The sequence below is a fragment of the Aotus nancymaae genome, unplaced genomic scaffold (assembly GCF_030222135.1).
Source record: "Aotus nancymaae isolate 86718 unplaced genomic scaffold, 86718_ANA_hifiasm-v0.15.2.pri h1tg000033l, whole genome shotgun sequence".
NCBI lineage: Eukaryota > Metazoa > Chordata > Mammalia > Primates > Aotidae > Aotus > Aotus nancymaae.
Window position 1 is genome coordinate 58,302,636 of NW_026988447.1, and position 144,179 is coordinate 58,446,814.

A 144,179-nucleotide genomic window follows, 5' to 3' on the forward strand; every position below is an offset into this window, starting at 1 on the left:
TGCATATGGCTAGCCAGTTTTCCCAACACCACTTATTAAACAGGGAATCCTTTCCCTATTGCTTGTTTTTGTCAGGTTTGTCAAAGATCGGATGGTTGTAGATATGCTGTGTTGCCTCCGAGGCCTCTGTTCTGTTCCATTGGTCTATATCTCTGTTTTGGTACCAGTACCATGCTGTTTTGATTACTGTAGCCTTGTCGTATAGTTTGATGTCCGGTAGTGTGATGCCTCCCACTTTGTTCTTTTTGCTTAGAATTGATTTGGCTATGTGGGCTCTCTTTTGGTTCCATATGAAGTTTAAGGTGGTTTTTTCCAGTTCTGTGAAGAAGGTCATTGGTAGCTTGATGGGGATAGCATTGAATCTGTAAATTACTTTGGGCAGTATGGCCATTTTCATGATATTGATTCTTCCTAACCATGAACATGGAATGTTTCTCCATCTGTTTGTGTCCTCTCTTATTTCGTTGAGCAGTGGTTTGTAGTTCTCCTTGAAGAGGTCCTTTACATTCCTTGTTAGTTGTATTCCTAGGTATTTTATTCTCTTGGTAGCAATTGTGAATGGCAGTTTGTTCTTGATTTGGCTCTCTTTAAGTCTGTTATTGGTGTATAGGAATGCTTGTGATTTTTGCACATTGATTTTGTATCCTGAGACTTTGCTGAAGTTGCTTATCAGTTTCAGGAGATTTTGGGCTGAGATGATGGGCTCTTCTAGATATACAATCATGTCATATGCAAATAGAGACAATTTGACTTCCTCCTTTCCTAATTGAATACCCTTTATTTCTTTTTCTTGCCTGATTGCTCTGGCTAGAACTTCCAGTACTATATTGAATAGGAGTGGTGAGAGAGGGCATCCTTGTCTAGTGCCAGATTTCAAAGGGAATGCTTCCAGTTTTTGCCCATTCAGTATGATATTGGCTGTTGGTTTGTCATAAATAGCTTTTATTATTATGAGATACGTTCCATCAATACCTGTTTATTGAGGGTTTTTAGCATAAAGGGCTGTTGAATTTTGTCAAAGGCCTTCTCTGCATCAATTGAGATAATCATGTGGTTTTTGTCTTTGGTTCTGTTTATGTGGTGAATTACATTTATAGACTTGCATATGTTGAACCAGCCTTGCATCCCTGGGATGAATCCTACTTGACCATGGTGGATAAGCTTTTTGATGTGCTGTTGCAATTGGCTTGCCAGTATTTTATTGAAGATTTTTGCATCTATGTTCATCATGGATGTTGGCCTTTAGTTTTCTTTTCTTGTGGAGTCTCTGCTGGGTTTTGGTATCAGGATGATGTTGGTCTCATAAAATGATTTGGGAAGGAGTCCCTCTTTTTGGATTATTTGGAATAGTTTCAGAAGGAATGGTACCAGCTCCTCTTTGTATGTCTGGTAGAATTCGGCTGTGAACCCATCTGGACCTGGGCTTTTTTTGGGTGGCAGGCTCTTAATTGCTGCCTCGACTTCAGACCTTGTTATTGGTCTATTCAGGGTTTCAACTTCTTCCTGGTTTAGGCTTGGGAGGAGGCAACTGTCCAGGAATTTATCCATTTCTTCCAGGTTTTCTGGTTTATGTGCATAGAGTTGTTTGTAATAATCTCTGATGATGGTTTGAATTTCTGTGGAATTTGTGGTGATATCCCCTTTATTGTTTTTTATTGCATCTATTTGATTATTCTCTCTTTTATTTTTTATTAATCTGGCTAGTGATCTATTTTGTTGATCTTTTCAAAAAACCAGCTCCTGGATTTATTGATTTTTTGAAGGGTTTTTCGTGTCTCTATCTCCTTCAGTTTTGCTCTGATCTTAGTTATTTCTTGTCTTCTGCTAGGTTTTGAGTTTTTTTGATCTTGCTCCTCTAGCTCTTTCAATTTTGACAATAGGGTGTCAATTTTAGATCTCTCCTTGATTCTCATGTGGGCACTTATTGCTATATATTTTCCTCTAGAGACTGCTTTAAATGTGTCCCAGAGATTCTGGTATGTGGTGTCTTCGTTCTCGTTGGTTTTGAAGAACATCTTTATTTCTGCCTTCATTTCATGGTTTATCCAGTCAGCATTCAAGAGAAAGTTGTTCAGTTTCCATGAAGCTGTGCGGTTCTGGGTTGGCTTCTGAATTCTGAGTTCTAACTTGATTGAACTGTGGTCTGAGAGACTGTTTGTTATGGTTTCCGTTCTTTTGCATTTGCTGAGGAGTGATTTACTTCCAATTATGTGGTCAATTTTAGAGTAGGTGTGATGTGGTGCTGAGAAGAATGTATATTCTGTGGATTTGGGGTGGAGAGTTCTGTAATTGTCTATTAGGTTTGCTTGGTCCAGGTCTGAGTTCAAGTCCTAGATATCCTTGTTAATTTTCTGTCTCGTTGATCTGTCTAATATTGACAAGGGTGTGTTGAAGTCTCCCACTATTATTGTGTGGGAGTCTAAGTCTCTTTGTAAGTCATTAAGAACTTGCCTTATGTATCTCAGTGCTCCTGTATTAGGTGCATATATATTTAGGATCGTTAGCTCTTCTTGTTGCATTGATCCTTTTACCATTATGTAATGTCCTTCTTTGTCTCTTTTGATCTTTGTTGCTTTAAAGTCTATTTTATCAGAGACGAGAATTGCAACTCCTGCTTTTTTTTGCTCTCCATTTGCTTGGTAAATCTTCCTCCATCCCTTTATTTTGAGCCTTTGTGTATCCTTGCATGTGAGATGGGTTTCCTGGATCCAGCACACTGATGGGTTTTGGCTTTTTATCCAATTTGCCAGTCTGTGTCTTTTGATTGGGGCATTTAGTCCATTTACGTTTAGGGTTAATATTGTTATGTGTGAATTTGATCCTGCCATTTTGATGCTAGCCGGCTGTTGTGCCCATTGGTTGATGCAGATTCTTCATTGTGTTGATGCTCTTTACCATTTAGTCTGTTTTTGGAGTGGCTGGTACTGATTGTTCTTTTATATGTGTAGTGCCTCTTTCAGGAGCTCTTGTAAAGCAGGTCCGATGAAATCTCTGAGTACTTGCTTGTTCACAAAGGATTTTATTTTTCCTTCACTTATGAAGCTTAGTTTGGCTGGATATGAAATTCTGGATTGAAAGTTCTTTTCTTTAAGGATGTTGAATATCGGCCCCCACTCTCTTCTGGCTTGTAGGGTTTCTGCTGAGAGATCTGCTGTGAGTCTGATGGGCTTCCCTTTGTGGGTAACCCCACCTTTCTCTCTGGCTGCCCTTAGCATTTTCTCCTTCATTTCAACCCTGGTGAATCTGACGATTATGTGCCTTGGGGTTGCTCTTCTTGAGGAATATCTTTGTGGTGTTCTCTGTATTTCCTGGACTTGAATATTGGTCTGCCTTGCTAGGTTGGGGAAGTTTTCCTGGATAATATCCTGAAGAGTATTTTCCAGCTTGGATTCATTCTCTTTGTCACATTCAGGTACACCTATCAAATGTAGATTAGGTCTTTTCACATAGTCCCATATTTCTTGTTGACTTTGTTCATTCCTTTTTACCCTGTTTTCTCTAATCTTGCCTTCTCATTTTATTTCATTGTGTTAATCTTCGACCTCTGATATCCTTTCTTCTGCTTGGTCAATTCGGCTGTTGAAACTTGTGCATGCTTCGCGAAGTTCTCGTGTTGTGTTTTTCAGCTCCACCAATTCACTCATATTCCTCTCTAAGTTGTCCATTCTCGTTATCATTTCGTCAAATCTTTTTTCAAGTTCTTAGTTTCTTTGCATTGGGTTCGAACGTGTTCTTTTAGCTCACAGAAGTTTCTTATTACCCACTTTCTGAAGGCTGATTCTGTCATTTCATCACACTCATTCTCCATCCATTCTTGTACCCTTGCTGATGAGGAGTTGTGATCCCTTGTAGGAGGAGAGGCATTCTGGTTTCGGGTGTTGTTTTCATCCTTTTTGTGCTGGTTTCTTCCCATCTTTGTGGATTTATCCACCTGTCAGCTTTGTAGTTGTTGACTTTCTGATTGGGTCTCTGAGTGGACGTCCTGTTTGTTGATGATGAAGTTATTTCTGTTTCTTAGTTTTCCTTTTAACTGTCTGGCCTCTCTGCTGTAGGACTGCTGAGGTCCACTCCAGGCCCTGCTTGCCTGGGGATCACTTGCAGCAGCTGCCGAACAGTAAAGGTTGCTACCAGTTTCTTCTTCTGCTTTGTCCCAGAAGGATACCTGCCAAATGTCAGTCTGAGCTCTCCTTTATGAGGTGACTCTTTGGATATATGGGGGTCACGGAGCTGCTTGAGGAAACAGTCTGTCCTTATATTAGCTCAGGTGCTGAGCTGTGAGCCCTGCTGTTCATTCAGAGCTGCTGAGCTGGTAAATTTAAGTCTGCAGCAGCAGAACTCATAAACCCCTTCTTTTTTCCCAGGTGTTCTGTCCCAGGGAATTAGGGCCTTATGAGTTTCTGCTGTGCTGCTGCCTTTTTTTTTCTTCAGGGCTGCCCTGCCCACAAGGAGGCAGCCTAGTCACTCTAAGCCTGCAGAGGCTTCGCTGAGCTGCCGTGTGAACTTCCCTGCAGTCCTGTTTATATGGGCGTAGTTAGAACTGCCTCCGCAATGTTGGCCCACCTCTGTAATGATGGACTCTCTCTGTAATGGCGGATTTCCTTGGCAATGGCAGGCTGCCTCAGGAATGGCGGACTGGCTCTCTAATGGTGGAGTGCCTCAGTAATGGCAGACGCCCCTCCCCCACAGAGCTGGACCGTCCCAGGTTCAGCTGTGCTTGCTGTGAAACTCTCAACTCTGAGCATTTCCAATTGCTATTTTTTTGTTTTTGTTTTAGTTTTTGTGGGGGTGGGATCAGCCGACCCTGATTACCTGGCTCCCTGCCTCAGAGCCTTTTGTTTTTTAGTTGAACGGTTGGCTCTCTACCAGGTGACCTGGTCGCCTGTTGAATAGGTGCCGGGATCTGTGTGATTTCCCATGCAGCGACCCACTGCGCTGACTGAAACCATGGTGCTGAGATTCGTGGTGCTTTTTTGCCCGGGAATCTCCTGGCCTGGCTCCCTGTTTCAGCTCCCCTTGCTGGCTAAGTGGGAACACAGTCCCGTTTACTCTGCACCGGGAGCCACTGCGCCGGGGTGCAAGCAAAACAGCTGTGCCAGCCAAAACAGCCGCCCTGACAACCCGTGGGGCTCCTCTGCCTGGGAATCTCTTGGTCTGTGGGCAATAAAAATCCGTCTGGAAATGCGGCGTCCACTCACCCTCTGCACTTTCACTCGGAGCTGCAATCCTGAACTGCACCTAACCGGCCATCTTGGAACTTCAACTATTTGATGGTTTATTTCAAGCACTGGAACAAGGTGTAAATTCAGGATGAAGTGACTGAAGAAGAAAGCAGCCTGCTGAAGTAGTTTTCGAGAGAACAAGAACAAAAAGATACAAACATCATTAGGATAGTAGGCAGCCACAACAACTAAAGGACGCTAAGGACGAAGTCCTTGGGTTTTGTTGCATTTTTTTTTTCAGGTAGTGAGAGAAAGACAGACAATAAAGTGGTAGTAAGTGAAATGAAGAAGGTGTTGTTAATTTCTCATAATGCATTCTCCACACTCATGAGACCATTAACAATGTTGTGTACATGCCTTTGTTTCTGAGTAGTTGGGAAGAGTTTTTACAATGCTACATAGGCAACATCTGCATATGCCTAGACATAGGAAAGTGGTTCCTTATCTATGAAGTTAGATAAGGGAAAATTTTCTGAATGTTTTTTAATTCGATCAATCTAATATTTGAAGAGTGTTGCAACCTTTTCATGAGAGGAATAGGTGAATTTATTTATCAGTTCTCGTCTATTCAATAACACTGTTATAGGAAAGGCCTTTAAACGCTTTTTTCTCCAGAAAAAAATATGTTGTAGTAATCTCTGGCTCATCTTTCTTACCATGACAGGTATCCATTACTGCCCTCTGCTGCATGAACTTGGACCCCTCAGTATTTCCAACTAATAATCACTATAAGATTACTACTTAACAAAAAAATAACCATTACTATCATTAGCAGGAATTCTTTTGTTGTCAGAGAATAATACCATGAAGAGTTGTATTTCCATCTCCCACGTATATAGATTCACTTAGAGGTGTTCCTTAGAAAAAGGTTTACCTAAAGGCATTCCTTAGAAAAGATGATTTTCAAGCTTTCGATACTTCTTAGAGACATTTTAACATTAAATAGTCCCTGAAACAAAATCAGATATGATTGTGTTAGCTATGTTCAGGAAGTGTGAGTGACAGACACCATACAAACTAACTTAAAAATAGCCGTCATAGACAGTATCTACACATGGCAAAAGAAAAATGAAGAGTTTGGACGATAACATGTATAACTTTTGGTTAGAACTTGCAGCTGTGGGCTTTTTTAATGAATGACCTTCTAAAATTATGCTAACATATAGGAGGAACATCAAGTAATTTAGTGAATTTGGAAGTGGTGCTTAGAAGGCTGGAAATGTAGTTTGCCTTTTCATGTTAAAATGAGTCCCGCTTTATAGCTATAGTTTATGTATTCCTGGCCTCAATGCTAGCTACCTCCAGTGTTAAGTGGAGGAGTGAAATACCTTGAAGATTATAAAACAAAAAGATGGTTTTCAAACTTTCAATACTTCTATTAATACTGAGCATATTTATACAATACATTCTGATATACAAAAGGCAAATTGATCAAAGGTTTGAGAGTTTCATTATTAGTTTAAAAATACAACATTGGTATTGGAGAACAAGGCTATCCAAGAATGTCAGCTGTAACATATAAACAGCTGTTATGTTCTAGGAGATATTAATTATTCTTTGGTATATACAAATGTTCATATACATTCTTGACAATAACAACCAAAATACATTTATAAATTTTGGGTGAAAAAACCTACATTGAGCTTATTCCAACTCAGATTTCTTAATAACTTTAAGTGGTCAGGTGCACATATATTAAAAGCGATTTCATTACCAGTTTCAGTGAAATTAGATATCCCTCCCATTTTCACATATTTAGCACTGCCTTGAATTAATTAAAGGTACTGTGATTCCAAGGAACTATTAACTTTCTGAGTAAATTTAACAAATCAAATTAAATAAGCGGACAAATTAAGTTAGTAACAGAACAACTTGCTGATTGCTAGATCACTGTATTTTTGATTGCTGCTTCCTTTTCCTTTGATCTATGATGATTTCACTTTTGTATTATGTACTGATATGTTTTATTGGTTCCATCTTTCATAAACTAGGCACTTTTTAAAAACGTAGCAATGATTTTATCTTCTTGGAAAATTGCTTGTATTCTCTTTTCATTTTCAGAGTTCCAGTGGAATCTTGACACTCACATTTAGACTCAGTTAGCTGATTTCTAATTTACCCGTAAGTCACACAAAGAGAGAAAGTGAAAAAATGAATATCATTAACACAGACCCAGAAATAAAATGGTAATACAAATATTTAAATAATGTTTTAAAAATAAACATACAACACAGTTCCCTGTTGAGTTTAGGAACTCTGAGAAACTGCTGTATTTCTTTTGTACAGAAATGTTACTGTTTCCCCAAGTGTTTTGATATGCAACTACAACTATAAATCTATCTGTTATGAGCTGAATTTTGTCGAATGCCTTGTGGCCAAGTTCATATATTGAAGCCCTAAGTCCTACTACCTCAAAATGCAACCACATTTGGAGATGAGTTCTTTTTTTTTTAATTGCATTTTAGGTTTTGGGGTACATGTGAAAAACATGCAAGATTGTTGCATAGGTGCATACGTGGCAGTGTGATTTGCTGCCTTCCTCCCCTTCACCTATAGCTGGCATGGCATTTCTCCCCATGCTCTCTCTCCCCAACTCCCCCCCCACTATCCCCCCATTCCCCCTCAACAGACCCCAGTGTATAGTGCTCCCCTCCCTGTGTCCATATGTTCCCATTGTTCAATACCCATCTATAAGTGAGAACATGTGATGTTTGATTTTGTGTTCTTGTGTCAGTTTGCTGAGAATGATGGTTTCCAGGTTCATCCATGTCCCTACAAAGGATGCAAACTCATCGTTTTTGATGGTTGCATAATATTCCATGGTGTATATGTGCCACATTTTTCCTGTCCAGTCTATCATTGATGGGCATTTGGGTTGGTTCCAGGTCTTTGCTATTGTAAACTGTGCTGCAATGAACATTCGTGTGCATGTGTCCTTATAGTAGAATGATTTATAATCCTTTGGATATATATCCAGTAATGGGATTGCTGGGTCAAATGGAATTTCTATTTCTAGGTCCTTGAGAAATCGCCACACTGTCTTCCACAATGGTTGAACTAATTTACACTCCCACCAACAGCGTAAAAGTGTTCCTATTTCTCCACAACCTCTCCAGCATCTGTTGTCTCCAGATTTTTTAATGATTGCCATACTAACTGGCGTGAGATGGAATCTCAATGTAGTTTTGATTTGCATTTCTCTAATGACCAGTGATGATGAGCATTTTTTCATATGCTTGTTGGCCTCATGTATGTCTTTTTTTGTAAAGTATCTGTTCATATCCTTCGCCCATTTTTGAATGGACTTGTTTGTTTTTTTCTTGTAAATCTTTTTTAGTTCATTGTAAATTCTGGATATCAGCCCTTTGTCAGATGGGTAGGCTGCAAAAATTTTTTCCCATTCTGTTGGTTGCCGATTCACTCTATTGACTGTTTCTTTTGCCGTGCAGAAGCTGTGGAGTTTGATTAGGTCCCATTTGTCTATTTTGGCTTTTGTTGCCAATGCTTTTGGTGTTTTGGTCATAAAGTCCTTGCCTATGCCTATGTCCTGAATGGTTTTGCCTAGGTTTCCTTCTAGTGTTTTTATGGTGTTAGGCCTTATGTTTAAGTCTTTAATCCATCTGGAGTCAATTTTAGTGTAAGGTGTCAGGAAGGGGTCGAGTTTCTGCTTTCTGCATATGGTTAGCCAGTTTTCCCAACACCACTTATTGAACAGGGAATCCTTTCCCCATTGCTTGTTTTTATCAGGTTTGTCAAAGATTGGATGGTTGTGGAGATGAGTTATTTAAAGAGGCAATTAAATTAAAATCAAATAAGAGTAGGCTCTAATCCAATATGACTGGTTTCTTTATAAGAAGAGGAAGTTTGAGCACAGACCTAGGGATGACCACAGCAGGACACAGTGAGAAAGTGGTGATCGGTAAGACAAGGAGAGAGGCCTCAGAAGAGCCCAAACCTACCAACACCTCGATCTTAGGCTTGTAGCCTCCTAAATGTAAGGAAATACATTTCTGTTTGTTTCGGCCACTAAATCTGTAGTATTTTGTTATAGAAACCCTAGAAATCTAATATGCCACCTGTAGCAAAGGGCCTTTCTTTTTCTGCTCTATGATCATTAAGGCCCAAGAGTTTTACTGTATTAGGCAAAGCTGCAATACATGTACTCACATACTTATATTTTTGGTGTTCTTTGCAACCCTTAACCAGGGTTAAGGGTTAACCCTGGTTAACCCTTATTTTGCCTCCTCCAGAGGTAAGACTTATTTTACCTCCTCCAGAAGAATCTGTGTTGGTCCCTGCTACAAGGATAAAACAGCACCTCCAATTTCTTCTGATGGATTCCCCTTTTCTTGTGTGCCATCCACATTATTGCCATAACTGGGCATCTGTAACTACAAATGGAGACACACTGTGCTACAAGCTACTCTTTGATCAGTATTATTTTAATATTGAACTATACATTCATTCTCTTAAAGGGATGAATTGTGGGATACAAATAAGAAACACTATATTTAAAAAGTGTTCAACAAACCTGGCACATGTAAGGCACTCAATAAATCTGGTTATTATTATTACTTTTATTGTTGCTGTATATTTCAAACCAGTTACCTATAAAATTCCTTAAGCTGATTGCAGCATAGTATCTTGACTTAAATCTCAAACTATTTTTGAGCCTAGGTATTATAACTTATACCTAGAATATCGAAAAGTAGGATCTATTACAAACTAATCTTCCAAAGATAAACTAAACACATTTTTCATTTTCTGTTACCAAGCCCAGTTATGTTTCAAAGACAGATTTTTGAGTTGCCTCTTGAGAATCTATTTCCTTATTATTTGCAAATAGTTTTTCCATTATTTTGAATCTGAACCACAGTTTATATTATATGCGGTATAAGTATAAAGTTTTGCCATATTCATTAATCAGAGGTTCAGATAATTGATCAAGAATAAACACATTGTACAATGAATGGATTAGCTACCCTGTCTTTTCATTTTTTAATATTCCCTACTTCAAATGACCAAATCATTTCTGACTAAATAAATTGCCATATTTTAAATAGTTTCCCCATTTAAGTAATGTTCATTTTGGAAATAGTCTGTAATACTGACAGGGTAGAAATCAATCCATCATGTATTTGGCAGGTTGACGGCTCAGAGTATTTTGCCCAATTCACTGTGGCTTCTAAACTGGATCAGTTAACAGTTGATTAAAACCAACCAAACAACAAACACAACCATTCCCCCAATAAAAACAATAACAGAAACAGGCACTTAAAAATTAACTTTGATCCAGGAGCTGGATCCCTCTCCTGTGAGATCTTATAAAAAAAATACAACAGTTCTTAACTTCCTCTGAGACCTCTGCAGAACCCTAGAGACCTGAAAAGAACGGAGTCTGAAAATCACTGGGTCAGATTATCTAAATGTTGTTTGTTTTGTGGCTCATCAAGATGAGATTCCTTGCAATTGAACCTCATTCAAGAATTCAACATATGATTATTTCACTGCCAAGTATTACTTGGTACTTTAGTACTGTCTCAAAAGATGAATCTTGAAAAGCCTGCCAGAACTCAGCAGTGAGAACATACCAAAAAGGATATGCTTGTATAGAACTAACAAAAATTGTATATATCATAAAGAAAAATGTTTCTTATTAAACATTTGAAGACTTTTTCTAATTTCACCTCCACCTATGGTTACATATACTCATAACTCTCAGTAGAAGTTTTTATCTGCTTAAGTTTCAGATTATGTTATTTGCATTTTTTTATTGTTTGGGTTCAGGCTCAAGGGGAAATATCTGTTCAGTAATCCTCTTTCATTTAAGTGGCAGGTAAAGTATCGACAAGATAACTAACTTGTCAAGTTTCAGAAAAGAAGCCGTTGCCTGAGCAATTACTGTTTCAGATTGATTTACTGTGAAATCTTCTGACCCTTTTCACTTGTGCATGTTTATGTCCAGCATAACTAGTGATTCAAATGTAGGTGATGAGATCTTTTCTTATTAGCTGTTACTGTTGTCCATGAGACCTGAGCAAGTCAGCATCAGCAGCTGAAACTAATGCAGGAATCAAAAAGGAGATGCATTTTTTTTCATATCTGGTATGAGAATTACTCCCATCAAGAAACACAAAAGATTTTCTATCAATGCAAGCTTACATTTTTTACCAGGTATTTAGAATTAATTGGCAGCAACACATGAGATCGTTGTTCTTAGGGAGAGGAGAAACATAAAAATCTTATGTGGTAAGACTCAAAGTATGAGTATTACTAGACTACAGAGCCAGGTTACTTGGTTTACTATGCAAAGGGAAAACCCACATAACCTTATTTTTCGTATCTTTAACATCCATCAAAGTCCCACCCTACATTAAAGATTTTCATGTCTATTCTGTGTGTGCAAGATGATTTGGGGTCCCATGGGACCTACTAAAATCATCTTCCTTCTCAAGTTTGCTATTCTGTTCTTATTGACCTAATGTGACCATCACTAGGGTCATTTCTTTGGGTTCAACAACAAATGTAGAAGTATTGTTTTTATGTACACTGTTAAGATGTGCATATAGATTCTGAAGACTAAAAGAAATTTGGGGAATGTACTTAATCATTTATATCACCAAAGTCACATGAATTCAACTCAGCTTGGAAGTTGCAGATATCCTGTGACAGACTCAACTCTGAGACTGGCATAATTCAGCAGTGGATGAGAACTGAGAAAGGCTCACAGCGGCAACTTCTGAGAGGGGCTTGAAGCAGATTTTAGTAAATCAAGGCGTCTGCAGAGCTCCAAGCCTCTTTAGAGGCGGGGCCCCCACTCATTCACCACTGTGTCCTCAGGTCCCCATACTTACTTCATGTACAATGAATACATGAAAAACTGCTAAAAAGGCTACTGTAGGACGTATTCACTAACGCAGGGAGAGAGGTAATGGGATGGAAATTAGTAAGCTGCAGTAAACAAGACTAAAGTGACAAGTTGTATTCTTATCTTTGGGGTTAAGCATTCAGAAGGAATCCAGGATCCAGAAACAACTGCTGAGAAAGTAGTGGCTTTTCGATGAAAGCAAAATGGCCCCACAGCTAGATGAGCAAAGAGAAGAGGGAATGTACGGCCAAAGGAAAAAATATCCATTAAGGCACTTTCTTCTGGACAAGAGGGTTGTACTTCCTACTTCTGTAGTCTTGTTTTTAAATATCTACTCTCTAATTATGTTATTGCAAATGGCATAAAAATCTACTTTCCCAAGTAAAATATGAAGCTTGTGTCTTTATGCTTAGGAAAACACACAGGAGAAAAACATGTGGGGCTATGACAGTAATCCAAAGGATTATGCTTATTTACAGTTAGCTGATTTTGTGTATGCGCATCTACTTGTCAACATATGGGTCATGTATGTTTGTTTCTGTCTGTCAAAAAAAAATTTGCAGAAAGCATTTGGGTCATGAATGAAATTAGTTTTTTGCCTCCTTTTTAGCCTAAGGCATAACTGTGTATGTTTTAGCATTTGATTCTTTATGTCTGATTTTGCTCTACATGGGAGAATGTTTGTGTAAGTAAATTTTATGTTGACTTTTATTTTAACTGTATTTGTAAAAAAAAATGGCTTTTGGAACTTGTAGGGTGTTGAATGAGCCTCTGAGATAATGTCTTTAGGATGGTACTCAACGCTGAGAGTGAATGTGCTGTATTCGATATTTCTTTTCTGTTTAGCAGAACAAATGAGGAAAGTCAGGCCTGTTTATGTGGCATATTATTTTGTTTAGAGGTAAAGAAAGAGGGAAGTGACAGAAATAGGCAAAGCATCTTCAGATTTTCTCTTGGTTATTTGTGTTTATTCTTCAATGTACGGTCAAAGTCTACACCCTTCCAGGTGAATATAGAAGGATCTGCTGCCTACATGTTTAGCTTTATCTTTTCCTTTTGCTCTAAACTACTTTTCAAAAATACTTAACCCAGTAGATTCCTAACTTAATTTTCTCATTTTCTGTCATACTTTCTGACTGGCAAATCAGAATGAAGACAAAAGATATACTCTTCTGTAAAGTCTAAGTTCTGAATCCTAAGTACTTATTTATAGAGTAAGGGCCCATCTCCCTGCCTTTTATTAGTGCCTAGAATGCCTCACTTAACTCTATAAACTTACAAATGATTACTGGGCATATATAGATGTTAAATATTCTTATTACAATAATGTTATATGTATATATACATAAATACATATATACATTATACATATATGTATATAAAGTCACACACACATAAAGTTTACATCTATATAACATGAGATCTACCTTCTCAAAAAGTTTTTAAAAGTACCATGCATTATTGTTGGCTATAGGTACAATACCATATGGCAAATCTCTAGAGTTCATTCATCTTGCTTAACTGAAACTTTATGATCATTGATATAGTAATTCCCCATTCTCCTCTCCTTCCAATCCCTGGTAACCACCATTCCAACCTTAGATTCTGTGCATTTAACTGTTTTAGCTACCTTCTCTAAGTGGATTTGTCTTTCTGTGATTGGTCTATGTCACTTAGTATGATGTCCTTCAAGGGTTACCCATATTGTTATTCCTGGCATATTTTTAAAAAGTGAAAGAAACACACACACACACACACACACACGTAACAAATACCTTAAATAAAAGAAATTCGAAAGATAAGAACATATACCAAAGGGTGCAGGTTTTAATCCCTGTTTGCTTGTGTATTAAAAAAATTCTGAAAATGAAGAGCTTCAGAGCAGACAGACTCATATGTCAGAACAGAGAAATTTGCAAAACTGGATCTGGAGAGAATAGCTCTAAATCCACTTTAGAACTCTGCGTCGTTTTGGGGAGAAGAAAGGAGTTACTAACGTTCTCACTTAGCGACAAGTTTAAGTTGTATTCATGGACATGCTCCAGGATCAGGTGTGAAAGCTGTGAAATCTAGGTCCAAAAATTCTGAAGAGTTTGCTGCTAGTATCCTCCCCTGACGGCGAGCTGCAGCCGTCTGACTTCAAGTTGTGGCTCAATGCTTGATTTTCTCCGTTCCTGGACGATAGTGTCTGTGAAGGTGAAATGCAACAACTTTCGAGTAGTCCCTCGCTTTGCTTGGAAGTCTTGCCCTTGGCCACCAGACATCACCAAACTCAGCGCTTGTCTCCTGCTGCGCTTTCCTGGTTTGCTGAATGGCTGCCACTGGCGCCCCCAAGCGCCAGCGCGTCCCAGTCATTCCTGGAGCCACCTTAGACTTTCGCTGAAGGGAACTGGACCTGGAGAGCCCGGGGGGGCTGACAGGAACGGGTTCTCTTGGAATTTGCAGGGGCTAGAAGGCAGGAAGCCAAGGATGACAGGACCTCAAAGGCTCCCTGTCCCTGTTCATTCCTATTTGGGATTTCCTTTTCGCAGTAAGAGCAGTTGCCTGGCACGGTAAAGATGCCCCGTCGAGCTGTGAGATCCAAACTCTTGGAGCATACCAAGAGTACCCCCTTCTTCCCACTCCTTCAGAGACATAGACAAATGCTACCCGTGCGGCGGGCTCCAGGGTTCAGAAAGGGGAGACTAAAAAGACCGAAATCTAAGGCTCAAATTTCCCCTTCTTTGGTCTGCTTCTTTCCTTTCCACCCTCTATCCGGATCCTTGGCCACCCCCTGGCGCACCTACAGGGCTCCAGCTTCACACACTCCCTGGGAAGCACAGGCTAAAACCGACTGTGAGCGCACAAAGAACACAATATTAATGAGCAGATGCGCAGATGCTCACTTCTCTAAAGCTTCAATAGGGCTTTTCCAGCTCTCCTCGCGGAGTCAGGGGCTGAAGACGGGTGGGAAGATCTAAGGAAAGGTGGCCGAGATCAGGTGGTGACAGCTTGCCGCTCTCCGCTCTCCGTTTCCACCTTTGCCCTCCTCCTGTATCCAAAGACCCCTCCAACCATGGGAGCTGTTGTCAGGAATTAGGAGTCCCTATGTTCCATTCACCCCATGGAAAAGCTGGATTCCCGTTTTCCAGTAGTTACAGGGTGGTGGCCGAGCGGGAGGATGAGGAGGGAGAAAAGCTGGAGTGGAAGCAGAAGTAGCACGCGGAGAGGAGGGGCAGGGGGGAGAGGTGGGGGTGAGAGAAAAGTTTTCACTCTTTGTCACTCTCGAATTGGGGGCGGAGGTAAAAGAAACCCACTGTGGGAAGCTATAAAAAGCAAAGAGGGCGGGGGGAGCGAGCAGAGAGAGCGGGAGCCCGCGTAGCGCAAGTGCGCTCTCCTGGCAACGCTGTGCTGGCAGCCCTTCGCTGTCCCCTGTGAGTCAGGGGACAAGGCTTCGGGGCGACTGTGAGTGCGCGTGTGTGGGACCTCATTTCTCTTCAGATCTCGAGGATTCCGTCCGGAGACGTCTCCTAATCCCCTATTAAAGCGCCTGCTAACTTTGAAAAGGAGCATTGTGTCTTGCAAAGTTTGACACAAAAAGGCTAGGAAAAGAGAGGACAGAAAAGCAACCGAGTCCGAAGGAGAAGGAACTGGTGCGGGCCTCCCGATCAATTAAGAGGAGAATTAAACCGCCTCCGAGATCCCGTCGGGACCAAGGAGGTGCGGGGCAAGAAGCAACGGAAGCGGTGCGATCCACAGGGCTGGGTTTTCTTGCACCTTGGGTCACGCCTCCTTGGCGAGAAAGCGTCTAGCCTTTGATTGCTTCCAGTTATTTTCAGAACTTCCTGCCCTGGTGGAGAAGCGGGTCTCGCTTGGGTTGCGCTAATTTCTGTCCCGAGGCGTAAGACTGAGTTTATAGGGTCTTGGGTCCCCCAACCAGGAAGGGTTGAGGGAACAGAATCTGCAAGCCCCCGCGCCCCAAGTGAGGGGTCCCGTGTGTTGGGGTCCTCCCTCCCTTGCATTCCCACGCCTCCTGGCTTTGCGTCTTTTTGGGGACCCCCTCGCCGGGAGATGGCCGCATTGATGCGGTGCAAGGATTCTTCCCGCTGCCTGCTCCTCCTGGCCGCGGTGCTGATGGTGGAGAGCTCACAGATCGGCAGTTCGCGGGCCAAACTCAACTCCATCAAGTCCTCTCTGGGCGGGGAGACGCCTGCTCAGGCTGCCAATCGATCTGCGGGCATATACCAAGGACTGGCATTCGGCGGCAGTAAGAAGGGCAAAAACCTGGGGCAGGTAGGAAACCCCCCCACACACACTCTTCAGACAGGAGAGGTAGGAGCCAGCTCTCTCGAGCTGGCAGTTTGCCATTGCATCGGCAACATTCGGAGCTGGGCCCCAGATACAGAGAACAGGCGGCTGGGGAGGGATTCTCTGAAGCAGGGTCTGTGTGGGCGGGGGTGTCTGGGTGGTTGCTGGTCCTGCACTGCACGGAGTAAACGGAGTGAACAGGTTAGGATTCGGCCTCACCTTTGCTTTGGGTCGTGGGCACGTATCGAGATCTAGCTCTTTCCTGTGGAGAAAGTGGTCAGGTTGGTCCTTCCATTTGACACTGTGATGCAACTGATGAAGATGTTAATAGCATCTAATTTATAGCACCTATTAACCTGCCAGGCATAGTTCTAAGCGTTTTACGTATTCATTCATTTAATCTTCACAAATCTGTGAGCTAGATACTGTTGTTTTCCCACTCTGCCAATGAAGTAATTGAGGCACAGACTGATGAAGGATTTGCCCAAGGCACACAGCTAGTATAAGTGGCAGAGCGGGATTTCAGCCTAGACAGTGAGATACTGGGCGTTTGTCCATTATATTTTATAATCCGAAGGGGGAATCACTCCTTTTCAGATTCTTCTTCCCTCCCAACCACTTTCTTTCTTCAAAGAAGTAAGGTCACAGACAAAACAACTCCAATAGACGCACATTTCTCACTCACGCAGAATTGTAAATAAGTCACCCGGAAAGAAGCAAAATGATAAGATGACAATGACAGCGTCCTAGGGTCGCCGGCGATATAGCAGGACGCTGAAGGCGTTTTTGAGACAGGGAACTTTCCGCAGGGCGCCTCTGTCTCTGCCAGACAGACAGATTGAAAGCCACTTGCAAACAGTTATACAAATAGACACGCACAGAGACAGCAGCGCGCACACTCGGTACCAGCTGTGGCTGGCGCTCAGTGGCCAGGAGAGGGGGCTCTGCGGGCACTGGGAATCATGACAGCTCCCCCTTCCGCTCCTTTTGTGGGAAGCCAAAACTAAAAGCCAGTTTGCCAGTGGCACACGCACTTCGCACAGAAACCTTGCACAGTGTCAACCCCTGGCGGCGGCCCACGCCCCAAAGATCCGAGTTTCCTTGCAGCAGCCTGATGCTGCGGTTCTGCGCGCTCTCGGTGTCCTCCGCAGCCCCTGCCCACAGCGCAGCCAGCAGGGTGAAGGTTGGCTGAGAGGGCCAGGCCAGGATGGACCGTGAGACAACACTCAGGCCCGGGCTTGGCCCCTCCTGCCCTCTCACGGGGACAATTTTGCAATTTTGCTCGTTTTGCAGGTCTAGAACTCTTCCCAGAGCTTTGAAATGTCAACCATTTCAGTTATTCTTTCAAGGGATTACTAAAGCAGCTATCAGATTTTTTTTTAAGGTCTCGGGAAATGTAAGAAAGTACATATACGTACATACAAACATAACCGTTGCACGTCCTCACACGTGTACATACCTACGCCTGTATGTGACCACTTTCATCCCTTTCCTCTCCCGGGAGCCACCCCAGGATTTTCAATAGCAATAAACCTGACAGTTTCTTAGAAGTCTGTCATGAGATGGGACAGGGGTTAGAAAGAATGGATCTTCTCAATCCAAATCATGACTCCTCTAATGCTACTGACTTCACATTTCATGTTCCCAATTTAAGAAAGCTTAATGTGTAGTTCCTCCAAGGACACAGGGAAGGACTCAAGAGTCTTGAGGTTCCTTTCCATTCTAATCTATGTATTTTCTGGGAATTTTTGGAAAGCGCTTTTTGTTTCTGTCCCACAATTGGGCCCACACACCTGATGTTCCTCTGTCAGAAGATCAGTTACGTGCGTCTTTTCTTTAGTCATAGCGTTACACAGAGGAGACTAAGGGATGTATTCCAGAACTTAGCTGCTGCTTTACGTTTTGATACTATATCTGTATGTAAATAGGTATAAAATATGTTTTTACTTTCCTACGTCTCCAAATAGCTACTTAATTATGCTTCTTAAAGAGTTTGGAAGTCTACTTATGTCTCCTTAAACTGAGAATTTGTTTATATATTTATTTCAAAAATGAGCTGAATTTCTGATATGCCCTTCATAACTTAGCAGTTATATTCCATAAAATATATGGAATATATTTTATTATATTTACATAACGGAATCCTGGATTGTTAAAATTTGACATTAGGCTTGTGAAAAAATTGTTAACATAGTCAAGATAAAGGTAAAACGAAACAAAATGTTGGGTTGAATAGCAGGAGGGGTATAGGCCAATAGGAAGATTTTATTTTCTATATTCTTGTTTAACGAATGATCTAAAATATGTATTATTATGAAGAAACACATAGAAGAATATTTTCCCTTTGAAGTAAAAAGAATAATTATTTGGATACTTATGAGTCTCTTTATCTTCTTGATTCTATAGTTATGTGGTCACCAACATTCTTAGTATTATTTTCAGAAATGAAATGGAAATTAGGAAGGCTGTTATAGGGAAGCTGTCATTTCCTTTTGTAGCAAAAAACTCTAGAATTGAAATGTAGCTGAGCTGAAATTTTAGGTACCACAATAGCAAAATATGATTGAAAATATTAGAATCAAACTGCCAACTGATCAAATTAGCTAATCATAAGTATCATCCTAAGACTTAATAAGACGTTTGATTTCCCCCAACTCCATTTATATTTGACAGACGATGTTGACATATATTCCTTTCAGGGAAACAGGAGGAAGAAACTGTAAGATGCAGCTTCAAGTAGGCAGATTGGAAACGCAGGCCTTGGTGTTCTTTCTTCTAAATGGAAATTGAATAATTGCCTATTTTTATTTTTCAGGATAGAGAATTAAATATTGCCACTGCAGAAGAAATACTGAATATTTTTAGTAATTCATTAATCTACAAAAGTGAAAATAAGACTACCTGAGCTCTAAATTTTTATTGAAAATTGCCTATTTTATATAAAAAGAAATATTCTTATTTACAGGAATTCTACTTGTTCCATAGGCAAAGTAGATTATCTGTAATATCACTTCTGGAAAATGTGCCTTTAAATTTTAGAAAAGATTTAGAGAGAGAAAATGCACTGTTCTCCAGAGGTGTTACATTCTCAATTTTAGGTTTGCTTTCAAAGACAAAATATGAATTATGATGGAAACTGGCATCGGAAATTGAGAGTGACAGTATTCAGATGATTGATACAGAATGAACAAAAAACCTGACTGCTGCTTATCCACATCAATGTTTTAATTTGCCTTTTATTAGCAGCTATTGCTAATAAGTACTGCATATATATACTATATATATATATAGGATAAATTTTCAGGACAGTTACGAATATATGTACATAATATATATTTTAATAAATACGTCAATTTCTAAGGAGATTGTTTCAGATGTTCTAAATTAAAAGTAATTTCAAACACAATCTTCAATGTCATGTGAATAAATATATTTTGATGAAGTATGCTGTTGCTCGATATTACCTCTGAAGTTTGAGGTACTGACTTTTATGGGCCATCTTCAAAACAAATTTAAAAAACTCAAACTATTTTAAAAAATTAACTTTTGCAATTCACATTTTTTCTGTGTGAACGAAAAACCTTTGGATTTATGTTGTAATTGCTTCTTTTATTCTTTTTGTCCTTTTGAGATGGGCAGATGAATTTTATTTGAATTCAATGCAGTAGCATTTTGTAATTCTTTTAAAAGTGACTAGAATAGTGATATTTATAGTTATATTTTAAATGTAGATAAGCTTTTTGGCATGTGTTTCTAAATAGAAGCTATGGCTTAACATAAATTCAGATTCTATGATTTTCTAATATGACTTGGACACTTGAAGGATAGTGGTTTGGATGAAGTTTTGTTGTGAGAAAAGAATTCTTGAAATTCATTGAAACAGAAGCTTGAAAGAGCTGGTTAAACAGTACTAATATTTGTAGATTGCATTTTCTTTAATAAAAGTATGCTGTATCTTTATGCACAAACATTCATGAAAGTGCTCACTGAAATAATCTATATACTCTATCTTTGGTAGGTGATCTCTTTACTTTCTGAAATTATCTATGACTTTTTCTTTTCCTAACCTCAGCCCAACTTTCTCTTGATTGAGAGTAAATAATCTGCTAGCTTCTCTGGACATTGACTAACACTAAACCTAATCATGAAGGCAAATCATTTTTACGATTAAATTTTCAAAAATAAAAGAATTTGAAATAATCTACATTAAGTTTCCATTCCTCTCACCATGAATTATAGAAAATTGATAGCTGATACAAGTGGAAAGTTAACTCATGAATAGCAAGAAAAATATTTTAATGATAATCTCATATGAGCATCCATCATTTTATTTGTGTGCTAGACTAGAGAGAGCAAGAGGACAGAGTTGCTCAAACTTACTCCAGCTGTGACTCTGACCCTATCATAATCTTCTTGAATATTCTTCTTCTCCAATACAAACTTTTGCCCCCTCTTCTCCTTTCCAAGATATTTTGAAACTTGTAGTTTTAAGATTAGGTAAGGCAATGTGATAGAACTATAGCTAGTATGTTCTGATTTAGGAAAATATTGGCTCTTCTTCATTTCCTTACAAAATTGCTTTAAAAGTACATTAAATAATCTGTTACATTTTAGAAGAAATGCACAATAGTTAACATATTTACCATTTTAGACTCAGTCTCTCATGGCTGTTTATTCTTTAGTATTGAGTTAACAGCAAAATCAATTACATCATCTTACTTCTGCCTGTGATTTTCTGACGGCCTGTTGGAGTTGTTTTACTTCCTTATGCCTCTAGTCACTTGTACTCATTTATAGCAAGGAGATAAACATGTTTTTAGTTATTTATTTGATTGTTCAAAAGGTTTATGTGACATTTGTGTCTGCCTGAGCCTCTTACTGAGTCATTTTTTAACAATCCAGAAGCAAAAACCAAAAGGAAGTAAGATTAATCATAATTAATAGACATTTTGAATTATGTAGCATCGATTTAAGATTATACAGAAAGATTAAATACAGAATGCACAAGAAAACTTTAGTATTACTGTTTAAGGTAAGCAAAGGTCAATTTTTCTTCTCTGTCCAGTCTTTACAGGAACTAGAGCAGAATAACCTATTTTCTCTAATTGTTTTGTTAGGACAAATATAAATCATTCTTTCGACGAGGTCAATTGATACAACATTTGGTAGGTTCTTTTCTTTTCTTTGTAATGGCAAATTGAATCAAAGAAAACTTTAAGGCAGAAAGATTTCAATATTCCATTTCAATTGTTTTCTAACTGAAGTAATTGGTTTATGTATCACTAACAACAGAATTGCTACTCCTCTAACATGTATTCCACAGCCCCTGAAAATGTACAACAGATTCCATTTTGGGAATCTTAATAATAGTTTAGATTTTTCTATGTGCTTTAAACAATAAATTTAGAAATAAAATCAGCAAAAACACAAAGTGGTAAATTTCTAAAAAATGTTACTTGTCTTTTTCCACAGAGTCCAAAGGGACAAATGGACTTCAAATATCCTTTTAAATACTTTGCAGTATCTAATTTAAAACAAATAAAACAATCTAAAACAAAAAAGAAAAAATCTAAAATAAAAAAAAAATCAGTGAGTAAATAAGTAAATGAAATGGCAAAACAATAGTATCACAATTAGGGAAAATGACTTCTCAAAGTGGTAGATCTGTCCAAACCTTCCCTGAGAGACATTAGATCTTCATGTTATGCTTTATCATCTGGAATAAGATTGTTCTTTCTTCAGGGGAATAGAAGAAGTGAGTGATCTTCAGGTATATTATTTCCTTAAACTATCTTGCAAAAACTTATGGCACACATTAAATTAGAATAAGGGATAGCATTAATTGGGTATTCACTCTGTGCCAGACATGAAACTAAATGCTCAATGGCAATAACTCTTTTGATCCTCTAGGCAGCCTTTTGAAGTAAATCATCCTTATTTTTACAAATGATGAAACATTTAATAAATAATAGATATTCCTGAGACACAGAGAGGTTATACAATGTATAAAAGTCCCACCACTATAAATGGAGAAAGCTAAAGTTCAAACCTAAGCAATCTAATATTAGAACCCATATATTAAACCACCTTGTTATGCTGCTAAAATATGCTGTTTATTCTAAATTTAGGAGAGAATATGAACTCTTACTCTTCCCTCTCTGTACTTGAGTGACATGGGTATAACCCCAATTTCATTAAAAGCCACAGCAAAACCCAAACTCTGTTGCTCCCAGCTGCTACTGTGAGAAGCCCGAAGTATGTTAGTACTTCATGGATACTAAAGCAGGCACCATAGCAATCCATCATTCTCATCTCTGTTTCTGCTTGTCTCCCTGCCCTCCCACACATCCCTACAGTTCTTCTACTCTTTCCCGTTAAAATATAAAGTTATAGCGTCACCCCAAGTGGAAAGCAGATTTTGTTGCATGAAGTTTATTCTCTCTTCTTTCCTCATACCCAACAACAAATTCCCCTGTCCTCATCTTCCTGAATCTGAATGTCTTTATGTGACAGAGAAGCACAGACTTTCCCAATGGCCTCTCTTTAACGGCTTTTTCTGGTTTGGCTGGCATGTCTTACATCCTGATCAGATGGGGGAATTTCTCTAAATTTAGAGTCTTATATTGCTTTTGCTTTTTCCTGACCTTTAACCTCTTCTAGCTGCCATTCAGAGAATCAGATGCTTTGCATCAGCATCACAGCACTACAATTTCCAAACGGGTTTTAAACTCCACTCACCACTGATTAATTTAATGTGTTTGGAAAAGTCACTTAATCTCTCTAGTCTTTCTTTTTTTAATATACCCATAAAATAGGGATAACAATAACAACAACAACCATAAAAGTAATAATGCTTAACTTACTGGGCAATGGTGAGGATAACATACATGAAAAAAAATCTTTGAAGAAGAAAAAAGTGCACTTAGTTATTATGCTGATGTCATTATTACCACTGCCATTACAGAAATAAGTAAAGTCAAATGCTCATGCACCAAATGAGAAGTGGCAGCTTAATCGTCCCCACTAATTTGGGCAGGGGTGGCTAAACTAATGCATATGATATGCAAGAAGGAAACAAATGAACTCAATTACTCTGAGGCTAAGAAGTGTAAAGCAAAACAAGACAAAATAAACGTACACATACACATGATGTCACATTTCTACTATTGAATGTTTACATCGAGAGAGAGAAGTCAATGTTGTCTTGTAGAAAATAAGCAAACTGGCACATAATTAAGTAATTAGTGGAATTGTGGAAAGAGCATGGAAACATCAGTACCCCAGACATTAACAATAGAACCCTAATAGGTGGAGGTCATACGCAAGACAGCATTAGTTGTTTAACCACAAGAACTAAAATAACTGAATAAGATGTTAGTCTAATTCTAACAGTATAAATTTGGTATTTTCCAAAGTGAGGTAGCCCCTGAAAAGATAAGATTCTTGACACTTTCCACATAGTGTATTGGCCAAGACAGCTTGGTAGGATTTTGGAAGGCTGACAACATTTTCTGAGTGTCAGCTGTCTCTTCCAGGAGGACTCAGAAACTGGGAATTCACTGTTTCCATCTCATTTTCATTCTTTTTTTTTTCATTTGAGACTTTGTGTGTGATTTAGATAAATTGAAAATATTTCAGTAATGTTAAATCAAGAGTGAAATACACCTCCTGGAAGCATGTGATCCGTTTCATTGAGCATATTGAAAATAATCTGCCAGTAAACGTTTCTAACTGGTAATGGAGGAAAAAAACTTCATCCAAGTGAGAGGCAGAGGGAAGAATTATCATTTAAAATAATCTGAAATTACAATTACGTTCAAATAATGGTTTTCACTTGCTCATTCTATTTCCTCTTAACCCTTTGAAATTTGGCGCAACAGGTATTGTGTTAGTCTCCTGAAATCCAGTCTTTTGTATCCCGTTAACCATGCTCTGTACTCTCAGCAGCCTACTGTCTAGTACTTATGCCTAATTTATTCCTTTGTATGTTTACTGTTATGCTATTTCTGTTTTCTTTTCTGGTTCATTCCTTCTTATTTTCTTCCCTTATTTCTGTACAATTATCTACCTACACATGTGGGCATTTCCTCCAGCTCACTCAACAGGCCTCTTTTCTTTCTGTTCCACTTTCTCTTCTTTACTGACATTATTTTCCTTTTTGGAATCACCTGCCACATATGTAGCTATCTACTTTTAGCTTTATCAAATTGTAAGTCCCATTTCTTGCTCAACTGTTTTGGAAATCCTGCCAGAAATAACAGCAACAACAACAGAAAAACCCTTGACAAGAAAAATTACACCTTTTTTGTTAACCTCGTATTGTCTGGATTCGGGCAACCAAGTCTTCATGATTTCTCATAGCAAAAAAGCCTATCATTTAAGTAAAGCTATAACAATCAAGCTGACTGCTGAAAATTCATCCTGTGCTCTTTTTCATCATTCACAGGTGATGAAAAAATGCTATGTAGGTTCTTACCAAGATAAGTGCTTTTTGTTCCTTTAACCCTACTTCATTGAATATTTGAAGTTTAAGTGGACTCCCATTTTTTTTTATATGTGATGGACTTGTTAAAGAAACTCATGTCTGATTAGAATGTGCAAGTTACTATGACTGAAGCTCATAAAATGTTAATAGAATATGAACATATATTTTAAACAATATATATTTATATTTTGAACTATAGACTAAAGAGTTTTTTGCTATTTATTTTTCATAAAAAATTTATTGATTTTCAGAGTGAAAAACCTTCTTAACATTTACTTTTAACCTGATAAGACTCTTTTAAAATGTCCAATTTTAATAAGCAAGAGGATTCTTCAAATGTGCTTAAATATTATATGTGCTTAAATATTTGCTTGAACGCAAATATCAATCAAGATGGACAGTTTTAGAAAAAGGACCAAGAGAAACTTTTATTATTTAAAAGTTTCAAGAACTTTCACAATAAACTAAAACAGGACACAGAACTGGGTGACACATTGGGAATTACCTAATTTAACTTGCTCATTTTACACGTGAGGAAATCTGACTTGGATATGTTTCATGATCTGCCCAATGTAGTATAATCAATGCCTGTGACAAAGAAATTTCCACTGGAACTTGCATCCTCTGACTTCTAATACAAACATTTCAAATAATCAGAAGCAATGCTTTCTGTTAAATCTTGAATAACAAAGCTCTGTGGAAGAATTAAATTCAGTTGCCTTAAATTGATTGACTACCTGGTGGGAGATAAATTATACATAGACTCTTCTTCAGCTCTAAATTTATGTAGGTCAAAATGTATTATCAAAGTTTACAATGTGACGATGACAACTGTGTCAATCAGTTTTAAACAAAAGGAATGAAAGGAAGTGGCTCGGACTGTATTGTCGTTGCTCACTTTTTCAGTACTGACACTTTAAAGACATGGTTAGCAAGAAACCTGCCTGGAACATCTGCACGGCAATGGCAGGAGCACACAAAAGAAGGGACAAAAGTGGCACTGGGGCTGCTAAGAATGCAGACTGCTTGACCTTTGTCCAAGCGCCAATTAGGATACAGCCCAATGACTTTTAAACATTTCTGACAGAGGAAGAAATATATTTTACATTGTGATTCTGTAGGCCCCCTTCTCCACTCACACTCCTAAAAAAAGTTTGAGAAATAAACTCTCTTACTGTAGGTAATGCAGTATGACTTTTCAATTTTAGTCCTTTTCTTCTCTTCAGCTGTGTGCTATTCTACCCTTCTATTCTATCGTTTAAAAAATTTTTTAAAAACGTGTATCATTATTCATTGAATGGATGTGACTACCACCGACCCATTAGTCTACTGCCCTTCCCTGGCAGAGAACTCGGGGCTTGTGCTTGGCGATTAGCAGTGTTTCAGGAAGACACTGTCTCAGAATCAGCTCCAATGAGGGATGCTAGAAGCAGCCTGAGCTTCATGTATAGAAGCATCCATCTTCTCAGACCTTTCTCGGTTTCTCTTCTGCAGCTTCATGACTTCTGGTTTACATGGGATGAACCTCTTTGCCTGGGGATATGCTTAACCTCTTCTTTTCTCTCTACTTCAGGAGTAAGTGAGCCGTAACTATTGAACATTTGACACTTTGATGTTTCATGCATTATTAATCTGTGGCTGTCCCCATTGTTTCCTCTGGGTGTATGCCTTGTGCACCATCACACTTTCATTTCTAAGAACATACTGTTGAATGAGGTTACAATTTCCGCATGGGATAGTGGGTGAGCCTGAAAGAGCACTGGATATCAATTTAGAAGAAAACCTCATTAGCCTATTTTTTAAAAATATGCTGGACCTCAAAGAAATTATCTAACACCTTTAAGCATTAGTTTTTTTTTTTTTATCAGTAAAATGGTTGTCATAATATTAAGTCCTTTCTCTATCTCTTTGTAAAACATAAAACACTACTTATTTGCCTCAACATCATTAGAAGTTGTTTTATAAAAAAGAAATTTAAGATCATTCCACCCTGAATTTATAAAGTGCAAATGTGAATTAAGCAGTTAGAATCAAGCAGAGAATAATTTATAAATTTGGAATCATGAATTTAGTTTCTGTTTTGATGGACTAATTTTTAAAAGTATGGGTGGAGAGATTGAAAATAGAATATTTTTTGTTTGCTTTTTTCCTTTTGCCTATTTGTTTTGAATGTCTTGGATTTGTTTAACAAATTAGTATCAGAAGTCATACTTCCATATTTCTGGTAAGAACTTAGTTTTTTATTCTTGCAGGCGGGCTACAAATAGTTCTCTAGCCTGCTGCTAGAATATCCTCACTATTCAAGAAGAGCCCTATGCCTGTATTTTTTTCTGTCATGCCTGGGATGTGCTATTATTTATGTATTTTAAAACCACTTTGGAAGGTATGATAAGGGTCTCAATAATAGATATCGGTGTATTTTTAAGGTTCTGAAACTAAGCTTTAGGGTCATATTTTGGATATGTTATTGGTTACAGGCTTCAGAATAGACAAAGTTCAGAGAAACAACCAATTGTAAAGCCAGGTTGTATTGATGCACAACCACATGGATTAGGACAGAGGAAATATATTTTGTCAAAAACTTTTTAAAGAAGAAAGTGAGTGTCTTTCCAAAGCTGTTGAAAACACATTATTGTATTGCTACGGAAGCATCAAACAATGTAATAGATCCATTTAGTCATATTACATTTTATCCCTCCTCCAAAGCAATGATACTGTAATTTATAGGATTCTACTTCTTCCCTAATATTAATCCTTTTTTAGTGATTTATTGCCATCCCAACTTTTCATTGCCTCGATTCAGACCATTGTTATTTCTCAATGGACTACTATGATACTGTAAAAGTTTTCTACTCTCTGAAACATCATCTATACTATTTCCAAAGTGAGCTTTCTAACGTAAAACTCTAATCAATCTATTCTCCATCTATGCCCATTTTAAAACATGAAGTCTAAACTTCTCAACATGGCACACAATGTCATCAGTTATCTTATTTCTCTCTACTGTGTCCCTCAGGCTACACAGCTCATAAATAGCAGAGCTGTGATTTAAGGCCAAGCCATCAATTAAGTCTGTATACTTAACCTACTTAATCACTGTGCCATGTTTTCTCATATAAGTTGGAGGCCAGAGAAACCAGCTACAGACCTTCTATTGGTACATTTCAAAATTCAGATGTGATTCAGATTCTTCAGATAAGTCAATAAGCTTGCTAATTGCTTACTTCTTAAGTATATTAAATGCTATGATCATAGTCAATAAACATTGTACAAGATATATGTAGCAATAAAAACAAATGTAATGCATTTGAAGCATCTAGTTGATATTTTAAGGTTGAAAGAGGCTCCCAGAAATTGTCTAGTTCATGATTCTATTTCTAATATAGTTTTAGAACTGGACAACTTGATGAGATTTTCTTTTTCATAAAGATTTCTAAGGGTGAACACTTGTATTTTATCTCTTAGTTATCTAGTTAACCTCAGTTAAAAATGGAAACATTCTGCTTTTTGCTACAAGTGAAGCAAATGAATAAAATAAAGTCGATATCAATGTCCACTCAAAAACCCTTCTCCATTAACAGAAAATGTAATCAAGGGATTTTAGTAATTCTTCACAGACTATACCCTGGCTCTTTTGGCAAACAGTCAGGCTGACTTGTAGGTACAAGCAAGCTATTTCCATAAACAGACAGGAAAAGGTCTCACTGTGCTGGGCATTATGCTAATATTATAAAGAATTGATGTCTGTTTTTTCCCCAAAATATTGTAGAAGAAATTAAAGTTTGTTTTTTTTTTTTTCCTTCATAAATGCCTCACTTTCCTGAGAAGGTCTGATTCTAACTTTGTAATTTTCAAAGCACTAAAGAAATATTAGTGAGAAAAGGCAGACTCACAGGGAATTATAAATCTGGGGAGAAATAAGTTGGTGTGTAGGAATCAGCAGTGACCTCAGCATGGATTGGTGGAGAGGCATCAGTAAAGTGAACAAGAACTTACTAGAGGTAGGACAGAGCAACAGAAAATGTGCTGAAATATATCAAATTAAGATGTTTGAGAAATAAAGATGCAAGTTTAAAAATGTCATAGATTTTATAATGAAGCATGATCAAACATTGTTTTCCAAATTAGTCACTGCAGAGAGCTCATTCTTTTGATACTGTTATGTAGACTTTTCTTTTAAAATTAATTTTAGGAATAGTTTACATGTTTATAGGCTATAACTTTGGGACCATAAAAATATTATATATATTGGTTAACATACCACATTCAAAATACTTGGCTCTGAGTGGCTTTTTGTTGTTTCCATGAACAAAGTACCCCACAGAAGGTGAGAATGTCAAATAAATGTGTGGTTTCTCCAAATAATCTTTTAATCTTCCTATAAACATTCTGAGTCAAGGATTCAGCATTGTGATTATAATTGTAAACCTTTCAATGTCAATTGCTCGAAGGTGGAAAACCCTCAGTTGGGTTTAGAAAGTCTTAAAATTGAAAGGTAATATTATTTTATAATCAGGTCTTCTCCATTAGAAGAACATGGTCAGAATTTATGTAATATGCTTATTATTTCCCAGAGAATCATGATGTTCCAGAAACAGTTAATGAACATAGGTCAGTGGTATGTTCTCCACCCCAAACCCATCCTTTTTCTGAAAGAGGAGGCGGGACAAGTCATACTCAGTACAGTTCCCCAGAGTCCAGTCTGCTGGCACACGTTACTTCATGTGCAACTTAGTTAAAATGTGGGCACAGAGACACACACACGCAAAGCCTGTCAAAAATTATTTTTAAAATGAGTTCAATTGTTTTAGATTCCACGTGTAAGTGAAAACAGGCATTATTTGTCTTTCTGTGCATGGCTTGATTTAATTATTCTACATTGTATTTAAGAATCATAATATCACTTGTACTCATAGATTTATACAATTCTAAATTGTCAATTTACAATAATTTTTTAAAATTGTAAAACGTTATTTAAAAAAAAATGCAAACCCATCCCATTAATATTAAGAGGAAAGACTAAACTTCTTAACCCAGTAAAAATGTTTTTGCAGTTGTTCAAATTAATACAATGCGTCCAAAGTACTCTTTGGAAATTCTTGTAAATTTTCTTGTTTGCCTATTTGCCCTGCTGCTATCTTCCCAACACTTTTCAGGAGGAAATGGCTTTTTAACAAGAAAAATCCTCTTGAAATTACATTTCCAAGTGGGTCCCGGCCACAGCAGCTGCAATGCATTGTAACAATTTTGGTCTTTTTAGTGTTTCTCATCGTTAAAAGCATAAGTGGCCAACACTCAGGTCTTCTGCCACAGCCATCCCAGTGATTGACAAATTGAATTGAAGTGTGTACTGTTAATTTTCTTGTTAGAAAATAAAAGCTTTCAACACAAAAGAGAAACTATATTTGATGGCCTGAACCTTACAAAATTATGATCTAAAAATATAACCCTGGTTTTTAGTAGAAATCAATAAAGAATAGCATAGCTCAACCTCACCACTAATGGTTTTTTTTTTTTTAATGTCCATTTCTGGGACAGTCAGACACTAACAAAGAAGATGCTCTAATGGTAGAACCAAGATATTCTGGATATTCAAGGACTATTTCAAATATCTTAGGAAAACAAAGCCAAAGCAATGAACATATAATTGATGATAAATCCATGCTATTGGAATTAAGAACTGTACACTCAGTGAAGTTTCGTGTGTGTGTGTGTGTGTGTGTGTGTGTGTGTGTGAGTTTATTGACAAAGACACAAGGTCAAGCTTCCCCCAACCCCTATCTTTCCCCAAAACAGGACCCAACAAGAACAGAGGAATGAGAAGTATTCTTAGGGCAACATTTCCCCCATCCCCCTCCCCATTTCTTTTCAGAGTCTCAAGCTTCACAACACAGACACACAGAGCAAGCAGGCTGGGATGAGGACAGACACTCAGGGAATCTGTGACCAGCAGAAGAGTACAGTGAAGTTTCAATAGCAATCATCATAGTGAGATTTAATGTAAGGTTTTGAGGGACTGATATTCTGTAGTTAAGATGCATGGAAAGGAAAGGAAAAGCGTAACTGACTGCTGCTTTTAACACAATGATGAACAAAATCAAGTAGGGTAAATAGACCAACTTCCAAATCATAGTCACTGCTTATCTGTGGATAATGCAGACTGACATAAAATGTGGTATCAGTATACTACTCCAGTATATTCCTAGCAAGCTACATGCAGCATTACTGTGACTAGATATTTGAAAAATACATTGTTGTTTCTGGAAGACAGTGACAGTTAACCTTTGTGGAGCACTTAATTTATGCCAGGAATGTTATGTTGCCTCACTTAATCTTCCCTAAACCCTGTAAGCTTCTGTTATGTGCAGAGTACTTAGTAAATTTTTGAAGGAGGTAATCAAGAAGGAAGGATGATACCAGAAAAGTAACCATGTAGGTTTCTAGCAAGCTCAGCCTTTGGTATCTGTGATTCCATGTGACTCAGTTTCAAGCTCAGAATTATTTGATTATGATTTTAATTTAGGACAGTGTTGCTTCTCTGAGATAAGTGAGAAGACTACTTAAATTTTGTTTTTGTTTTTGTAAAAGTAATGAGATTGGTTTTTGCCCAAATTGGGATTCCGTTTTGTTTTAGGAAGTTAACATCTGTGCCCATAAACTCTCAAAACATTGTTGAAGTTCTTGTCCTCTAGTCTCTGAGGAGAAAATCCAAAATGACCATAATATTCAAGAGGAACAGGTTGTAAATCTCTCTTCAAAGCAAAAAAAAAAAAAAAAAAAAAAAAAAAAAAACCACCACCAACAAAAACAACATTTGAAATACCTGATAACTATCAGTAGTTACTGGAAGGTAGCAGATTACAAAACAAGGACTTAGAGATAGTTTGCGGGAAATTAAGGTCCCCAAATTGCAAGAGCGTTAGTTTATACTTTTTTACGTGTCAGTTTTAGGAGGAAAAATGATTGGAAGTTAATACTAATTATTCAATAGAGTTCGTATTGTTCACTGTGTTTCCTCTGACCAGATTTGCAATGATCAGAACAAGGTATGGGTCAAATATCACATCATGTTTTAGAAGGACTAGGAAAGAGAGATATTCCCCTGTTAGTCTGATTGTCACAAACCCAGCAACCCACAGAGCATTTCTGGAATGTGCACATGTTTAACACCTGGAATTTTCTGAGAATTATACTCATACTTCATCCGTCATCAGAATGAAAAGCCAAGGGCCAACTAAAGGAGAATTTCCGAGGCAATTCTTCTGGAGCTAGCAATATACCCTACTTGTCATCTCTCAGACATGAGCCTTTAATCCCCTCTTCCTAAAATTGTTTATTTTAAAATATGAGAAAGGCTAGGGATGTTACAGCCGAGCTCTGAGCTTTCTCTTTTAAGAATCTAATCCTTCAAACCCATCTTCAGCAAAGAAACTGGCATTTCATGTGCTGAGCAGATGATGTTCTGCAGCGCTGGCCAGCCCACATGTACAGCTGGGCCGGTCTGGCACACAGGTGTTCTGATTTGGAACTTCTTGAAATTCTGACACCACGCTCTCCTCCACTGGGAAGTATGACTTGGCTCTGCTATTTTCTAGTGACAACAGATATACTGACCTAACAAAAACAGCTCCAGCTAAGGTGATAACATAACCCTCTGACTCAGACTGAGCTCAGATTGAGTGTGTATGGTGTGTTCTAAGAGTCTGGGCCAATGTTTTGGTTTTGATTTCCTCTTTTATATTGTGTATTGTCATTCATGTTTCCTCCCTTCACCTCTCAGAATTTTGGGTACTTCTAAGAAGGGTGGGAACATCCCACGGTGGGAAAAATGTTGGAGTAATCAAACAAAGCTAAAAATCTGTACTGAAATGGGTGGTTTTTCAATCATTGGTAAATATTGAGCAATCACATTCCAAAGTTTAGTCTGCAAGCATTTACAAATGAGAAAAACTAGCAAATTCATTAAACTTTTATAGCATTTGACAAAACTACTGTAAAAGTAAAAGGAGATTTCAAAAATATAGGCAATAAAGAAGAACTTTTGTTGCTGTTCCTTCTGCATAATCTTTTATATAATCATTTCAGTCTCACCAAAAATATTTCTCAGTGCAGAGCCCAGATGTTTTGAAGTTTTCTTTCTTCTTTTTTTTTTTTTAAGAAAGCAGTATTTAAGAACTTTTCCATTCCTTTCCATCTTAGTAACAGCTGCTTCTAACAACTGCTTATAATGAGTTTGGTTAAATAGGAAAAATAATAGTGGAAATGAATGAAAGTAGATTGTATCACAGTTTAGAGCTTTATATTGTGTCACTTCTTTGTCTCTGATTCTCTCTAACAAAAACACAATTTTGAAAATTGTCTCATTTCATAAAACCCACACATCTTCACTCAAGTATGTCCTAAAAAATCAGTGGGCGCTACCTTTAGATAAACAGCTATAATTGCTAAACTCAAGAGGAAACTAAAAAATTATTATCCAGAAGGGATTTTATCCCACTGTTAAGATAACTTCAACCTTTGCCATTAATCTAAAATGAATCATATATTGAAGAGATATTCTGATTTTCAAAGAGGAAGTGTTTGTCCTATAGAATGGTGAGCTTGATATTGATTCTGGATTAATTATAGAATGGATTATAAAATTAAATACTTAGGGAAATAGAGACACCTAAGAAACAAGATAGGTCTATGCAGAATAAGTTATGACAAGCTAATTTCATTTCTTTAACTTGGGACTGGCATCGGTATGATGCTTTGTCCTCACAATCTCTAGTCATCCCTTTTGTGACTTAATGATTTCCTGGCTTTAAATACCACTATGTGCCAATGACTCTCATATTTATATCTCTAGGCAAAATGTCTCTCTTGAACTTCATATTAATATATTCAAGTGCCTACTTAACATTTCTGCTAGTAGATAGTTCATATTCATCGTGTTCAAATCCTATCTTTTCCCTTTTCAAACCTGCTGCACCCATGGTGTTCCCCATCTCAGTTGATGGTAAATCTGGTTTCCTAATTGCTCAACCAAAAGTCATGGATTCATCCATAACTTTTCTCTTTCCCTTATATCCATATTCAGACCACTAAGAAAGCCCCTTTGCTCCATCTTCAAAACATATCCTTAGATCCAAACAAAGCATCTCTATAAAAGTATGATAGTACCTCACAGAAAAATAGCTAAAAACAGTAAAAAAATTAAAAATAGAAAAAAAGTTGCTCACAGAAAAATAATATAGGAATTTAAATTAGGCTGAATAGAATATATATAAGACAGAGCAGATATTTATAAGAGAATAGCTTTTATATGAATGTGAGAAATATCTTTATTTTGTAGTCTAGGATCTGTTTTTATCTGTCTACATGTAGAACATTAAAAAGAATTGGTATTCTAGAAGTCAATTAAATAATCAAGTCTGTCACTGCATTGTATCACAGTTTACAACTTTAGATTGTATCATTGCTTTGTCTCTCATTCTCTCTCTTTAACAAAAACACAGTTTTGAAAATTGTCTCATTTAGTAAAACTCACTCATCTTCACTCAAGTGTACCCTAAAAAAGTCAATGGACTCTGCCTTTAGAAAAACAGCTATAATTGCTAAGCCAGGTCAGGGAAAATTACCAAAGTAGCATTTTTAGCCATGCTCTATGAAAATAGAAATCACTTTACAAACCCTATTCTTTGTTACTAAGAATGGGAATTCTCAAACTTTTTCTTTAGTGACTAGACAACATCAAAATCCATATATGAACTGTGCTTTCTTCATGTCCTTTATTTCTTCAAAGTTTTTTCTATGTTATGGTACACATGCAGCAAGCAGTGGATGCTAAGCAAACAAGGAGAATGACTTTCCAGATTTTCTACCATGTTCTCTAATGCTCTTATGGTAAGATGGCATCTTAGCACTCCAGACTCAGACTTTCAGATAACTTTGTGCTAATTTGAGCTCTTTGGAAGAGCAGACCTTAATTTTGCTTAAGGTTAAGCAAAATTATATCACACAAAAGGTATTATGACAATGTTACCACACCATTTATCATATGTTCCCATTTTTATCTTAAGTATTAAAGTTTTCTCTTTTAACTTTCACTTCTATTACCAATATTGTGGTACATGAACATTTGAGGGAAATTGTATTTTGTTTTAGCAAATAAAGGCATCTGCTTTTGCCTAAATTTCAGGTCATTCTGTGACCCCATTAACAGAAATTAGTATTCATGTATTAAGAGAGATGAAAAGCACAAAACTATATTAATCGACACTGTGATAGTGACAAATTAACCAATGAAACAGATAAACTAGAGAACCTAGATACAGATTAAGACATAGATCATTGTGAGCAGAAGGAGCTATTTAAAAAGTGATGCTGGAAAACATTGGGTAATGATGTGGGGAAAAGTGATATCTGAATACTATGTTACCACATACAAAAATTAATTCCCAATGGATTAGTGTTTTAAAGGTAAGAATACTAGTTTATACAATGTACCATAAAGAAAATAGAAAACAGGTCACTAATTGGGAGGTGTATGTAGTACTTACAGTCAAACTAACTCCTGTATGTCTAAGGATTTATGTTTAGCTTGTATACAAAATCCTATAAATCAATAGGGAGTTATCAAAGAGATAAACAATTGAATAAAAATGGGTAAAATACATGAAGAGGCACTTGGCAGAAGAGCAAAATAAAGGCCGAAAAGTATTTGTATAGGGCCTCGATCTTATTAGTAGAAAAGAGAATGCAAATTAAGATACTGATCTTCCCTTTTATGACATTAGATTATCAAAACTTCAGAATATTGACAACACCAAGTGTGTAAGTGCCTATGTGAAACTTTAACGTATGTTCATGGGGGTGTAATTACTGCAATCAATTTGCAATATTTTATAATTCTGGATATTTATATATATTATGATCTAGAAATTCTACTTCTAAGAAAATAACTCACAGAAATGTTTGAGCAACATGCACAAGATGATATGTATAAAATGGACCACAGCACCACTGCTTGTCATATCAAAGACAAGAAACAACCCAAATATTCATCATCAAGATCATGTATATATAAATTATGGTAGATTAACACAAGGGAGTTAACACTGGTGAATAAATAATCTACACTTAGAAATGAACATGAATGAAGATTTGAAATACACTGGCTACTGATAGAAAGAAGACTGTGTATTTGTGTGTGTGTAAAACCTATTTTTAATTTTGTTTATAACTGACTAATTGAGACATAATTATACATGTTTATAAGGTACAGTTTTAATACACGTGTACACTATAAAATGATCAAATCAGGGCATTTAGCATACCCATCACCTGAAACTTCTTTCATTTATTTGTGGTGATAACTTTCAAATCTTCTTTTCTACTTAACCTGAAATATTGTTGTTATAGTTGACCTTCTATGTACTAGAACACCATAACTTATTCTTCCTATCTAACTGTAACTTTGTACCCCATGTCCAACCGCTCCGCATCCCTCTCCCTGCTCCCCTCCCTCCCCAGTCTCTGGTAAACACTATTCTAGTCTATACTTCTATGAGATCAACTTTTTTAGATCCTACATATGAGTGAAATAATGCAGTATTTGTCTTTCTTTTCATAGCTATTTTACTTAACATAATATCCTCCCGGTTTATCTCTGTTACTGCAAATGACAGGATTTCATTATTTTATATAGCTCAATAGTATTCTGTTGTGTATATATGCCACGTTTTCTTTATTCATTCATCTGTTGATGGACTTTTAGCTTGATTCCATCTCTTAACTATTTTAAATCATGCTACAATAAAAGTAAGAGTGCAGGTATCTCTTTGACATGTGGATTTCAATTCTTTTGGATATGTACTTAGAACTGGAATTGCTATATCATGTCATGGTTTTCTATTTCTAATTTTTTGAGGAAACTCCATACTGTTGGTTAGAATAGCTGCATTAATTTTCACTCCCACCAACAGTGGGAGTTCCCCTTTTTCTACAGCGTTGCCAGTATTGGTTATTTTGTCTTTTTGATACTAGCCGTTCTCCACATTTCTCTGATGATTTGTGATGGTTAGCATTTTGTTATATCTCTTCTTTTGAAAACTGTCTATTCAGGTCTTTTGTCCACCATTTTAAAATGAGATTATTAGTTTTTTTGCTAGTGAGTTGTTTGAATTCCTTATATATTCTGAATGTCAACCCCTTGTCAGATGCATAGCTTGCTAATATTTTATCCTATTTCATAGACTTCTTCTCTGCTCTGTTCATTGTTTCTTTTCCTCTGTTGAAGCTTTTTAGTTCGATGCAGTCCCATATGACTGTTTTTGCTTTTGTTACCTGTGCTTTTGAAGCCCTATCCAATAATGTATTGCCCAGGCTAATGTCATAAAGCATTTCTCCTGCATTTTTTCCTGGTGGTTTATAATTTCAAGTATAACTGAATTGAGTAGTTAATCCATTTTAAGTTGATTTTTATATATGTGAGAGATAGTCTAATTTCATTCTTTTACATATGTATATCCAGTTTTCCCAGCACCATTTATTAAAGAGACTGTTCTTTCCCTAATATGTATTCTTGGTATCTTTATTGAAAATTAAGTGACTGTAAATGTGTGGATTTATTTCTGGGTTCTCCATTTTGTTCCATTGGTTTATGTGTCTATTTTTAATGCCAATATCATGCTGTTTTGTTTACTATAACTTTGTGATATGTTTTGAAGTCAGGTATTAGTATTATGATGCCTACACCTTTGTTCTTTTTGCTCAAGAGTGCTTTGTGTACTCAGAATCCTTTGTGGTTCTATACACATTTTAGGCTTGTTTCCTCTTTTTCTCTATATCTATTTTTTAAACTACCCAAACAAAGAAAAGATAAATAATATGAAGGATAGTGGTAAGTAAGTTTGAAGGAAGTCAAGGAGTTGGGATAGGGGAGGTAGACTAAATAGAGGCAAATTATTGGTATTGTTATAGTTCTTGGGTTGGATGGTAGGTTCCATCTTGTGCTGGATAATGTAAAGATGTTTAAATATATTTTGCATATATAAAATATACTTAAAATATTTAAAAATATAAAAAGTACATTAAGAGATAATATAAAAGAAATATCTGAGAATCTTTGTCTAACTTGGGGATCTTCCATTTAGGTAAGATACCTGTAGATGAGAGTCAAGATAGAGGCAAATATCTCTGAGTACATCCTCTGAAAAGTGTTATCATCTTAAAAGTACTTTATAGAGGGCATATGTTGACAATATCAAGAAAAACAGTATTAGAGAAAATTTTATAAAAGTAGAACTTGGACCTTAGAGAATGCAGTTAAAGCTTTTGCAAATTTCCTCCCAGACCAATGACAAAACCCTTTTCCATTCTCATACTTCCCCACCTTTTGGAATATTAACTTGATATATGAACTAGTATATTTTTCTGTTACCATCTTTGAAAATATCCTATTTTGAGTACTTTCTACCTTAGACACACTATTCATTTAGAAAAGCATTCATTCCTCCCATCCTATTGCTGTGACTTCCTAGGAAATTGGAGAGAGATGAAATTGCTTTTAATGAATGAGGAAATAAATAATGTTCAAGTCTCAACAAAAGTAATACTGATGAAATTTATTTTAATTGTATTTACAAAAAAACTGTTGCTCAATTGTTCTACTGTGAATGTTCTTTAATCTACTTCATCCTTAGCCTTCTTATTTATAAAGTAAGTGATCGGTCTTAAGCTACAGTAAAACAGGTTTAAATTTCTTAAAAATCTGTGTTTAAACTTTTCCTTAAGCAATATTATATACATGGGATATGAATTCTTTCAGCACTTTAGCTCTGCATAAATTTTGCTTGTTACACATGGAGAGTGTGGTTAAAATAAATTTTGTTATTTAAATGGCAAGTTATATCTAGTTAGTGACTTCCTATTATAAAGACGTTAGAGGAGGTGCTGTTACTTTTTAGGAGCAAAATAGGAAATTACTTTTACTAATATATTGAGATAAAAAATTGCCTTATGCCATTGATTATTCAAGTTTGGCCAGGACTCTTCTGAGAAGTCTAAAAGGTCAAAAGTCTTTTCACTAAGATGCTATTTGCTTTTACTCACTGTTTTGACGTTTGTATTGATGGTGCAAAATATGATGGGTAAAACTGTTGATGCCTTAGCAGAAATCAAAGTGACACCAAACTGTATGTTGTGTTGTTTATCAACACACCCATAATAAAATCATACACACACACACACACACTCACACAAAGATACATGCCAGTTTCCCTTAAGAATGTCCATGATGAAGCGGCAAATGTTATTTTATGACATGTTGACCCTCGAATACCCATATTTTAGATACTTTGTATGATGAATGGGGAGAATGTATAAAGCACTTTTGCTGTTGCTGCATACCAAAATACGATTGTGCAATACTTGAGCTGCAAGTTGAACCGACAGCTTTTTTTCCCCCACTATTTTTTTTTTTACCTAAAAAGAATGACTGACAAGCTATGGTTAATTATACTAAAGACTTTAGGAAGTATTTTTTCAGAAATGAACAAAGTGAATACGTTACTTCAGGCAAATCAATTCATAATATTTGTTGCCATGATAAGCTTTGAGATTTCAAGGTCTGCATAATTCTATGAACCCGTATTTTCTAAATGAACAATGAACGATGTTACAAAATCACAGTGCAAAGTAGACCCCAAGAGTTGATTGTCAGAGTATATCATGTTCATTAATATGGTTTCAGATTCTATACTGCAATTAAACTTTAAGAAACTACCATCTGTCAAGTTTTGTTGTAGTTATCAAAGAAGAATATTCACAATTATATGAAAAATCTATTAAAATATTCCTCTCCTTTCAAACTACATATCTGTGTGAAGTCAGATCAAAACATTCACCAAAAAAAAAAAATATATCACATTGCAAGAGATTGAGTGCAGAAGCAGATAAGAGTATCCAGCTGTCTTCTATTAAGTCAGACATTAAAGAGATAATTTTTTTTTGAGACAGAGTCTTGCTCTATTGCCAGGCTGGCGTGCAGTGGTGTAATCTCGGCTCACTGCAACGTCCACCACCAGGGCTCAAGGCATTCTCCCGCCTCAGCCTCCTGAGTAGGTGGGACTACAGGTGCACGCCACCACACCCGGCTAATTTTTGTATTTTCAGTAGAGGCAGGGTTTCATCATGTTGGCCAGGATGGTCTCGATTTCTTGACCTCATAATCCACCTGCCTCGGCTTCCCAAAGTGACGGGATTACAGGTGTGAGCCACTGCTCCAGGTCTAAAGAAATTTTTTTAAATGTAAAACAATGCCATCATGCTTCACTGTACTTTCATTTCTTAAAATTGTTTTTAATTGAAATATATTATCTATATCAATATCTAATGGGTTTTTAATGAATTAATGTTTTTTCAGTTTGATTTTCTAATATGGTAATATGGGTAGATATAACAAACATGAACAAAAGCACTTTGGGGGCCTCAGTAGTTTTTAAGACTGACAGTGTCCTTAGATCAATAGCTTGAGAATAATCTCCTTAGGCACATTTTTCTTCTTTCTTTTCCAATGGTTAGTAGCACAGTTAATAGAAATTTTCAGGAGTTTCAGAACATTACAGAATACAAGGAAGGAAACTTGATCCATTTTTTTTTTTAGTTTGGTGTTTCAGTTTCTGAGACTTGACACTTCTTAAGGTTGGATCACATATTTATTCTCTTAATCAATATCTATTGTAAATATTTTATGTGACAAGTATTGTCCAGGAGTAAGAATACAGAAAACAGATATACATCCCTGTCCTCTCTCAGAAGGATTATTTAAATATTGGATTTAACTTAAACTCGTAATGGTGAAAGACTGCATGCAAACAGCAATGTATACTTAGTATATTATTTCAACTTAGAAAATAGGAATAGAATTATTATCTATTTTATTACCTAATGACTTCATACTTAGCTGTCCTAATAGAGGGTAAAACCCATACTTTGAAAGAGAATCACTGGACACCCTATAGTTTTAAGTTGATGAGGCTTCAACCAAGAATCATACTTGTAATTTACATAAAAGCACACGCTGTGAGTATAAGTGTCCCATTACTACTTGTTTCCTACTTTGCGGAAGGCAACCTACTAGTAGGTAAATCAAATCACTCATTTACTTGAAGGAAAAAGACCCATTTTTTTTAAAGTGTAAAAAAACAGCTAATTTAAGGCTATAAAGTGATGGTAAACTTCACAGATGGAAAAATGCTTTGGGATCCCTAGAGGAAAATAAATTCTTTTGAAGTATAAATTTGAGGAATTGAGGGACAGTCACCTGGGGCCAAATTCTTATTCTCTGTAATTCGAGGAGAATTCCCACAGAATTACAGAGACTTAGAAACTGGTTAGCAAGTACTCATTTAAAGAAAAATAAGTCTCTGTTAGCCAAAGAGCCTATAATTGCTTTTTACGTAATAAAATGCTTGATTTCACTTTGATATTTGTTCAAGAATGTCCCTTCCAATGCTGTGTCAAAGTGAGGGCTTGTGTATTTTATTAAAGTGACTTACTTGAAAAATACTGCTGTCCCTTTGCCCTCCCCCAGCTGCAAGTTCCCATGTTGAAGTATGACTTCATACATTTACTCTGAAATGAAATTTCATTTTTCCTTTGCTCCACCCTTTCCAGCTGCAAACTCCTACCTGGCTTTGTGTGATAATTATTACATATGTTAAAATAAAAACTCATCTTCTCTCCTCACCCTCCCAGCTGCAGATATCTAGCCCTTTTGTGGTTTTATTCAGATTTTTTTGTAGTAATATTTCATAAATACAGAAAAAGTGCAGATTCTCTCATACCTCTTTCCAAGCTCACTTTGTTGTGCCAACTTTCAGTGGTTCTGATTGCTGCCAGTTCAGATTAGCTAAAGTCCTGCTTCTGTTGCAATATTACCTTTACATTTTGCTATTTTTATTTTATTTTTGAATTCTTCAGATCTCAGAATGTTACAAAATCAGCATTCGGCAAGAAAGAGCATGTTATAAATTTTTAGTGTTAAAATTAATGGGGTTCTTTTTTTCTGTGCTTGAAGACAGTAGACATCTACCTTTGCACTGATCCTTTAGTAGGTAATCTAAAATGCCTGTATGTTAAAGATGTAGGTCTGTAAAATCATTTCAGGTGTTAAGAAGATACACCTGGTTCTATCACAGTAACCCTTGATGTTCACGTTTATCTCCATTTATCAGATTTGCAAACAGAAAATCTTAGTTATTTGGCAGCTTATGAAATGGCATCAAATATTCCTTAGCATAGAGTAAGGAACTGATATTTCCATTAGATAACCTAGTTTTGATTATGCTTATCATCTTTCTGTCTGACCTTGAAAATTTCTGCTTAGTAAAATAATATGTCTAGGAAACTCTTCTAAATTTTTAGTAGCACTAAAGTAATTTTATTTGACTTACAATTTTTTAGACTATTGAACACTAAATTTTTAGACTATTAAAAACTTGGAAACAAGTATAAACCTAATTAGACACGAAGTAAATAATTTGAAGTTCATGTATGCATATCTGTGTAGGTATCTTTGTGTGCACGAAACATTGAAAGAGCCTTGGCCCTCTCTCTTTGATCTTTCACATTGTAGTTCCAGTGCAAATCTGATTATCTCTGCCCTTTAAGACAGAGCCTAACTGCCTTAATATAAGTCACAAGTGCATGATTTACAAGATTGTTTATCTTTGCCTAACACAGGGTGCTTTTTCTTCCTCCTATTACAAATTTTACTTGCATATCTCTTACTCATCTTATAGTCTAAAATCCTATACTACTTTCTCCAAAAAACCTTTCTTAATTTCTCAAAACAAGATTTCCTTCTAGGTGTTCCAATAGCACACAGTATTTATTCTCATTATAATTATTGTTATTCTAAATATTTTGGGTATTACTGCCCACCTCCCACTTCCACTCAAACTGAAAGATCTTATCTTTTTCATCATCATATACTCAATGTCTAGCATGATAACAAACAAAATAGATGTGTAGTAAATATTACTTGAATGAATAAGTGAATATTGAATTATAAATTTTTAAGTTTCCTCTCAACCATGAAATATGATTCTGTAATGCTTTTGACCTATGTGGTCTTCATGAGTTTTAATGGTAGTGGTCAGAAATTCTCTATTTTCTTTTGACTGTTTGACCAGAGGCTGAAACATAAGCTAGGACATAACTAGTAAAGAGCAGTGGAGTTAAAGCAAACAAGTTTTTGCCAGGAAGAAAGGGCCAGGAGGTGATATAGGGGCCTAGTTTGGGAAGCTTTCTCACTCTGGGGAATCGATGTTTCCAAAGAAATTAGCAAGCCTGTATGATAACAATCAATTGAAATCACTCCTATTATTTACTAGAAGTTCCAGCAATATCAAGTATGTCTTTATGTCTGTATACTTATGACGTCATCCACACCAGCTCCTAAGCTTAGCTACACACTAGAATCACCTGATGCCCAGGCTAGACTTCAGACCAAGTAAATCAAATATTGATCGGGTGTGGTGGCTCACACCTCTAATCCCAGCACTTTGGGAGGCTGAGGCAGGTGGATCACCTAAGGTCAGGAGTTCAAGAAATGCCTGGACAACACAGGGAAACCCCATCGCTACTAAAAATACAAAAAATTAGCCAGGCATGGTGGCGGGCGCTTGTCATTCCAGCTACTTGGGAGGCTGAGGCAGGAGAATCACTTGAACCTGGAAGCAGAGGTTGCCGTGAGCCAAGATCGTGCCATTGCACTCCTGCCTGGGCAACAGAGGGCGATTTAAACAAAACAAAACAAACAAATCAGATCTCATGATGTAAAATCCAGGCATCATTAGATTATAAGGTCTTCAGAAGCCACACTGAGGTCCACTGACTTCAGTATAACAACAGAACTGCTGATTTGGAATCACATTCAGATCCAGGACATGTTCAATGATAGGCGTTTTTGGGTTAAATAATCACCTTCACTTGTGAACTGTAGCACCACTACACCAAAAATATTTGCTTTCTTCTCAAACCATTTCTTATTTTGTAGTGTTTTTATTCAAATATATTTATTTTAAAATATGAATGGCATTTCAAGTCTATGGATAAACGGAGTCACTCTGACTATTTTCAGGAGTACTGAAATAAATGTGCTATCTTGGCAAGGAAATCATCTGTTTCCTTAGTGCCACTTTCCTTAAACCATGATGATAAAGAATTTAAAATTTTTATGACCATATGAAGAGAGAAGAGAGCCTTCATTGTTCCTGAGTCTGCTGACTCAGAGGGGATATTAAAGTTCCATGTAGAAGCCTCAATTTACAAGTCTAAAAATCATCACAAAAAAATCATCTATGTTTTATAAGTTCAACATCTCCTACTGGAAGAAAAAAATCACTATTCTAAAAAAGTAAACTTTGTATAATTGTTTCTTTTCCAAGATATAGACACCCATTTATTTTATTCATAATCTCTGAAAACTTACAGTCCTATTTGAAAGAATATCCTCTATTTACAACATCTGGAAAAAACCACTGTTCTTTTGGAAAGTGTTGTGAGTTTATCAGTGTGCAACATGTCTGTCGTATTAACAATACTTACTTTCTTTCACCATCCTCTTCCAAAACAGATACATTTGATAATCAAGGTAGGTTAAGATTTCTTTTTACTTAGCTCTCAAATTGATGTACTTCCCTTTGAAAAATTGAGAACAATATTTTAGCCAAATGGTTTTTATTTAACAGTTATACATTCCCTTAATTTTCATTTGATTTGCTTTCTATAAATGCAGGATGCAAGCCAGAGATTCTCAGCTGCCTTTTCACTTGTCTTTCACTTGAGTCAGATTGAGAGGTATGCAGTGTGGGTGTGGGGAAGGGGTGAGCAGAGTGAAAAGTGGAAACCACCTGCACACAATTCAGGCATCAAATTAATCATATAGAATTTAACACTTGACAAATATGTGCAGTTAACATTATCTTGGAGTCATTAAAGATTTCAACCAGATCCTAGAAATTCAACCCAGACAAACAAACCTTCTTGGTTACCAAAAGACTGTTTTTTGAGGGTATTCATTTTTCCCCACAACCAGGTGCTGCTAAGCGCAGAAAGAGGATCTGAGACTGGGGAGGACTTCCTCCCTGGGGTTTAGTTAGGTTTATAGAAAAATGAACTGCTTTCAAATTATTGTTGAGATGTTGAAATTCTTCCTTCTGAATCATTCTGTAATACCCTGCCACATTACCAAAATTATATATTAAAAGATGATTGTCATTAATAACATAGGAAAATGTTTTCTTTTTTAAAAGTTATTTTAATGTGAACCCCCAAACCATTACCTTCTAGCTCTTTAATTTTTATTTCCAACCTTTACCTTCCAGCTCATTTGCTATACTCTAGCTTTTTGATTGTCTTCTGGACCTTCAGTTTTTATTTTCAATATAATCTTAAATGTTGGACTTGGTCTCTGAAGTCATGATTGGTTTTTACCCAGAATGGTGCTATTTATTTTAAAATTTCTTTGCCATCAATGATTCTTACTTTTGTACAGATAAGTTGTTTTAAAACAAACGACTATAGTAGTCCCTGAGAAGCTTCCACAATGATTCTGATGTACTGTCAGATCCAGAAATCCACTGCTCTAGAAATAAAAGTTTATTAGATGAGGCTGAACAACTTCTTGTAAGTAGGGTACCTTATTCAGTGGAAGAAGACATTTCTATTGATAATTGTATGATCATAATGTAGTTTATCTAATGGTGAGTATATGAACCTACAAGAAACTAAAAATGAAATATTAATAAAATAAAAATCTCCTCATTTTAACTTCCCACTGAAAAAAAATTTTTTGAGAATATCCCTACCTCTTTAATAGCAAGTTCAGAACAACAATGTGAATGGCACTCCTGGGGTGCATGAGTGAATTCATAGCATACACCAAATACCACCCGAGGAAGAAATAATACGATGATGTCAGAACACCATCAGAATATCCCCATTTGTTTGGGAGAGGACAGTGTTAAAGGCATCAAGAAGGAAGAAGCAGACCTTCTAGGACTTATTGCAGTTTCAATTTTTTAAAAAATTCTATTTTTTTTCCTATGGCTGCTGTAATTAATTACCAGAAACTTGATGGCCTAAATCAAAACGAATAATTACTTTATATGAAGTCCAAAACTGGTCTCACTGGGCTAAAATCAAAGTGTCAGTAGGACTGAGTTCCTTGCTCCAGGCTCTCAGAGAGAATTCATTTTCTTATCTTTTCCAGTGTCTAGAAGCTTCCCACATTCCTCAGCTCCTGGGTTCCCCTTCTTTCATCTTCAAAGTCAATGATAGCAGGTTGAGTCCTTTTCATGTCACATCTTTGAAACCTTCCTCCCTTAGCAGCATCTCTTTCACTGTTGCCTGGAAAGCGTCTCCAGTTTTAAAGACCCATGTGATTAGATTCTATAATTTTATATTAATTCCCAGATATCCCAGAATAACCTTCCCATGCAAAAGTCTTAATCACATCTGAAAGTTCTTTTTGCCACATAAGGTAATATATTCACAGGTTCCAAGGACAGATATCCTCAAGGGACTATTACTCTGCCTACCATAACATGTGTGACCTTTAGGCAATTATTTTGTTTGCCACATCTTCTATAATTTTTACAATTATAGAATTGCATAGTGAGGCAAATTTTGAAATTTTATTAGTGGTATTTTGTAGCAACTGCATCTGCAGTTAATTCAGGTAACTCGTGGATAATTGTAGGATTGATGTTACAGATTCTTAATAGGAGCTTTGGTCTAAATCATCCTTGAACATTTCTTAGGAAGACATTATTGTGAATCCTAACATAGATCTATCAATAATAACCAACACAATTATTTTTTCTTCTGTACTGGAATAGATCACTAGAATTTTGATCTGGAATGAGCACCAGATACAGTAGTTAGTACATGAAAAATACATATCTCTAAACACTTGAATCACAGTAAAGTGAGATACCCACAGCATGAGAAGTCCTTTGGAACTGAGGCTGAGTAATGCTAGCATATTCACATAGCCAGTTCCTCACTGACTCTGATTATGTGGTCTGGAATGGTGGGCTTAATTTAAATTGTTCTCTTTATTGCATTCTATTTTACTGATTCTTGTTCTCTCTCTCTCTCCTTCAATCCACATAGTATTAGGAATATAAGTGATGTTGAACCATATTGTTTTATCAATTCTAATTTTGGCCATCCCTCATAAAAAACAGTAAATGAAACAAACAGGGAATATAAGTTCCATCCTGATGAATTTTTGTCCACCACTGTGAAATGAAAGATTTACATAATTTCTAGAGCTCTGCTTCTCAAAGGTACATGTAAATTACCTGGGGATCTTATTACAGTGCAAATTCTGATTTTGCAGGTCTATGTTAGAGACTGGTATTTTAAATTTTAATAAGGTTCTATGTGATGTGATGATGCTGGAGCCAGTCCTGAGACAGGTTAGTTTTATATTACTGATGATATATATGTTGCTGCCACGGTAATCTTGCTCAGTAGGAAAAGAACCCACAAGTTCAGGCATTTGGTGTATATACTTTGGCTGAGGAGCCAATGGGGCACAACTACCATCTGTGGAATTATGACCAAACATCTCTAAGTCAGAATCCCTCCAAAGGAAAATGATAGGGCAGTGCCACTGATCCTTGGTTGGCCCTCGGTGCGATGAAGGTATACGCTGGTGAGGTTGCTCACCAAGGTGGGCTCTGCAGACCTCTCTAGTCTTCTGGGGTGTACTTTTGATATCAGTTGTGTCCATAGCATCCAGGAAGTGGAGCGTGAACACAGTGTTAGGGCCTAAAAGATGGTGAACTATGTCTGAGCAGATGGAAGCCACAGGAAAACTCAGTGGAGGTTTATAGTGGTCGTGATGTGTAGATCAGTCATCTGACCTGGGTATAAGAGTGAAGGACGGAAACTTCTAGTAGCTGGTTTCCTGCAAGTGTTCCTCAATGTAGCTGGCACACACAGGGAGATGCTATGTGAAATTAAGGCTGAGGTCTATGAGCCAAGATCACTGAAAATTGCCAGTAAACCACTAATAACTAAGAGAGAGGCAGGGAACAGATTCTCCCTGAGCTCCTTTAGAAGAAACCAATCCTACCACCACCTTTTGAGGTAGAAGTTTCTAGTAGACTTTAGCTAGGAAGAGCCTCTCTTTCAATCTACCCATAATCCTATTGTAGGTGCCATAAACTATGTATTATTGCTCATCTATAGGAGTGATGACTTATCTAATGCTGTATTAAGGATTGTATATATCGCCTAATTTAATCACAACAATGCTGCGAGATGTGCATTCTCCCCATTTTATAGTAAAGGAAGAGAGATGAGAAAAATCAAGTGATTTGCCCAAGGTCACAACAGTTTGTGAGTGTCACAGTTGAATTAAAGAACATCTACATTGTTCCAGGACCTAAACTTTTAATTACTGTAATGCTAACTATTTCCACAAGGAGTAGACCCAGAAACCCAGGTCCAGTAGATAGAATAAGATTTATTTTCAGTTTCTCATTCTTAGGCCATACCAAATTTACTTTTGACTCAACATTTGTTCAGTGACTAGTGGTTGTCTCTTCCCTTTCCTTTTTTTCTGTCTTTCTGGCAGTAAAAGTCATCGAGACAGTAAAGCAGAAGCATGTGAAGCCCTCCAGCAGATAAACATTTTCCATTCACATTTTGAAGAAAATTAAAAAGCCCAAATAAAAGAACCCAAATGACAAACACTGTAAAGCCATATCTTTGTAAAAATAAATTTTTGGTGAAGAAGTCTTTCATTTGGAAATTAGATCCAGCTTCTGCTTATGGAAAAAGTAAGTAAAAGGCAGGAAGAACCAACAGGTCTGCGAACTATATACTCACACGCTGATACTTAGGGTTCAGTAATACAAAAATGTCGACTTAAAATATTTTAACAATTTTTTTGCATATCATGCGCTATGAAATCAGGCATTGTAAAGAAGCAGTCTTGCAGCTAGTTTAGAATGATATAATTTAGGACAGATTTTTTTTTCCCCTAACAGATGGTTTTGAAATTGAAGATTTCTTTTCTTTGAAGGAAGATGGAAAAGTCATTATATACCAAGTGCAAAAAATTAAGTTTGGACTAAGACTTTCATAAAATGGAACATTTTACTTCCTGCTTAACTTTGATTGGGTGGATATATTTGTTGCCAGGAAAGACCAGTGAGTTTTCCAGGTCTATCTGGGTCGAGGTCTGTAGTGGCGTAATCAAAGTAATGTAAGCATAAGACTTACATGATCCAAGGGCATTAATATATTTATATTGTGAATTCAACATGTTTATTGTTCCTAATAATTATTCCAGAAATCATCTTTAATGCATAGTTACACTCTTTCCTTATGGAAAATAAGTAGTCTTTCATTCTTTGAGGTTAAAATACAATTGTTCATTCTTTTATACATACAACATACCGCCTTCTGAGTGAGACAACACACTAGATGTTATGGGACATGGTAACCCATGGGCTCTGCCCGCTAGACTTTACAACCTGCGAATAGTCTGAGAGAAGAGGCTAGAAAAAGAAAGAGAATTCACTGTTCTTTACTGAGCACCAGGCATGTTCCAGGTTTGGGGCTAAGAACTTAAATGTACTTAAAGAGTACTAGTTTATTTAAAGTCCATTTCTGTTGCCTCAAAAAGCTATTTCCTTAATTAAATCCTGAAAGTAGGAATATCATCATATGAGAGTTAAATTGTTTATTTAAAGAATTCTTAGAAAAGAAAAGCCTTTAGGATTGCCAAAATCTCTATTTTAATTTCCTAGAGTTGCTGTAACAAAGTAACACAAATTAAGTGGCTTAAAATAACAAATTTATTTTCTCACAGCTCTAGATGGGAGAAGTCTAAAATCAAGGTGTTAGTAGAACCATGTTCTTTCTGAAGGCTCTGGGGAAGGGTCTTTCCTTGCCACTTCCTAGCTTCTGATGGTTGTGAGCAGTTCTTGAGATTTTTTGGCTTTGTGTGTTGTATAGATTTGTGATGCTGGAAAGTGGAAAGTTGTAATACCTGATCTCACTGGGAAATTATGTTTCTAAGCTGGGAGTAGGATAGGGTATTTTTTTCCTCCCTTTCTGTTTTGTTTTTTGGTCAAAAGAGAGAAGAGACCTATCCACATGATCTGGTGAGCGATAAAAAGTCAATCAATAGAACAGTCATCCTTAGTTTTTCCCTCCCAGGAAGCCTCAAGTCTATGAACTTAGAACCTGTTACAGTTAGTACAGTTTGAGTGATTTTGAAGTTGAGACTATTTATCTCAACTCGATGAGCTTGAGGGTAGGAAGATCTAAACCTCCTAGTTGTATGGCCATGGGCATGAGACTTGATTCAAATTCTGTTATTCCTTCTATAAAATGGAAATGATAAACAGTATATGAATACTTTATAAGATGATGTATAAAGAGTCTGGCATCATGCCTGGCATGTAAAGGACCATAGATATTTGTTCTTTTTTGTCTTATGGCTTACATGGGTATGCTTTATTACAAAAGTGCCACAACTTTGGAAATCTGAAACAGGGTCCCTTCAATTAGCATATGAAATAGGAAAATAGTAAAATGGAAAATGATTAACATATAGCAGACCAGAGAATTGCTTAATAGTTACTAAATGCTTATAAAAATAGAAATATACAGATTTAAATTGCCTTTTTGCCTTTTGAATAGAAACCTCCACTATGAGTAAAGTTGCAGATGCTAAAAGTAGTTTAGTGTTTAGAGCTACAAATTGATGGTGTAAATTTTGCTTAGATTGAAAAACCCATAATCATTTTCTCCAAACGTTGTAAACAACATTCTTTATTCTAATAGAAATAAGTGCTATATTGTTGATGACTTAAACAGAAACACTGTAATTTAATCTCTAGTCATTAACATTATTTCAAAACCACTGATCTGTGTTTTTAGTGTAAAAGACTAAGAAAGAAAAATTCATAGCAAAAGCAAAAATTACCGTTGACCAAGAGCTATTTTTTAAAATAAGAATTTATGAGCTGGGCGCAGTGGCTCACACCTGTAATCTCAGCACTTTGAGAGGCCAGGGGGGTCAGATCATGAGGTCAAGAGATGTTGAACATCCTGGTCAACATGGTGAAACCCAGTCTCTACTAATAAAAAATACAAAAATTAGCTGGGCGTGTTGGCTTGTGCCTGTAGTCCCAGCTACTCGGGAGGCTGAGGCAAGAGAATTGCTTGAACCCAAGAAGCGGAGATTGCAGTGAACCAAGATTGCGCCACTGCACTCCAGCCTGACGACAGAGCAAGATTCTGTCAAAAAAAAAAAAAAAAAAGGATTTATGGGACATATAGCCAATCCAATGAATAGTTTCAGTAGGCTTTTATCTTTGACTATTCATAAAATGATACATTGGTTTAAATATTCTGACCTGTTAATGTTTATATTCTATTTTATCATCCCATTACATACTTTCCTCTTATCTGATTAAATTTGCTCTTATCACATCTTTCTATATTTATTTTCGTATTACATATTTCATTATCACATTTATGCATTTTTATAGTGAGATTTCAGTATAATCCGCTTCCTTTCACAAGCAGTTATTTCTGTCATATTTGAGGAGTTGAAACCTTGACAAATTTAAAATGCTCCATTTATACTTAAAATTTCCATTGTATGTCTGTAGACTATCAAAAGTTAATAAGATAAAAAATACATAATTTGACTTATATTTTTAAATTAAATCTATTTTTTGTTATGTAGTCATATCCTTTATAAATAAAAAAACTGAATTAGAAAGAGGTTACTTAAAAATGATATATACATATGTGTACGTATAACCATATAATATACATATATGTATATGTTATACAGATTTTATTTATAAAGTAAGGTTACTAGTAATGCATTCTTAAAAGTCTACAACCTACAATTACCCAGGCTGTCTGCTGGGTCATTTCCATGCTTCAGTTGTGAGGCTTATAGCAACCCTAAAAGTCAGGTATAGAATTAACATCAGGAAAGTAAAGTAACTTGCCTAAGAACACAAAAACTAAGCTGTAGGGTCAGGATACTAATTCATGTTTTTTTAATCTCTCAAAGTTTATATACTTTCTCTGAAGCCAACCCCCCCGCCCCCACCCACTTTTTTTCCTAAAGAAACTGAACATGGATAATTCTAAAGAGTTATATTACATGCATACTGGCGAAGCCAGTGACTCCCATTTTAATGCCTCAATTGTTCCTCTGAAAAATTATCACCTACTATATACCGAACTATTTTTATTGGCTATAAAATCACATACTTAAAACATAATCAATCAGTTTATGAGATACAAAATTACTTGAAATTGTACTGCTTTAGAAGGAATCTTTCGAATATATTCCCCAGTAGGAAGCATTCTTTTTTTTTCTATAATTAACACAAACTGATTCTTTTTTCTAAAAAGAATATAGGGCAATTTTTCTGTATAACTATAGCTATTCATACAAGACTTATTTTGAGAAAATTTGACAAGAAGTTTATTAAGCATATACTTTTGGAAAGTATTATTCGTACTTTATAAAATTATTCCTTTTACATAAGACAGCAGTGAAGATTTTCATACAAAATTGTTATAATTTTTAAAAATAACTATTTGTTATTAACTGGAGCTATTGAATTAAATGAGATTATAACTGCTTGTTGGCATTCATTTCGGAGATTGTTTTGGAAGGAACACCAACTGGTTGTCTTTGCTCGAGTAAAAGAAGGCATGCAAATACGCCTTTATAACTTCGAGCAACCAAAGTGATCGCAACAATTTGATAGAGAAATGTGAACACATTTTATGGACACTTCTAGAAGAAAATTAAGCAAAATAACTTTTTTGGGGGTCAGATTGTGAGCTACCACATTTTGAGATTGAAACGGAATGGACTAGAAAAACCCAACATATTCAAAATACATTAGAAAAATATGATTTATTTTGTGTAAAAACAGGATCTCCTGGCAGCTGAAAAGAAAAGTCCCTTTGCTTGGATATTTCAAGCTCTCCACGCTAGTTGTTTGTTTAGCATTTCTCCTGCCTCACCTACTTAAATGTTCACAAAAAGGGTGTTTCATATGCGCAGTGAGCTCCGGATCATCCTTGTTCTTGAACAGTTCTGACAGCTTTAAAACTGTAATTCTAGAAACAGGAGCTTGATGTTAAGCATCTGCACATGTTCTCCATTATTTCCTCCAGAAGAGAACAACAGTTAGGTAACGTTACACTCTAATGGAATCCGTTTTCACAATATAGGTACATTTAGTCAGTTGTAATTCGGTGGGCAATAAAAGAAGAAAAGAAAAAGCTATTTAAAATGAGTAGGTCAAGTGGAAACCTATTAAAAAAACTTTCTAAGTAACTTATTACACATACATGGTTTCAGACCTGAATATGCATTTCAACATACCTGAAGTCCTGGAAATTATTGAAAAAAACATTCAGCATTTAAGTCACCAGGACCTTTATCATGGATGTTTTGGTCTGTAGAATGAATGTGTTCCTATGGCCCCATTAACTCTTTCTGGATGAAATTGCAAGGGAGTTTGTCAGCTGACATGGGAAAAGAAGAGTGGAACTCTAAGGGAATTGAGAAATAAACCTCTTCGGTGACTGGATAGAGTTTTGTTGATGCTCTTGGTGATCTCCTATATTTTGAGCGGAGTTGAATCTATCTGCATATTGCATTACATGCATGCACAAGCACACATAAAACTTAATTGATAAAACGTCTGAAAACCATTTCACAAGATACATAGAAAAAATAATGCAAGCTTTTTACCCAGGAAAGGATGTCTGACTGACAACATACTGACATGGAGTAATTTTTCATTCATTCACATACTCATTTCATCATAGAGATTTTTCAAAGCCTTCTATGTGTCAGCTCTGTGTTAGATATTAAGGGTACAGAAAGAGCTCCTATGTTGCTTCATGAGTATAATGGGAGTAGTTACTGTCTGTGTTATAACCTGAAAAAGAACTAGGACTTAAGGATGGGCATTACAGAGATTCAAACATGAGTTGTGCATGAGGCAAACATTTCTACGCATCATAGATTTCTTAAAAAAATTGGCTGTTTTAGCCGGGCACGGTGGCTCAAGCCTGTAATCCCAGCACTTTGGGAGGCCGAGGCGGGTGGATCACGAGGTCAAGAGATCGAGACCATCCTGGTCAACATTGTGAAACCCCGTCTCTACTAATACAAAAAAATTAGCTGGGCATGGTGACGCGTGCCTGTAATCCCAGCTACTCAGGAAGCTGAGGCAGGAGAATTGCCTGAACCCAGGAGGCGGAGGTTGCGGTGAGCCGAGATCGTGCCATTGCACTCCAGCCTGGGTAACGAGAGTGAAACTCCGTCTCAAAAAAAAAAAAAAAATTGGCTGTTTTAAATTATAGAATTCTCTAGGAGTGTTCTAAAGGCACTTCTGTGACAGTTTGGAGGGAAGGAATCCTTAACATTTGAGAGTTGCTTTTTTTCTTTCTACTTTTATTTTAGGTTCGGGGGTACATGTGCAGCTTTGCTACATGAGTAAATCACATGTCACTGAGACTTGATGAAATTTTCTAAGTTTCCGCTTATCTCAGTGATTTATTTTTAGGATAGTATGTAATTTATTTTTAGTCAAATTAAAATTAGGTTTTCAGAGTTCTCCTGGCCTATCAAGAAAGGCTAAACTAGGTGTTAGGCAGATATTTTTCAGAGAAGCAGGAAACAAATCTACTGGTTGTATTCCTGTCACAACTGCCTTAGGAAAGAGGAAGAAAGAGGAAGCCAATTTTGTGCAGCTGTTTTTTCTCATTCTGCTAGTTTGTAGACCAGCAAAAGAGGTCACCAAGGGAACTATGGAAACCTGTCTCCATCCCTTGACCCTGTAATTTTGTGTGTGAGGTTAATCATCAGACAGCACCCTTTCTTTGATGTCTTCGGGCAAGAAGGTAGTTGTGGCCTTCAAGACTTGTCAATTTCAAAATGCATGTGATTTCTTATAGTTTATGTCAGAACTTGAGGCTCAAAAGAACTTCATTCAAAAACCTGTCTTTGTAGCATACTAACCTTACAATCTGCTGTTTAGGAGAGGTGCTCAGTTATCTTTTCTAGAAAGAGAATGGAGTCCTGGTCCAAACATTTGAAACAAGAAATCTTTCAGTTTGTTCCTTTTCCCTTTGAGTAGCATATTCTATATCTTTCTTATGTTGAATTGTATACTATTTTAAAAATCGAATCTATGAATCATTGGTGGTGTGGACAGCTTTATATCTGAACAACGTATTCTTTAAGCTATTCTGTAACTAAAGATCCAGAATGACAAATATATGTTGTCAATACAGTCTCTTTGACTTTCATTACAAACGAAAGACTTGTAATGTAGACTTTTTGTTGTTGCTTTTAATTCTTCAGAACTACTTTTCCTCCTTTCTGATCTCTCAGTATCACAGAAATAAGAGTTTGAGATAGGTATTCAAATAGCTGGCTGAGTAAAAATATAGAAGTAAAATTTCTTTTTGAGTGCCCATGGAGAAAGAGTATGTTAAAGATACACAGAGTCCTGGCCTACTCGGGAGGCTGAGGCAGAAGAATCGCTTGAACCTGGGAGGTGGAGTTGCAGTGAGCCGAGATCATGCTACTGCACTCCAGCCTGAGCAACAGAGAGAGACTCTGTCAAGAAAGGAAATAGAAAGCAAGAAAAGCAAGAAATTGAGGAGGGGAAGGAAGGAAGGAGGAAGAGAGGGAGGGAGGGAAGAAGGAAGGGAGAGAGGGAAGGAGGGAATCCTGCTCCTCAGTGACCTTATTCTGCACATGAAAATTATTTGCTTTTCCTCCTACATTATCTAAGATTATGTAATTCATATTAGTGAATTTATTTTTAAAAAATTCCTTTAGCAAAAAGTGAAAAAGCAAGAGCAAAATGAATTTTTTTGTGTGTATCTTATTTCATGAAAAACAACAGAACATTGAGAGTTTTATCACATGTAAAATGAAAATAAAACTAAGACAACAAATGAGAAATTGGTGACATTTCTGAGATACAGTTTTAATTTTAACTTCTTATATATTTTGATATAAAGAAGTGTAGGAAAAAGAATTTCAGTGCTCTAATCAACGTATTTCTAATAATGTTTCTAGGTAAGGAGAAATAAAATAAGAGGAATAACAAAAATTCTATAGGTTCAAATTCTGCATGAATTAATTCTCAAAAAAGTTGCCTTAGAAAATGACATTATAAATATTACTAATCTCAATATATTTAATATTACTAAATTTCAGAAACTTGAACTAGGTAATAGTTCAAGTTTTATATGTAATTAATACTGTTAATATTATTATCTCTAACTCATGAAATTATATTTTTTTAATAAAATAATATGCCAGGCTTAAGAAATTTTTATTGTAGAATAACAACTTATTTTAATAGAAAAATGAATGAGAAAATGAGTGCCCCCATCTACCTAAACCTGTTTGAGCAGAGTTAACTGCATATGCCCCATGTGTTGGCCAAACAGGAGTCCTTGCAGGGGGCTTCTGCTAGTGTCAGGTGCTGAGGGCACTCCATGGAGGAGCACCAGGACTTCAAAGAGAGCAGCAGGGGGCCAGATGGGCCAGTGGTAGCCATTAAAGCATTAATTGGGAGTTTCCTAGCAAGCCCTAATTCTTCCCTGGTTTCTCTTCTGTTATTTACAAAAGTTATGGTATTGAATTATAAAATAGAAAAAGAGAATTGGTCTCTACTCCCCCAATTATTTGTTCCTTCAATAGCAGATTCACTCAGTATAACCCATGCTTTGGATTATTTAAAAATTATTATAAACTTTAATCGTGAACTTGTCTAGAGAGAGAGAGAGAGAGTGTGTGTGTGTGTGTGTGTGTAAGAGAGAGAAAGAGAGAGAGAGAAAGAGACAGACTGTTCTGAAAGATTTCTTTCTAGAAGAAAGGGGGATGACTATGTCTAGATCCAAGACCAAAACTGTTTAAGTGGACTCTAAAAATTATCTCAAGTAAATGTAAGCAAAGCTTTAGATGTGTTGGTCTTCAGAAATAGCCAGCAATACACAAGCATTGCAGCAAGCTCTGAAGGCTTAGCTTTTGTCTTCAAGAGGTCTTGGGTAGCTTGGTAACAACCCAGAGATAAAGCTAAATCGCCTTACTTGGTGAAAGGAAAGGATGGTATGTGAAGTTAACAGTGGAGAGGCTGCTAAATACAGTGTCTGCTGGCAGGTTACAGAAACCACAAAATGCTCTTTAAGTTCTTCAAACCAAATTACTTCAACCACTAGATAAGGTTACAATTCATGATATTATTATGCCACAGGCTTTTTCCCTCTTCCAAGTTAATATCTTTGTTTTGATTTTGGCTAGGGAAGTTCCTTTGTTGGTCAGCCACAACATTTCCATTAACTCACATAAATTCCCCATCTCATGACTCCTGCCAATTTTCTCCCTGCCCAAACAGGATAGATAACATTAGCAATGTTGCATGAAACATTTAAAATTAAAATTATTTTCCCCACAGCTTCTGACCACTGAATGGTGAATAACTTTGGTATTATTCACAGCATTCATAATCAAAGCAATAAATTTGGGAAGACTTTTTATTTTAACTAAGTATTAAAACTTTATGCATTATATTGGACATTATGTAAAGGTTTAAAAAAACAAAGGAGTACCAAAGTTGCTTCAGAGATTATGTTTTGATCCTGTGAAATCTAGTTTGCCTGTTTTGGTAGCTCAGAGCATTGGTCACTGAGAGCTCACATATCTTCCCCCTTTAATTCCTAATAGCATGGAGGAATCCAGCAATTCAATCTGTCGGCAATCCAAGTAGCCAACACATTTACTCAATTCTGTTAGTCATAATGGAAATTGGTCTTCGTGGATAATGGCAATGACTACATGCATAAAGTTAGCTGATATTTTATGGTTTAAATAAACTAGGGAAATAAGTCTATTAGTGGTGTAATTGGGAAACATCTATTTATTGAACATATTAGTATGTACCAGCCATGAGCCTATGTACTTCACACATATTATCTCTTGAATTCCTGACAATGATGCAGAAAGATAAATATTATTCAAATTTTACAGATTTACAGGCATAGCTCCTTTCAGTATTCCTCCAAGGCAATACAGTCACCAGTGGAAATTGGGAATTAAGCAAGACTCCAGAAGTTGTACTCTGAACAGTTATTTGATGCTGTTTAATTGATCCCTGGCTAAAGCTTTGAGAGGAATAGAAATGAATAAACTTGTCTGCACTTGAACTGGTTTCTGGTTCAAAAGAACTCACAGGGAGGTCCATACTGGTTCTCTGCAGTATCCATATGGAATTCTCTTATCACTTGAATAAGATCCCTGTTCATTTCACATGCAACCCTGTTTCTTCCACAGAAGGCACAAAGACACCTGTTGAGGTCCCAGTTATACATCTATGTAACAACAATAGCAACAACCCCAAAGTGCTTTTGTCCTCACCCAGGCCGTGTTCTTAGTGCTTTCCATGCAATAGTAGGTAGCATTTCAAGCACATATTTAAATAAAGATATCTCTCTGTGCTGTACCCTGCCCCCAGAACATTAGAACTTACCCTAGAGGGTTATTGTAACGATTGAATGAGATTTATCTATTTAAATATGTGCTTGAAATGTTACCTACTGTATTATCTTTATAACAACTCACGTTTCATATTAACTTAGTAAAGGCTCTGAGAAGTTTTGCAGTAAAGAAATTGTCTTTGTTCTAGCCAGCACAACCCACATTTATTTTCATATACATCCCCTATCTTCATTCACAACTGTCAACATCTCACAGAGCACAAATTGAGGATGGCTGCTCCAGACCGTCAATAACAGCCTGAATCCAGAAGTAAACTTTCAATGCCCAAGTGGTAGGAAGAGAGGCAGCCAGGCCTAAAGGAGTGTTCCTGTTCCAGAGACCACACTGGAGAAGATAGACTCGGGTGAGAAAAGCTGCATTCCACATATTAATCAGAAAGTTGTTGGCCAATGCAGAAACAGATGTAGAAAAAGTTTGGTTTTTAGTTACAGTTCAGCACTTAGTAAACCCAAACTTTAGCATTTTTGCTCCATCCTAATGAACATCTTTTATCTAATAACATGGAGATGCCAGGACTTAGGGCAGTCTATTGTCTTGTATGTTGCTGCTAATGATAGGATAAATCTGTGCACCAGATACAATTTTATTACATTTACTTGTAAAAATTGCTGATCTTTCTTAGCTTGCTGCTTATCTCAGAACTCTGAGGAAAGTTTCAGCAGGTGATTGTCATTCAAAATCTAATCACCTTTCTGGATTCATGGGGTTATTTTTAGAGTTTAGTGTTAAAATGGAAGCAAAAAGGAGTGATGCAAAAGAGGGAATGGGAACAATTGCAGTGAGGACCCAGGTGGCAAAATGTGTCAGGGTATCAGCTGTCACTAGAGTTCAGAGTGTGGAGCTGATGGTGTAGGTCAAATATAAAGACTTCTAAAAGCTTGTACTTGAACCTCAATGACATATGAGGTTAACTGAACCCTGGCTAAAGCTAGGTTGTCCAGGCTTTGAGAAGAGTAGAAATGAATAAACTTATCTGCACTTGAATTGGTTTCGGATTCAAATAAACTCATAGAGAGGTCCATACTGGTTTTTTTTTTGCAGTATCCATATGGAATTCTCTTATCACTTGAAAAAGAGCCCTGTGCAATACACATGGATTGAACATGGAAAAATGTAGATAACAAAAAGTGGTATTTTGGTGTGGATACATACATGCCTGTTCTTTTGTGTGTATGTGTATGTGTTGGGGCTGGGCAAAAATGAGTTAGCATAAAATGAAAACACTGTGACAAATTGGGCCCATGTTCTGGAGGTAGCAATAACTTTATCTGGCTGCATGCATGTGCTTATATAGAACTTTAGAAAAGTAGGTTAAATTCAAGTTATGAAGTTCTTGGAAGCCCAGAAGAAGAATTTGGACTTGTTTTGGTGGTCAAAAGAGTCTCTGAAGGTTCTTGAATAAAGGGATGACAACAAATGTGGTATCTTAGGAAGAATCGCCTATTGGTGCTATTTAGGGTAATCTGGGAAGAAAGAGAGAAGGCAGAGGACCACGGCAGGCAAGAGCATGAAGCGTAGCACGATGAAGACCTGGATTTCTATTGCGGAGGGATGGAACTAAAAGGAGAATATAAAGGATTACTGGTTATGAGAAAAGACAACTGTAGTAGATTGTAGGTGTACAGACCTGGGCAATTCCTTAAATAAAGGATGAAATAATTAAGTAAATAACATTTTATCTATGCAGCACTTTGATTTTGTCAATATACTGAATAATTACATTACTGATATAAAAACATATTTTCATATACAACGTAATATTTCAATAATTATCTGCTAAAAATCTTTTTTCAAAAGTTTTATGTCGGAAGGACATTTTTCATTTGCACAAGCTCTACACTCATGGAATAAACATTTTTCATCTAAAAAATAAACAATCTGATGCCTGCTCTACTTAACATTCGGCCTTGAAAATCTTCAAGCTATCAGTTTCAGCTTCTTTATGACTGTCATTTTCTTTTATATGTACAGAAGTCAAAGAGAAAAAGATAGATAGGTATTTTTAATTTTGAGCATCTAGTATACTTTCCACTTGCCCTTTCTGAGCCTTCTCCATTCTATCCACTGCCATAGGAGGAAATGTATCAGCAGCTTTCTTGCCTCTGGTTAACAGTTGAGTTTGGCCAGTAGAAGTCACTAGCTGGAGACTGGACTGTAATAGGTGCTTGTAGAGAGTGAATTCTGCACACCTTTCCACAAGTCTGTGTTCAATGACATATTGTCAGCTTATAATCAGCCATGGTGAAAAAATTTACACTATGGAAATTAGAAAATACTGCAAATCAAGGTTTTCATTTTTGACATGTCAAGTTACCAGCATGGAATGAGTGTGGTTGTAGGTATTAATTCCTTTGGTTCCAACTGTACCTTGGTCTTCTAGGTTGGTTGTGTATCTCAATCCAAGGAATTTGAACGGGGCTCTCTCCATACAGTTAATACTTGAGGCTTCTGAAACCCCTGTTTCCCTTTACTCTTTCAAGCTTAGAGGAGCTAAGTTTCCTGCTCAGGACACCTCAGACTACTACACTACCTATTTTGTTTCTCTAAACCTGCATCATCCAGTTTGAAGCCACTAGCTACATGTGGCTATTGACCTCTTGATGGTGGGACTGTCATAATGGTGTGACTGAGGAACTAAATTTTCTATTTTATTTAGGAAAAATTAATTAGTTAAAATTTAAAAGCAAAAGTAGTGCAAAATATGTTTTCATTAAATATAACTTATTTTTATAGGACTGTATTTTACTTGAGGATTTATTATTTGAACAGAAATGGGCTATACATGTGAAAGATCTCACAGTCTGGCTTATTCTTCTCTACTAAGAATAATCATGTTCTCAGAGGGCATTTTTTATACACACCCACATGCATATACTCATGTATGTATATGAACATATATGGATTATTTAAAAGTTTATTAACAGAACGTTTTAATATTTTGCTATCTAGGTGGAAATATATGAAAAACAAAGTAAGTATAATTATGCCTCAAATACTTAGCATGCAATTATTTAATCAAAAATCTGCCTTTGCTATTTCAAACATAAGCCAACAATAAATCTCACAGCATCTATTTTAATTATGGTAAATCATAGTGATATGTGGTCATGATTATGACTAATTGTGGGATAAAGGATTTAATTTTAGAGTATGAAAGAAATATACAAAGACAATATGAAAACGAAAACATCTTACTAATAACTCTTTTATATTCATTTCTGTCAGAATAATATTTTTGATATGTTGGGTTAAACTAAAGATATTTTTTAAGATTAATTTTACCTGTTTTGTTTAACTTTTTAAATGTGGTTACTAGAAAATTTTAAAATACTGTGTGGCTTTCACTATTGGATAGTCCCACTCTAAGCCCTCCCCATTGTTACACTCTCCTCAAACACACAGCTTGACTATGCCATCAGTCTCCTTCTGTGACCTAACAGGGTCTTCTGCGACCCAGCAACCGAAACAGAACAACCTACTGTGATTAATTCATTTTATTTATTGTTTGCTAAATTACAATGCTATTTTTGAAAAGAAAAGAAACAAGTTCTTTTGGAAAATAATCAGTGGGCAATACTAATTAGGTGACACTTGGTTTCTAATGATGTTTGCTAAGCAATTGATAGAATTTTTATTCCATCAATCAATATTCTATCAATCAAATTTTATTCTATCAATAAATGAAATTAGAGTTTCACCTGGTTTCTAATGTGCTCTACTGGAATAATTCTGAAAACAATGTTCCCTGAATGGAAGGAAATATGAATACGGTGAAGTAGCTATCATATGCCAGACAATTTTTGAATAGATTACCCAATTCAACCCTCCCAGTTATCCCAAATGATAGAAATGTTTTGAGATACCCTAATTTTACAGAGCAGGAAACTGAGGCATGAAGAAATTACTTGCTCAAGTCACACAGCTGGAAAACATAAAGGCTAAAATAATAATCTGGTTTGCTTGACTTTATAGTCTAGGATCCTTCTGGCATAAATATTCCTTACTCCAAGGCATTTTAAACACAATTTATGGGAAAAAGTTGTTGATTTTACCAGATACTGGTTTTAAAACTTTCCTCAAAATGTAGGGGTGGTCTTTAGCATGCCTTCTTCCTCAGATCACATTCCATTTCTTCCTTGACCCCAGGAGTAACTACTTTGAAATAGACATAGAAAAGATCAGAAATCACCATACTTCTACAAAAAGTTGCATCCAAGTGCTTGTCAGGTCACTTGCAGGAAGAGGCGAGTCAGAGGATTGGTGGCATTAGGCCAGTTTGGGCATTCTGCATTCAAGTGAGCCCAGCTTCAACCCCAACTGTGTCTGTCCCACACTAACTTTGATCCTTAATCCCAGTGCTACTTGCTCCATTAGACAGTGTTGTTTTGCCTTTAGGATGCTGAAAAAGGATGAAAACAGAGGTTCAAAGATGTAAACTGCATCCAAGTCACAAAAGGGACAGAAGTCCTTGACCTTGGGATTGGAGACTTAACAGTACTTTCTCCTGTTCTTACTTTCAATCTAGAAATAATTTGATCCTCTTGCCTTTGACTCTGACTGTTCTTCATGGGAGTTTTAAAATGATGTTTACACACATGTTAGCATTCATTGCACTGGACTTCACTTCTCCCTTCTTGCTAAATGAGTGTGAAATAAAAATATTTTTTTAAATACAGGTAGGCCCTGTACTTGAACCCATGTTAATTCTGGAATTGTGCACAGCTGCATGACATTAAACACTAAAAGGAGAGTAACAGGAACTACCAGGATCACTGCAAAATTGGTTATGGTTTTGTACTCCTTATTTAATGCAAGGTATCCTTTGGGCACATAATAGATACTGTCTGATTAAATGTAACAAAGCAAGAGATGATTCCTCTTATATCCATTTTATACTTTTAGTCTAATCTAATATTAACTGTGTGACCACTTAGATGTTCTCACATCTGAGTGATTTTGAAACTGAAAACAAGGAGTCAATGTTACTTTGAGTTTAAAATCAGAGGTTGGTATCAGACTGACCTGAGTTCAGCTGTTTTAACTAAGTGCCATGTGATTGCGGACCACTGTCTCTTCACCTCTTTATACCTCAGTTTCCTCATCTGCAAGAAGAGGGTAACATCATGTCAGGGTTTTTCAGGTGCAAGAAACAGAAATCAACTTTTAACTTTTTTTTTTAAAGAAATGTATTGTGAAGATATGAGGTAGCTAAAGGAATCAAATGAAGGACTCAACTGGGCCTCAGTGGGGTATGAAGCCATTCAGCTCCAGGATTTGAGAGAACTAGAACTTATGCTCACTATTAGGGTGCCACAACTAGGATCAAAGAATGAACTGAATTGCATCTTTATGCCTGTCCACTTAAGCTGCAAATTCCCCAGAAAGAGTCTGAGTGGCTAGCTGGGATCCTGCGTCCCTCTCCTTGGCCAGGGGAGAGAAGGCAGGATTCCCTGATTGACAGCCCCATCAAACTGCAGGCCATGCCAGAGGCCAAGTTCTCAAATAAAACATCAGGGTGGTATTATGCAAGAAAGGGACATGGGTGTTAGACAAGCAAGAGAAACAGAAGTGTTTAATAGACTCCTGACTTAAAGAATGATTGTGTCATTCAAATGAGATAGTTGACCAAGGCACACATAGTGACAGTATATATAAGTTAATAGATAATTTTTGAAAATTATAATTCGAAAGAGCTCATAGTCTGGTTTATTCTTCTCTACTAAGAATAATCATGTTCTCAAAGAGCATATTTTATACACACCCACATGCATACATACATCTATATATGTGAATATATATGGATTATTTAAAAATTAACAGAACATTTTAATATTGTGCTTACTAGGTGGAGATATATGAAAAACAAAGAAAGTATAATTATGCCTCAAATAGTTAGCAAGCAATTATTCAAAACTCTGCCTTTGCTATTTCAAACATAAGCCAACAATAAATCCCACGCCATCTATTTTAGTTATGGTAAATCATAGTCGTATGTGGTCATGATTATGGCTAATTGTGGGATAAAGGATTTAATTTTAGAGTATGAATGAAATATACTCTTGTTGACATCTTATGTATGACAGTCTGGGAACAATAGGGGGAGAGCTAACATCTATGTGATATAAATCCCCCTACAGAGAGAATAGTAAAGAAAGAATAATAAATTAAGGATTCTGATTGTTAATGATGGTTTTAGAAGCCCAGGCGCTCCATATTTAGAATGTACCAGCTGCTTCAAATTAGAAAGACTGTAGGCTCTTCTGACATGAGTTCACTGATGATGGGTGTGTGTGTGTGATGTGAATGAATCACTCAGTTACATGTAACAGAAAATCTAGAACACTTCCCTGAACTATTAGTTTATGAGGAATATATTCTGTGGTAAACTGTTATTCCATACTATGATTGCCCATCAGCATTACAATTTGTAGCTTTTTTAAGAACGTTGAGAATCCATTTAACACTTTGTCTGAAATTGCTTATAGACCGCATGGCAACACCAGAAACTTAAAAGAAAGGAACTCTGTATATTCTTTTAACTTTGGCTTTCTCTTCATGACAATGTCTTCCATTCAAGTAAACAATTAGCCCTGTCAAAGCAAGTCTTCAAACTATTAAGTAAGACTCAACGTTATTCTCTCAGAATTCTTTAGTAAAAAGCAAAATATTTGTAAAACATGACGAAGGAGGAACTATGGTATGCCCTTTGTTCCTTAACATGTCTCCAGGAAGAGAAACTCCCAGTGCAGTGATAGTGGCCATTTAGCCTCAAGATATAGTGGCTGTCAAAACTTTAGGGAACTCTGGAAATAAATAGGAGTTGAAGGAAATTTAAAATTGTGCCATTTTATTATTACACTGTGTGCAGCACACTGCGGTGATTAAACTGAATCTGAATAACCACCTTTCCTATCAGTTAGCACCATTAGGGCGTGATGCCAAATATTAGGCTGGCTGAGATCTAACTGGTTTCATGGTGAGATTTCTTTCCTTCCTTACTTCCTTCCTTCTTCTCACCTTCCCTCCCTTTTTTGTCCCTCCCTCCTTCCTTTTTTTTTTTTTTTTTTTTTTTGAGAGGGAGTCTCACTCTGTTGTCCAGGCTGGAGTGCAATGGTGCAATCTCAGCTCACTGTAACCTCCACCTCACGGGTTCAAGTGATTCTCCTGCCTCAGGTGCCCACCAAACATGGCTAATTTTTGTATTTTTAGCAGAGAGGAGATTTTGCCATGTTGGTGAGGATGGTCTCAAACTCCTGACCTCAGGTGATCTGGTCGCTTCTACCTCTCAAAGTGCTAGGATTACGGGAGTGAGCCACCATGCCTGGCCCCCGTCTTAATTTTAAACATTTTTTTCAGATAATTATAGATTTTCATATGCTGTTGTAATAAATAATGTAAAGAGATCCAATGTACCCTTCACACAGTTTCCTTCAGTGGTAACATCTTGCCATAGAACATCAAAACCAGGATACTGACACTGATATAGTCAAGAGACAAAACATTTCCGTCACCACAAGGATTTCTTATGCTGCCTTTTATAGTCGCATTCTCTTCTCTCCCCCATGAATCCTGTCATTTCCAGAATGTTGTAGAAATGGAACTCTACAGCACATAATCTTTTGTGTGTAGCTTTTATCACTCAGAATTTCTCTGGGGATTATAGGCTAATGTGTGTATCAATAATTCATTCCTTTTTATTGCTAAGTAGGATTCTATGGTATACCTATTCTAGACTGTTTAACCACTCACCTGTTAAAGGATATCTGTTTTTGTTTTCAGTTTTGGGCTAGTAAGAATAAAGTTGCTACAGACCCTGAGCACCAATATTCTTAGTGGCATCAGTCACACTACCCACAAGGTGGAAACAACCAGTGTCCCATGACAGATGAATGCATAAACAAAATGTGGTGGATACATCCAATGGGAGATTATTTGGCCTTAAAAATGAAATTCTGATAAACAAAATGTGGTATATACATACAATATATGATTATTTGACCTTAAATGAAATTCTGATACATGCTACAGTATGGACAAATGTTGATAACATTATGCTGAGTGAAATAAACCAGACACATAGGTCACATGTTATATGATTCCACTCATAAGCAGTAACTAGAACAGGCATATTTATAGAGACAGAAAATAGAAGTCATGAGAGACTGAGGGAAAGGGAAATGGGAAGTTACTATTTAATGGGTATAGAATTTCCATATTTGAGGTGATGAAAAATTTCTAGAAATAGAGAGTGGTGATGGTTGCACAACATTGTCAATTTACTTAGTGTTACAGAATTTTACTTAAAAATGGTTAAGATGGCACATTTATTAAAACCTCAATAATTTAAAAAGTTAGTAAACCTTCTATAAACATTTGCACACAGGTTTTTGTGTGAACAGAGTCTTCATTTCTCTGGGACAAAAGCCCAGGAGTATAAATACTGGGTTGTAGAACAGTTGCATCTTTAGGTCTGTAAGATATTGATGAACTGCCAGAATGGCTGTGCCATTTTCCATTCCCCTCAGTAGTGTGTGAGGGGTCCAGGTGTTCTGCATCCTCATCAGCCCTAGGGCTCTCTCATTTATTTTTTAATATAGCCATTCTGATAGGTGTGTACTGATATCCTCCTGTGGTTTTCATTTGCATTTCCCTAATAACTAATGATGTCGATCATCTTTTCAGGTGCATTTTGCATCTGTATATCTACTTAGATGAAATGCCTCTTCATGTCTTTTACCTACTTCCTAAGAGGATTGTTTGCTTTTTAATGTTGAATTTTGAGAGTTCTGTATATATTTGAAATATAAAACCTTTGTCAGATACATGGTTTGCAAACATTTTATCCCACTCTGCCACTTGTCCTTTAATCTTTTTAATGGAGTCTTTAATGTAGCAAAAGTTTTTACTTTTGATAAAGTACTATCTATAATTTTTTTGGGTGGGGGACTATGCTTTGCATATCAAGTCTAAGAATTTTGCTTAGCCTCAGGTTCCAAAAAGTCTTTTCATGCTTTTTCCTAAAACTTTTATGGTTTCTTTTTACATTTAAGTCTGTGATTCATTCAATACTTTTGAGTTAATTCTTGTATAAGATTGAGGCTTGACTTAGGCGAAGTTTTTCCTCTCTCTCTTCTTTTCTTTCTTTTTCTCTCTTTTTCATTTTCTCTTTCTCTCTCTCTCTTACCTTCTTTCTCTCCCCAATGTATAGAAGACGACTATGCTTTCTCCAGTTTTTTTTTTTTTTTTTTTTTTTTTGAGACGAAGTCTTGCTATGTTGCCCAGGTTTGTTGTGAACTCTGGGCTCAAACAATTCTCCCACCTTAGCCTCCCAGTAGCTGGGATTACAAGTGCATTCCACTATGCTGTCTTAAAATTTTTTTTAATTCTCTCTGTCTTTCCACTGCTTTACATGACCTACAGTATTTTCACTGTGGCTGCTTTTATTTCTATAAATGTATGTTTGGAACCTTTATGCTATTGATCTGATGCTTAATATGTATATGAAAGACATGAATTTATATTTTCCTATTTATTTACCAAATACCTAAATTGGAATTTCACTGGTCCAGTTATACCCTTTCATGATTGTCACATTAGTTAATGAGCAAAAGATAGATTGCAGTAGGCAAAATAATTTCAGCCCTCTGTTTTACAAGGTACCTTGCACTAGCAGCCCCAGTTCACCTGAGTTTCTTTCTGTTCTGGTATATTAGGAGCAATGGAAACTAGGGAATGAGGCAGAGGTGACTTTCTTTTTTTTGAGATGGAGTTTCGCTCTTGTTACCCAGGCTGGAGTGCAATGGCGCGATCTCGGCTCACCGCAACCTCCGCCTCCTGGGTTCAGGCAATTCTCCTGCCTCAGCCTCCTGAGTAGCTAGAATTACAGGCACGCGCCACCATGCCCAGCTAATTTTTGTATTTTTAGTAGAGACGGGGTTTCACCATGTTGACCAGAATGGTCTCGACCTCTTGACCTTGTGATCCACCCGCCTCGGCCTCCCAAAGTGCTGGGAGGTGACTTTCTAGTTAGTGGAAGGGGTGATGAGAACACTAAGTTACGCAAACACATTCTGTCCACTTCTTTCGTCCCCCTTATACATATTTAATAAATACTTGAGAATAAAATGTTGAACAAAGTATGTATTTGTTTTTATGGAGATTCCAGTCAGTGAAAGGCAAATAAAATAACCAACCAGATAAACAAAATAATCAAAGATCGGAATTAAATATCATTTTATAAGTTTTTGTCCTTGTCATACATTGAAATACTCCAAATCTTAAAATATTTGTTCTGAGATAGTGGTGTTAGCGTGAACTTTGCTGACAATGTTTTATTGATTCACCCAATATTTAGTGAGCACATAAATATTTAAAGCATCATCCTAGTTGCTACTATAACCTCAAAGAAAAAATATTGCATAATTTCTGATTTCTAAACATTTATAATTTAGCTAGAGAGAGGTTATACATAAATACATAAATATATTAAATAAGTATGATATAAATAGCATGAATGATAAAAGTAAAGCAAAAATGGTTGGTAAAAAAAGAAAAAATCCTTTTCTCTGGAAGGATCATGGAAAGCACCCTTGAGAAATATCAAAAAAGATGGGCTTTTAAGTCAACCTGAAAAGACAGATAGGAAAGATTTCAGATACTCAAAGTCCAAAGAGGCGAAAACGGGAAGTAAATGAGAAGATGATTGCCCTATGAAAGGCTCAGCATGGAGAGAGAAGAAGCTCCTCTGGTCCAGGGAATGATGAAAGGACTAATTTGGCATTATAGTTAAAAAGGAAAGAATTCAAATACAAAGGAAACAAGCACATGGTAGTGCATTTTGATGCCGATGGAACGCTACCTATTTGTACTTAGACCCTGTACTCAACCATAGTTTCCAAAGCCATTCAAAGATGATACAGGCTTTAAACAGGATGAGAAAATGTTTTCATTTGTGCAATTTATTTTCAATATGTTAGACTGAAGAATGGAGAAAATGTAATGCTTTATAAGAAAAATATTTATTTTCCCAATTAAAGGCTAGAAATATTTATTTGCATATTGTGTCAATTATGAATTATCATTAATTTCTTTTTTTCTTCAATTTAGACCACCTCCGAGTCCCTTTCCCCCCTTTCCCAATATAGGTTGACCTCTACTGATTTAATAGCAAAGTCAATAGATTCTTTAAACAGGTTTTAAATGACTTTATTATACAACACATGGGCAAAATTATGAGCAAATTCCATTTACTTTTTCATTTGGGCAGCATGTTCAAAAGTTGGAACTATTACTTGTTATATTTTGGGAGGAGTTACCTAATGTAGTGCTGAATAAGAGTTAAATTATGTATCTTCCACTGGCTTTACTTTACCTAAGCAAACATAATACATGATATAATAGTTAATATATAATATGCAGAAATGTTATGAAGCATAAGTTTAGAAGATTTGAGCCTAAACATTTACTTGTGACTTTTGATGACATATCGATAAACACATGCATATCTCCGTGTATATATGTACATACACATATATATCTATAGATATATATCAGTATATGTAAATATATAGATGTGTAGATAGTGAAGATATATAACCATATAGTCTAAGCTGAAATCAATAATAATAGTGCCTCAAATGCACTGAATTTCAAAGGATATTGGTAATAAAACAAAACATAGTAAAACAAAACAAGCATGTCTAGTTATACAGCAATCGTCTTATTTAAATTAAAACTTTATTTCAGAGCTCTTCTAGGATACTATTTGAGAGAAGTTTTCTGTAATAAAAATTGGTATAGCAGTAACCATGATATGCACATCAAAATGAAATTTTCGAAGTTTTATGTATAGGTTTGTGGATGGGTAATTTAGAGTTGTTATGGTAATAAACTATTCAAAGTGATTAGTATTATGAATTGCCCCCTTATGACTCTATTTTACGACTTATAAAAGTGTTGGGTGGTTCAATGTCATGGCTGAGCAAACAAACAAACAAACACCTGGATACTGTGATGTATGAGAAAAGACAGAAACTGCATCTGTGCCTGAGTGCAGCGAGTTTGAGTAAGTCGGTAGTAAGGCTGGGAATAGCACAGCACCACATACTTAACAGAGCTGATCCTGAACACGTGCAAGCCCTCATGGTTTTGGCCATGGTCAGCAACACTGTCCCAGAATGATGTGAGGCTCCTTCTAGGATAACTCATGAGTATGTAATTTACCATGGAGTAGCCTATTTATGATACACAGGAGGATACCTTGCTGTTTTTTCCCTCCAAAGTTATTAAATCTTAGCGGCAGCTAAAATCCAAGATACAGTATGATTTTGCACAAGATGACAGGATACTTCCTACACTCTTCCTGTCTTTGAAAAAAAAATGATACTAAGTAGTCTGATTAGAACTCAGGGAATGGAAACTATGTGAAGAAAGAATCAGATTTTTTGAGTTAGATGAGCTTGCCTTCAAATCCTGGATTTATATTTAACCTCTGTCAGCCTACAGTTAGTTTTCTGTCCAACAGATGAAGAAATATGTACCTTGTTTGGTCATTTTGAGTATTTAATGAGGTAATGGGTGTAAATATTTGAATATAATATCCTATAACTGGAGGCCGTAATTCCTTTATAAAGGATGGCCAAATTCTTTTATTCTTCAACACCATATCTCCTCTCAATCTCCTGTCATCCGTGGAGAAGTTAGCAATAGAACTTCAGAATTTTGTAAATTCTGAAAGAAAAAAAACTGTATGTTTTCTTATTTAAGATTAATACGGGTCAGGGAACTCCCTCCCCTAGCTAAGGGAAGCTGGGAGGAACTGTACCCTGAGGAATGGTACGTTACAGCCCAGATACTAAGCTTTTCCCACAGTCTTGCAACCTGCAGACTGCTGTGCTGGCAGTGAAAATTTCAAGTCAGTGGATCTTAGCTTGCTGGGCTCCATGGGTATCTGCTGAGCTAGACCATTTGACTCCCTGACTTCAGGCTCCCTTCCAGATAAGTTCTGTCTTTCTGGCATTCCAAGTGCCACTAGGGTAAGAAAAAAGAAAAAAAAAAAAAAACTCCTGCAGCTAGCTCAGTGGCTGCCCAAACGGCTGCCCCATTTTATGGTTGACACCCAGGCCCCTGGTGGTGTAGGCACCCAAAGGGACAGGATGCCTCCTCAAGTGGGTCCCCCATGCCTCTTGACTGGGAGATACCTCCCAGCATGGGTTGACAGACACGTCATACAGGAGAGCTCTGGCAAGCATATATAGTGGGTGCTCCTCTGGGATGAAGCTTCCAGAGGAAGGAACAGACAGCAATCTTTGCTATTCTGCAGCCTCCGCTGGTGATACCCAGACAAACAGGGTCTGGAGTGGACCTCCAGCAAACTCCAGCAGACCTGCAGCAGAGGGCCCTGAGGGAAAACTAACAAACAGAAAGGAATAGCATCAACATAAACAAAAAAGACATCCACACAGAAAGCCCAACTGAAGCTCACCAACATTAAAGACCAAAGGTAGATAAATCTACCAGCATTAGGAAAAACCAGTGCAAAAATGCTGAAAATTCCAAAAACCAGAATGCCTCTACTCCTCTAAAGGATCATAACTCCTTGCCAGCAAGAGAACAAAATTGGATGGATAATGAGTTTGAGGAATTGACAAAAGCCGGCTGCAGAAGGTAGATAATAACAAACCCCTCAGAGCTAAAGGAACATGTTCTGACCCAATACAAGGAATCTAAGAACCTGGAAAAAGGGTTAGAGGAATTGCTAACTAGAATAACCAGTTTAGAGAACATAAATTACCCGATGGAGGTGAAAAACAGCATGAGAACCTCGTGAAGCATACACAGCTATCAATAGCTAAATCAATCAAGTGGAATAAAGGATATCAGAGATTAAAGATCAACTTAATGAAATAAAGTGTGAAGATGAGATTAAAGAGAAAAGAATAAAAAGAAACGAAGCCTGCAAGAAATATGGGACTGTGTGAAAAGACCAAACCTATGTTGGATTGGTGTACCTGAAGGTGACAGAGAGAATGGAACCAAGTTGGAAAATTCTCTTTCGGATATTACCCAGGAGAACTTCCTCCATCTAGCAACACAGGCCAACATTCAAATTCAGTAAATACAGAGAACACCACAAAGATACTCCTTAAGAAGAGCAACCCCAAAACACATAATTGTCAGAATGGGGGCCAATATTTAACATTCTTGAAGAAAAGAATTTTCAACCCAAAATATTATATCCAGCCAAACTAAGCTTCATAAGTGAAGGAGAAATAAAATATTTTAGAGACAAGCAAAAGCTGAGAGATTTTGTCACCACCAGGCCTGCCTTACAAGAGCTCCTGAAGGAAGAACTAACTATGGAAAGGAACAACTGGTACCAGTCACTGCAAAAACATATCAAATTGTAAAGACTATCAACACTATGAAGAAACTGCATCAACCAATGGGCAAAATAACCAGCTAGCATCATAATGGCAGGATCATATTCACACATAACAATATTAACCTTAAATGTAAATGGGCTAAATGCCCCAATTAAAAGACACAGACTGGCAAACTGGATAAAGAGTCAAGACCCATTGGTGTACTGTATTCAGGAGACTCATCTCTTATGCAAACACACACATAGGCTTAAAATTGAGGAATGGAGGAAGATTTGTCAAGCAAATGGAAAGCCAAAAAAGCAGGGGTTGCAATCCTAGTCTCTGATAAAACAGACTTTAAACCAACAAAGATCAAAAAAGACAAAGAAGGGCATTACATAATGGTAAAGGACTCAAAGCAACAAGAAAAGCTAACTGTGCACCCAATAGAGGAGCACCCAGATTCATAAAGCAAGTTCTTAGAGATCTACAAAGAGACTTAGATTCCCACACAATAATAGGAGGACTTTAACAGCCCACTGTCAATATTAGACAGATCAATGAGACAGAAAATTAACAAGGATATTCAGGACTTGAACTCAGCTCTGGACCAAGCAGACCTAATAGACATCTACAGAACTCTTAACCCCAAAACCACAGAAAATACATTATTCGCAGCACCACATCACACTTATTCTAAAATTGACCACATAATTGGAAGTAAAACACTCCTTAGCAAATGCAAAAGAATGGAAATTATAACAGTCTCTCAGAATACACTGCAATCAAATTAGAACTCAGGATTAAGAAACTTACTAGAAACTGCACAACTACATGGGATATGAACAACCTGCTCCAGAATAACTATTGGGTAAATAATGAAATTAAGGCAGAAATAAATAAGTTCTTTGAAACCAAAATTACAAAGACACAAGATGGCAGAATTTCTGGGACACAGATAAAGCAGCGTATAAAGGGAAATTTGTAGCACTAAATGCCCACAGGAGAAAGTAGGAAAGATCTAAAATCAACACCCTAACATCGCAACTAAAAGAACTACAGAAGCTAGAGTAAAAAAATTCAAAAGCTTTCAGAAGACAAGAAATAACTAAGATGAGAGCAGAAGTGAAGGAGATAGAGACAAGAAAAACCCTTCAAAAAAATCTATGAATTCAGAAACTAGTTTTCTGAAAAGATTAACAAAATAGATACACTGCTAGCCAGACTAAAAAAGAAGAAAAGAAAGAAAAATCAAATAGACACAATAAAAAATGATAAAGGGGATATCACCATGAATCCCACAGAAATACAAACTATAAACACCTGTATGCAAATAAACTAGAAAATCTAGGAGAAATGGATAAATTCCTGGACACATACACCCTCCCAAGACTACAAACCACTGCTCAAGGAAATAAAAGATGACACAAACAGATGGAAAAAAAATTCCATGCTCATGGATAAGAAGAATCGATATCATAAAAATGCTATACTGCCCAAAGTAATTTATGGATTTAATGCTATCCCCATCAAGCCACCATTGACTTTCTTCACAGAATTTAAAAGAGCTACTTTAAATCTCATACGGAACCAAAAAATAGCCCATATAGCCAAGACAATCCTAAACAAAAAGAACAAAGGTGGAGGCATCACACTACCGGACTTCAAACTATACTACAAGGCTACAGTAACCAAAACAGCATGGTACTGGTTCCAAAACAGATATATAGACTAATAGAACAGAACGGAGGCCTCAGAAATAATGGCACACATCTACAGCCATCTGATCTTTGAAAAACCTGACAAAAACAAGCAATGAGGAAAGGTTGATAATATTTAATACTATTTAATAAATGGTATTAAATAACACTATATAATAAATGGTGTTGGGAATACTGGCTAGCCATATGCAGAAAACTGAAACTGGACCTCTTCCTTACACCTTATACAAAAATTAATACCATTTGACCCAGCAATCCCATTACTGGGTATATACCCAAAGAATTATAAATCATTCTATTATAAAGAAACATGCACATGTATGTTTACTGCAGCACTGTTCACAATAGCAAAGACTTGGGACCAATCCAAAGGCCCATCAATGACAGACTGGATAAAGAAAATGTGGCACATATACACCATGGAATACTATGCAGCCATAAAAAAGGATGAGTTCATGTCCTTTTCAGGGACATGGGTGAAACTGGAAACCATCATTCTCAGCAAACTAACACAGGAACAGAAACTAAACAGCACATGTTCTCACTCATAAGTGGGAGTTGAATAACGAGAATACCACATGGACATAGGGAGGGGAAAATCACACATCTGGGTCTGTCAAGTGGGGTGGGGGCCAGGGGAGGGACAACATTAGGAGAAATACCTAATGTAGATGACAGGTTGATGGGTGCAGCCAACCACCATGGCATGAGTATACCTATGTAACAAACCTGTACATTCTGTACATGTATCCCAGAACTTAAATTATAAACAAAAAAAAGATTAATATGACTTCATATGACAAGAATGCAATAGCTTCTCATACACAGGTACCCATGGCCTAAAGCTAGACACTGTTCTAAGAACTTTATATATGTTATGTTTTGCATGTTTACATTAACAAATATCCTATCTGGTAAATTTTATTCCAAGCCCATTTGCAGATTATTGTCATAATGATGAGGAAAAATGTGCAACTTACTCATATTGGCTTTATAACAAAAAAGCAAGCTCTCAAAGAATAAGATATATCTTACCCTACTTGCCTTTTAACAGCCCTTTGTACTTAGGTTGTCAAACAACAGTAGTTGTTTTTTTTTTTAAGATTTTCATTGTTAAGCCTGAAAGATAACATTCTCAAGACTCTCTGCTTCTTTGATTCAAGTACTAATCAAGAAGCTACATAGTAAAAATCTATCTGGGTAATAAATGGAAAAGCAAGATACTTGCTTTGTAATTAGTGAATGACCTGGATAAATTTGCTTCTGTAAATTGAATTTCATTAGTGTAAAATTTGCTTCTGTATAGTTCATTTGTGTAAAATTGTGGGTGGGGTGGGGAAGTGGTGAGGCAGGGGTAGATGGCACATAATTCTCTATGTTTAAGGCACAAGAAATTACAATAAATTGTCCTTGAAGCCATATAATTGCATTCAATAAGTTGCACTGAAAAAAGTATATTAGTAAAAGATTTATTATACTATTACCAGCCTGAGTCCTTTATTTATCTGGACTTATTAGTTAGTAGCACAAATTAATGGACCCTTCATTACAATGGATTTTAAGTACCAAAGAAAGTAGTGTCAGGTTGCTACATCTGGATTATTTTCAGGGATGGAAAAAGAAAATAAGGAGGATGCCAACTGGGCCACCCACTGCAAAATGTGGGTGACCAAATGAGGCAACAGAACCTCTAATGAGTATTTACTCCAAAGGATTCTGCATGTAAACTATTTCCAGACTGATGTGGTGCCAAGCTTAGAGGATTAAGTCTTTCAATGGCTTTTGTTGATTAGCCGCCAAGGCATCTAGGAACAAAGGAGGGGTCTCATTATTAAACATATCGAGAATATTACTTTCAAACAAGAAGAATGCAGAGATCAAAGGACACTATAAAATAGATGGAAGACCGGTAGAAATAAGTAATAGCATCATTCATGCTCTGGATGTAGGGTGACTTTGTTTAGTTAAAGCATTATTTTTCAGAAGACTTTAAAGCATCACTTAGCATTTCTGTGGTCTGGCCTACATTATAGGTAGTTGTGTACATGTCTTTGGTTTAGATGATCTTAGAGGCACAGAGAATTCTCTGTTCTTTACCATTAGAGTGTCATTAATTTTAGTTATTTCCTCCTCCAGTACTAAGCAGAGTGTAGATATAGGCTGTTTAATAATTAGTTTTGAAATACATTAAATTGAATTATGTGGCTACTATTGTTAAAAATATAGAAAGGAACATAATATTATTTCCTTTTAAGACAGAAAACTCTGTAACACAAAGAAATTGCATGTCAAGAGGGAATGGCTCAGTATCACTTAGAAAGTTAATTTCTGGGTTTATCCCGACTCTTAAATCCTGTATATATCCAAAGTAACACAAATGACAGAGTACATGTGGAAAATTAAATTCTCTATATGTTTACCCAGAGGGAACACAAAGCTAGAAAACATTGCACACTGTGACAAAAGTCAGTGCTAGAAGAGATTCAACGATGGCCACCCAAACAAATGTTTACTTCATTAAAGCAAAGCAAAGCAAAACCTAATTTGGTATATTAAAAGTTTAAAACCTAACAATAGTAGTTATTGGATTGTTTTTCTGTTTCCATATGTTGGCGTTTTGGAAACTTCACCTCTCTAGTCCTTCTCAAAGTGTTTGATTGCATTTAATAGCAAGATTTCTTAAGGAACACTTTCAAATGTGAATTGAAACTGGCCACCAGTTTTCCCCTCTTTAGGTCCAAGGTAACCATATGTGTTTTAAGTGTTGATCTGCACCATCTGGATTAAAGATTTTCCAGTGATCGGCAGTGCCAGTTTTGCTACAATGCTAACATTCTGTGGGCTCAGTAGTCCTTGTACAATATCGCAGTTCACAAACAAGACCACAGTAGTAATGAGACTGAATTTTGACCAAAACTGTAAATACCTATTGAGTCAATCATTTGAGAGGTTTTGTAATAGCAACAGGGATTGCCAATCAAGAGATTCTTGATGATGAATATGTCATGGAAAGGGCCATATAATCATCATAACATTGATAATGGTAATAATAATAGCTATTGCTGACTACTTGCTCTATGCTCAGCACTATTCTGGGAATTTCACATACTGTATATGCCATTATCACTCTAAAGATAGGGTAACATTTCATCTCACCGTATCTTTAGAGTGATAATGGCAAAAATGCATAACTGTAACTCTCTTCCAGACCCCCTGTGGCAGGCTTGAAGTTATGTATGCATTCAGAAAGTTTCTGCAGTGTTTATCTAGCTCTTTAATTAAACAATCCCACACGGTGTCAGAAAATGTTCTCAGTTCTTTACATTAATTAATTTACTTAATCTTTATAATACCCTTGTGAAGTAGATAATAATACTGTCCCTATTTTATAAATGTAAAAACTCAGGCTAAATAATTATCAAAGATAATACATCTCATAAGTGGTAGACCTGGAATTCCAATACAATCTACCCGGCTTAAATTCCATCCAAGCTTGAAGTACATGTTCTGTTAAAAATAATGACAATGGTTGAGTTTTTATAAAGTTTTGTCCAACTCATATCACTGAAAGTGTATGTATATTAAAAGTCCCTCTCTTTTATTTCCCATCCAGGTCTATAGTTCTCCACATCTTTTGCTCCTGGAGTAGGAAAAGGCCCACAGATTTGAGCTGAGAGGAAGGTTAGAACTATGAAGGTATGGGTAGATATCTGAGCTATTTAAACTCTTGGAGATAGTTCTGTTTTGTTCAGGGCTCCATCTCTTCCTTTCATCAGCCTTTTCCTATTGCTGCTACCAGTTAATTCCAGAGACTTTTTTGGTCTCTGCTCTCTTTAGTTTAGAAAGCAGTAGAATATTTCTTACACATAAAGCAACCATTCAAAATAAACATCAAAAGCTTTCAAAGATTATAGGCCAGGGACCAAAAAAAATTATAGAGGATTAAAAATATGTCAAAGAGAAAGAACATCACTCCTGTCTTTTTTTTTTTTTTGAACACTGTCCTCTTCTCCATTTAAATACTACATTTGGTGCAAGTTACTTATTATTTTTCAGGATAATTTTTTTTTTCTGTGTAATTGTGGAGTTGGCATGGGGCTTTTCTGAATAGAGAGCTGGGAAGCATGGGAAGTGATACATCAACAGAGAGAACCGTTATTACTACAGAGACAGTCCCCGGAAAATAGTCGTGAATACAGAGAGGTGGGAGCCTCTGGGATAAGCCCTGAGTGTGAGATGGGAGAGAAGGGAGGAGAGGGGAGGGTGGGGAGGGTGAGAAGGGAGACAGGCAGAAGAGAGAGGGGCCCCAAACTGGAGGTGAGAAGTTTGAGCAAAAGCAGAGAAAAGGAAGCCCAGCATCAATTCTGAGCAAAGATTGAGAAATGGCTTCTTTGAGGTCATTGATTCCTAAATTAGAAAAAAAACGCATAAATCAACTTCCTCCTCCAGGAACTTAGCACTTACTTCCAGAAAGAACTGGGGTGTACTTTTGTTCAAGTGCTAAAATTTCATCTTCAGTTCTTTTGTTTTACTTTCTGCATGTCTCTAAATTGGCCAGTTATGTTTCTGTTATGCTTCTGTGAAATCCAAACTGGTAACACATGAAAGGGAGGAAGAATATGACTGTATATCTTGAGGGAATGTCTCTTGGTCTTCTCTTGAGTTGAGGAGTCAATAATATTAGCTGCTTTCCTCTTGACCTGAAGGAACTGCAAGCAGAGCCAGCCCTTTAATTTTCTATCAGCCTCATGTGCGACAACCACTTGGGAATCTTGCCAACACATTCAAAGCCAAACTGTCCAGAAAGCCATGTGGGAAATGAGGAATCAATTACTTCATTATGCAGTGCATGTTATGCATAAATAGAATTCCTACTATCTGTTAGGCACACTGTTTCACAACAATTTTACTTAAAAGTAACTTGAATGTTTGCAGTAATTTTAAGAATATATGAAGCCTGGTCTCATTATTTTGACTTTTACTTGGAATCCAAAAACAATTAAAATATTCCCAGAAAAAGGACCGTGTATACACACATGATATATCTGCGCACACACACATTGATGTGAATGTGTTAATATTCTGGAGAGAAGGCTTGTGTGAGAACTGGTTATATCACCTTAAGCAAGTTGATTATCCTGGGTTTATTATCCCCATCTATCAAAATGACAGTAACAACCAAAATGAGATTACCTGGGAAGCTCTGGAGAAAGTTTAAGGAGCCACAGTAGTAGATGGGGAGTTGATTTGACTCGTCTCCAAGTCCTGCGCCTCTGCTGTGTCTCACCCTCTGATGTTTCCTTCCTTCTCCCTTTTATCTCTACCTACATTCCTTCATTCATTCCTTTCTTCCATCATTTTTTGCCTCTTCTTTCCTCCCTCCCTCCCTTCTTTCTTTCCTTCTTTCCTTCCTTCCTCCCTCTTCCCTCTTTTCTCCCTCTGTTTTTCCTTCATTTCTATTCCTCCCTTTCTCTCTCCCTCTCTTCCTTCCGCCCTTTTTGTTCTCCTCCCTTCCTTTTTTTCCTTCCTTCCTGCCTTCCTCTCTCCATCTCCTCTCTTACTCCCTTTCTTTTTTCCTTTGTTTTCTCCCTTTCTTCCTTCCTTCCACCCCTCTACTCCCTCTTTAACCTGTCTCTCCCTCCCTTCCTTCTCCATTTGCTTCCCTTTATCCTCCCTTTCCCCTTCTTTCTGACTTCCTTCCTTCTTTTCTTCCTCCATTCTTTTCCCCTCCTTTTTTACTTTCTTCCTTTCCTCATTCCCTCTTTCCTCCCTCCCTCACTCCCTTCCTCCTTTTTTCCTTCTTTTTTCTAACAAATATTTACCAGCTGTATTAAGTGTCATGCATTGTGTGCTAGGTACCAGATTTCACAAAACCCCAGCAGTGAAGACAGATCCGTGGCATAGGATGTCATCACCCTCCTAAAAATTCTTCCAGGGCAAAGGCCAATCTCTGGAACAGGCTGAGCATCCTCATCTCACACCATCCCTATCTTGCTCTCTTCCTCTGGGGCTTCACCTTCTTTTTCACCAGGCTGTCTCCAGCCACAGAGATTTGACACAGGCCTTTCCACTTTCTGGTACTTTTCCTCAGCTCGGCTCTAATTTCAGCTAGGTATCCTTCAGGTCTCAGCTGGAGTATCACATTTTTGGAAAAAAACTTTTCTGACTTTTAGTCTAGACCAGGTTCTTCCATTAGCAGTGTGCCACATTTACTCAGACTACTTATCTAAATTTGGTGGCTTTATTTTATTAATTGCTATCTATTTCACAAAAAAGTAAGCCCCCTAAGAGCAAATTTTGAGTATGTCTTCTCCCACCATTGATAGCCAGTGCCTGACGTGGTGCCTGGCCTATGATAAGTGCTCAATATTTATTGAACAAATGATTTAATCTATTGAAGAACTTTATTGATATCCTATTTACTAATAGGATTTACAGTTACTCTGTAAAGCTTTAAATACAGTTGTTCCTCCTTTAAACTTAAAAATTATAATTTGTTACTCCTATAATATACAAAAGGACTATAGTAATGAAAGTAATTGATATGATTTGGCTGTGTCCCCACCCAAATCTCATCTTGAACTGTAACTCCCACACTTCCCAAGTGTGGGAGTGACACTGTAAGAGGTGATTGAATTATGCACTGTTCTCTTGATAGTGAATGAGTCTTATGAGATCTGTTGGTTTCAAATATGAGAGTTTCTCTGCACAAGCTCTCTCTCTTTGGCTGCTGCCTTCCATGTAATTCTTTGGAAAGAGTTCCTCATAGTGACCTTTTTTTTTTACTTTATTATTAGCCAGGAATCTATGGCTGAAATGCCTGTTAGTTCTGAGGTAGCCTCTAGAGAATTATGACTTCCAGTCTCATTAAGGTGCCTGCTGTTTAAAAAAAAGAGAACCCATAGGCTTATAATATGCTGTTTCAAATATGACTATTTGTGAACAATGGTCAAGACATTTAGTTTATTTTCTAATACATGAGATTTAGATAAAAAACACAAGTACATTCCTGGGAAAAGTGGAATGGTTGAAAATTTAGAAGAGATGGAAAGTTGATGAATATTCTTATATATATTCCATTGTGTAAAATGTATATAGGAATCAATGGATTGCACACTTGTCTGTAAACCTGAAGTAGGATTCCAAATTGGGAAACATTTAATATTCTTTAGTGAAAGAGTAGTACATCACAAAAGCCAACCTTTTAGCCGAGTCAGAATTATTGCATCAAATTATTAGTTGGTTATTCTGTGATTTCAATCATCTCATAAGCACAAATTAATTATCCCTGACTTATTACAAGCATCCAAGCCTAATTTAATTTGCAACCACTTACTTAAAATCCTTTACATTTTCCCAAATTATTTTTAAATCTTAAATTATTATAAGTGCCACTGGATTTTCCCTGAGCTTCAAGTACAACCAAGAACTTTTCAGTAAAATTAATATTCTTTGGAATTAAACAGAAAGAATTCTATAAAAGGTAAAAAACAAATGAGGTTATATATATTATTTTTTTTGGTGATATGTTCCAGTTTTTATTGCTTTTTAAGTGAGCAGACCTGTGTAACTCTTGGCTTTGACATTTTTGAGAAAACTATTCCTTCCAAACCTTTAGAAATAACTCATTGCACTGAAAAAAGTTTATGTTGTCATAGTTTAAAGACAACGGCTAATATTAGCTGTCCCTCAAAATATAAAATATTTATTATCTGGATATTGACAAAATAGGTCAAAGACATATTTCAATTTTGTATCTTCTAAATTTCTATCCTTGGTGGTATTTAAATATCAAGAAACAAAATTTATAAGACATAGGCGAAGTAAGAAGAATATAGGGGTACAAGAAAAACATGGAAAGAAAAACATAAGTAGATTTCTTATTTTACCTCTATTCTATTTGAAATCATGTAGGCTGAGTGATAATGAACACTGCACTGTATCAGGCAAAGTTTCCAGAGAATCAGAATCAATCTCTCTCTCTCAATCTCTCGTTCTCTCTCTCTCTCTCTCTCTATATATATATATATATAATATATATACACACATATACACATATATATATAGAGAGAGATATACACATATATATGTATATATCTATATATTTATATATGTGTATGTATATTATATATATATAATATATATATAATATACACACACACACACACACACATATAATCTACCCCTGCCTTTCCCCTATCTATCATCTATCATGTTGTTTAAGAAATTGGCTTACATGATTGTGGGGCTGACAAGTCCAAAACTCCTTAGGCTGGAAATTCAGAAACAGTTGGTGTTCCAGGTTTGAGGCAGAATTTCTACTTCTCTGGGAAATCCCATTGTTATGTTCTTGTTACCTTTCAACTGATTAGATGAGACTCATCAACATTATCCAGGGTAATCTCCTTCACTTAAAGAAAACTGATCATAGATGTTAACTACATCTAAAAATCACCTCTATAGAAACATGTAGATTAATATTTGATTATAGGGCACATGTGATATTTTGATACAAGCATATAATGTGTAATGCTCAAATCAGGATAATTGGGATATCAGTCACCTCAAGAAATCATTTCTTTATGATAGGAACATTCTAATCCCACTGTTATTTTGAAAAATATAAGTATTTATTGTTAACTATATCACTTTATTGTGCTACCAAACATTAGATCTTATTTCTTCTATCTAAACTTCATTTTTGTACCCATTAACCATCTCCTCTTTATCCTGCTCTCCCCACCACCCTTCCCAGTCTCTGGTAAACACCATTCTACTCTCTACCTCCAGGAGTTCAATATTTTTTAATCTCCCACATATGAGTAAGAAGATGTAATATTTGTCTTTCTGTGCCTGGCTTATTTCACTTCATACAGTGCCCTTCAGGTCCAACCATATTTTTTTACATAGCAGGATTTAATTATTTTTCTGGCTGAATAATATTCTATTGAATTAATTTCATTAATAATATTCCATTGAGCAAAAAGAACAAAACTACAGGTATCATATTACTTGACTTCAAATTATACTACAAAGCTATAGTAACCAAAAGCATGGTGCTGGCATAAAGACAAACACATAGACAAATGCAACATAACAGAGAATACAGAAATAAATCCAGTCATTTACAGTAAAGGTGTCAAGAATATATATTATGGAAAGGACAGTCTCTTCAATAAATGGTGCTGGGAAAACTGAATATACATATGCAGAAGAATGAAAAATACAGTTAGATAGAATAAAATCTAGTGTTTGCTAGCACAATAAGGTGGCTATAGAAATGTACCCCACTTTATCAATTCATCTATTGTTGAACATGTTGAATCCCTATCTTGGCTATTATGAATAGTGCTGTAATAAACATGGGAGTTCAAATATCTCTTCTATACACAATTTTCTTTCTAGGGGGATATATATTCAGCTGTGGGATTAATGGATCATATAGTAGTCCTATTTTTAGATTTTGAGGCACCTCCAAACTGTTCTCCATAGTGGCTATAATAATTCACATTCCCACCAACAGTGTATGAGGGTTCCTCTCTCTCCACATCCTCACCAGCGTCCATTATTGCCTGTCTTTTGGATAAAAGCCATTTTAATTGGGGTGAGATGATATCTCATTGTAGTTTTGATTTGCATTTCTCTGATAATTAGTAATGTTGAGCTCTATTGGCCATTTGTCTGTCTTCTTTTGAGAAATGTCTATTCACAACTTTTGCCTGTTTTTTTTTTTTTTTTTTTTGAGACAGAGTCTAGCTCTGTTGCCCAGGCTGGAGTGCAGTGGTGCCAGCTCAGCTCACTGAAACCTCCACCTCCTGGGTTCAAGAGATTCTCCTGTCTCAGCTTCCTGAGTAGCTGAGATTATAGGTGCCCGCCACCACGCCTCACTAATTTTTGTATTTTTAGTAGAGATGGGGTTTCACTGTGTTGGCCAGGTCTCAAACTCCTGACTTCGTGATCCACCCACCTCAGCCTCCCAAAGTGATGCGCGTATAAGCATGAGCCACTGTGCCTGGCCTTTTTTTTTTTTGAGAGACAGTTTTGCTCTTGTTACCCAGGCTGCAGTGCAGTTGCTCAGTTTCAGCTCACTGCAGTCTCTGCCTCCGGGTTTCAAGGGATTCCCCTGATTTACCCTCTTTTTAAATCTAATTATTTGTTTGTTTGTTTGTTATTTCTATTGAGTTGTTTGAGCTCCTTATGTATCCTGGTTGTTAATCCTTGATCAGAGGTGTAGTTATGCTAATATTTTTATCCTATTCTATGCGTAGTGTATTCACTTTGTTGATTGTTTACTTTGCTTTGCAGCAGCTTTTTACCTTGATGTGATCCCATTGATCTGTTTTGCTTTGGTTACCTGTGCTTTTGAGGTCTTACTCAAGAAATCTATGCCCAGACAAATGTCCTGGAGTGTTTTCCCAATGTTTTCTTCCAGTAGTTTTATAGTTTCAGGTCTTAGATTGAAATCTTTAATCAATTTTAATTTTTTATATATGGTGAGAGATAGGCATCTAGTTTCATATATATGTATAAAAACAATTACAGTTTTTCAAGCTCCATTTATTGAAGAGACTGTTCTTTCCTCAATGTATGGTCTTAACACCATTATTGAAAATCAGTTGGCTGTAATGCCTGGATTTATTTCTCCATTCTCTTTTTTGTTGAATTGTCTGTGTGTCTGTTTTTATGCCAGTAGTTTGCTGTTTCAATTACTATAACTTTGTAATATAATTTGAAATCAGGTAATGTGATGCCTTCAGCTTTGTTCTTTTGCTCAGGATTGCTTTGGCTACGTGGATCTCTTGTGGTCCACATAAATTTTGGATTTATTTTTCTATTTCTGAAAGAATGTCATTAATAACTACCAAACTTTTTAAATGGTAATGAGTGAAAACAATATTTTGAAATCCATAATTATAATGTAATATGGACATATCTGTAATTTCTATTGTTGACAAAGCTACAGATACTGCTAATAGCACTGTAATGATTGTGTACATTCACAATTGAAGGACATATAGTTAGAAGTTAGTGAAAATAAAGATGTCCTCTTTTCCCAGTCCAGTTCAGAAACCTCTGGTTAAGACCAGTCCACTACTTGGTGAGAAAATTAATGATAGTTTGACAAGTTAAGACTTGAGGATTATCAGTGGATTTATGTTTTCAAGCTTTGCCCTGATGACAGACAGCCTTGTTAATAGTAGTAGCTAACACTTATAGCACTTCTTAAGTGCCAGACATTGTTCTAAGTGTTTTGCATATGTCATAATAGATCATTCTCAGAAAAACTCTGAGTGTTAAGATTTTACAGATGCACAGAGACATGAGGTAACTTGCCCAAAGTCAACAGTTTTTTGTGGTGGAGGAAGGAATCAAATAGTATAAGATCTTTTAACTGTATAATTGACTGCTGGGTTTTTTTTTTTTTTTTTGTATTTGCCCGAGTCGTGCAGCGAAAATGGAAGCGCAAGATTATATGAGAAAATCTTTTTATTAGAAAAAGCTATGAAGCATATTGTAAATATCTATAAATTTATAGAAAGCATTTATTACTGTATATATGAATTACAAATGATTGTAACTAAATTGTTAATGTCAGAAGCACAAGAAAGAGAAAGACCATAAAACCATGTTTACAAAGTCTGTGATTTTAACTATTACCAGACTTTGTGTGTGTGTGTGTGTGTGTGTGTGTGTGTGTGTGTGTGTGTGTGTGTGCAGGCTGTTGGTGGCTGCAAATTTAAGAGTTCGAAATGTTTTATAAGGTCCAACATTTTAAAATTCATTGTTATATGGTTGGTTGTTGAAATTCTGTAACCGCTTATGAAAATGATAAGGTTTTAAAAGTTCTAACTAGATTAAAAATTTAGGAAAATTAATATGGTGTTAAGACATGGCTACTAAAATACTAAATTTTTTCAACTCTAAAAACTTTTTAAGAGAGACAACCCACAACATGTACCAACTTTTTAACAGAGTCAAAATACTATTTTTTCTAATAGATTTAATGAATTTAGGATTACAATTTTAGAACACATGGAAATTTTAACTTTAGATTTTCCAAATAAAGGGGAGGTGAGATTGCAAGTCTTCATTAATATTGTCAAGCCAAAATTAGTATTTAATATCAAGCATTTTCTTTTATTGAAATATTAAACTTCTAACAAATAGATGCATGTTTAAAAGCAATTAGACTCTTCATGTATTAACTTGTAAAAAGAGACAACTTCAGATGAAAAGAGAGAGGAGAAAAATCAAATGCTTGGATTCTTCTAAGTATGTTTAATTTTAATGAATAATAAATACACAGTGACCATATAATTTAACTATTTTCCTCGAGTAGAGCCAGCGTATGATATAAGAATTAAAGAATCAGTAGAAAGGAAAAAAACTGGAAAAATACAGAGCAGCCCACTTCATTGTTTTTTATAGTTTGATTTCTCATTATTGTTAAGACTGGCTTGGTAGAAAAAGAGAATTTAGTTTATTAATTATAAACATGCTAATTATAAATTTAATGCAAGTGAAAGTTTATATATTTTATAACAATATAAATATAATATGAAATATCCTGAAATTTCAGGCAGTGTGTCTTAGAGCCAGTGGACCATGTATTTAGTGAGACATAAATCATTATTGACAAAGCGGATTTCTATTTTTTGTTTTAACTTTAAATTTCAATAGCTTTAGGAGTACAGTAGTTTTTGGTTATATGGCTAAATTGTACAGTGGTAAAGTCTGGGATTTTTGTACACCTGTCATCTGAGTAGTGTACATTGTTCCTAAAAGGTCGTTTTTCATCTTTTAGTCACTTTTCAGCTCCCCTCTTCTGGGTCTCCAGTATCTATTCTACCACTCTTTTGTGTACTCATGGCTTAGCTTCCACTTACAAGTGAGAACATGTGGTATTTGGTTTTAGATTCTTGAGTTACTTCACTTAGAATTGTAGCTTACAGTTCCATTAAGTTGCTGCAAAAGACATTATTTCTTTCTTTTTCATGGCTGAGTAGTATTTCATTTTATATACATATATATGTATGTGTGTGTGTGTGTGCATATGTGTGTGTGTGTATATCTATATCTCATTTTCTTTCTCTGCTCATCAGCTGATGGACACTTAGGTTGATTCCATATCTTTGCAATTGTGAATTGAGTTTCAATAAAAAATAAAATAAAATGGATATCTAGATATCTAGTATAAAATGGATATGTAAATATCATAGTTTTTTTTCTTTGCATAACTAGTTTTATACAGTTTGCAACTCTCATTTCAGCTTTTATGGCACTGAGCAAATTGTTTTAAAAATGGATATGTTGAACAAACTCTGAAAGGATATTTTAAAAATTAATTAAACTTCTTTGTGTATAAGCTTAATTGAGTATTTATACACCTGAAGGAAGGAAAGGCAACTGGGTTTCACTAGGGGCAAAAGTACTTGGTGAATGAATGCATGAATGAATGATTAAATGAACGAGGAGAAAACTTTTGCTAATTATTATTTTTTTAATATCTTATTTTTCTAAACATATTGTTATGGATTGGTTTATATTCCATATTTTAAAAATTTAAAGCTTTGAAATTCCCATTAAAATCACACCATTCTGTTCCAGATATGAAGTTACTTATGAGAATTTTACAAATTGTGAGTCTAGGTTACACTTAATCTGTATATTCTCTTAGGAAATATTTGAAAACATAGACATAAAGAACCAAGTGGACTTCCCAGATAAAATATTTAAATGAAAGGGAAAGGCATAATTTCCTTGGGTTGAGTACAGCAAGCCAACTATTTGTTAATGGCATGGAAGACCAATTTTTTAGAATAAGATCAATCAAGAACATAAACTTATAAAGGCAATCAGGTGCTCATAAAAATAGCTTAATAAAATGATATTTGTGATGTGGATATGTGGGATATTTCATTCTTAATCTACCAGAAAAATCCTTTTATGTGTTTGGAATATTTTCTCATACAGGCAAATAAAATCTGTTTTTAGACATCTTGTGATTTCGGAAAGTAAAATACAATAATTGAGGATGTATTTTTTGTTTTCCAAAATATTGTCTGCTTGATATAATCAATCAATTTTTAAGAAAAGAAATTTAAACATATGTATGTATTTAATGCCTTTCATCTTTTATATTCATATATTAACCTTCCTTATCATTTTGTTTTTTATTTAAGGCATGGAGAGAACACTAAGAAAACTGAATCTGTCAGGAATGAGGGCAATTGGTTGAACTGGACATCAAAAATTAGAAGCAGCTACGCTTAAGTGCCTAATTTTTGCCCTCCTTGATTAATTAAAATTTTTTGTTTCATTTTGTTTTTGGGACAGAGTTTTGCTCTTGTCTAGGCTAGAGTTCAATGGCACAATTTCAGCTCACTGCAACCTCTGCCTCCCAGGTTCAGGTGATTCTCCTGCCTCAGTCTGCTGAGTAGCTGGGATTACAGGCACCTTCCACCACGACTGGCTAACTCTCTGTATTTCTATTGGAGAGGAGGTTTCACCATATAGGCCAGGCTGGTCTTGAACTCCTGACCTCAAGTGATCCACCTGCCTCGGCCTCCCAAAGTAGTGGGATTACAGGCATAAGCCGCCGTGCCCAACTGATTAATTAAGATTTTACCAACAATATCCTTCAAAAATATTGCTTGGCATGCCTCCATAAATGCAGACTTACTTCGCAGTGCCAATGATATAGTTCAGTACAGCAGGATTATGATTTAATTTATATCCACAATGGGGCAACCCCTGTACATTGTTCAGAAATGAATACAGACATGAGCCACCATGCCCAGCTGCTTAATTAAGATTTTCCCAACTATATCCTTCAAAAATATTACTTTGTATGCCTCCATAAATCTAGACATACTTCAGACTGTCTACCATATATTCAGTACAGTAGGGTTATAACTTAGCTTATATATAAAGTGGTGGAGGAAGTATAACAGGAATGGACAGTAATCATGACAATATTATGCTTGTTTCTTGAATATAGGTACAAATCTGTAAATTAAAGGTAATTTGTATAATCCAGGCATATTCTCATAGATCTCAGGTTTGCATCTATTTTTGATTAATGCTTTTAGAAAAGATTCACTAATATTTATGCTTTAGTTTGGGATAGACTTTTTAATTAATAATGCTCCCAACGAAGATAAAGATAGTAAAGCAGTCCATTCCAAGACCCTCTAATATAATCTATAGATATAATGTACTTCTATATAATAACATGTATTATAATAATACATGTTATCATGCATCAGTCATTTCTTTTGTAGGTCATAGAAGTTGCAAAAAAAAAATTTTGAAATCCAGACAATTCTAAATAAATTCGCAATTATTTAACTTTAATAGACATGGTCAGCTAAATTTTTTAAAGAATTACTGCTCTTTTTAAAAATGCTAGTGGAGAATCATCTTAACAAATATGGACTATATTCTGTTAATTCTTAGATTGTATTATCATTAGTATTTGGAATTACTGTATGTATTCAATAACTATCCACTGATCTGTGTACCAGAAACTGTATCGGTGGACGTACAAATAGGGATAGTTAACACCTCAGTTGCCCTTAGGGAAATTCTAAACGGCTATACTAAAATGCGATTAATGTACCAATAAAGGTAAAAGAGTTCAGAGGATCAGGGCTGAGAGCTCTATTTCTGAGCTGGAGTGCAGGAGGTGGGCATGAAATAAGAGGACTTCACAGAAGGGTAATATTCACTTAAAATCTTTACTGGACTATGTCATAACTTAAATGTTGGATTTCTGTTTTCATCAGTATCCTACCATGATATGTTTCTTTATTTCTTCTCTTTGTGTTTCTGATTATTTTAAATAAAACCAGTTGGTATATCTAGATTTAATTGCAATTTTGCCAAAGGCTTCCATGACCCCATCACATATTTGTTGATCTTTACTGAAAAACAATTTGATTCTTCTTTTGTATTGTTAGGTGTGAAAAGGAAGATTGTGGTGGTCATGGGTGATGTGTTGATGTGTGTTGGGTGTAATTCCATAGGGTGAAAGCAATTAGCCAACAGACACACTATGGCGTGGCAGTTCCTCTGCCAATCCAACAATGCCCCAAACGCCTGGCCTAGCAACTGGATCCAGCAAAAAGTCTGTTTGTCAAATGCTACCTTACATTATTTTCAGAGAGCGTTAGCTATAGAGATGCTTTACCTTTTCAACTTCTAAAGGATAGGTAGAAAAATATGGATAAGAAAGAGAGGCAAAAGGGCCATTTAGCCTTCAGCCTTTGGGAGGGCATAAGCATAACATTAAAAGAAAAAATAAAAGCCCATTCAATTTACAGTAACTTGTTATCTTTAAGATTATTAACATTAAAATATAGTACAGTATATGTTGTTCATTATTGCTTGATTTATGAATAAATTTCCATTGAGAAGACATGTGAAGTTGTTCTGTTACACAATCCTCAAGGCTCTCCAATTGAAGCAAAGCAATGTTATTAATTATGAATGTGTGAGGTCATTATTCACAATGGGGCAACCCCTGTACATTGTTCAGAAATGTTTCCATTCCAGTTCCTACAGATAGAGCTTTCTGTTTGACACTGATGGTGTTTTAGGTATAGCATGAACTGCCAAAGACCTGCTTTTCTCTATCACATAAAAATGAATATTTCTAAAATCTGCTTTAGGATGTCATTTAAAATAATGGAGTTGTACATTAAAGAATATATTGTATCTTGATTAAAGTGCGATATAATAGTCATCTCTTTTTCCTCTCTTATTTCCTAGGATAAAAACAATTTAGACAGTCTAAATGAAAAAATAAGGAAGTGATCATAATATCATATCAAGTAAAATGAATCAACAATAAAAACAAAAACTCAAAACTTTGAAGTTCATATGCACAATACTAGAACTTTTCAATAATAGCTTGCCTTTTCAATATATTTTCCAAAAGTGTAGCGGGCACAGTGGTGACATTGGCTACATCTGAGAGAGGAGACAACTTTCCATCCTGCAGGTTATTTTCTATTCTAGAGTTTATATATAAATCAGTAAGAAATAACTTTTAAAAATATTTTGTACATTAAATAAATATCATCTCATTTGACTACTTAATGACATAGTAAATAGTGGTTGTTATTATACTCATTGTGTATTTGTGGGAAACTGAGGGTTGGCCAGTAATTTGCAAGAAATGATCCTCATGCTCCATCTAAGACCTGGATTTTCCTCACCTCCTTGCACAGCAGGACTTTTTACCATCAGAAAACTGGATATCAAGTGCTTAATATGACTTGACTGGAATTATAAAGTAAATGCATAGAAATTTGAATGCTTAAATATTTAATATTGTTTCCGGAAAGTTATAGGATTGGGCTGCAAGATCTAAAAGCTCTATGTCCTATAATTCTGTGATTCTGAAATGTCAGAAGGAAGCTAAAGTGCTCCATTTCTGAGGGGGAACATTCTGACTCCCACAGATTGTCTCAAATGGACACAGAAAAAAGTAACCTCTCAGTAGCTGGGGAGCTTTTGAGGAGTGGGTGGAAAGAGTAGGAAATCTCAAAGCTTTCCCTTGTCATCTACAGAGTGAAACGACTGATCTGTAACCTTGAAAGTTGTCAAAATGGAATTGATCCTGCAAGTGGTAATGGTTAAAACCTTCTCTGTTCCCCTCCCCACCCCGTATCTTTTTGATTTTCTTAAACACTTTGTTCTTTTTATGCAGAGCAGAACTGCTGGAAAGGTATGAACAGAGTTTACAGCAGAAGGGTGTTCAAGCCACTTTTTAGTTTGTGCTATAAATGAACTTTTGTCTGTTTTATTTCTGTAAAGAAAGATGAAGTCCAATCCCCCACCCTGGAGTAGCGAATGCATAGCGATAGGGAGGGCCAGCACTATAATGCTGGTTGCCCCGGTAACAACATCTCAAATCTTAAACTAACATCTGGTGTTCTTAAGTGTAACAGCTGGTGTCTACAGAAAAATTTGAACAAGGAGTTGAAACACAAATGGGAATACCACAAAATATACGTGGTTACCTAGGAGGAATACCAAGAAATAACCTAAGCTAAAGCAGGAAATTAGACGCAACTTGCAAAAGATAGAACTATATCAGATATTCAAAAATATGGAGAAAATAGAATGTTGTCCCTAAAAAATACAGTGAAAGTACTTTAAGTTTTGCATTATTTTTGATAAGCTTATTGATAAATATATGAGGGGAAGATGAAAGATTAAATTTTAAAGAATTTATACTAACAAAAACAGACTTGAAATGCTAACAGAAATGACAAACATGATTACCAGTTCAGCCTCTTGACCATTCATGATAAGGTGTTTGATGATCAGAAAATGTGCAGATCTTTCCCTAGAAGTAGTTGACCAATGACTTTTAATTTTTTATTTCTATACATTAAATCAAACATACTATCATTTTATTTTAAGACTTGGAAACTATTTTTATTTTTGAGAAGGCTACTTTTACTTTATGGACTCACTGACTGTGTATTGACATTGAAATAACAGTCATTTGTAACCATGACCTTAATATAAAGAATTTTGTCATAAATATAACATCATTTTGAAGGAGATAGGATTTGATTAATTATGAAAAGTGGTAAATAGGCATAGTGAAGGTTCTTTTAAGTTGGAAAATTCAAGTTGCCAATTCCTATGGTTAAAGTTCTACTATACCTACTCTCATGGTTGGTGATATCAGTATAGCTGAAATAAAAATAGGTTCTTTTCTATAAGGAAATTTACTAAAGCTAAGAGGGTACATTTTTTGGAGTCTAAGATTTAATCACAGCACTAAATAAAACCTCTGGACTTACAAGAGTCTAAGAGGTACTAAGTAGATCTACTCAGAAGAACTATAAAAACTGGATAGGATAGAAAGGGAATTAGATTTTTACTTTTTATAGGAAAGAACAGCTTAGCAATCCCTTTTCAAAATGGAATGGACAGCCCCTTGAGGTCATGATTTCCCCACTCACTAGAGCCAAGTTAGATGGCCACATGTCAAAATGCAGAGTTAAAAATCATATTGAGTTAAACAACTGCTAAGTTCACATCCAAATCCAAGATTCTTTAGTTTTGTTGTTGTTTAGTCAATACCACACCAAACAGGCAGTCGTTTCCAAATATGTTTGTGTTTTATGACATTTAACAAAATAAGCAAATTAACTACATTACTTTCCATTTAATACAAATAGTTTTCCAAATGGTAGACATATCTATTATTTTCTTAGGAGCTAATTTTGGAGAAAATTTTAAAACACTAAATATTTGAAAAGAATAATTAAGCCCCTGATTCCCACCACTTAGAACTAAGAGCTATTCACATTTTTGCATACTTGCTTTAAAAAAATAAAATGTTAAAGTTTAACATGTTTACCTTTATTGTCAAGAATGCTGTCACCCACCCATAGTTCCACGCCTATGGTGTCTCTCATTCTACTCTCTACCTCCATGAGAGCAATGTTTTTAGCTCTCATTTATGAGTGGGAATATGCAAATTTTGTCTTTCTGTGTCTGACTTATTTCACTTAACATAAAGACCTCCATTTCCACTGCAAATGACATGGTTTCATTCTTTTTTATGGCCGAATAGTGTTCCATTGTGTACATATGCCACATATTCTTTATCCATTCATCCATGGATGGATACATAGGTTGACTCTGTATTTTTGCTATTGTGAATAGGGCTGCAATAAGCATGTGAATTCTGGTATCCTTTTGATATACCAGTTTCTTTTCTTTTAAATAAATACCCAATAGTGGGATTGCTGGATTGTACGGTATTTTTTTTTTTTTTTTTAGAAATCTGCATACTCTTGGGACTGGGCGCAGTGGCTCACGCCTGTAATCCCAGCACTTTCGGAGGCCGAGGCGGGTGGATCACTAGGTCAAGAGATCGAGACCATCCTGGTCAACATGGTGAAACCCTGTCTCCACTAAAAATACAAAAAATTAGCTGGGCATGGTGGCGCGTGCCTGTAATCCCAGCTACTCAGGAGGCTGAGGCAGGAGAGTTGCCTGAACCCAGGAGGCGGAGGTTGCGGTGAGCTGAGATCGCGCCATTGCACTCCAGCCTGGGTAACAAGAGCAAAACTCCATCTCCAAAAAAAAAAAAAAAAAAAAAACTACATACTCTTTTCCATAGAGGTTGTACTAATTTGCATTCCCATTCTCTTTTCCTCTTTCTATATAGAGAGAGCATATATATTATATATATATATATATATATATATATATCTTTTGATTAAACATGGGTGTGCATTTCTGCTTGGTATCATAAGAGACAGGTAAATTTGATATGTTTGTACACTCAAAAAAGTGTGTCAATAAAAATAAATAATCTATATTTAGAGAACATAGATGAATCAAAAAATGATGCTGCATAATAAATAAATAATAAATTTCAAAACCACCAAACTAATAGAATACTAATTAAAGTCAGAATATGGTAGACTTGTGGGGCTGGTAATTTCTGGGAGGAAGCACAAAGGAGGTTTCTAGGGGGACCATCAGTGTTTTATTTCTTCACTTATGATTTCATAGGTATTTTAACTTTGTGGAAAATTTAGCAATGTGTACACTTACAGATTATGTGCTTTTATATGCATATTATAATTTAAATAAAGTGCTAAATAATTTAAGGAAATATTGCAGGCAATGAGGTAAACTTTTGCAAGAAAAAATAATTGGAGTAAGACTCTTTGGGGACTAAAAGAGAACTAGTGCTCAGCCCACAGCCCAAGGATGCTGGCATATAGGAACAACAGTGGGAAGATGAGCATGGCTGGAGCAGGGTGAGCCATGGGGCGAGTAGTAAGAAAGAACCTAGAAGCACTAGCAGACAGAAAGGGCTTGGGTGTTCACGCTGAGTGAGATGCAAAGCCAGTGGGTGGGTTTTAGCAAGTGAACTGACATGATGAGATTTCCGTTTCCACAGGCACTAGGACTGCTGTGTTGGAATAAAACGGTGTAGAAGAATGCTGGGATGGAGGGGCAGGGTGGATGTCTTGGAATAGAGTGGGAGCAATGCACACGTTGAGCAGGCTGAATTCTAAAAATACTTTGAAGATGGAGCTGATCAGATTTGCTAATGGACTTAGATGGGAGTAAGAAGGAGAATTTGGAATTGCTCCAAGGTTTTTGGTCCGAGCAACTGCTTTTATAGACTTTGAATTTACTGAGATGGGAAAGACTATTGTGAAAAAGAAATAGAATAGCATTGAGAATATTTTTTCAGGACCTCTAAAGAAATCCTTCCTTACCTAAAACATTTTATAAAACATATGTCTCTACTGAGACCTTCTTGACATTCCAGTTTGTAACTGAATTGTGAAAGTCGTACAACGCAAGACAAGTTTTACACTCTCTGGAAGCCTTCACACAGGAGCCATTGCTTGTATTCTTCTTAACATAGATAATGGCACAGAGAAAACAGTCAATATTACTTATTATTATCAGCATTTTTTTATAATGCTGGGCTGTGTTAACAATGTTGATGCTATTTCGTATTTAACAAATGTTCTGTCTAGATGTTTGGTTTGTTTCTAATGTATGGACACAACAAAAGGAGGTCATGTCATACTATTTCTGCAATGCAAAGAAAAATAGATTAATGAAAAACAGAATAGCTCTAGGACTATAGTAAGTTTTTCATTAATTGCAAGAGATAACTGGTTAAAAACAAAACAAAAACTGACTACTTAAAGCTGATTTCCTTCATTCCATATATAAGGAAACAGAAGCCCACAAATGTTAAGTGATATGTGTAAAGCCTACACACAAATTGATGGTAGAGTCAGGACTTGAACTTAAAATTCTGCCTCTCAGTCAGTGACTTTCACTACAGAATATTCTCTATTTTGCTTAAATCCAGACATCATTTGTATAAAGATTCTGTGTGTGTACAAGCAACTGCTTTTATATACGTAAGTAGTACAAGGTTTTTATTTCCCTCCCTCATTCTTTGTGCTTTTATTTGATGAATGGGCAGAAGATAAATAAAAATCATACCATTGTGACCAGAACTGCCATCTTTTTACCCAAGGTAAAACAGAGTCAAAATAGCCACCCACCCACAGAGAAGAGATCTAGAAATGTGTGAGTAATTCAAGTCACCTGGTACTATGGGCTCTGCAGGTGTTTGTAACACAAACCCTTCACTGGAAAATGGTTTCCTGGTGTTGCATTTAGTCCCAGTGTCATTGCATAAAGAAAGAAATCTCAGACATCAAAGGAAGAAAGAAGATTAAAGGATCCCAGCACTTTAGAAACAAGACATTGCCAGCTCTACTGTTGACTCTCCTGCAATGCTCTACCTTACCCAACCTCAAACTAAGTGACCAGGAGGGTGCACACAGATCTGGTAGGCAGATGTTGAAATATGTGTTGGCTATTTTACAGAACGTCATTTATACACGTCTACACATAGGAAAGGGCAAAGAAAATAGTTTTTGGTTGATGCTAAAACATTGGCATCAACTTAAGCAGAGATCCAAAAGAGAAGGGGAAGTCCCAGGCACTTCAATACATTAAGATGACTTTTTATTGCATTTAGACTAGGACAATGGCATGAAACCTGACTTGGCTAGTGATTAACCTATGTATAAAGCCCTGTCTATGAAGTAAATCATATAAATTCTGTACATTTGGAAGTACTTCAAATAATAGCAAAAGAAGCCCTCTTACCTTTGATCTTCAGTAAACTAATTCATTAGACAAACATTTAATGACTAATATATGCTAGGCACTGTGTCAGACCCATGGTAGGAGACACTTCTGGTTCTGGCCTACAAACTTACATAGTTTATCAGTTTCTTCAGATGTAGTAGAAGAGATACTAAATTTAGCTACTTAAGTAAAAGGATCTTTATTTATTTCTAATCTACACGGGAATTTTTAAGCTGGCAAAATGCTTTCACCTACATGTTCTCATTCTGATGGTGAGTTAACCAAAAAAAACTGGTGAGGTACAGAAAGCAAGCACCTCCTACAAGCTTACTTTGTTTCAATATATAACCATCTCTGAGTGAGTTAACAAAACCTCTAATTAGAGAATAGGGAAATGGGAAATTCAGTGTGGCACAATGGTTCCCAAAACAACATCAGCATCACTTGGAAATATAGTTTTTGTCTCTGGATCAGCAACATCAGCATCATTTGGAAGTGTAGTTTTTCAGGCCCCACAAAAACCTACTGAATCTGAGGCTCTGAAGGTGGAACCCTGCAATCTGTGTTTTAACATGCCCTCCAGGTGATTCTGATACATGGTAAATTTTGAGAACCTCTGATCTGGTAGAGAATTTAAAATTATAAAAACTGGGTTCTGTTTCTAGCTCTAACATTCACTAACCATATATTTGACAGTCTCTGAGTAGGCTCCCTCATGGGCAAAAGTGAAGTTAATAATGCCCACTTGAACTGCTTAATGGACACAAGGTTTTATTTAGGAGTGATAGAAATGTTTTGGAGCTAAATAGAAGTAGTGGTTGCAAGACACTGTGAATGTATGAAATCCCACTGAGCCGCTTACTTTAAAATGGTTGATTTGCTGAGTGTGCTGCCTCAGGCCTGTAATCCTAGCAACTCGAGAGGCTAAGCCAGAATAGCTTGAGGCCAGGAGTTTGAGACCAGCCTGGGCAACATTTCAAGACCACAGATGGACATGGTGGTGCACACCTGCAGCCCCAGCTACTTGAGAGACTAAGAGGGGAGAATTGCTTGAGCCCAGTAGTTTGAGGTCACCGTGAGCTATGATCATGCCACTGCACTCCAGCCTGGGTGACGGAGCATGAACCCATCTCTTAAAAAAAAGAAGAAAAAGAAAAAAAAGACAGATGTGAATTTATGGGAAGGCTGTTCCAAGAGTAACTATCCTCACCTACTTTCATTTTTCCTGAACAACAGAGAGCTCTGTCATTTCTATTAGACACTTAAGAAGTGTTGCCTAATACTTCCTAAGTATTAGGCATTTTAATGTGGCATTTTAATGAAAATGAAGGTGTATTATTTTAGGAGCAGAAGGTACAGCACCTATTTATAAGCCTAGTTGACTTGTGACTACTTCTGTACAGTGGATTGTGAACCATCCAGCTTGTGGAAGCTCAGAGGCTTATTTACACTACCAGAGGTCTGATCAGCCTTGTAACAACCTTATCAGAAGTTGATTTTTGAGCATCCCCAAGGAGAGAATGGAATCAGGATGGCATTTTGATTCACAATGTCAGGGTTCTGAGTATGCTCTATGTGTAGGAACCAAGTGATTTGAGATTATGTCTGCAACTGGCTGCTTCTTGAAGATTAGTTCTGGAGTTCTATCTATGTTACAAAGATTTGTTAGTTTTGTTTGTTTGTTAAGTGGAAATGTCAGATATACACAAAAGTATGAAGAATACTATGAGTGAACCTTCATGTGCCAGTTCTATAGCTTCAACAGTGTTTAACTCATGGCTAATCTTGTTTCATCTACACTTTCAATTCATCCTACTTCCCAGGGATCATTTTTAAGGAATTCTGTGCCTCATATTATTTCACCTATATATATATTTGTTGTTTCTTTAAGAGAAAGGAGCTTTTAAAAAATAGCTGCAATACTATTATCAAAACTAAAAATTAATCATAATTCCTTAATATCAATATCCAATAGATAGAATTTTTGAATTCTTACAAATCTGGAAATTACCAAAGACAAATGATTACAATTAATTTGTAATAAAGACCAGAAGTCAGTCTTCATTCATTTGTAAAATGACACATAAATCACCTAGGCAAATTGTGAACTCATTTTGTAAACAGTACATCTGCAAAATGTCTGTAGTTTCCAGGAGCCTGTTATTTTCAGGGTCTCCTGAAAACATGTGCAGTTTGTAGAGAAGCTCTAGCACTCATGGCATCTGTTAGCAGGAGGAATCTTTTTGGCTGGTGAGTTGGTGAATTTAAGGATCCGTGGCTGGCTGAGGTTCTGTGTAGAGTTACTGAACTCTAGTGAGAAATTTGAAATGCTCATCTTCACCACACCCAGGTTATGCATCCAAATTCCCAGACAATTTTTGTATTATTTTCAGCAAAGCTTGTCCTCAATAAAAACCATACTGTTCTATCACTGGAAACACATTTTTGCCTTTAATTGGATATGGTTGAGGACTCAGCAGTGAACCAGCCAGACATCAGGATATGGGTGTATATTATTACTCCATCTCTGTACATCCAAACATGTTTTTCTAACCATGGAAGGATCCTGCTGCCCGCGTGAATGGAACACATGGATGTTAAAGAAAGTTATTCCTAGAGCTCTCCAAACATGTGTTGGCAGTTTGAGACACAGAGAGGTAGTTTAATACTTAAGAAGTTCATTACTTTGAAGCCAAAAAGCTCTGTGTACAGTTGCTGTTTAATATTACTGTTTATTATTATTATATAATCAGTAACTGGCTGATTACTCCTCTAACTGGTTCATTTTGTGAAACTGTGTTTGAAAATCTATAATTTCTTATTGGAAGTTTCCCAGAAAGTAGGACTGAAGTTTTTAACAATTTTTGTGACACTTATTAACATTTCTATATAAGAAAGGCATTCTCATGTTTCTTGGAAGCATCATTTGCAAGTTGTAAGTGGTTTTCAGTGTGCCATTAATAAAAGTACAGTTCCAGTTATCATTACTGTAGGACAAACTGTTTTATTCCAAGGGCCCACTCTTGGCTTTTTCAAAATATCGCACTTAAAATCCTGGGAAAAATTTGATTTGATCAATGTGTATCAGACAGTGCTGTACTCTAGGAAGATGAAGCGTGGTGCGTGATCAAATCCTTATGCTTTTCATCTGTCTGTCCTCAGACAGAAGCCTGGCTAGTGCTAGGTTTTATAATAAAAATCACTTTATCCAATGTTAATGTGGAAACAACTTGAGTTGTTCGTGTGAATAAAGTTCTGGTGATCTCACTTAAACTTAGGAAATGTTATAGTCAGACAGGAATCCATCCTGTTTGATACCTCCTGTGCCCAGGTGTGACGGTGTCTTTCTTCTTACAGAACAAGGGAATCCAATTACTCTGGTCTCTAGAGTGTACAGCTAGACTTGTAAGTCTTATAAGGACTTAACATTTTTAAATACACTGTGACATCACTGCCTGGACTCAAAACATGTAGCAAACCTGTAACTTAGGAAATGTAACCTAGAAGGTAGAGTTATTTCTTGCCTCTTTGTCCAGGTAGCAGGCTTATATCATCGTTCTACAAATATCACATGTGCACCAAGATTATGCTGAAGAAAGGATGTAAATTTCTGTAAATTTTATAAATTTTTGTAACATATTAAACCTGGGATCAGGGTATGAAAAATATATGGATATTTCTAAAACTTTAATAAGCATGGGCATAATGACAGGAGTTGAATAGATGTGTACAACGATTGCAGACATTATTATTATTATTATTATTATTTTTTTTTTTTTTGAGATGGAGTTTCGCTCTTGTTACCCAGGCTGGAGTGCAAAGGCACGATCTCGGCTCACCGCAACCTCTGCCTCCTGGGTTCAGGCAATTCTCCTGCCTCAGCCTCCTGAGTAGCTGGGATTACAGGCACGCGCCACCATGCCCAGCTAATTTTTTGTATTTTCAGTAGAGACGGGGTTTCACCATGTTGACCAGGATGGTCGCAGACATTATTTGAAATGAATTTGGTTCAATACCTAGAAGCATTGTCGACATTTTTGATGAAAATTGACATGCCATGAGGTTTCACTAATTTAACATAACTGGTGGGAACCCTGTTTAACTCAATTTGTTTAAGATCATAAACAAGTTAGACATCATATAAATGTTTGGGTGGTGACATTCTGAGGCAAGCATTTGGAAAACATACTTCACTTGTTATGTACTGGTTGCTATATTGCTGTGATTAAAGTGTATCAAGAAATTGATCTCCTTAGTACCAACAAAATGTTGAAGTCTATCTACCCCCAAGATGTTTAAAGGAAGCTATCATGAATTATCTTCTTGCTCCTTTGCAATAACACCTCATAATGATGGTGCTTAACTAGGAATACTATCAGGTATGATCCACCAACAAGAATATTTAGGGACAAGAGCAAAGAAAACTTACTTAGAAATAATTATTTAGGATGAAAGTGTCACTAGGGCCATCTCATCCTCAGAAGTACCCACTGTCATAGCTACCACATGCCAATAGGCTGGAAGAATTTTCAGATGATTAGAAAAGGGGTAAAATAGTTCCTGCTCCGAAAGGCTATTGGGGAATCATTATTGCTGTGGCAGAAACCGTGTATGCCACTTAGAAATGAAAGAGCCAACTTTTCATTATATATAACTTATACATGAAAAATATGATCATCTGTAGAAAGGTAATGCAGAACTGATGATAGTACTTGAAAATCTGGACTAATGGCCCAATATAAAATACTTGCAGCCACGTTGCTGACTGCAAAAGTACTCAATAGCCAATGTGCTTTCTTCTTAAAAATGGCTTTTGTAGGATTTAGCTGAATTTTAAAAATCAATTTAAAAATATCCACAAAGTCAACTCTTTAATTTTCAAGATTTTCCTTTTTGACATTTCTTGATGGGTTCTTCTTATGTGAGTATTTTTGTCAATTTAATGGTACAAACTTCCAACCACTGTTGCAACACATTTCATGCATTAATTCATCAGTGAACAAATTGTGGAATGCTAAATTATTCCAGGTAAAATGTGGCTACTGAAAATACAGAAATGAAAGATGATTTTCTTACTCAAGGAGTATAGACAGGACAGATGAAGAATTCAACAGAGCATAATCTACATCATGGTGCAAATAAGCGTGTGATGTCAGCAAGGTGCAGGTTAAATGGGATATCAAACTCATCTGGGGAGGTCAGCCAACTTGGAAATTTGCTTAAAAGTGAAGTCAGTTGATATAATCTCCAAGTGATGAGTTGGAGTTATTCTCATGATGAAGTGAATGGAAAGGGTGTTCTTGCCAGAGGGAAACTCTTTGCAAATGCAGTAAGTCCTGAAGGAGTGTGGCTGAGTAGGGGATGTGCAAGTAGCCCGTACAGCTGGAGTGTATAATACAAGAGCTGGAGAGGGAGGCAGGGAATACGGGTTTTTTACAGCATATTAGAACAAACATGTTTCTGGGTAATCTTATTTATAATGTAGATTCCTTCTTTGGTTAAAACAAACAAACACCAGGTCAGAGTTCACACAGCATACTAAATGTAGTTCCAGATACACTTCACTGTTCAATGTGAGGAAAAAAATTTTAAACAAGAGTAAGATTATAGAATAACCCCAGCAAACTTATATAAAATCTCTATTAGCCAGTTGGTTAATGAATTTTATTTGTTTTGTTTTTCTAGACTTCTTATTACCGAAAACAGCACTCAAATTGTGTGTTATGTATCTTAATACCTGGGAGGAATTTCTTATCTGAGCTTTCCTTTCTTTTCCACTCTCCCTCCCCCAGCTCACTTTTTGAAGCCCCATATCTTCTGCAAAGGCTACTGGAATGGGAGGCAAGACATAGAGGTATTAAAAAGAGTCTAGTACATCTGGGGATCCTGGGTGATAAACAAGAGCTAACAAAGGAAGTAGCGGCAATACAGAGGAGCATACTCTTTAAACAGACTAGAAGAACCAGTGGGAGAGAGGGAAACTGACTTAAACCTGGAAACAGCATTTCACTTTTTTATCTGGTAACAAATCTTCCCTCTCTTGCACTACTGAGAACGTACTGGTCACCACACCAAAGTAGATGTACTGGGATGTGGGTGGTGTGGGGGACCAACATCTTCAGTATGTTCTTTTGGGGATTACTAACACATTGCATATGTCATCACAAGATGTACCACATTTCTGAGGCTGAGATTTGAACACTAGGGTCACACAAACCAAAGCATCTATCATCTGGCTTATAATTTCCTCCCTTTCAAATCCTCTAGCAAAGCATTCAAACATAATATTTTGGTAGAGCCTTTCTCTATACCATGTTGTTCACTAGACATAAATCTCCTTTGCCCTTGTGAGCCGACCTTTCCTTCTTCCACACAATAAAAACTTAAATAAGTTTATGGTAGGAGGCCGGCGGAGAGGCAAGTCCATGTATGTATTGGTATATTGATTATTTTTTAGAAAAGTATTTTATTTTAACATATAACATGTGGTCATATCATTGCTATTATTTAGAAATTTAAAATAAAAATTCCCTTCATGCTGGGACTTTTTAACTAAATCATCTGGAAAATGTCTGAAATAAATGAGTAGCTTTGGCCGTTGTAAAATTTTATCTGTCAGGAAGAAAAGCAACTCTTCTTGCAGGATGTTTTAACTCTATCATTATGCTGAAACTCTGACACTGCCCAAACTCTCTCAAACAGAGTTAGTCCTGAGTTTTGGAACCCAGTAATGATTAGATGGACACTATAGTGTACTTAGGTGCTTCGCTGCATAAACTGCTATGTGGGATCTGCCTTGTCAACTGAACATTCCAAATAAATGAGAACATGGCACAGCCATGGACTAGATACCTTTACCTATGTGAGTATAGGCCTGAGATACCTAGATAAGGAATCAGGCTGGAAACTGGGAAGGAATATTGATGGTAAAGAACTGATTATATAAGATAACTTCCATTTCTTTCTCTTACTAACAGACAAGCTGGCTTGTTCAAAGCTCAGGAGTTAACGTTCCTCATCTTGTGCAAATATAACTTGCATCTATATCTCAGGGAGACATGACGATCGTAATTCAGAACTCTTCACAGACTTACTGTTTGTTTTCTTCAAATGGCAAAGAGAGAAAAAGATCAGTTAGGTAGAGTTCTGTGGAGCTGTAAATCACCTCCTTGTCATGCTTTTTTAATCAAAAGGTTGATCAGTCTATTTAAACTCTGTGATCACTACTGAGTAAACCTCTTGTTCCAACTCTCTAGGTAATCATTTGGGGCCAGCTTTTTCTCCAGTCAGTGCCTCTCTATGCCAGCACACCTGAGGGCTAAAGTGCTCCCTGCCTTCTCGTTTATAGGTTCGAAATTCAAACGGGAACATTTTATAATTCTTAAGCAAAATTTATGTGGCAGTTAAGGTATCTCTTTTTAAACAGAAATTAGAAGTCATTTCACTGTGGAATGAATATTGAGGATTATATTTTGCTGTGCTTTTTTTCTATCTTCCTAACCATAAAAGAACAATGTTTTAAATTTTATCTGCTTCCCTCAGCTGTTTCTTCAAAAGCAGAGTAGAATTTGACTATTGGTCTGGCCTAATTTCTAGAGGAAATGATAGAGAATTAAACAAGATTTGAAAAGTGTTACAGTTGGAAAGTTCTATAATAAGTGAAATTGGCCAAGGCAATAAACATTAGCTCAGTTAAAGAATTGTTAGAACAATACATTGTGTATGTGTATGTATATATATGTGTGTGTGTGTGCGTTTGTGTATGTATTTGAATGTTACATTGGTAGTCTAATTCTGCTATTAAGGTGACATTTCTGAAACGAAACAGACAATTTTTAATAAAGTTCAGTCTGGGTGCTTGATCCCTCTTGCAAGAAGCCCTGCCTCTAGGAAAATAAAATTTTTCAAGCTCTCCTAGTATGAAATCGTAAAGCATAAATCAGCAAGAAGTAAAAAAATTCACTTTAATATTGTAGTATTAGTTCTTTTTCGAATTGCATTAATTTTAATAGGTAATATATTCATCTAGTGCAGATTACAAAGTGTTTAAAAGAGTTTATATATAAACTAAGTTTTCTCCTTTTCTCTGTTCTCAATCCTGTCTACCTTCCCATGGGTAAACCCTGTTACACACTTTCTGGGTATATTTCCTGAGATAACTTGAGCTAACTTTATACATATGTGTGTGTGTGTGTGTGTGGTGTGTATCTGTGTGTATACAAATGTATATATATTTGTGTATACACACACAGTTATTCATAGGAATCTTATGTCCTCATTTCTAAACCCATGATAAGTTAAAAATTACTTAAACTTATATAACATTTAAAACTCACAAGTGTTTACATTTTGGTTAAAGAAATACTCACCAATTTTAACCTATTCTATAATCATAAAAAGTCTTTTCTAAACAGCAATTTGAAACTATGTTTTCATATATACCTGAATGTCAACTTTTGAATTTTAGATGTCATTTTCATTGGAAAAGAGAAAGGTGATGTTATACAAAAAAAAAGCATATAATAAAAACACACATCATCTATTTATCATGCTTGATATGAGGAAAGGAGTGTTTTGTAAAGACCTACAGGATACAAAATACAAAGAGAATGCAGAGTTTGTGCATTGCCAACAAGACACAGGTGTACACCACATGAGGATATGAAACAATCCAGCCATAATGGGTGTGTTGACAGCTCTGAGTCCACACAGCATTCCTCCCAAAGTGCCCTGGTGTGTTTGTTATGCATTATCCTACTTTTTCATACAGTTTTAGAAATTCTCAAGCCCACCCCTAAGCACAGTGGCTAAGCACTAGGACTGAAGATGAACTTTCTTGCAAATTGTTGTTGTTGTCAGTGAGCTGCTTATTTAGACTCGTTGTTTCCAGGAAACCAGACCTTTACTTAGACCCATGTCTGTCTGGAGATAATATCGAGTTGTATTTTATATAGACCAGGCATTGTCTGTATGATACACATGAAGGAGGCATCATTCATCTTGCAACTGTTCTATATAGCTGTGTTTCCCTATCTTACCTTACTGTGTAATCACCAGGACGGTATTTGTTAAAAGTACAGATTCCTGGACCCCATCCTGTCTTACAGAAATAGAAACTCTAGTAGAAGAGTCTGTGAAGCAGTAACTCGTAAAGAACCCCATGGAATGTTTATGATTAAGTAAGTAGGGAAACACTGCTGAATTCAGAAATTGTATCCATTTTATCACAAAAGAAACTGAGGCTTGGTAATTTAGCTAACGGTCACAAAACCAATCAATTTTGTTTGATTTAAAGAAGCATAAACTGAATTGCAGTATAACTCCAAATTTGCCCTACCATATTACTTTTCTGAAGTAAAATTAGGTCATGAGATCAGGCAAACTTGTAAGGCAACAATGAAAATGTTATACTATAAATGATCAATCCCAGATTTGGAAGAGCCCTTAAGATTGTGCAGTTTCTTCCTCTCTTTTGGTTAGGACAATTATACTTACCCAATTACAAATTATAGAGGACCGTATAATTATATATTACTCCCAACCACTACTGTAAAATCTGAGATGCTGTGTTTTGAGCATGGAGAAGTGTTTTGTCCCATACATTTTAAGTGAGTGGGGATGGATCGAAAACAAAAACAATCAAGAGCCAGGTAAACCTCACAGTTTAGATTTCTCCAGGTGCTAAGACCATATGGAAAAGTTTAGCTCACTCCATTCACCCCATGATCAATAACAGTATTGTACATTTTACAGTTGAGAATGTGGTCTATGTTCAAAGTTGAGCATTCCCTAGAATTTCCTTTCTGCTTAATGACATACAGAGAACAGGGAGGAGCAACCAAAGTTAAAGAAGACGTGGCCTTTATTTCATAGAGTTACTGTTTCTTTGGATTTAAATGATGCTTTCTGAATATATTGGAGAGGCTAATGGACCACTAGAAGAAATCCATCATTCCTAATTTATAATTCAGATAGTTTTAGGAGATAGTCTTTCACCTCTGAACTTTTATATCAAAACCCAATTTTGTCATTATCCTAGTCTTAAAATGAGTATGTGTAAAAGGTACTGAAATATTTTTATGGGGTGCAGAGCATGAGTTGTTTTAATAAAATCAGCGTCCAGATCCTCAACTTCCAAATTTTTTCTTAAAATTCTCAAGGAATATACCTGGGTTTACATTAATATTTTGGCCATTATATGTGGGGAAAAAAGGCAAAACCTTCATGCATTCCAAATCTCAATATAGTGCATTAGCCAAAGGTACAAAAACCTTTTTAGATGACAAGTAAAATTTGGAATTTTGATTGGAACAAAACTATGTTTAATGACTGATCAGGGCATCATAAACTCACAAAGGTACTTTCTTTCTTTGTCTTATATCTAATTTTTTTGAAGTGAAACCTGGCCCCAGTTGGACATTCTGTATGCAGAACATTCAAAATAGTTGTGATGACTTGTATATTTTACAATCTAACTGAAGGTTTTTCAGATTATCTAATTTTTCGAGAGAAAATGCCCATGAATAAATATGTTGTGATTAATTTCAGGATCAGTATGCTCTGATGAATAGTCAAAAGTTATTTTATTAAATGATGTCAAATTACTCCAAGTTTTATCTTAGAAAGTGTTTAACATTGTATTTCATATTAATAAACATATGCCAAAAATTTTTAAGTGTTAAATTTATGGAAGAATATATTTTTTTTTTCAAAATTATTTTAGGAGTAACACAAAACATTTGCACCTCATTGAACTAGTAGTTTCTGGATCATAGTTGATGTTCAATAAATAAATGCTGAATAAATATTGATTGAATACTGAATAAATACACAAGAAACTGCCTTAATGAACCTTTAACTACACATGCAGGACATCATGTAATATTTGAACTTTTCCCCTTAAATTTAATATAGCTCAATCCCCCTGACCTGATGTTCATGAATCCTTAAAGATGCATCTAGTACACCCCTATCCCCTAGGGGTAACAGGAGACAAAGGGAAAGATGAGATTGCACAGCCTTTGGCAGACAGTACACTACAGCACACAGCAAGATTGACATATAAGTCCCTGCACCTCCTGCAGTTGCATTTTAGTGTTTGATTTTGAAATGACCACATGAAGGGTAGTGTACCTTGCCTGTTGGTGGAAATATAGATCTATCATGTAGAATATCAAGATGAGGAAAATTAATCTTTTCTCTAAGGACTTGGGCAAGCCAGTCTGATCAGGTTTCCCAAATGTAATTCCCAGTCTTCTGCTGTGCTCTCAGAGACCTCGGATATATTCTCATCTCCAGCTCTGCTGCTACCTCCATCTATCCACTAGCCTCAAATGTTTTTTATTCCCACAGCTAGGTCGTCCCCTGCAGGCTTTCTTCTGCCTGCCTAGCTGATGATGTTTTCCTGGCTCAAGGAAACTTCCGAGATTGTTACAAACAGTGCTTGTGGGGACAAAGGATTGTCCCGATTAAAACAACAACAGAACTAGGACGGTCTTGCAAGAATCCGGATGGGTGGCCGTCCCACATGAACACTGTGATGTTGCTCTCTTCTTTTCTTCCCCTCATCATTGAATAAGGACAATATTATTATGTTGAAAACTTAGGAGTCAAACTAAGGTTTTAGTTGTAGTCAAAGGTTTATTCAATGATCGGTGCTGCCGAGATAACTGTAACACTTTTTCTCCTTTCACTGTTCTTAGAGATCTGATTACTTCATTGTTGTAGTTGCATGTTCAAAGGGATGGGCAAGTGAAAATTAATTCAACCTTAAATGTAAGTCTTGAGTTAATGAGCCTTTTATTCCTGCAGTTTTGTGAAGACTTTGGAGGAAGACAGACTCAATTAGTTCAAATAGATTGAGTGACTACATTTTATTTTACTTTTGTTCATTAGAATATTATTTAATTATCATTATTTTCCTGAAGGGCTTTTGCTCATAACTCTGATTTACATTGAGTTTAAATGAACATAAAACTGTGCCCAAGAAATAGAATGAGAAAATATTGTTTACAGCTTTGTCAGTCTTCTGCAAGTATTCTGTTTTCCAACAGCTGCAGCAGAACATGCTGTTGGTATTCGGAGGCTTCTAGAAAGAGATGTGGCTGAGTATATTTTTCTAATCTCTAACTTCAGCATGTAAGTCTCTACTCAATCATCTTTTCAATGTGTTCATTAAATTCTCACTATTACTTGCTCTTAGTTATGATACTAGGGGCCTGAAAGCCAGGGAAGAACTCAAAATCCCTAAGTTCTCTGCCACTGAGCACACATTACTTATTTCTAGCAGTTACTTAAACTCTCTTCACTTTACTGCTAAAATTTTAGGTAATGATTCCAAATTAGCATAAAGGAAACAGACTTTAAATAATCTTTTATGCTGGCTGAGCACAGTGGCTGAAGCCTGTAATCCCAGTACTTTGGGAGACCAAGGTAGGTGGATCACCTGAGGTCAGGAGTTTGAGACCAGCCTGGCCAACACGGTGAAACCCTGTCTCTACTTAAAATAAAAAATAAGCCAGGCATGGTGGTGCATGCCTGTAATGTCAGCTACTCAGGAAACTGAGGCTGGAGAATCACTTGAACCTGGGAGGTAGAGGTTGCAGTGAGCTGAGATTGCGCCATTGCACTCCAGCCTAGGTGACAGAGTAAGACTCCATCTCAAAATAATAATAATAAATAATTTATGCTAAAATGAAATACCAATTTCTGATAAATTTTATTTTCAAAATATGTCCAGTGTGTTTACTTTTCTTTTAGTTCATGTTATGGTTATAATAATAAGTAACACTGCTATTTGTGGAAACCACTCTATTTTTAGCCTACAAAGGGGGGTTGCAGAAAATGTCTTTGATTTTTGGCCTGATCACTGACAGTTCCCATGTATTCTGAATTTATACCAACCATCTGCTATTATTAGGTGTCTTGAATTAATTAATCTACTAATTGTAACTGATGCAGTAATGAATGATTCTGCATGAACATCAGTATTTCTGGATGCTCGAAAGCTGAATTTATGATTCATTTGTGGGGCATTTTAGCATGTAATAGGTGTACCAGAGTCATTCCCTAATTCTTTCACTTGATTTCCAGTCTTTCACACAATCATTGCTCCTCAGACATAAAGGAAAAGTTATCTAGTTTGTTTACCTAAAGTTCAAGTAAATAAAGAGCCATAAGAATGCACTATTAACAACTGCTATAGCAAGTAAAATAAAAATAAGCCCGTTAATTCACCTTTAAAGTAAGTACCAGGTAAGCATATTATTGATTCCATTAAATGGAAACTTAGACTAACATATTCAAACCCAATTTTTCTGCTTGTCACGAAACCACCATCAAATGAGACTAGGCAACAGCCTTTGGAGGCCAAAGTAAATGGAAAATAAAAATTATCCATGTGAGTTTCTGAATGGCACTTTTATTAATGTATATAATTCCCTCCAGCAGTCCTTCCATTGCCACAGTCATCACTTCTTCAGGGTCCTCCATAACTACCGTTTTCTCTCTCTCTCTCTCTCTCTCTCTCTCTCTCTCTCTCTCTCTCTCTCTCTCTCCAGCAATATCATTTCTAGAAGCTTTGGAAGGGCCAATGTAGGAAAAAGACCAATGGCAACTGCCAACTGCAGAACACTCATACCTCAATAGACAATGCCTTGTTTAAAACTCCACTAAAATATAATGCACTATGCTTAGTAAAACATGAGGACTGTTATTAATGGGTTAGATCTATGTTTTTTCATGTTTTATGTTTTCTTGCTAGAAGTTATCACAAGCGAAGTTTTGTGGTTGAATAAATCTGGGTTAAGGGACATTGATTTCAGAAGGCAAGGCATGCCCCCAAATATCACTTGCTTTCCCTAGACCCTGCTTTAACCAATTCATTTCATCCCTTCTTATTGTATTCATATATAAAGATGGCTTATTGGATTCAGGAGTTACATAAGCATAGTAGAAGCTGTGTAATATAACTACTTTTCAATTATTAAAAAAATTATTTTTAAAATTTCCAAAGAATGCCTCCTAGTATTTATGTTCTGAGATTCCATTCCAAGTACAAGTTCCCAATATATATTACCTTGTATAGTTAAGCATTTTTGGCATAGTTTCTCTGCCTGTGTCATTTTTACTTCAAGTTAATTAAAATATATATTAGAGCATAATAAAACTCTATATCCTGTAATATACTTTCTATTTTTGACAAAGTGAGGTTCCCTCTTTAAATATTGAATTACAGTAATTTTATTGTAATCCCATTCAAATAAAAGGCTACTGTACCTCCCACTTTTTCTAATATCATTTGCATTAAATATTTGTCATTTTAATATCTTCCAGTTCCTGTCAACTGAGAATGGAAAGATGGTGATGCCATTCACAATTTTTTGCATAAACTGCTACTTTTGCCAAACAACCAGAAAATAGAAAACTATCAAATAACAGCTAATAAATAAAATAGTGTATCATGTGGACTATTTTGGGGAGACGGAATCCAGAATTATTCTATACTCAGAATTGCTTGAGGATTTGTTGTTTGAGTTGTAAACAGCACGTGATGTTTTCTGTGGCACATGTTTATTTCCATTGAAAGAGCATGTCCTATTTTTGAGGAAGGAAAACAACTTGTAAGACATCAAATGTTTCTTGCAAAACAGTTTGATGAAATAAATGTAAATGAATCAGAAACATGTGAATTGTAGTTCATTAAAATTAATGGGTTTAAATATGAAGGGGGTAAAATGCTTGGGGGAAGAGTGTGGTAAGGCGGGAAGTGACATTTGTTTTCATCAGTCTTGGATTCTTGAAAAATGGCTTAATAGTCTGAATTTAATCTCATTAAGATTTTCCTAAGCCTAATGGTGGAGTTACGGAGTGGGACAATAAAATGGAAATTTATTTTATAGCATTATGTGGCTCCAATTATAACGTATGCATCAAACATTGCCACTATGCAGTCCTTCAAAATCACTTTCAATTTGAAGTTGGTGGTTTTTCTATATAATTCTTTTAAGGGTAAACAAAAAGTTGTGATGATGCTAAAATACATTTTTATCTGTCAGAGACTCACACACAAACTTCACTTTTTTTTCCTAACGTTAGATGATCCAATCTAAATGGAAAACATGTGAGGGCTGAATGTGTAGACATATACGCAGGAGATGAGCAGGAAGAGAAGACATTGGAAGAAAGGGACGAGTGAAAGAAAGAAAAGGGAAAAAGAAATGAGCAATGCAGGCCAAGCTACGCCATCAAACCTAGTTCATAAGTAAAGCACTCAAATCACACTAAGTATTTGAGAGCCATAAGCATTTTATCCCATAGTTTATGTTCAAATCATTTATGCTTCCTTAAAAACAAATACATATATTTGTTTTTATATACATATACAAATACTAATAAAATACATAGCTTATTTTATATTTTGTATTTTCAATTTAAAAAATCATCCATTACTCTGAAAATGAGAAAAAAAAATAAACTTCAAAAAAGAAAAAGAGCTTTACAAATGAGTTTCCCTGCCTCAAAATATGAGTAAGTTTGATGTGGGTTATGACATTTTAGTTTCTCAACCCCCAGTCTCTGAACACAGAGACATTTTTAATGTTCCAAATACTTCCAAGAGACAAGAAGTACACAAATGGGAATATATGTATATATATCCTCTGAAATCTTCATTTTCCTGGACTCTGACCACCTTCTGTACTTTATATGTATTTTTTAAGATAACATATGGCACTGCTGAAGTAGCCTTCTGGACATACCACTAGGTAGAGAAATGTATGAACAGAGATTCTTTACAATTGAAGGTGTAGTAGCCTGTGGGGCTATTTCAGGTCTGTAAGGAGCCTGCTTTTGTGCTTTCTGGGAACATAATGATATAACTGGAGCTTAGCATCTACTCTGGCTGCTGGAACTCAACTGCTGCTTATTGCTATGTTTGGAATGAGGATCCTGCTCCTTAGTATCTTTGTCCCAAATACTTCACCATCTCAAACTGTTTTGGAAGTGTTTCCCCTCCTTGCTTTTATAGGCGGGAAGTGTAAAGATTCACTTTTAAAATACTTGTTTCATAATTGGGCAGGAGATACATTTTGGCTTCCAGCATAGCCTTTTGTTGTTTTAGTTAACACTTCTCTGATCGTTCTTTAAGAGATGAAAAAATGGAGTGGCTAAGAAGACTGTCTCATTTGTACCTTACAGTAGCATCAGTGCAATAATTACAACTGCTCTTGAGACCCAAAGTCACTCATAAGGTTTTCACAAATCAATAAAACTCTAAATTCTAACTTGAGTTGTGTCAGTGAAAATATACGAATAGCGTCAGCTTTATCTTTGTCATCAACAGTCAATATTTATAAGGTCCTCAATTAAGTGTCACTACTTAGAATCTATGTTCAGAACATTAATATAGTTCCTTCCAGGTGAGACATACGGGATTTGTTTTCTATCATGATTTGCTGCAGTCATGTTTCATAAGTGAAGCAGGATCTAATCCTTTGCTTTTGTTGTTGTTCCACTTGATGACAGCCCTACCCCTGTAGCAGCGATAAGGAGTGTGAAGTTGGGAGGTACTGCCACAGTCCCCACCAAGGATCATCGGCCTGCATGGTGTGTCGGAGAAAAAAGAAGCGCTGCCACCGAGATGGCATGTGCTGCCCCGGTACCCGCTGCAATAACGGTAAAAGACCTCACTAAGTGTTCATGGGCCTCTTCCTTTCCATTGTAGCAAGACTGTCTCACAAGTCAGGCTGACTTCTCCTCACTCAGACTCCTGAAATATAAGAAGTCTGGTAGAATTGGTTTAGGTAGTGCAAGTTTACCTGGATTACTCAAATCTTAGTTTTCCTAGACTCTGACTACCTTCTTTATCTCATGACCTATACTGCTCTAAGGTATTGCCATGTCGAAATATTATATATATATATGCACATAGTAACACATTTATTCCAGTAAACACATAGTGAATGCGTGCAAAAGAACCAAAGAAAGAAGCTTGATGTGATTTAGTAATGCAGTTGTAAATATCGATTCCAGTTTTGAATCTTTGTTTAGACAAGATGTTCTGCAGCTCTGTCTTATGGTAGTGGAGTGATTGATTCCTCCAAAGAGACAAAAGATTCTATTCCCCAAACTGGCTTTATCCAACATCAATGAATTTATAGGCTGACACTTCAGCAATAATGATGAAATGGATCACAGACAAGATGTGGCAAAAACATTAAATAATTGCAGAGGTAATTAGAAATATATACTTAATCATACAAAGCAACAACCTAATCAGGCTCATATTCCCATGCCTATTCCTGACCTCTGGGTGTAGACCTACTGCTTGCACAGGAAATGAAGGGAAGACGACCTCACACCATTGGGGAAGTTTACAGTGTAAACTAGGATTATGTTGTTAATTAATAAAGGAATCTGGATCCAGAGGATGTATGTCTGATCAGATTATTTTAAAATACTAATAGCTAACATTGATTCTTCACATATATTCACATTAACTTTGTGAAATTAATTATGCTTTTAATACTAGTTTGGTCCAAGGTCGCTGGGTCTTGAGAGAGACAAAATTCATATCAGAGAAGTACATCCATCTGTTCATTTACTTATTTATTGAGACTGAGCATACTTTGGCCCTAAAATATGCTCAGTCTCAATAAATAAGTAAATGAACAGATGGATGAATGGATGGATGAATGGATAGACATACAGAAAGACAGATAGATAGATAAATGGCTTCATACTTCACATCAAGAGAGTATGTGGATAAGTATCACATTTCATAGAATTGAATTAATCTAAATGCTTATATGATCGTCTCCAGGAATCTGTATCCCGGTTACTGAAAGCATCTTAACCCCTCACATCCCGGCTCTGGATGGCACTCGGCACAGAGATCGAAACCATGGTCATTACTCAAACCATGACTTGGGATGGCAGAATCTAGGAAGACCACACACTAAGATGTCACATATAAAAGGTAAGGATATCTATAGTTGTTGTTGTTGTTTTTTAAGTAGAGGAAAAATATAGATAATTAATTCCATTGATTTTAGAAAAAATTACAAGGAAGGTTCTTTAATTCTATCTAGTTATTAAACTTGTTATTCAGGTGGCAAATAATGGAAACAGACAATAATGGATCATGTGATTAGAGGCAGAGCCAATAGGTATCTACCAAGACTTTTCATTATAAATGGTAACATCATCATGGACTATAGTATAAGTAAAAGTATTTTATGTGCTTCTGATTGCAAAATAGAATTTTTTTCTGAAGTTTCAGGATAATATCTATTGGTTATCATCTCTGCAGGACATGAAGGAGACCCCTGCCTACGATCATCAGACTGCACTGAAGGGTTTTGCTGTGCTCGTCACTTCTGGACCAAAATCTGCAAACCAGTACTCCATCAGGGGGAAGTCTGTACCAAACAGCGCAAGAAGGGCTCTCATGGGCTGGAAATTTTCCAGCGGTGTGACTGTGCGAAGGGCCTGTCTTGCAAAGTATGGAAAGATGCCACCTACTCTTCTAAAGCCAGACTCCATGTGTGTCAGAAAATTTGATCACCATTGAGGAACATCATCAATTGCAGACTGTGAATTTGTGTATTTAATGCATTATAGCATGGTGGAAAATAAGGTTTGAAATGCAGAAGAATGGCTAAAATAAGAAACCTGATAAGAATATACATCACAAAAAAAGAGAAAGAAAACGTGAACTGAATAGATTAGAATGGGTGACAAACACAGTGCAGCCACTGTTTCCATTATGCAACTTGTCTATGTAAATAATGTACACATTTGTGAAAATGCTATTATTAAAAGAAAAAGCACATGGTGGAAATTACTGGCAAGTACCCTGTGACTTTCCAAGAGTTTAGGTTGTGTTGGAGGAGAGGTTTCCTTCAGATTACTAAGTGCTTATACAAATAACCTACATGCCAGATTTCTACTCAAAGCTAGAGTTTAACAAAATACTCCTAGAATACCTTGTTATACAATAGGTTCTAAAAATAAAATTGCTAAACAAGAAATGAAAACATGGAGTATAGTTAATTTTCAACAGAAAATTCCCTTTTAATTTGTAAGTACTTCTGTTGCTCCATCAAGGGCCTTGGTAGACTAGAAAAAAATAAGTCAGTATTTCCAAGTAATTGCAAAATAATGACCAGTTGTTTATGAAGGCCTTTAGGAAGACAAATAAAAAAACAAACAGCAACAAAAACATTTTTTGAAAATTTTAGTTTCACCTGAAATTAATAAGAACTGATATAAGACAAAAACAGTTCCTTCAGATTCTATGGGATGACAGTGTATATCTCTTTATCCTATGTAATTCCTACTCTGAATGCATTTTATTTTCCAAACTATATCCATCAACTGTGACTAGTAAAATACTTGCACAGAGCATAATTTTGGCAGATTGCAAAAAAAATTTAAAGATGTCCAATATATGTGGGAAACAAACTGACAGAGAGATTATTATTTCTTGAAGGTTTGCCATAACCTATGTTTTGATACAATTAGATTGGTAAATTTATTCTTACATACTCTGTGGTAATAGAGACTTGAGTTGGATCTGTACTGCACTGGCGTAATCAAGAAAATTGGGAAAACTTTACATTTGTTCAGGTTTTGCCAACTCATAGATTGTATGTCTGAAGCACAAGCTGACTGTTCATCTTTGAAACTAGGGGTTGCACAGTCTAAATCAAGATCTGCATGGGATTTGCTATCATAATATTTACTACACAAATGAATTTAGTGTGACGTCATTTGTTTGTCTTTGCTATTCTCAAATTATTTATTTTATAGTGCTCAAATAATCTCAATTTCAGGAGGTTTCACAAAATGAACTCCCGAAGTAGATAGTGTAGCGAGGGTCCATTGCCCTCTATAAGCTTCTGACTGGCCAATGGCATCATCTGATTTTCTTCCCAAACCTCTCTCTGCAGCATCTGCTTTATTGCCAAAGGTATAGTTTCTGTTTTCTGCAGCCATTGTGGTTAAAAAATGTAAGTAGGATAACTCCTAAAATCTACATATCGCTAATCTGTAGACACCACAGTTTCTAAATTCTTTGAAACCACTTTACTACTTTTCTTTTTACGTAACCCAGTTCTAAATATTTTGTCTAGAACACAAAAGAATAAAAGATTATCTTATAGCTGTGACTTTAAACTTTTGTAGACCACAATGCACTTTTTAGTTTTCTTTTACTTAATTTCCATCTGCAGTCTCAAAGTTAAGTTCTCCCAGTAGAAATTGAATTTGATCCTGTATATCTATTAAAAATTTCAGCTTCCCACAAATATTTAGTAAGATGATTCAGATTTACGTTTTCTGCACAGGTCTGCAAAAACAAAAATTATAAACTAGTTTATCCAAGAACCAAAATTTGTGTAAACAGGTTGCTATAAGCTTGGTGAAATGAAAATGGAACATTTCAAACATTTCCTATATAACAATTATTATATTTACAATTTGGTATCTGCATTATTTTTCTTATGTTCACCCTTTCAAAAATTATTATTTGAAGTAATTTATTTACAGGAAATGTTAATGAGATGTATTTTCTTATAGAGATATTTCTTACAGAAAGCTTTGTAGCAGAATATATTTGCAGCTATTGACTTTGTAATTTAGAAAAAAATGTATAATAAGATAAAATATATTAAATTTTTTTCCTCTGAAAACTGAATTCGAAGTTCCCTGTGTTTTTCCTATGGGAAGAATTTCGTAGAATCATACGTTCTGTGAGTTCAACTGGACTTGTTATGATTTTGAGGACTGGGTGTGAATCATTTGGAGAACATCACCGTGAGATAACTTAAAGCAGTTTACTATTACAAAAGGTACTTTATTTCATGGCAGTTTAGCTGTAATTGTTAGAAAGTTTGTTTTTTGTTGTTGTTGTTTTTGGTTTTTTCTTTTTTAGTCAAACCAAAATATTCCAGCTTGTGATTTACACCCATTTAGTCATACTTTGCCTTCTGCATCAACTTGGAACAAGAAAGTGCTCTTCACAAACTTCTTCAAAATACTTTAAGAGAGGTAACATATTCTCCATAATCTTCTCTTCTCTCTAGGCTAAAGTTTTCCAAAATGGAGATACTATTATGCTTGGGATATTGGTTCATTTCTACATGAACCAATGAACATGAGCTTACACGATGCCTTTTTCTGTTTTTGGAGAGAAACAGTGAAATCAAATCCACCTCCCGGGAAGTGAGTCTTTCCTCTCCTTCCTGTACCCTAGATGTCAGGAGTGTTTTTGAGGAATAGTGTTCACCAGTTATGAGACCAGGGATCCTGCAAGAGTTCATGTTATATTAAAGATCAGAATGGGCTGTAAATGTGGATAACAAACATTCTGTGACATAGTGAATTAATTAAATGTAGTTACGGCAGCTTCACGAAGCTAAAACAGTTCCACAGTTAGAGTTAAAGATACCTTAAGCATTGCTGAAATACTTTCCACAATGTGTTAATTAGTCATTTAAGAGTATTCTTAAATCGTTTACCATTCCCTCAAATTGAGAATATTATATTTTTTAGTTAAAGCGTGTTTTTGACTATGACAATCATATGGGTGATATTTTTCTTTTCTACTGTGCTCAGTGAGATGCTCTGAGAAGTGAAAAGGTGTCCTGAATTTGTTTTAGTTAAGAAACAAAATACCCTTAAGTAGCCTTAGTATTTTTAGGGGAAAACATTCAGTTACACTTTTGTAAGTGTACTTTGTAGCCTTAGCATTTTAGGGGGAAACACTCCATTACAGTTTTCTTCACTCAAATTCAGTTGAAAAATAGAGTTTTTTTAAGGCAGATGAAAGATTACTCTATTGCTGGTGAAGTTAATATTGGAAAATATAGCATATACCTGTGAGTAAGATGACATTCTAACACTAAACACCAGAAATAGATTCTGTGCCCATTCACATGCAACACCAGACTATATCAGTTCCACCTTATGGGAGCTGCCCTTTAAAATTTATAATATGGATGAGCAGAATAGAATGACACGCCTCCTTCTGGCAGTTAACACCAAAGAAGATGGGGGTGAAAAAGGGCTGAGTTATGCATTTTTCCTTCAAAAATCTCATCAAAAATTTTTCAAAACTGGATAATTTATACTACACGAAAGGAGTGAGTGAGGGGTGGAATGAGATAAAGATAATCATTCCATGCCACATCAAACTAACTTTAAAGATTGAAAAAGAAGAATCCCTCTTCATATCATTCCCCAGATCTTTATATTTTTAACCCATTGTGCATACCATTTGTCTATGGTAAAGATATGAGTTTTAGCAAAAATCTGATCTGCTGCATCCCTGAAGAGGTCATTTTCCTAATGCCAACCATTCCTTCTTTACGGATCCTCTCAGGATGTGGTATGGTGGGAAATTTGGCTTTTGTCCCTAGGAGCTTGCAAAATGTGTGAAAATAATACAGTAATTAAATAAATTCTAAGACCACTCTATACCCAGAACTAAAAAATAACTCTCTTTTTACTGTCCTAAATCATATCGATCATGTCATCTAACACAGTCTATTAGAGATTCTGCAGCGAGACTAAGTGATACATTGAGTATATGATAATAAAATATACAAAAGCATTTCAGTAATAAAATTCTACCAATGCAGAGATGCCCCACATTTGAATATGTCTTCTTCCATTGAAAATTTCTAAGGGAGAAAGTAAAGGACAAAGATTAAATCTTCTTGCATGCTCAAGTCAAAATAACTTGAAGTCTAAAAGAATTAAAGTCTGCAATCATTATCTTCCTCTTTAGGATAAGGAATCCAAAGAAATCAAAGTTTAAATTATTCAAGTTAATAGCTAAAATTTTTCTTTCTTATTCCATATTTTGCTCTGTCTCAGTCATAGGGTTTCCCGATGCCTAGGTGAGCTAGAGCTTCTTCAGCAGCTATGGCCTGGGCAGTTTCTCACTAGAATGAGCGCTGGTTCCATAGAACCTCAGAAGATTTATTAGTTTGACAACAATCTCTGACGTAGCTCACTTTTACTAAAGTCCAGTGAATTATTATTTAACACACAATTAAGCCAAAAATGCCACCACTTTTAGAAAACAAGCGAATGCAGTTCTTAGAACAGATACCCTAGCCAAAGTGCTGTTAACATATGCAGGGCTTACAATGCCAAAATCATAGCAGAGATGCATGGAAGCTGAAGATAGAAAGATGGAGAAAAATCTGGTTTTGCTTTGCTAAAAACGTCAGTCAATCCAAACCAGGTGTCCGTACCCAATGGTCTATGAAACTTAAACTTACATGGGAAAAATGTCCCATCAGGAAATTAGATATGGCACTATATTTTTCCTTATGGTAGGGCGGGAGGAGAATCCACTTGTATTCTATCTCCTTTTAGAGAATGAGTGGTAATTGAGGTATTGCTACCTTCATTAAACATGGTCAAATTTAAAAATCTTGCCACAACATCAGCCTCATTAAGGCTTCTTTTGCAGTTAGCCTATTCAAAGCCTCACCAGTGCTTAATTGAGAATAGGCTCTGTCTGGTGATGTCGGCGCCAACGATCTTGCAAGTTGACCTTTTTCAGGGCTGTGCACAGTGGCAGCTTCCATGGCTTCATGCTGTAGAATTATTTACTTCCTCATCCCTACCTTTGTTCTACGTGTACCATAACATCAACAGATTCCTGAAGTAAAATTGCTACTGATACATCCGAAAGTTATTTTAGCTAAGGGTACACTCCCAGGAGCCAAGAAGATGCCCCTAACTTAAATCCTTCACTCAATATATTCACCAAGCGTCTATTACGTGCTAGGCCACTTCGTAAGCTCAGTGAGTAGCAGCAGAGTACCAAACTACTCACAGTTTTACATTCCAGTTATTTTTTAGAGCAATGGCTAGGAGGCAGCAAATGAAATAACAAAAATATCCATACTATAGGAGACAAGGATGACACTACGAAGAAAACTGAAGTAGAGTAAAGGAACAGAGGGAGATGATTAGTGTCATTTTAGATTCTCTAGTCAGGGAAGATCTCTTAAACAGGGCGATTATGAGCCAAAACCTGACTGAAGTGAGGCAGTGGCGATGAAAATGTCGGGAGAAACGGACACAGGCGGTGGAAGAGCAAGGTAAACATGTGACAATGGATGGGAAGAGCTGAAAATGGAGACCGGGATGAACAAAGGAAGGAGATAAGAGATGAGACTAGAGAAGTATCTGGGTCAGGTTGTGCAGAACCTTATTAACCATGATTAGTTTTATTATGAAAGAGATATGGGACTGGTAGAAGCTTTTCAGCAAGAAAGTAGCTTGAGATGACATATTTCCCAAGGATCACCCAGTCTGCTGCGTGGAGAACAGACTGTAGGGCATCCAGGCAAGAACTGCTGGCTTGGATTCGTGAGGTAAGGTGAAAGTCATGAGAGCTGTTGGATTTAGGGTATGCTGGAGGTGGATTTGCTGTTGGACTGCTTATCTCTCCTTCGAGCTGCTGTGAAAGAATGACGGTTGTGAAACAAAGAAGGGAATCCCTCTAGACCAGCATGAGGAGCACAGAAAAAGAAATTGTTGATAAGAATTTTTTTTCCTGTGCAGTGCCCTTGTATTTAATATGTAAAGAACTGCCTCTCAGTAGAATATCAGAAATTCCTTAGAAAGTTGATGTTTGCAAATCTCTCATCAGCCATCTTGAGATTTTAAGCAACACTCTATGAAAGAAGAATTACATCCACAAAATAGAGCTTATTGGATGTGCTAAGGGAAATGGTTGCAAACAAATGAAAGGGTGAGGGAGTGGCAGGACAATATAGAAAAAAGAACAAACAGGGATCAGAGAACAAAGACTGAACAGAATTTCAAGTGAGAGTATAAAAAAGAGATGCATCAAGTGGAATGCTGGGAATCCTAAAATGTGCTAATAGGAAGCTTCAAGTTAATACAGATGCCAAAAAGGGTCAAGAAAAACTTAAGGGAATAGAATAGTTAACTCACAGCAGTAGGCTTAGAAAATGATTTTAGCAAAGGATGCAGCTCAGGCAACCCTCCCATTGACACTGGGCCAATGAATTGCATTAAAGGGCAATTTGTCAAAGCAAGTAATAGTTCTCTTTGAGTATTAAGTAATTGTATAGTTCAGGACCTGGGAATTCTAAAGAAATAACATGCAAGTAATTGAAGTGCTTTCATGAGAAATACACTTGCCATCATACCTCTCACACATATGTTATGAATACCACAGTACACACAGCCTTTTAAAATTTCCTGGGGGTCAGCATTTCTTATAGATGCCATGGACTTTTTTTTATTAGCTCCACACCTTCCCACTTCACTGCACCTGCTACATAAGTCATCATTTTGTGTTTAATAGCCAGTCAGCCTCCAGGGCCTAGTAACAGATGGAGAATATCAGATCAGCTAGCACCTGTAAAATATTCTAAGTCCTACTTAAGCTTTTCAGGCAGACATTGTAATTAAGATTGTTTTATCCTCCATGTATTTTCCTACCTTATTTCCTTCCAGTGGAATCTTATTCTTTCCAACAGTCACCATTTCTGTGCCCAGGTGTATGCCATACATAAAGCAGATTTAGATAACAGTAAGATGCGGCAAGGTCTGGGAGAATTTTACAGTAACCTTTAAGCTGTTTAACATAGGTCCATGTCTTAGAGCTTTCCAAGATTCAGATATAGTGATGCTTTCTTTTATAATGACTAAAAGGAATATACACAGCATGACTCTGTTTTACATGATTCAAGGGACTCTGCATTCTGTACAGGGAGTAAACACCCCAAGACATTATGGGCATCAGTTTTGAGACTTAAAAATCAATATTAGCTCACACCTGTAATCCCAGCACTTTGGGAGGCCGAGGCGGGTGGATCACAAGGTCAAGAGATCGAGACCATTCTGGTCAACACGGTGAAATCCCGTCTCTACTAAAAATACAAAAAATTAGCTGGGCATGGTGGCGCAAGCCTGTAGTCCCAGCTACTCAGGAGGATGAGGCAGGAGAATTGCCTGAACCCAGGAGGTGGAGGTTGCGGTGAGCCAAGATTGCGCCATTGCACTCCAGCCTGGGTAACAAGAGCGAAACTCTGTCTCAAAAAAAAAAAAAAAAAATCAATATTAGCTCTGGAGAAATGTGAGAATGCTGTGCAAAACTTTTCCTGATATAAGAGAGGTCAAGACAACTCAAAAGCATTTAGGATTCACTTCTTCAATGAATATAAAGTTGCTCAAAAAAACTGTAATGTTACAGAAGAAAATAGATACCTGTTTTTTAATAGAAAAAGCAACCCTAAGAGAGATGTACTCAGTGTTAAGAGTAGGATAGGCTGAAGAGTTTGATCATCTGGGAGAAAGGGATGGGAAGAGGTGATTCAAGAACATGTTCAGGGAGCAGGGACTAGGTGGACTTCCCTTTTAGAAAAACATGTTTTGGTAACCTTGAAATAGGAAAAATAAAGGGAACATTTAGAATGATTGATTGGGTGAAAATTTGCTGATAGGGATGGGGGCTTCACAGAAAAACCAGTGACCTAAGGACTATGCAAACGGTCTTGTGTTAGTCCAACATTCTCCTCTTACTCATTAGGTCATCTTACCTCATTGTCGTTTGACAAAAAAGCATTATTCATAAGGTCTCTCCCATAGGATACAAAAATAACAGTAGTGATAATAATCTTACGTCTATCTCGCACTTTTTACTTTGTCTCAGAATGCCATCAAGGGTGTTGCTACACTTTATTCTTTACAATAAGGTGTAATTCTTTCTTTTGAATGTTTGCTATAGACCAGGTGCTGGCTCAGTGCTGTCTCTACATTGTCTCATGTCATCCGTCACAGCAACCTCTGCACAGTTAAGAGGGGTTGAGCCAGGATTTGAGAACTGGACCATTTGAAGCCAGAACTTTTACTGCTTCCATTAGAAATCAGCCTGTTGATGATTTGGGAAGATTCTGTGGCTTGCCTGCTGTAGAAGAGTTCACGAGCATCAGAGCTGAGGTTAAAGGCTATCCTTGGCGATCATTTCTTTACTGTGTGCTTTGCTGATTACATGCTAAAACAGTTTCCTAACTTTCTCCAAAACCATAGAAGTGAGTGCTCGTATTAGGGTAACAATCAACATTTCACTCTCTCTTCCAGCCAATATTGCTTCTCGTTTCTTTCTTTTCAGAGGACAAATTTAACCATCAGTCAGTATTTGGACATTAATGAGAACAACTTAAGGATTTATCACATTCTTCAGGTTAGAAGGCATGTAAATAAAATCTATATCATTTGCTATGTAGAGAATTGAAAAGTAATTGTTACAGTGCAAAATTTCACAAACATAGTGAAAGCCAGGAATGTGATTTTTAAAAACAGAATTTAGGGAGTATGTGGCTAGAATTATTAGACTTAGTGTGACTAACACACTAAAATAATAATTGACTCTCTATCCTACCCCCACCTTGCATCCTGCTGTGAGAACATGGTTCAGAGTAGAAAATCACCTTTTCTTTGAAAATAATGCTATATTTTAAAAGTCTATTTAAATTTCCACTGAACTTATGCCCTGCACTATCTCTATGTAGATAATATACCTAGTTACTAAACAAGTATACACCATTCTTTGACTGCATACACTTTTCAAAATGTTCAGTCACCCTGACGGGGAAACTGAAATGCAGACTGAGCAAAATGACTTGCCAAGGTCAACTGGGTTGGAGGCCAGAGGAAGCAGAGGTGGAGAGTTGCCTGAACTATAACCAATATGCTTTGATTTCACACCTGTGCTTTATTTGTGGCCAAGTTCTCTTATGTGTTCTTTAAAAATATTACTATTTCTTGTTTCTTTTCATAGTATTGCCTAGAGAATGTATCAGCTTCTGGAGGGACAGTGGTTTCTTGTATTAAACAGTGCTTGGCTGATGTCATCCATTCATTCATTCATTCATTCATTGTGTTTGGCTCCTTAAAGAGAAAATTGATTCTCAGTTCGTACGTTTTTCTTGAAACTGTGACGTGTTTTTTTGTTTTGTTTTGTTTTGTTTTTGATAGCGTCTTACTCTTTTGCCCAGGCAGGAGTGCACTGGTGCTATCATGGCTCATTGCAACCTCAACTTCCTGGGCTCAAGCAATCCTCCTACCTCAGGATTCCTTTCCTTTCTAACTCTTCTCCTTCACAATCTATGAGAGTCAACATGTAATGTCCTAAGAAAGGTAAATTATCAAAGCAGACCTTAATCTGGCTTCCAAACATGTTTAGTTTCGTACACAGACAGCTGGCTTGTGCAGTCATCCTCCGGTATCTGTGGAGGATTGGTTCCAGGACTGCCAGCAGATACCAAAATCTCAAAACACTCAAGCCCCACAATGGCTCTGGGGAATCAGCCAATAAGAGTTGGCCCTTGGTATGGTCAGATTTCGCATCCTGTGAAAACTGCATTTTTCATCCATGTTTGGTTGTGGATGTGGAAATCACTGATAAGGAAAAATCAACTGATTTATTGGAAAAAATCCACATATACATGGACCAGTGCAGTTTAAACCCATGTTTCTCAAGGGTCAACAATCTACTGATTCTAGAAAAATTTGTATTATCCACCAATACATTGAAAAATGACAGTTTATCACATACAAATACAGATTTCTAGATTCTCCTGAAAAAAGAAACATTCTCCCCATAGGGGAATTGGGGAATTCTGACGCAAACCTCTGCCTATCAGTATTTAACTAGTGTTAAGAGATAGCTAGAGTTCTCTGGGTATATTTAGTTCCCACCACTTCCTGTTTTTTTTTCTGAATATCAGTGGCCTTTATAAAAAAAAAAAAAATTCAGAGTGAGCTTTTTTCCCCCTTAAGGAAAAACATTAAGGAAAAAATTATTCTCACACCATTTCTTGGCTACAAATACTCCAAAGTGTCCCATTACCCTCAAGTAGCCTCTATATGCCGTGTGATATGGCCTATCTTCTTGCCTTTGTCTCCTATCTTCTTGCCTTTCTCTTGCTGCATTCCAGCCAAACTGATTTTCTTTCAGTCCCTTGAACAGAGCAAGCTTGTTCCCACTGAACTCATCTCTCCTTCAGTTCTTTTGCCTAGTATAGTTTCCACAAACATACCTTCACTTGAACTTCACTGGGCTTTCTTCATTAAAGGTCTTCCCTCTAGAACCTGAAGGGCTGTATTTCGACAAGCAAATCTAGCACGTATACATACAACTCCAGAGTCGTTCTTTTTTTCTTCTGGCTTCTCTACCTTTTGTTTGTTTGTTTGTTTATTTTAATTCCAGCCCCATTACCTCCCAGCCTCTTCCACCAGTGAGTGCATAAACTGTAGCAACAAGTGAACAAATACTGCATGACTTCTATATGGTCCAGATTGTGAATGTTGCTTCAGCCCTCAGATTAAGGGGTAAGAGTTATTGTGCAGTATTAAAACCAGATGCTGTTATTTTAATTAGAAAAATGGGGGCTCTTAATCAGGAAAGTGCACTAACAAAGTCAGGATATATCATCTCATCATGATCATTAAAAAAAAAAATCAGCAAAGAATTGCAAAGCCATTACATCAGAATATCCTTGAAATTTTTCTGTAGAAATGGCTGTTTTCATTACCACGTGTACTTGTCTTTTTTCAAAATTTCTTCCATAATCTTTTATTTTTTGAGTTCTTTCAATGAAGAGACAAAAACATTTAAATGTCTTAAAAACACATAAACTTTGAGTTTTGGTGCTTCATTTTTTTGAAGAGGGAGTGTGTATTGTCTATGTGCATAAGGTGTGCTTTCCTCAGAAATAAATAAAAGAGAAATCCTCCCTTTGGAACCATTACCCACAAAAGATTCCTATGAGAAAAGTGAAATTTAATTTGGGAGGGATGAATGGAACAATGTGGTCTCATAAGTAGTGCAATATACTTAGCTCCACTCCAATCATTTTAATAACTCACACCCACTCTTTATCCTTTTCACTTGCCTGTGTTTTAGCACTTCTATGTATATCTCTAGAGACCTGAGCATTCTTTCCATGTTTCTGACACTTGTGCTTATACGTATTGGGGCTGATCCTCTCTCTTCCATTACGTTTTAAATTTATGGTGCACCCAGAACTGTATAACTCCCCTCTCTACTTAGTAGCCCCATATCTGAAGACTCACTTTCTCCATGAACTCTCCTGTAGACCCTTCTGACCCCTGGTGATCCTTTTATTCTCCAAATTCATATTGCATTTTTCACTGCATCACACTCCACAGCACTGTGCTGTAATAACCTTTACTGAGCACTTGTTATATGATAAAAGCTTTTTTCTGTACCTTACATACATTTGTTAATGCAACTCTCACAATAACTCTATGCATCCAGTACTATCATCATGCCAGTATAATAAACCAGATTAAAATATTTGCTCAAGCCATATAGCCAGTAAATGCTAGCACTCATCCAGGCTTCTGAATTTAGAGACCTTCTTTTTCACCATTCTACTTGATTATGTTACACAATCTCCCATATAAATAATGTCTATCTTCAGCCTCAGCCACTTGTTGTACTGCACTCGAATATCTCCTACAGTGCCCAGGTCTATTCTGTGGGAGGCACTCAATAAAAATATCTTAGTGAATTCAGAAGCTGTAGTTGGAACTCAACAGTCCTCATGAGCATCTCTGCAGTCCTACACTAGCTCACCTAGTTGAATGAGGCCATGTTTTAAAAATCTATAAAACTTCTGTATTTCCATTTTGAAATCAATTAGAGCGCGCCAAAAAATGGGTTTATGTTATGCAATTGAAATTATCATTTTCAGGATCCAAGAAAGAAAAATTGAGCCAGAAAAACCTTCCACACAACAACATAATGAGGAAAAGTAATTCCTTTCTGGTGTAGAATGAGTTACCATGTAACTAGAAATACTTGACTTTAATATATGATGTGTGGATAAACAGAGATGCCAGGAGAGAGAATATAAAAAAGAGCCACCATTTATTAAACTTCTCTCTATCTCATTGCACAAACTAACTGGTGTTTTAAACTTTGAAAGCTGTGTCTTAAAGCAATTTAAACAAATCGATCACAAGAAACTAACATATCTGTGTTCCTTTCTTTGTCCTCGTGTAGGAGTTCTTAGAACTTGATGGTGTCAACAAACAGACTCCAGAGTGTCAAAAACATTATGCAATTCACTGAAAGATTTTGTGTCTGCTGTTACATTGAAGTGAGAGTTTTCATAGCTTTCATCATTTCCTCAAAGGGACTTTGATCAATAGTCTCAAACTTAGAGACCAATAAGATCCATCACTATCCTTAAAATTCATCATAAGTAACTGAAAAGTTATTTATTTTGCCCATGATCAAATAGAATAACTAATATTAAACTTATATGAAAATTTTCAGGTTTTAATTTCAGCAAAGTGAAAACAAAATTGTTTGTACTTTAGAAAAGCACTTCTCAGTATCCTTTTATACTCTCAAAAATGATTCAGGACCCCTAAAATGTTTTGATTTTTGTGAACTATATATCTTAATATTTGTATTAGGAATTAGAACAGAAAATTTTAAAATATCAGCATATATAAGCATACATTCCATTAGTCTTCAAAGTAACAACAGCATCACATGCCACATAGCCCCTGGAAGACCACAGTGCCAACCTGTGAGAATGAGAAAGGAAAGGCAATGATGGACTTGCCCTACTATAAAAATAGTTTTCACTTTATAGCCTCCTAAAGAGTGTAAGAGACATCCAAGCATTCTCAGACTACATTTTGAGAAACCACTGTTTTAGAGAAGCTAGTCTTTTCATTGGTATTGTTTTCCTATTTCTTGTTGGTTTCTGGAAAGACAAAATCTAATTGTGAGACTATCTCTAGAAAATGGAGTTAAAGTTACGAAAGTGTTAATCAACCATAATACTCTCTGATTTCATTCTTTATTTTCTCTTTGCTTTACTTTTGTTAAATACCTATTGTGTGCATATTTGAAAACTCTCTTAAATCCTTTTTGGGATAAGACACTACTTAGTATTTAAAGAGAAAAAAACAGCACTACATCACAAAATGCTGAGATGGAGACAATTTCCTAAAGTAATTTATTCTGAAATTACTAAGTACAGTGTCAAGATACTATTAGAAAATCTATAACTTTTAGCAATTTAAAAACTTGTATAATGTGATAAATTCAAAGTTAGAAGGAATTTTGGTGCTTTAGTCAAATCTTTTTATAGAGAAAGAAAATAAAGTAAAAATATTTTTGCTTCACTTTCCTCAACTGTTAAATATGGGCTATAAAATAAGTTTTTTCAAAATTCTTGATATAGAAGTTACATAGAAATACCAGGTATTGTCTCATAATTTTATTGTTAATTGTGATGAGCATTTTGATAATTCTTTTATACAAATGAGCTGTGATGTCATTTACCTTATGTGAGTTCAATATATAAAGGCTATATTACATACTGATGTTAAATTTATCAGAGAGTTGGTGATCTCAAATGGGAGTCAGTACAATAGAAGCAGCTAGAATCTGTTTCTATGTACTGTTCATCATTGACAACAAAACATCCTATCTTTTCTGTGCATATGGTAGCTTTCCCTCTGTGCCAGTAGCCACTGAAAGACACGTGTTTGCAAAGGGGAGATTTCTCCCACGAAACCATAAATCTGTGTTTGTATTGTCTAATCACTGTTGTGGGAATGGATATGACATCACCATCTGCAAATTATGACTTCTTTAAACTAAAATCCAGGATACAAATGACAATTAAGAAAAATGTCCTCTTTATATTATGTATAATTCTTTTATACACAATAATAGAACTGTGTATAATTCTGTTACCTATGTTGAGAGATAAATGGACTTAGAGTTTACTATCCTTTAATCAGAATTATTTTTCATAGATGATGTGGTTTATGTGTTCACTAAAAGCCATTGAACTGAGCCCTTCCTTCTCTTCTAGCTAATCCTGGGCTGGAGAATGCAAATGTTATCCCTGTAATATTACAAGTCATGGAAACAACCCAGAAAAGAGGATTTTCATCCAAGGGTTCAAATCAAGTCTGTATTTCCAGGTCCCCAACCACTTCCCCATCTTCTTTCATCAAACATTTCCAGTGTACATCACATCTTACTGGAAGTATTTTTAAAATTCCACTTGTCAGATTGACATGATGCAAAAGTTTTATCCTAGGAAAACAACCTGTCACCCATTTATCCATTCACCCTTCCTGCAATTCCTGACAACACACTCCAGGAAAATATTGCTTTAGTTACGTACCTGCTTTTTTTTTTTTTTAAATATTTGAGCATATGTTGGAATCAATGACATCATGTGGTAACCTTCCTGTCTCAAAGAGCATACAACACCTTTCAAGCAAGATGCTCGGAATAAACATTAAACATACACCCTACCTCTCTTCTGTATGTGGTTAACCATCTCCGTGAACGCCACAGAGAAGCTAACCTACAGGTCACTCCGTGATCTGATGGTGCAGCTGGGAATGGAAGCTAAAAGCCCCAGCTCTTTATGAGGTTTTTCAACTAGAGATAACTCGGCCTGTTTCTTTAGGGATTTGGCCAAGTGGGGCGCAGGTTGGGGTTTCGTAAGCTCTGAAAAGAGCACCCTTATAGATACCTTTACGGTGTTCTTAGACGGGTGTGGCCTTTGCTGAGTAATTCTTTCTATCAGTGCAAAGATGATTCAAATCCACGTTTGACAGTAATATGGAGGCAATTTTTCTTATTTCAGAAAGAGTATCAAAGACTAGAAGAGAAGGGCTGCTATGTCTGGAAACCCGAAAACACACTCCTTGATCTATGAAAACAATCAAAACAATCAAACAAACCAACAAAAACCCCACTGTGTACATCTATGAAGGGCAGGCAAAAATATGTTCACCTTTTAATTTGAGGGATTAATAAATTTTTGTTGCTGTGAGTTGTATTAAGTCTTTTGGGCAGCTACTTTATTTGGTATTATTAAAACTTAAATATGTTGAACTTATTTAAGCCTCAGAATCTGAAAGTTTCAGTAAACTCCAACTGTGCCCTTCAATCCTTTACCAGCAGGGTTAAGTTCAGCAGCACTGGGGGAAAATATTTAGTTAAAAGGAAAACACAGTTTGCTCTTCATCTGTATTTCCAGCTCAAAACAGGTTGCCAGTAAGTATTTTTTGACTATAATAATAAAATTGCTGTCAAAACCCCCATGCCTGTGAAGGATGACCATTCCCTATGTGTTTTCTAAGGGAGAGAAAAAGGCACTATTATTGAGGGTGGGCAGCTCATGGGATCCTGATGAATAATTTGATAACATGTCCTGCAAAATATTTTGAGCTCTGCCATTACTCATGCAGGCAGATGTGTCAGTACTGAATTGAATGTGTCATTAGACTTGGTTTTCTTTTTCCAAACTGTGTAATTATTCTCTTTGCATTACTCTAATTGGCCAAAGTAATGAAACCTCTATGTCAACTTAAGTCTCATTTTTCAGAAAGGCAAGACCTAAAGGAGGAGACAGAAATTTTCCTTATATGTATTCAACATGACAGTCAGATTTCAACATAATTTATTTTGAAATGGGGTTTCGCTCTTGTTGCCCAGGCTTCAGTGCAATGGCTCAATCTCAGCTCACTGCAACCTCCACCTCCCTGGTTCAAGTGATTCTCCCGAGTCCGCCTCCCGAGTAGCTGGGATGACAGGCATATGCCACCATGCCCGGCTAATTTTGTATTTTTAGTAAAGACAAGGTTTCTCCATCTTGGTCAGGCTGGACTCTAACTCTCTACCTCAGGTCACCCACCCTCCTTGACCTCCCAAAATGCTGGGATTACAGGCATGAGCCATTTGTAAGTTTCCCATAAACTAGACCTTCTTAAATAAGGTTATAAAATCTTCAAATTAAATACTATAGCTGTATAGAGATAATCAGACATTTGCCAACCAGTAGCCTGGACTACTGGTTGATTTATGTACAGTGATACATAAACTTGTATTAAGAAGTGATAAACACAGTTAATTAACAGGACAATGGGAAGAGTTCAGATGGAGAGAAAAAAATCAAAGTAGTTTTTAAGTTAGTAACCTTTCACCTGACTCACATTGGTCAGAATCCAATGTTGACCAGAGGGACTGAAACTCATTCTGATGATGTGATGGTAAAAAGTTGTGAGTTCAATATGTCTGGTGGTCTTGGCATTATTCCCAGAGAATTCAAGTTCCCAGCACATAACTAAAGGACCTCCACTTTGGACCAAATTGCTGTCTTTGTTCTGTCTAAAAAGACTCAGGGTGGAAATGGGCCATGGGGACACATTTTTTTCTTCCTACTGACAGGCTTCATCTCTGAATGAGTGGAAGGGACTTTGGTGGTCACGCTGGAGAAGTGGTGTCCAGGACCCTACTCTCACTCTGACCTGTGGTTTCAGTGGACTTGGGTTTTGAAGGAGTCCTTCTCAAAGGCTAATGCTATCTTTGGGGAACATAACAGAACATAAAATTTATCACTTGGAAAGAAAAAATGATTTCATGTGCAGCCTTCATATCAGAATCCTCAAGGAGAAGTGATGAATAAGCTGAGAAATTTTATTCAGCAGAACTGTTCCCTTGGGTATGGGGAAGAGTGAGCCATGGTCATCTTTATTAGAAATTATGCACCTGAAGGCTCCCAGACAGAGTGAGCAAGCATGCACAACCCCACTCTAAAACACTTTACGAAATCTTTAGAATGCATTAGTGCATTAATACACAAGGGTTTAGCTCTGATTGCCTGATATGGAAATCCCAGCTGCTCATCTTTAAAAAGCTAACACTTTCCATTATAATGTGTTTTCTCCTGTCACTGTTTTTCTTCTTTCTTTTAATTCATAATATTCATCTACAGAATCCTTACATGGTCCCTGTGGTTTCTAAAATTACTAAAGAAAGAAACTCTTCGCCAAAGTCATTTTAACTGGCTGTGGTGAATGATTTTTATTCATGGATCAAGATTCAAAAATATATGAAACGAACGCAAGCAAGGTTACGGTGAAGTGATTCTAGTTTCTATAATGTACCATTCTACTGGTGTTCCAACCCAAATGGACTATCTGAAAGAGAAAGGTGAAAAGCCCAGAAGTTTCCTGGTGGGGTTCAGTCCCGGTGTGAGAAGGGTGCAGGCAATCAGAAACAAACTTTACAGAATTCATTCTATAAAAGAGAGGACAAGGAGCTGTTAGACAATTTCCACAAAAGAAAAAGTCATATGCTAAGCGACAGGACGCAAGATGAAAATTTAGTGAGCTCCTCCAACTTGTACCTTACTTGACCTCCTGGCCAAATCTAACACTTTGCAATGCCCTCTGTCTTTGAATATTCTCTTCTCTTGACCTTCATGATAGCAATTTCCTATCTGGGTTCTTACCCTGTTAGCTTTCTGCCTGAAAACCTTGATTACTTCATGGACCTAGATCCTCTTTTCTATCCATTCTGTGGACTCTCCCAGGAATATCCTCTCTTTTCTTTGGCTTTAGATTCCATTTACTTGATGACAACCTCTGACTTGGTCATGGATCTGTCAGAGACTAGTAGCAGAATTCCAAATTAAACCAAAGGAATTTTTAAAGGATATTCATTGGCTCACCTAACTGAAAAAATCTAGGCATAATCATGTGAAGGTTCTCAACGTGCTCATTCATTTAACAATATTTATTGAGGACCTACTAAGAACCAAGCACTATTATAAAGACTGGAGATAGAAAAATGAACTAAATTGACAATTATCTCTGACATCATGTAGTTTACAATAAAATGAATACAACACAAATATTTTTAAAGTATACTAAAATACATTGTGTGTTGGTAAGTGATAGAAAAATAAGGCAGGGAAAGCACATAGGGAAAGCTGGGATAAATCAGCGCTGCTATTTTAAGTAGTCAGAGAAAAATATCACTGAAAAAGTGATAATTGAGTCAAGATAGAAAGGAGCTGAGGGAGTGAGCCACATGGGTGGTTGGAGAAAGCGGATCCTAGGCAGAGGAAGCAGCAAGTGCGAATGCCCTAGGATAATGTAAGTCTAGAGAATGTGAGAATTGCAAGGAGTGCAGGGTAACTGCAGAGAAGTGAGTAATGGAGCCAGTAAGAGATGGATGTAGAGAGGTATCCTGTGGCCACACCATACGTAGCCCTGTGAGCCTTTGTAAGAGCCTTGGCTCTTACTCACAAAGAAATTAGAACCATTGGGGCAGGTCGTGGTGGCTCACGCATGTAATCCCAGCACTTTGGGAGGCCGAGGTGGGTGGATCACGAGGTCAAGAAATTGAGACCATCCTGGCCAACATGGTGAAACCCCGTCTCTACTTAAATACAAAAATTAGCTGGGCATGGTGGCACATGCCTGTAGTCCCAGTTACTTAGGAGGCTGAGGCAGGAGAATTGCTTGAACCCAGGAGGTGGAGGTTGCAGTGAGCCAAGATTGCACCACTGCACTCCAGCCTGGGCAACAGAGCAAGACTCCGTCTCTAAAAAAAAAAAAGAAAAAAAAAATTAGAACCATTGATGTCTTTTGAGGAGAGGAGTGTCATAATCTAACTTCTGATTTGGTAAGATTATTCTGATGACCAGACTAGGAATAAAAAAGTTGGAAATGGAAAGACCAGTTGATAGGTGTATCACCCTAAAACTCAGGACTTTAAACTATAAGCATTAATTTTCACCCGTGTATCTTTAGTCTTCTGGATGTTTTCTTTCTCTGGTCTCAGATGAGCCCACTCATGCATCTGTAATTGGCTTCAAGGTAGCTCCGTTGATTTTAGCCCTCCTCTACTTTGGAAGACTGATGGACTGTAGGCTAGACTCAGATAGACTTGTGTGATCTGAGCTGGGATGACTGGGATCTCTTTTCTACGTGCCCTGATTCTCACAGGCTGGCCCAAGGTTGTTCACATGGTGGCAGTAAGGTTTCAAGAGACAAAGCAGGAGCACTCGCAGGCTTTGTGGCCCAGCCACAGAACTGGTACAATTACCTCTTCCACATTCTGTTGGACAAAGCAACTCACAAAAGCTAGTCGAGAGTCAAGGAGTAAAGAATAGCCCTGTCACTTTATGGAAAATGCAGTAAAGTCACAATGCAAAAGGCATGTAGGAAGGCCAATGACGGACAATAAGCTTTTTTTAAAAAATGTGATTAAATTATCTGTATTATAAAAGTAAAGCCAAGAAAACAAACACAGCATGTGAGAGAAAAGGGAACTGAAGTTCTATCTCCAGCAATCAGAATGCTAGAGTTACTACTCACCTGAAAAGAGAGGGTAGCAGAAGAAGAATTACTTTTCTTTCCATTAGGATTCTATTTCTAACGTCTGATTTCCTCTAAAAAATGTTTTACCCAAATCTGGCAAAAATGGTCTCCGGCAGCTTGAGGAATACCTCAATACCTGTTTTTCTGGATTTGCAATTGAGAGGAAAATGAGTCTCTTTTCCCATTTTTTTTGAGATAGAGTCTTGCCCTGTCACCCAGGCTGTAGTGCAGTGGTGTGATCTCGGCTCACTGCAATCTCTGCCTCCTGGGTTCAAGCAATTCTCTTGCCTCAGCCTCCCAAGTAGCTGGGACTACAGGCATGTGCCGTTATGCCCAACTAATTTGTTTGTATTTTTAGTAGAGATGGGGTTTCACCATGTTGGCCAGGATAGTCTCCATCTCCTGACCTCCTTATCCACCCCAACTCAGCGTCCCAAAGTGCTGGGATTACAAGCGTGAGCCACTGCACCCGGCCTATTCCCATATTTTTATCAGAAGTTCTGAACTGATTTTCATTAAATCAGTCAAATCCTGTGCCCATTCCAAAACCAGTTATTGTGGTTCTGATTACAAGAGTTAGTAAATTAATATTAGGTATCTCTGTTGCTGTGTTGAGGAGAACTCAAACATTGAATCCTCTGTGGCCACTTGCCTCTTTGAGCCCAATTCACTTGACTTCTAAGATCTCAGCTCCTACTCCCTCAAGCTCCCCATACCCACAAGTTTCAGGAGGCTTCTTGTGAGAGAATCCTGGGAAAGTCCTTGACATTCAAACACTTTTTTTTTTTTCCACAAAGGCGACACCTTCTTCAGTAATGAAGTCAAATCATTAAATAGAACACCTAACCTGACAGCCTGAAAGATTTGCGTTTGGATGCTGTTCCCAAAGTACTGGCCTCCCAAAACATAAGCAATATGAATCAAAATGGCCAGAGGTGCTCACCAAAACAACAAAAAGAACATATCAACCAGAATTTCTACTGCTCCCTCTTTAAAGTTATACAAAGCCAATTTCTGGCAATTTTAGAACAGAGATCTTGTCCTAAAAGTCAACCAATAAAGCTTCAGATATACTGAGGCACAGCTAGAAATCAGTCACAGGTAAATGCTAAAATTTAAATGTTACTCTCAATAGTGAAGCTAAATATGGATTTTCCAAAATCGTCTACCTTTGCTAAATAGAACTTCATGTAGACTATCCTAGAAAGATATCTATCAAGGAGATTCAAAGTCCAACTTAGTCATTTATTTTGAAAACAAAGCATGGGAAATTTGATGTTTTACCCAATTTACTCCCACCATCATTTCCCTGGCATCTCACCCCAGAAGATGCTCCTTCTTTGCCCATACAATATGCTCTAATACTGTCATTTAATTCACTGTCAGAGCCTTTCTTGCCCTTTCTGCTTTTTCTCTTAGTTGTTAAGGAGATTTTTCTGCCTGGCACAAACAGTGTAAGAGTCAGAGAAGAAGATTCCTCAGAGGACAAGTATCTCCTCCTACAACAGATCATTAATAATCGGGCTAATCAGCAAGACTGGAAGCTTAGAACTGTCTATTTAATTATAATTGATTTTTAATAGAACTGAAACAACTGTGGTGAGAAACGTCACTGACAGTGACAGTTCAGATGTATGGGAAGGGGAGTAAAGGAGAGGGAGGGATGTTTGCCCTTTATACAAGGCAGATACTAGAGAAGCTTACCATATAGTTATTAAAATTCTAACTAAAGATACAACAAAATGAAGCAACAAACTGATAAGCAACTTTTATGAAAATTGTATGTCTAACTCAAATTAACCATTTTTAGGGAGTTAAATTCTAAAAGCTATTTCCAGGTTTTTTATTTCCTTGCATGTTATTCAAGAAAAAAAAAATTCACTGTGAAACATTTAAAAATTTAAACTTTAAAATCACCTTTTCCCAGGAAAACAATTTCCATATTTGGACAATTATCAAAACCAGAAACTGATTGAAGAAAATTTAGGAAATACAATTCTGGACATAGGCCCTGGAAAAGATTTCATGATGAAGATGCTAAAAGCAATTGCCACAAAAATAAGAATAGACCAATGGGACCTAATTAAACTGAAGAGTTTCTACACAGCGAAAGAAACTGTCAGCAGAGTAAGTAGACAACCCACAGAATGGGAGAAAGATTTTCAAACTGCATCTGACAAATGTCTAATGTCTAGAATCTATGAGAAACTTAAATTAACAAGCAAGAAACAACTCCATTAAAAAGTGGGCAAGGGACATGAATAGACACTTTTCAAAAGAAGACATGCTTGGTCAACAAACACATGAAAAAAATGCTCAACATCACTAATCATAGAGAAATTCAAATCAAAACCATAATATGATACTATCCCACTCCATTCATAATGGCTATTAGTAAAAGGTCAAAAAGAAACTGAGACCAGCAAGGTTGCAGAGAAAAGGGAATGTTTATACACTGCTGGTGGGAATGTAAATTAGTTTGGGCACTGTGGAAAGCAGTTTGCCAATTTCTCAAAGAACTTAAAACTAAACTACCATTCAGCCAAGCCATCCCATTACTGGATCCCAAAGGAATATAAATCATTCTTCTATAAGGACACATGTATGCATAACATTATTCACAATAGCAAAGACATGGAATCAGCCTAAATGTCTATCGACAGTAGACTAGATAAAGAAAATGTGGTACATAAAAATGGTGTTGGGAAAACTCTTCACTATATGAGGAAAAGCATAGCTCAATTTCTACTTTATGCTACATATGAAAGTGGCTCACTCCTGTAATCCTAGCAATTTGGGAGGCCAAGGCAGGTGAATCACCTGAGGTCAGGAGTTCAAGACCAGCCTGGTCAACAAGGTGAAACCCTGTCTCTACTAAATATATAAAAATTAACTGGGCATGACGGTGCACGCCTGTAATAAGAAAGCAATAAGAAGAAAAGGCCAGGTGCAGTGACTCACAAATGCAATCCCAGCACTTTGAGAAGGGAAAATACGAGGATCTCTTGAGTCTAGAAGTTCGAGACCAGCCTGGGCAACACAGCAAGACCCTGTCTCTACACATTTTTTTTTAACAGCCAGGCATGATGGGGCATGCTTACTCATAGTCCTAGCTACTCAGGAGGCTGAGGTGGGACAATCACTTCAGGCCAGGGATTCAGGTTACAATGAGCTATGCTTGTATCATTGTACTCCAGCTTTGGTGACTGAAAATTTATGTCATAAAAATAAGAAAAAACAAAGAGCATAATCCTTTAAACATACTGATGAATACGACTGAGATGAGAATAATAAACTTAAATTACAAAGTTGGAATTAATGTTGGTATTATTATTTGGAAGGGGAAATTTCAAACCTTTATACTAAATCAAAGAAAACAAGTCAACACTTCAAGGAGTCACCAAAGAAAGTGAAACACCACCTATCTGAATGGGTATCTGAAACAGAGAGAAACTAGACTAACTACCATGAAATTAAATTCCATTGAAATCTCATTGAAATACTTTAACATTTTCTGATCTGAAATGAAAAATGATTTTACTATGTAATCTATGTAAGCTAGAATGCAAATTCTACTTAAAGAGTTAGAATAAGGAACACTGGTATTTTGTGAGTTAATCATGACATAAAGTTTAACTTTAGAACTCAGGGAAATCAGACCTTATTCTAAACAGGATGCTAAATGTTCACCCAGCAGAGGGCGATGGCGTATGCTTACAGCTCAGCTCGGAACAGTGCAGAAGCAGTCAACTTGGTAAGAAATCCGTTGGAAAGAAAGTGTGAAGAGGTAAACATGCAAAGCACAATATGTTAGGATTTACCGTAAACATTTTCAAGATTGGATACTAGTCGGAGATAAGTCATTTCAAATCTTCAAGATTTGTTTAAATATTGTTACCAACGGCCTAGAAGGGGAGAAAGTCAGCTTTTGAGATACTCTAGCTTCAAATGACAGATTTAGCTGACTTAACCATAGAAGGAATTATATGCCTTTTCACTTTTTAAAAATCTTTTAACTCCATTTTTAATTTTTTAACTTAACACTATTAAAATTATGTTGACATACTGTTGTATGCAACAATAAAAATAGTAGTAACTAATATTATTTATAATTTAATTCATTCATCTCAGTAACTGTATTGCATGTGTACTACATTTCCTTTTTAAAGGTGAAGAAACTGACTATCGGTAACTTCTGTACATCTAGCTTATAGCTTCTCACAGGCTAATCATATTTTAAATTATTTCCTCCACCATATTCTATTGCATGTTATTGTACTGCAGAGCCATAGATTGCCTCCAACTCCCCGTTACGCAAACTGAATTACAGTGAACACATTCAAATCTTTCTCTGTCCATAACTATGAAATACATGTTCACCTGTGTGATCATTTGGTTGAAAGGTATATCAATACTTAGTTTCACTAAGAACTACCAATTAGTTTCCAGAATGGCTATACCAGGTTACACAGAGAATTCTTGTCTTCTCACATTCTAATTAATATTTTAACATGGATCTTTTGATTTTTCTCACTGCTAATAAGTTGTGTCATTTCTCTAAATAAATTTGTTACCCACTTGAGAATTTCATAAGTGCCATTTCAAAATAATTTTGATGCGAGAAAGTCCAGTTTTCATTTTGAGGTTTTTTTTTTTTTGGATGTGGGGAGGTCTTATTCAAGACTTTTCTGACATTGGGTTACAAAGATAATACTTTTCTTCCATTATCTTTTCACTTTACGTTTCACATTCAGGTTTTAAACCACATATAACCCACTTTTTTTTTTTTTTTTTTTTTTTTTGAGACAAAGTTTTGCTCTGCTTGCCCAGGCTGGAGTGCAGTGGCGTGACCTCAGCTCGTTGCCTTTCTAGTTCAAGCCATTCTCCTACCTCAGCCTCGCAAGTGGCTGGGATTACAGGCATGCACCATCATGCCCAGTTAATTTTTATATATTTAGTAGAGACAGGGTTTCACCTTGTTGACCAGGCTGGTCTTGAACTCCTGACCTCAGGTGATTCACCTGCCTTGGCCTCCCAAATTGCTAGGATTACAGGAGTGAGCCACTTTCATATGTAGCATAAAGTAGAAATTGAGCTATGCTTTTCCTCATATAGTGAAGAGTTTTCCCAACACCATTTTTACGTACCACATTTTCTTTATCTAGTCTACTGTCGATAGACATTTAGGCTGATTCCATGTCTTTGCTATTGTGAATAATGTTATGCATACATGTGTCCTTATAGAAGAATGATTTATATTCCTTTGGGATCCAGTAATGGGATGGCTTGGCTGAATGGTAGTTTAGTTTTAAGTTCTTTGAGAAATTGGCAAACTGCTTTCCACAGTGCCTAAACTAATTTACATTCCCACCAGCAGTGTATAAACATTCCCTTTTCTCTGCAACCTTGCTGGTCTCAGTTTCTTTTTGACCTTTTACTAATAGCCATTATGAATGGAGTGGGATAGTATCATATTATGGTTTTGATTTGAATTTCTCTATGATTAGTGATGTTGAGCATTTTTTCATGTGTTTGTTGACCAAGCATGTCTTCTTTTGAAAAGTGTCTATTCATGTCCCTTGCCCACTTTTTAATGGAGTTGTTTCTTGCTTGTTAATTTAAGTTTCTCATAGATTCTAGACATTAGACATTTGTCAGATGCAGTTTGAAAATCTTTCTCCCATTCTGTGGGCTGTCTACTTACTCTGCTGACAGTTTCTTTCGCTGTGTAGAAACTCTTCAGTTTAATTAGGTCCCATTGGTCTATTCTTATTTTTGTGGCAATTGCTTTTAGCATCTTCATCATGAAATCTTTGCCAGGGCCTATGTCCAGAATTGTATTTCCTAAATTTTCTTCAAGAGTTTTTATAATTTTAGGCTTTACATTTAAGTCTTTAATCCATCCTGAGTTAATTTTTGTATATAAGGAAGGAGTCCAGTTTCAATCTTCTGCATGTGGCTAGCCAGTTACCCAGCATCATTAATTGAATAGGGAGTCCTTTCCCCATTGCTTGTTTTTGTTGACTTTGTCAAAAATCAGATTGTTGTTGGTGTGAAGCATTGTTTCTGGGCTCTCTATTCCATTGGTCTATGTGTCTGTTTTTATATCACTTCCATGCTGTTTTGGATACTGTAGCCTTGTAGTATAGTTTGAAGTTCAGCAATGTGATGTTTCCAGCTTTGTTCTTTTTGTTTAGAATTGTTTTGGCTATTTGGGCTCTTTTGTGGTTCCATATGAATTTTAGAATGGTTTTGCCTAATTATGGGAAAAATGACATTGGTATTTTGGTAGAAATAGCATTGAATCAGTAGATTGTTTTGGGCAATATGGCCATTTTGACAATATTAATTCTTCCCATCCATAAGCATGACATGTTTTTCCATTTGTTTTTCTCATCTATGATTTCTTTGAGCAGTGTTTTATTTTCATTGTAGTGATCTTTCATGTTTCTAGTTAGCTGTATTCCTAGGTTATTTTTCTGTGTTTTTTGTGAATGGGATTGCAGTTTTATTTGGCTCTCAGTTTGGACATTATTGGTGAATCGACATGTCTTGATTTTTCTACATTGATTTTGTGGCCTGAAGCTTTGCTGAAGTTTTTTTTAATCAGATCTAGGAGCTTTCAGGTAGAGCCTATGGACTTTTCTAGGTATAATATCATATCATCTGCAGAGATATTTGACTTCCTCTGTTCCAATTTGGATGCCTTTTGTTTCTTTCTCTTGACTGATTGCTCTTGCTAGGCCCTCTAGTACTATGTTGAATAACAGTGGTGGGAGTGGACATCCTCGTCTTGTTCCAGTCCTCAGGGGTAATGTTTCCTGCTTTTGCCCATTCAGAATGGTGATGGCTGTGGGTTTGTCATAGATAGCTCTTATATTTTGTGGCATATTCTTTCAATGCCTAGTTTATTGAGGGTTTCTAACATTAAAGGATGTTGAATTTTATAGAAAGCCTTTTCTGCATCTATTGAGATGGTCATATAATTTTTGTTTTTAGTTCTGTTTATGTGATGAATCACATTTATTGATTCACATATGTTGAACCAAATTTACATCCCAGGGATATAAATTGATCTTGATCATGGTGGATAAGCTCTTTGATGCCCTGCTGGATTCAGTTTGCTAGTAATTTGTTAGTAATTTTTTGCATCTATGTTCATCAAGAATATTGGCTTGAAGTTTTTTTTTGTTTTTTGTTTTTGCTTCTGTTTTCTGCCAGGTTTTGGTATCAGAATGATGCTATCCTCATAGAATGAGTTGAGGAGGAGTCTCTTCCCCTCAATTTTTTAGAATAGTTTCAGTAGAAATGGTACTAGTTCTTCTTTGTACATCCACTAGAATTCTGCTGTAAATCCATGTGGTCCTGGGCTTTTTTTGTCTGGTAAGCTATTTATGACCAATTTAATTTCAGAACTTATTATTGGTATGTTCATGGTTTGAATTTCTTCCTGACTCACTCCTGGGAGGTTGTATATTTCCATAAATTTATTCGTTTCTTGTAGATTTTTTAGTTTGTATGCACAGAGGTGTTTGTGATAGTCTTTGATGGTTTTCTGCATTTCTGTGGAGTCAGTGGTAATGTTCCTTTTGGCATTTCTTATGTTTATATGAATCTTCTCTCTGTTTTTTTTTGTCATTAATCTAGCTAGTAGTCTGAATACCTTATTTAGTCTTTAAAAAAAACGATTTATAGTTTTGTTAATCTTTTGTATGGTTTTCTACATCTCAACTCCATTCAGTTCCACTCTGATTTTGGTTATTTCTTGTCTTCTAAAAGCTTTAGGGGTAGTTTGCTCTATTTTTCCTGTTCTTCAAGATGAAATATTAAGTTGCTAACATGCAATTGTTTTAACTTTTTGATGTGGGCATTTAGCACTGTAAACTTTCCTCTTAACACTGCTTTTGCTATGTCCCAAAGATTCTGGTATGGTGTGTCTTTCTTCACATTAGTTTCATAAAATTTTTTTATTTCCTTAATTACTTTCCCAGAATTCATTCACAAGCAGGCTGTTTAATTTCCATGTAATTGTAAGGTTTTGAGCAATCTTCTTGTTATTAATTTCTATATTTATTGCACTGTAGTCTGAGAGTGTGTTGGTATAATGTCTTTCTTTTATTTTGTTTTTTATTTGCTAGGAACTGCTTTATAGCCAAATGTGGGGTCAGTTTTAGAGTACGTGCCATGTGGAGATGAGAAGAATATATGTTCTGTTGGTTTTAGGTGAAGACTTCTGTAGATGTCTGCTAGGTCCATGTGGTCAAGTTTTAAGTTCATGTCTCAGATATCTTTGTTAGTTTTCTGCCCCAGTGATCTGTCTAATATTGTATGTGGGGTGTTGAAGTCTCCCACTTTTATCATGTGGTTATATAAGTCTATTCATAGGCCTCTAAGAACTTGCAATCTGGGTGCTGCTGTGTTGGGTACATATATATTTAGAATAGTTAGTTCTTTTTGTTGAATTGAGCCCTTTACCATTATGTAATGTGCTTTTTTGTCTTTTTAGATTGTTGAAGGCTCAAAGTCTATTTTGTCTGAAATTGAAAGAGCAACTCCTGCTTTCTCTTTTCCACTTGCTTGGTAGATTTTTCTCCGTTCCTTTACTTTGAGCCTATAGATGTTGTTGCATGTGAGATGAGTCTCTTGAAGACAACATATAGTTC

General features: G+C 36.3%; 1 protein-coding gene across 1 annotated transcript; it reads left to right on the forward strand.

Annotated features, from left to right (window-relative positions):
- Positions 1-15,429: 15,429 nt before the first annotated feature.
- On the forward strand, positions 15,430-117,970 carry DKK2 (dickkopf WNT signaling pathway inhibitor 2). Its single transcript, XM_012436616.2, has 4 exons — positions 15,430-16,359; positions 113,797-113,947; positions 115,094-115,249; positions 115,583-117,970. Exons 1-4 carry the CDS (start codon positions 16,138-16,140, stop codon positions 115,831-115,833), a joined length of 780 nt encoding a protein of 259 aa, XP_012292039.1. The 5' UTR covers positions 15,430-16,137; the 3' UTR covers positions 115,834-117,970.
- Positions 117,971-144,179: the final 26,209 nt, after the last annotated feature.

Coding starts and splice junctions, on each gene's coding strand:
- DKK2 (XM_012436616.2), top strand. CDS start 16,138: ATGGCCGCATTGATGCGGTGCAAGGATTCTTCCCGCTGCCTGCTCCTC. Junction 16,360..113,796: donor AGGGCAAAAACCTGGGGCAG/GTAGGAAACCCC, acceptor ACTTGATGACAG/CCCTACCCCTGTAGCAGCGA. Junction 113,948..115,093: donor CGGTACCCGCTGCAATAACG/GTAAAAGACCTC, acceptor GATCGTCTCCAG/GAATCTGTATCCCGGTTACT.